The sequence below is a fragment of the Myotis daubentonii genome, chromosome X, assembly GCF_963259705.1.
Source record: "Myotis daubentonii chromosome X, mMyoDau2.1, whole genome shotgun sequence".
NCBI classification, from domain to species: domain Eukaryota; kingdom Metazoa; phylum Chordata; class Mammalia; order Chiroptera; family Vespertilionidae; genus Myotis; species Myotis daubentonii.
The window spans coordinates 44,370,760-44,514,938 of record NC_081861.1 but is presented as its reverse complement, the minus strand read 5'-3'; the positions used below and the strand labels follow the sequence as shown (position 1 = coordinate 44,514,938).

The 144,179-nt window shown below is 39.1% G+C and overlaps 1 protein-coding gene, 2 non-coding genes and 1 pseudogene across 4 annotated transcripts; all 4 read right to left on the bottom strand.

Annotated features, from left to right (window-relative positions):
- Window positions 1-11,175: 11,175 nt before the first annotated feature.
- Window positions 11,176-12,394, bottom strand: LOC132225050 (cyclin-dependent kinase 4-like; annotated as a pseudogene).
- Window positions 12,395-29,703: 17,309 nt separating this feature from the next.
- LRCH2 (leucine rich repeats and calponin homology domain containing 2) lies at window positions 29,704-139,937 on the bottom strand. 2 transcript variants are annotated; one of them, XM_059678606.1, is made up of 21 exons: window positions 139,558-139,937; window positions 106,156-106,300; window positions 102,170-102,296; window positions 94,291-94,396; window positions 94,071-94,207; window positions 86,883-87,016; window positions 81,800-81,887; window positions 81,395-81,506; window positions 81,125-81,222; window positions 80,978-81,036; window positions 79,154-79,255; window positions 64,365-64,430; window positions 60,029-60,077; window positions 59,834-59,950; window positions 45,686-45,730; window positions 43,613-43,663; window positions 40,904-40,961; window positions 40,021-40,133; window positions 39,705-39,842; window positions 39,546-39,623; window positions 29,704-32,315 (listed from the first exon to the last, which is right to left on the bottom strand). In XM_059678606.1, exons 1-21 carry the CDS (start codon window positions 139,898-139,900, stop codon window positions 32,196-32,198), a joined length of 2,286 nt encoding a protein of 761 aa, XP_059534589.1. In that variant the 5' UTR covers window positions 139,901-139,937; the 3' UTR covers window positions 29,704-32,195. The 2 variants fall into 2 exon arrangements, with proteins under 2 accessions (XP_059534589.1, XP_059534590.1); XM_059678607.1 differs by lacking the exon at window positions 64,365-64,430.
- On the bottom strand, window positions 43,153-43,281 carry LOC132225436 (small nucleolar RNA SNORA35). The gene has a single exon (XR_009450935.1). It is a non-coding gene; the product is annotated as a small nucleolar RNA SNORA35 (small nucleolar RNA).
- LOC132225450 (U1 spliceosomal RNA) lies at window positions 112,377-112,541 on the bottom strand. The gene has a single exon (XR_009450948.1). It is a non-coding gene; the product is annotated as a U1 spliceosomal RNA (small nuclear RNA).
- Window positions 139,938-144,179: the final 4,242 nt, after the last annotated feature.

Sequence of the window (144,179 nt, the reverse complement as noted above, 5' to 3'; positions counted from 1 at the left end):
TGTCCAGGTTGCCAGCTTGTTGGAATATAGTTGTCCATAGTATATATTTTTTATAATCCTTTGTATTTCTGTGGGTTCAGTTGTTACTTTGCCTCTTTTGTTTCTGATTTTGTTTATTTGGGTCTTCTCTCTTTCTTTCTTCATGAGTCTGGCTAGAGGTTCATCAATCTTGTTTATCTTTTTAAAGAACCAGCTCTTGGTTTCATTGATCTGCTATATAATTAGTCTGTATGTCATTTATTTCCACTCTGATCTTTATTATTTCCTTCCTTCTACTTACTCTGGGCTTTTCTTGTTGTTCTCTTTCTAATTCTTTAATTTGTAGGGTTAGATAGTTTATTAGAAATATTCCCTGAGGTGTACCTGTAGTACTATGAAGTTCCCTCTCAGAACTGCTTTCCCTGTGTCCCATAGATTTTGGATTGTTGTGTGTTCACTTTCATTTGTTTTCAGGAAGTTTTTTTTTTAATTTCTTCCTTGATTTCATTGGTAACCAACTGATTTTTTAATAACATGCTACTTAGCCTCCATGTGTTTAGATGTTTTTTGGGATGTTTTCAATGTCATTGATATCTAGTTTCATGCCAATGTGACCTGAGAAGATGCTTGATATGATCTCAATCTTCTTGAACGTTTAGAGACTTAGTTTGTGTCCTAACATGTGGTCTATCTTTGAGAATGTCCCATGTGCACTGGAGAAGAATGTATATTCTGTAGCTTTGGGGTGAAATGTTCTGTAAATATCAAATCTATTTGATCTACTATGTCACTTAGAGTTGCTGTTTCCTTGGGTTGAATTTTTTTCTAGAAGCTCTATCCAGTGATGACAGTGGGTGTTGAAGTCCCCTACTATGATTGTATTGCCATATATCTCTCCCTTAAAATCCTCCAGACGATTTTAAAATGTATTTGGGTGCCCCTGTATTGGCTGCATATATGTTTACCAGGGTTATACCTCTTGTTGTATTGATCCCTTTAGTATTATGCAGTGGACTTCATTGCTTTTGTGACGGCCTTCATTTTGTAGTCTATTTTGTCAGATATGATATTGCTACCCCAACTTTTCTTCTTCATTTCCATTTTCATGGAAAATTTTTTCCCATCACTTCACTTTCATCCTGTGTGAGTCTTTTGTTCTGAGGTGGGTCTCTTGTATACAGCATATATATGGGTCTTATTTTCTTATCCATTCAGCTACCCTATGTCTTTTGACTGGAACATTTAAGCCATTTATAAGCCATTCACATGTAAGGTTATTATTGAAACAGTACTTATTTGTTGCCATTTTTATACCTTATGTCTGTTCATCTATCTCTCTATTTACAATAGTCCCAGTTTCTTTAGCATTTATTGCAGTGCTGTTTTGGTGGTGATAAACTGTTTTAGCCTCTTTTTTTGTCTTAGAAACTATTTCACCATCAATTTTGGATGATAGTCTCACTAGATAGAGTAGTCTTGGATTAAGTCCCTTGCTTTTCATTACTTTGTATACTTCATACAACTCCCGTCTGACCTCAAGTATTTCTATTGAGAAATAAGCTGACAGTCTAATGGTAGCTCTCTTGTAGGTAACTTTCTGTCTTTCTCTTGCAGCCTCTAAGATTCTTTCTTTGTCTTTAATGTTTACCATTTAATGATATAACTCTCCTCCTCCAAAGCCGTTGGCATTTTAATCATGATGTGTCTAGATATAGGTCTTTTTGGGGTTCATCTTGATTGGGACTCTGTGTGTTTTCTGAAATTGAGTGACTTTTCCTTCACCAGCTTAGGGAAGTTTTCTGTTATTTCTTCAAACAGGTTCTCTATTCATTGCTCAGATTCTTCTTCTTCTGGACCCCTATTATATAGATGTTGTTACATTTAATGGTGTCCCAAAGTTCCCTTAAGCTCTCCTCCTACTTTTTCATTTTTTTCCAATTGTTGTTCTGAATGTTTTTGGTTTTTTTCCTACCTTGTATTCTAATTTGTTGATTTGGTCCTCGGCTTCTTCTAGTCTACTGTTGATTCCTTCCATGGTATTTTTTATTTCACCTATGTCATTCTTCATTTCTGCTTGATTCTTATTCATGGTTTCTACCTCTTTTTTATGCTGTAGTTTTCATTAAGTTTCATAATGTTATCATTACATTCCTTGTGGGTCTCACTAAGCTGTTTGAGCAACCTTATAACCATTACTTTGAATTCTTTATCTGAAAAATTGCTTGACTCCATTTCATATAGTTTCTTGCCTAGCGATTCCTCCTTCTCTTTCATTTTGGGCTTGCTTCTTTGTCTCCCCACTTTTGCTATCCATTTGTATTTGTTTCTCTGTATTCAACCGAACTGTTACGCCTCCCAGTCTTCGTGGGGTGGTCTCATGTAGTAGGTATTTTGTGGGACCCAGTGTTGTAGTCTCTTGTATCTCCTGAGCTGGGTGCTTTAGGAATGCTCCTTGTTTGAGTTATTTGGGTTCTCCTGTTGTAATGGGGTCTTGAATGTTGTTGTCCTGTTCATGGATGGAATCTCCTCTCAGTCTGGCTGAGTGTGAGGCTCGCCCCCTACCACATCAGGTGAGCTGTTGTGGAGGTGCTGATAGAACAGAACAAAAAAACAACAAAACAAAAGAAGAAGCAAAATAAACAAAAAAACATACACAAGAGCTCTACAACAATAACAAATGCAACCACAAAATAAGAGAGAATTAGGTAAGAGAATAGAGAGTAATAATGACAGAAGAAAATAAAGCAAGTAGATGACACATAATAAGAAACGGAATGAAGATAAAGCAGGAGAAAAAAAAATAGAGTAGGAAAAGAGAAGAGAAAAATTAGATATATGAAAGAAACAATAGAGACTAAAGTAATAACAAATCAGTACATCAGACAGATAAAGAACATACATTTTACAAAGGGGAAAAAAAGAGAGAAAAAAGTGATGTTCATCTCAGCAGAGTTTAGTGCCTCCTTGGAGCTCCCTTTGGATCCTACTCTTCTGATGACTGTGCCTGACTGTTCTGTCTGCCAATTCTGTGCTGCCCAAGAGGTACTTAGGTGCTAACCATTGTCAGAAACTCTCCTCCTTCAGCTTTCAGCAACCTGCTGAAGCTTCAAGAAATCCACAGTTTGTGTCTGTCTCCACAGAACTTGGCTGCATGAGGGAGGGGGCAAGCTGAACTCTAAGGCCTGTTTGTTAGCAGCACGGGTCCCAGGGCTGGTTCAGTAAACTTTTCCAGGTTCTCCAGGCTCTGCCTCTGCCCGCCTTCACCTGCCAGCCAGCTGTCAATCTTAACATTGCGTACCGCATAGAAATCTCTAAGACATACGCCAGGGACCGGATGTTTTTGGGCAAACTGCACGTTGTTTAAGTCATCATAACTACAGATCATAATGCGCTTTGGGGTGTTGTTTTTCAATAATTATAACATTTTTATTTACAAAAACAATTAAACAATTAAAGTTTCTAGTACTTTTTTAACGTATGGTACTGTGTAAAACATTTTGCTCTATGAAGAGGGACCAAACAAAATTTACATAAGTATCTAGATTCACTCCTTTTTCCATGGGCGGCACAAACTCTGCAGGCTCTCGTAGGAAATTTTTTCTTTCCACTCGCTGGAATACACGTAGGTTCATGCTGCTTCATATCACCTGCCAACCTTTTGGGTGGATCTTTACGAGGTGCTCTCCTTGCACCCCCAGGGGAAGGGCTGGACAGATTTGTCTCTGGTTCCGGAGAGCCTTCATTATTGTCATCCGTTATCCAGTCTCTCGCCACCGATAGCAGAAACTGTTTATACTTCATTTTTGCTTGTGGATTGAGGACGTTGTACACTCTAAATGAATGGAAAAGTCCACAGTTTATAAGGTACAGCACTACTTTTTTTGTCCATGTCATCGTTTTCCTTAGAATGGAACAACACGAAAGGAATTGATCTGCACGGTCAATGCCTTTCATGTGGGCACTGTATTCCTTAATGCAGGTAGGTTTTACAATATTCTCTCCCGTTTTTCTATTTTTTTTTTCCTGTTGTCGAGACAGAAGTGTCATGGATCGTTGATATCATTTGGACAACCCGCTTGTCTTTCCATGCTAGGAGAAGAATATCGCCTTTTCTGGAAAATATTATGTCACCTTTCTTCATTCTTGATGTTTTCATTTTCAAATTTGGCGGTAAACCTCTACTCTCCCTAATAGTCCAACAGACTCTAGTTTTGTTCTATACCAGCAATTCAGCAGTAGATGTAGCATTGTAATAATTATCCTGGTAAATATGGTGCCATATGCCAAGAGAGGGTCCAAGGACTGAAAGAACAGTTTCTTGCAATTTCCTTCCTTCAGCAGTGTATATCTCCATATTGCAGATATAGCTGGTGTCACTCTCGCACACCATCCAAACAAGCAAACCGTATTTTGTTATTTTCGCTGGGTTGTACGTGTGACATTTTAAACGTCCTCTCCATGGAATCATTCCCTCGTCCAAAGACAACTGTTGCTTTGGTTTGTATATTGTTCGAAATTTATGCAGCAAATAATCCAGCACAGGTTGGATCTTGAAAAGTCTCCCTGAGCGACTGTCCATTTTGGCGCTATCATTGAAATGCCAGAATGTCCATATTTGCTCAAATCTATGGCGACTCATTGTCTGTGGAAATATAGGGGCACATATCAAAGGATCTGTTGACCAATAGTCTTTCAAGCTATCTTTTCTTGTTTGACCCATCAGAATAATTAGGCCAAGGAATTTCTTGATGTCCTTCTGTGTAACCGGAGACCACTTTAGTGTTCTAGATGGTGTTTTGCGTTTCATTGCGGTTTGATCGTGATAGTTGGACAGCTCTTTGCACAACATCTCAAACAATTCATCACCAAAAAAGAGATTGGTCACAGAGGGTACAGAGTCACACTGAGACGGAAATGTAGTGACCCCAGCATGACCTTCAAACATTTGTAAGCGTGGTGGTGTGTCAATTTCAGACCAACAATTACCAGTAGCTTCATCAGTGTCGGAATCACTTGAAAGCACCGCCACCTTGAGCTTCCTTACAGGTCTAATAATTTTTTAAAAAATATATTTTTTTATTGATTTTTTACAGAGAAGAAGGGAGAGGGATAGAGAGTTAGAAACATCGATGAGAGAGATCGATCAGCTGCCTCCTGCACGCCCCCTACTGGGGATGTGCCTGCAACCAAGGTACATGCCCTTGACTGGAATCGAACCAGGGACCCTTCAGTCCGCAGGCCGACGCTCTATCCACTGAGCCAAACCGGTTCGGCCAGGTCTAATAATTTCACTGTCAGTAGAATCAGTAGAATCATCTCCGGAATCGTCAAAACAGTCATCCGCATCTTCGATCTCACTAAGAATATCTGATAAATTATTGTTAAATACTTCCGGAAGTGTATCAGTTTCGTTGGTTTCCTTCCTTTTTCTGAGAGAGGGCATTTCTAAAAGCGCCAGGAACTTGAAGACGAAGACTATTTGAATGACCAAAATACAATGTAACTTCAATGCTTTATGGGTTCGTGCAATTATATAGTTTTTCGTAGATTGACCTGCATGGTTTCCACCAATGAGATCGCTTCATTCGATGTGGACTGTGCAACGCCAGCACAGCCAAGGGTGTCTCTGAGTGGGGGCGGGGTGGGGGGGTGAAAGGATTAAGGAAAGACAGACAAGAGAATAATAGCTGGGTCTCGGTGGGATGCTGCTCCCTGAAGAGGAGACAACGCCAGCGCCCACAAGCCGTGTCTTTATTTTATAGCAGATGCCACGAGGCAAAGTAGGGGCGTGATCACATTGTTTACAGCATTCTCGTGAGTCTCAACCCTACTCACCTACAGGCACCCTAACTCTATCACAAGGCACGTGGGGCTACGTGTTTGGACCATAGGTTCAAGCTTACAACCACAGCCGTTGGCTATGATTGTGCTGGGAGGGCCCTGCCCTCCAGCTGGGACTTGCACGTGGCAGTGAGAGGACCCTGTCCTTTCATTAGTCTGAGGCTTGAACCTGGCCAAAACACCGTAATCGCACCCCACAGTGGACAAGACAGTGTGTTGACATCTAAGGTCCATAACAGATGGCGCGTGAAAAACGAGAACACTCGTGATCGGTCCTTAACAGATGGCACGCGAAACACAAGAAAATTTGTGAGTGGTACGCAATGTGTTAATCACTTAAAAGTCTGTTTCTAAAAGGGCTGGAGGCAGAATTGGGAATATAGACTTCTGGGTCTCCTGTGAGGGGGAGGTGCCATTCAGATTTCAAGGAAAGTGATGAGTGTTTCCCTGTAGGAGAGCTACTCCTCTGAGAGTGTCCCAGAATATTATTCTGTCCTCCACTGAGCAGAGATCCTCTTATGCAATCCAGTGTGAGCAGCTAGATACCGGAAGTTTCTATCAACTCTCCGTGTGGGGGAACCACCAGTCAGGTTCCCTGGATAGTGAGGTGGTCAGCCCCACCCTCCATCCAGTCACTTCTGCTTCCTGAGACTGTTCAAACCCGTAGGCTGGGCCTATGCTGCTGTCTCCTCTGTAAAGGTGGGGATGCAGGGTGTGACAGGCAGGGCATGCTGTCTCACCTAGGGCGGGGCTTTTTCTTTTCTTGAGCTGTCTTCTGTTGGGGGGGCGGGGGCTAGCACCTCTCAGTTAAAATGGTTGTTTCAGTTTGGGGAGGTAAGACCGACCGAATAGAGAATTCACAGCTGCTGCTTTTCCCATCCCCCAGTGCTTCCCACCCCAGCCTCTCCTTAGGCACCTCAAGTGCTCACCTCCTTCCCTCCTCCAAAGCCTCAGGTGAGTAACTACGAACAAAACTCCTGTGTTCTGGGTTTAAAAAAAGAAAAAGAAAAAAATATATACCTGAGGCTTTCTCTCTGACTCACTCCAATCTACCAGCTCTGATCACCTGGGCAGCAAGAAGCCTTGCTGCCTTTCATGGTTGGATGTTACCTGGGCCACTGGGCTGTGGAGCCGGGCCTGGGTTACAGGCCTTGATCTTCTCAGGAGAGTAACCCTCTTGTAGCTGAGAGATCCTTCCTCCCTCTCAAACTGCTGGGTCAACCCCCTCTCACAACCTCGCCCTTACTACCAGTCTCCAGGCGTTTTCTGTCCTTCCTTGATATCCCTCTCCTCCTCAGCTGGACCTCAGTTGGTAATTCCAGGTGAATGGTCTCCAATTTGGTTTTATTTCCAGCCTGGTCCTGGGAGTCAAGAAAGATCTGCCTATTTGGCCACCATCTTCTCTCCAACTCTGCTTCATAAATTTGATTATGCCCAGCTTTAGATCTTCTGGTTCCCTCTTTGTTTTTCTTTTCCTGAAGATTCCTAATCCTATATTATACTTAATTTCCTAATCTCTGTTCTTTAATTACTAATCCAGAAAGGCTTAATCTGGCAGATTGGGAAATAAAGAATCAGTATGGAATTTCTGGGCACAAATAGAGGAGGTATACAAAAGTAAAAAGCCAAGTTATAAGCAAGAAAATATGAAGTATAGGCAAATCGGTATAATGGCTCTTTCTCTGTTTCTCACCCGAAGTAACATTCAGGATCAAAGTTACATTACACAATCTTTAGATTAGAAAAAAAATTAGAAGGTAGTCCAGAGAGAGAACTTTAAAACAAAATGCATCTGGGACTATTGGATTATAAACTCTGATCATTAGACAATATAACATAAACTAAAGGAAGAGGAAATTGGCATTAGATTCTACAAAAGAAGAAACTTGCTTTGTATTAGAAGGGGTGGGGGAATACCATGTCTTGAAATTCCTGAGCATCCTAGAAATATTGAGGATTTATTTAAAGTTTCATAAATCAATTATTTCATTTAAAAATATTTTCAGGGAAGTGGGAGCTGGGTGGGGGCAGGCAAATGGGGTAAAATAGGGACATCTGTAATAGTGTCAATGACAACAAAAGAAAAACCATAACAGAATATGAATAAAAATATTTTCAAAATTGTCAAACTATTATAGTTTAAAGATATCTTGTTTTCCTAGGAATATATTAGACATCTGTGTTTACATGTCATGATCTGAAAAACTAATGCAAACAGACATCTTGTAACCAGTGTCTTCTCTATGCTTGTTAAAATATTGCAATACTATATTATTCTTGGAAGGCACAGGTCATGACCATGATTAAAGAAATGTTCTTAAGAATCCAGTCTTCTTGAATGTTGTTTATTATTCCGGAGCCAGATATGCATGCAGCTCCATGTCCTATTTTTAGTTAATTTTCTTCCTTTGTTCATTAGTTTTCTCCTTTAGGGAATTCATTTCTAGCATCTTTTTAAATTAGAGAGTTCGGTGGAATTGGATATAAAAATAAAAACAGCTTTGACAGGAAAACAAAAAAATTCAACAAAAAGAAATACTTCATTTGTCTTTGTTGGGACCAGTATAAAACTCCTTGGCTTCTAAGGCAAAACAAACGTTTTATCTAATTAGCTCTTGTAAATCGTTAAAACATTAACTTAATCTGTGAATTGATCTTTTAAAAATATTTTTTATTGATTTCAGAGAGGAAGGGAGAGATAGAAACATCAATGATGAGAAAGAATCATTAATCAGCTGCCTCCTGCACGCCCCAAACTGGGTATCGAACCTGCAACCCAGGCATGTGCCCTGACTGGGAATCAAACCATGACCACCTGGTTCATAGGTCGACGCTCAACCATGGAGCTACGCCAGCCGAGCTGTGAATTGATTTTTTGCATTTGACGATAAGGTAAATGACTCAAGTTATAATTTCATAATGCATATCAATGTATAGGTTCTATAACCCTTTGAGAAAGGTCTTCCTGGAGTTTTAATCTAAGTTTCTTCAGCTGTCACATTATATGTTCTTGTCTATTTTGTTCCCTGTCAGTATATAGCTCAGGGAACAATTGATTGGATTCCTAGTTATCTTTAAGTCAAAGGACATATTTTGTTCTCTTTAATGACTACCTGGAACTTGTGTTGTTCATATTACTCCAGTATACTTATCCAGTGATTAAAGTAGGAATAAGGACTAAATGGAGGGGAAAAAAGCTTCATGAAAAAGAAAAATCAATTGAAATTACAATAGGAAATTGTACGCTTTAGGTAACTAAAGTTCAATATATGTAGAACTTGTTTTTCCTTTTCCAAATCTGCTTCTTTTACTACCATCATTATATTGGTAATAGAAGCAGTTGTTGATTTCACCCCCCCCACAATTTCTCATATCAATCTCTGGCATTGACCTAGTCTGTGTCCTCATGGTTTCTCACAAAAACCTGTCTCTCAGACTTCTTGCCAATCTTCCACCTCCATCCACACATTTCTTTAAAAGCCCAAACTGAATATCCCTTTGCTTAGAAACCTTCATTAGCATTCATTTACTTACATAATTAAGACTAAATTCTTTAGCAATGGAGTTCAGGGTTTTTTATAACCTATTTCAGCCTCCCTTTCCAACCTCATTTCCAGCCACTCATTTCCATGCAACTTATATGCTAGTTATCAGGACTTGCTTTTTATTATGTTATTTTTCTCCCAGGTGAACCATGCAATTACAGGCCTGTTTTTGTTTTCCTCATGCTTTTTCCCTCTGCCTAGGATGCCCTCACCACCTTCAACCACTGATAAATTCTAACTCATCTTTAAAGATACACTATTTTTAAAAAAAATACGTTTTTATTGATTTCAGAGAAGAAGGGAGAGGGGGAGAGAGAAACATCAATGATGAGAACCATTGATTGGCTGTCTCTTGCATGCCCCCTACTGCGGATCGAGCTAACAACCCAGCATGTGCCCTTGACCAAAATCGAACCTAGGACTCTTCAGTTCACAGGCTGACGCTCTCCACTGAGACAAATCGTCTAGCAGTGGTCGGCAAAACTGCGGCTCGCGAGCCACTTGCGGCTCTTTGGCTCCTTGAGTGTGGCTCTTCCTAAGCCTTAGGAGTACCCTAATTAAGTTAATAACAATGTACCTACCTATATAGTTTAAGTTTAAAAAATTTGGCTCTCAAAAGAAATTTCAATCGTTGTACTGTTGATCTTTGGCTCTGTTGACTAATGAGTTTGCCGACCACTGGGCTAGGGCAGAGATACACTTTCAAATATCACCTTTGCTCCACAGATTTCCCTTCATTTCCTCCACAACCATGATCCTCACTTTAGGCACACAGAAATAATTGTTCCTTCATGTATGTTCCTGTAAGCACTTCTCTTAAAGCTCTTACCAATTTATTTCATACATTGATTGTACGTGTATACTAGTAATGATGTATTGCCTGTTTCTCCCAACCCTGCTGAGTATGTATCACCATGCTCTATACTAAACGACCCTGTTCACCCTTAAGCTACAGCTAATTGGACTAAAGAGGAAATACTGTTATGCAATGGATAGATCTGCTGGTCACCACATTAAACAAGTGGTCGAATTAACCTCAACAATAGTGTAGTGGCTTGACATCATGTGCCTCCTGATTTGATGCTATGGGAATTATACACACCACTGAGGTGATCTTGCTAGATATGCTTCATCTTAAGCCAATTATAAAGAAATTCAAATAAATTCAAAATGTGGGGCATTCTGCAGAACTTCTTGCCTGGACACTTCAAAAGACTCAATGAAATGCAAAACAGGGAGGTAATAGGAACCTCACATCTATTCTGTGAATCTTGAGAGCTATGAGCCAGATCCCCATAGAATTCAAGCCAGATTAGTAACTCCCTTCCTAGAATCCAGCAAAGACTCAAATCCTTTCAGAAATATAATGGACTGCCCTGAAGAGTGCGGCTCAATTGGTTGGAGAGTCGTCCCATGCACGGAAAGGTTTCAGGTCTGATTACTGGTCAGGACACATACCGAGGTTGTGGGTTTGATCCCTGGTAGGCCAATTATCAATATTTCTCTCATACATTGATATTTCTCTCTCCCTCTTTCTTCTTCCTCCTCTTCCTCCTCTTCCTCCTCCTCCTCCTCCTCCTCCTCCTCCTCCTCTTCTTCTCCTTCTTCTTCTTCTTCTTCTTCTTCTTCTTCTTCTTCTTCTTCTTCTTCTTCTCCTCCTCCTCCTCCTCCTCCTCCTCCTCCTCCTCCTTCTCCTCCTCCTTCTTCTTCTTCTTCTCTAAAATCAGTGTCACTGACAGGAAAGCCAGAATTTCTTTTTTCTTTCTTTTTTTTTAAAGACCATATTTCTTTGTTTTGTCATCCCCCCTGGCCCCCGTATAAAAAAGGATCCCAATATCAAGGTAAGGAAGGGGAGAACAAGGGACATACTCCTTGGTGTCAGGAAATAGGAGGGCAGGAGAAGGATAATCCCCAAAGGAGGGGAGGGAGGGGAATGTTATTAAAGCAGCCAGCAAAATATTCCCTGTAAAAAGTTGGAGGAAGCATCTCCACAGCCTCAGATAAAAAGACACAGAGCACCTTCTTGGTGGGGGGCTCTGCACTCAAGTGTTCAAAGGAAGGTAAGTGACAGCTTCTCTTCTCGGTTCTGTTGCAGCGACTCCATTGCTCACTATGGGTTACCTTCTTCCTTTTGTAGAGGGTGCTGCAGGGCTCAGAAGGCAGAGATTCGCTTGTGAGGGTTAAAAGTCAGCACCTCCAGCAGCAGCTGTGCTCCAGACTCCTCCATCTCCGGTCTCATCGACTGCACTGGGCAGGGCCCTCTCAGGGGAAGGCTCCTCGGGGTAGAGACACATCTCGGGGCCAATGTTCCTCTGGAGGCAGCTCAATCAGGTCAAAGATTTTGCCCAATTGGTCAGCTTCAAAGTTTCCGCAGAAGAGAGGCTTTTGACAAAACATCCCTGCGAAGATACAGGCAATGCTCCACAAGTCCACAGGTGTTGCGTATGTGGACTGCAGATGAACTTCCAGAGCACGGTACCAGAGTGTAACAAGCACAGGTGTAAGTGCCATCTGGTAGCTGTAGATTCTGGCCAGGCCAAAGTCAGCCAGCTTGACTGGCTCATCACTTGTCACCAGAATATTCTCTGGCTTCAGGTCTCAGTGAACAATGCAATTGGCATGAAGAAAATCCAGGCCTCTTAGAAACTGGCGCATCAGATCCTTGATGGCCTCCACTGGCAAGCCTGGTGGGGGTCCCTTGTCCAGATACGTCCTTAGGTCTTGGTCCACATGCTCAGACACCAGGGTCGCTTTGGTCTCCTGGTCAGTTCGGGCGGTGGCACAGACATCCATCATCCGGGCAAATTGGGATGCTCAAAAGCCTCCAGCTGCCTCAGTAAGTCCACCTCACGAACTGTGCTGATGGGAAGGGCCCCTCCAGCACCTCCTCCACTGGGGACTCTCACGCTCTTGAGGGCCACAGAGTGGCGACTGTGGGGATCACGGGCCTTGTACACCGTCCCATAGGCACCAACACCAATCTCAGCCACTGGCTCATATCATGGAGTAGCCATTCTCAGATTAGAAAAGACCTTCTCCCGGCGCGGGGAACTGCGGGGCGGACCGTTATCGGGGCCTGGGAGCCGGTTTCTGCGGCACCATACACTTGATCTCTGGCCGGAGCAGCTGGGCCATATGGGCCGACCATAGACATGGGCCGACCATAGACACGGGCCGCAAGCTAGAGTGGACCCCCCACCATGTCAAAGCCAGAATTTCTTATAAATGTCAAGCAGCTTAATCTACACATTCCTGTCATTCTTGCTCACCTCCCAGAATGTAAATTCATTCAGTTATATGTTCTCCCTCTATTATTTCTCTTCTACTGACTGAACACACCACTTATCACTTTATTTCTTACCTCTCCATTATACCTTTTAAACTTTCATTACATTTTTTGGACTTTATGCTTTATTTTTTATTACATTTTAACAAACTGTACTAGTATGTACGTTCCTTCACTGATGGTAACTTTCTTCTCTGATCTTAATTTAAACAGGTTTCTCTTACCATACCATCAGTAGAAGCTGCTATTTGTTTTACATTCAATTTAACTCTGGGTAAAGTGATGGGATCAGTGGCCTCTTCATTTCGTGCTACTTTTAGAGTCTCACATATCTAGTTGCCTGTGAAAACCTTGGTTGATGCCATCTAGCTCTAATCACACCTTTTTTTGGTTGTGGAACTACCTAATCTTCCTCCATTCAATCAACATTTGACTCATGGTTAGTTCAGCATTCTTTTCTACTCAAAGTCCTCACACTTTAGGGGACTTCATAGCTATGTTAATGACCTATCCATCATTCTGGACTTTTACTACCTGAACCTCTATCTTCAATGCCTCTACCCCACTTCAGCCACACACTTCAGTGGAAACACTGTGAACCTTGTAGTGGTCCAGGACTAACTACTTCTGAAATAAATTTGTTTGCTATACTATTTGACAATATTTCCAAGATTCTCACTCTACCAATATCAAAGCATCAATTGTTCAACCACCATCTCACAGACCCATCTACTCCAACCATCTAATACTTTCTTTGTCTTTGCTGTTCTTCCTTATCAAATTGAGATTTCATAGTCTATCAATCACTTCAACCCTCTGTTGCCAGTGTCCTCACCTCCTATGTTTTGTGACCTAACATTTGCTTGGTATACTGTTCTGTATAAAAGGTGTTCTTAATCAGAAAGGTTAACTGTGCTGTTGAAATCTTCTTTATCCTTACTCATTTTTTATGAATAAAAACCACTAAGATAAATATGTTAAATAGATATAATAAATGATAAATTTATTTTTTATTTTCTATCTATAGATTTTGCTTTTTAAGTATATTAAGGCTAAGATATTAGGTACACACAAGTTTGGGCTTATATCTTCATGATGAGCTGAAACTTTTATTATGTGGTAACTGTTTATGGAAATGTGTCATAATTATTGTCTATGCTGCTTCAGAATAATACATAAGCTCTTTACTGTTAAAATTTGCCTGTTAACTTTACAATAATTTTACATCAGCTATACAGTGAATCTGATAAACAGCATACACCTGTATATTTTTGTCTTTTATATTTTGATTCATTCTGGCAATCTGGCTTTAACTGGAAATTTAGGTCTGTCTACATTTACTGTCTAAAGTTATTATATATTTGTGTCTTACTTGTCTGTATATTTCTATTTTCTTTAGAAATAACAAATCATCCTATATAATAAAGAGGGGATATGCTAATTGGCCCTCATGCCATTGCAAAGATGGCAGTACCCACAGCCAATAAGGAGAGAATATGCTAATTGACTGCCACACCCTCAAAGATGGCAGTGCCCACAGCCACAAGATGGTGGCGCCCAGTCTCCTCAGCCCCGCCAGGGCGGCAGGTGCGCACCTGCCTCCAGAGTCCCCCAGTCCCCTCATCCTTGTAGCCACCCAGGGCCAACCAGAGGTGCAGACAAGCCTCAGATGGCGGCTGACCAGCCGCCCAGGGCTGCCCGAGGCTCTGGTAACCAGGGCTGGCCGAGGCTTGCGCTGCAGGCAGTGGCGGCAGCAGAGGTGTGATGGGGGCATCGCCTTATCCTGATTGCCGGGTCACCTCCTGCCCCTAAGGGCTCCCAGAATATGAGAGAGGGCAGGCCGGGCTGAGGGAACCCCCCTCCAGAGCATGAATTTTCATTCACTGGGCCTCTAGTTGGGATATAATTCACATATAAAATTCACCCTTTTGTTTTAGGTCTCATGTTTTAATTATCTTTTAAAATTACACTTTACAGTCAATATTATTTTGTACTAATTTCAGATGTATACCACAGTGGTTAGACATATACTTTAAAAAGTTTTGCCCCTCATATTTCCAGTACCCAACTGGCACCATATATAGTTTATTAATATTCACTAAATTTCATATGCTGTACTTTGCATTCCCATGAATATTTTATAACTACCAATCTATATTTCTCAATACTTTCACCCCTATTACCCACCAACTGTGCAAGAGGTTCTCTTTTCTCCATATCATCACCAATACTTGTTGTTCATTGCTTTATTGATGATAGCCATTCTGACAGGTGTGAGATGATATCTCATTGTGGTTTTAATTTGCATTTCTCTGATGATTAGAGGTGTTGAGTATCTTTTCATATGGCAAATTACCATCTATATGTTCTTGAAGAAGTCTCTGTTCATTTTTTTTAACTGGATTATTTGCTTTTTGGGGGGGTGTTTGTCTGTATCAGTTCCATATAAATTTTGGATATTAACCCATTATAACATCATTAGCTAATATGTTCTCCCATTCAGTTGGTTGGTTGCCTTTTCATTTTGTTGATGGTTTCTTTTGCTGTGCAATAGCTTTTAATTTTGATGTAGTTCCATTTGTTTATTTTTGTTTTTGTTTCCCTTGCCTGAGGAGGTATATCAGAGAAATTATTGTTAACAGAAATGTTACAGATTTTACTGCATATGTTTTCTTCTAGTTTTATGGTTTCAAATCTTACATTTAAGTCTTTAATCTATTTTGAGTTTATTCTTATATATGGTGTAAGGAGGTGATCTAGTTTCAGGTGTTTTTTTTTGCATGTATCTGTCCAATTTTCAAAACACCATTTATTGGTCTGTCTTTACCCATTGCGTTTTTGCCTACCTTGTCAAATATTAATTGACCATATAGACACAGGTATATTTCTTTTTTAATATATATTTTTTGTTGATAATATTACTCTCTACCCTTACCCCCCTTACTCTCCTCCTCCCAGCCCCTAGCCACGCCCCCCCCGGTGTTCACCACCCTATTTCCCATGTCCATGGTTTATCTCTTCTCATCCCCCATCCGCACATTGATGTATATCCGTCTGTTCCATGCCTCCATGCTTCGGGTCTTATTTTGTTGGTCAGTTCATTTTGTTCATTAGATTCCACAAATAAGTGAGATCATGTGATATTTGTCTTTCTCAGATTGGCTTATTACACTGAGCATAATAGTCTCCAGGTCCATCCATGCTGTCCCAAAGGGTAAGAGATCCTTCTTTTTGACAGCTGCATAGTATTCCATTGTTAGACAAGGATACATTTCTGAGCACTCTATTCTGTTCCATTGATCTCTGTCTTCCCCTTTCTTAATTTTTTTGGATAGTTTGCAAAGGATGGCTGTTAGTTCTTCTTTGATATTTGGTAAAATTTACATGTGAAGCCATCCAGTCCAGTACTTTTAATTTGTCCAAAAATTTTTGATAACTGCATCAATTTCATTTGTTGTAATTGCTCTGTTCAGATTTTATGTTTCTTCTTGATTCCATTTTGCAAGATTATATGTTTCCAGGAATTTATCCATGTGTTCCAGATTGCCCAATTTTTTGACATATAATTGTTCATATTTTTTATACTCCTTTGTATTTCTATAGTGACAGATGGTACTTTTCCTCTTTCATTTCTGATTGTATTTTATTTAGGCCCTCTCTCTTTTTTTCTTGATGAGCTTGGTTAAAGGGTTATCAATCATTTTTTATTCTTTTAATTAATCTCTTTTAAATTTGATATATGAATGTTATATTCAAGCTTTTTGAACCAGTACCTCATATTAGTCTGTAGTTTTGTTTTAAGTTTGATGAAAGTATTCTGTACCTCATCAGGATTTAGTCTTTTTTTCTTCATCCTCATCAGAGGATATTTTTGCCATTGCTTTTTCAGAGAGTGGAAAGGAGGGAGAGAGAGAGAAACATTGATGTGAGAGACACATCAACTGGTTGCCTCCTACATGCACCCTGATTGGGGGCGGGGAGCAAACCCGCAACCCAGGTATGTGCCCTTGGCTGGAAACCAAACCTGTGACCCTTTGGTGCAAAGGCTGATGCTCTAACCATTAAGCACGCTGGCCAGGGCAGGATTTGTTCTTTATCGTAAGTGGTTCTTTCACAAATTTCTTAATTTATATTGTATCATTGATCTGCTTGAATTTCCTTACTTTCTTTAGCCAGTTTTGATAATGTAGCATTTTCCTTGAAAATAAAAATTTTCTGTATGATTTTAACAGAGTGGAGTTGGTGGTAGGACTAGGTGAAAAGGGTAAAGGGATTGAGAAATACAGATTGGTAGTTACAAAACACTAAAGGGAGATGTAAAGTACATCATGAGATATATAGTTAATAGTGTTGTTTTGACTGTGTGTGGTACTGGTTGGGTACTATAGAAGTTAGGGAGAACAATTTGATTGTCGGGCCACTGTGCTGTGCACTTGAAACTGATGTGGGATAGTGTTGAATATATACCGCAATTGAAAAAAATTAAAATTAAAAAAATAAATTAATTAAAATTTTAAAAAGAATTTACATCATTAGGAGTAAAAAAGGGGATATAAGCATAATGAGTAAAATATTTTGGTTATTACAAGAAATGTTGAAGGTTCTTCTTTAAGAAGAAGAAGAAAAAATGGCTATAAAGAATAAAATGGCAATACATACGTACTTATAAATAATCAATTTAAATGTAAATGGCTTAAATGCTCTAATCAAAACACATAGGGTAGCAAAACAGATAAGAAAATAAGACCCATGTACATACTGTCTACAAGAAACCCAACACACAATGAAGGACACACACAGACTTAAAGTTAAGGGATAGAAATAGATAGATTATGCAAGTGGAAATGAAAAATAAGCTAGAGTACTAGGGTAGCAATACTTATTATATCAGACAAAATAGACTTTAAAACAAAGGCTATAATAAGAGATGAAAAGGACACTACATAAAGATAAAGGTATCACCCACAGTGGAGGCTTGTCGAGGGTTGCAATGGGGAGGAAGCCTCTCCCTCACTGTCAGCACCAGCTGGTAAAGGTGACTGTACAGGTGCGCATTTTCCTTTTGGTAGAAATGGTCCACAGCACTAACTGGTAAGGCTTATGTACAGTATATTGTCAGTATTCTTCTGGTTCAACATACCTTATAGTTCATATATAACCTGTATTAATTGTGTAGATTGTGCATTTAAAGCTGTTACCAAGTTGTCAGAACTTAAGAGCGAAAACAAGGTCATATGTAATATTTTGTTTGTAAGTATCCTTTGTATCATAGCAAAGGAAATGTTTAAAAAATCAACTGTAATAAAGTAATTTTAGTACAAAAAAAGATAAAGGTATCAGTTCAACAAGAGAATATAAATCTTGTAAAATTTATGTACCTAACATAGGAGCACCTAAATATATAAAGCGAATCTTGATGGACATAAAAGGAGAGATCGACAATAATACAGTCATAATACAGGATTTGAAAACACTATTGACATCAATGAATAAATCCCAGACAGAAAATCAACAAGGAAACAGCAGCCTTAACTGACACACTAGACCCAGATCAGATGTATTTAATTGATATTTTCAGAGCATTTCACCCAAAAAGCATCAGAATATACATTCTTTAAAAGTGCACATAGAACATTTTCTAGGATAGACCACATGTTAGTACACAAAAAAGTCTATAAATTTAAGATGATTGAAATCAATCAAGAATCTTCTCTGACTATAATGGCATGAAACTAGAAAACAATCACAAGAAAAAACCTGAAAAGTACACAAAAACATGGAGGCTAAATAACATGTTACTAAACAATGAATGAGTTAACAATGAGATCAAGGAAGTAATCCAAAGAAACCTTGAGACAAATTAAAATAGGAACATCATAATACAAAATTTATAGGACGTAGCATAAGCAGTTGTGAGAAATTTATAGCATTACAGGCCTACCTCAAGAAGCAAGAAAAATCTCAAATAAACAATCTAACTTTACACTTAAAGTAAAGAAAGAACAATACCCAAAGTGAGTGGAAAAAAGAAAATAATGATCACTGTGGAAATAAATGAAATGTCCAAAAAAAATCTCTACAAAAGATCAATGAAACCAAGAACTGTTCTTTAAAAAGATAAACAAGATTGACAAACCTTTAACCAGACTCATCAAGAAAAATAGAGGGAGGAATTCCCAGATGGCTGTAGAGTAGCTGCTGGGAGCAAGTCCACTTGCTCCCAACATCAGACTGGACTTGCTGCTATAACTGCAGAGAATTTGGCTTGAAAAACCAGCTGAACTGTAGTTGATCTTAAGTACTGTAGGCAGGGAATGCAGAGAGGGTGAGCCAACTCACCCATCTGCGAGGCTGGGAAACCTGAGAGAAAGTGCATTAGTGGAGCCCCCACTCCCTGGGAGCATGGAGTCTCAGCCCCACACAGGAATCCCCAATCCAGAAAAACAGAAAAGAGAAGGAGAGCACGCATAGCATCAGGCTTTGGTAATCAGTGGGGATTTGGTCCACCTGGGAATCTCAGACTTCATCATTTCAGGCAAAGAGCAATTTTTTTGTTACAACAGCAGCCTAGGAATTCGCTCCAATCTGTGTCTGTGGAAGGGACCAGTAGCAAAGCTCAAGGCCAGTAGAGGGGTTTGATCGGTACACTCATCAGTGAATATGAGGAGCCCTTTATCCTCTGGAAGAACTTTGGGTAGACATTCAGAAGGGGGCTGGGAAGTGTGGCTTGGGAAAGAGGATCAATCTTGCCCAACTCGAGTGCATGGGTGGCAACACTCCCCCTACATGCAGAATGGCTGGATATTCCCCGTCCTGCTGCGACCCAAGACAAAAGGGAATGGCTATGAACTGGAAATTAGCACAAACATGGCTAGGTCTGATAGTGTGGAGGACAGGGACATTTGGCTCAGTGAGAGCCTGGGCAGAGGACCCACCCAGCCAGGGCTGGATAGGCTGAAAAGCTAGAGTGACAAGTGGGATTGTTTTTTTTTTATCCTCTGCTACTTGGTGTCGTGACTAGGGGTTGCCAGGGAACCAAGCAGAGCTAAGGAATTGCAACTATGTCTCCAGGGATGGACATGTCCTGGGCCTTTCGGCCGGATTATGGGGAAACAGATCTGATCTCCCCAGTGAGTTCAGCCCATGTAGCCCTGGGAATGAGTGGAAGTGCACACCCCGCCCTTCTACAATCTATGGGCATCACCCCAAATGCGAGTCTGTTTAAACCACCTGGCCAGGTCCAGGATACCCCTGCAGAGCCCAGTTCCATGGTGGAAGGAAGAGCAGCTGCGATCAGGGAAATTCAAGATGGGAGACCCAGGCAGACCCAGCCTCTGGGCTATGGAGGCCATGCCTACCAGACTACTTGGGGTTCTCTCTGGCTGTGCTTCTGGCAGGTTGCTGAGCGACAGGCAGGGACAGCAACTGACTGCCAGGGCTGATCAGCAGACCCTGAGCGACAGATGAATGATTACTCTAACACAGGTTTGCTGTAAAAGAGAGGGCTAAGGGACTGCCTGGCTAAAGGAACCAGACAGCCTCATTTGCCTGCCTCTTTAGACTTTTATTGTAACAGCAGTTTAGGATAAAGTTTATCTTTTAGGTACAATCAGTAGGGTAAGTAATTTTGGGAGGATACATGTATCTGTAGTGTCCTTTAAGCAAGGACACCTTACAATTAAGCATAATCTTTAGGGTCTGCATGTGCACAGACGTATTTGGAAAGGTCAAGGAACAACTAGGGGATCCACCTTCAGCCAACTCCCCTACATCAGAATTTCCTCCTTACAAACTTTCCAAGTAAGTCTCCTATGCTCCCCTACAACTGACATTGACTTGCAGCAAAGAATCTTCCAGAAAGCCCAGGACCACACACCAAGAAGCCAGACTCAAACAGTATCAGAGCAAAATCCAGCAAGCTCCACAAACAGCAGACCCAAAAGGTACTTGCAGCAGGCACCAAAACCTGCAGAGGCAAACTCCACATATTTTTACTGATTTATCTTTTTAATCTTTTAATATTTCTTTTTTTTCATTTTATTGTTCTTTTTCCTTCATGTCTCTTATTTTCTCTTTTATTCTTTTTGTTTTTAAGCTTTATTTTTATATTATTTTATACTAGAGGCCCGGTGCACAAAAATTTGTGCACTCGGGTGGAGGGGGGTCCCTCAGACCGACCTGTGCCCTCTCGCAGTCTGGGACCCCTCGGGAGATAACGACCTGCTGGCTTAGGCCTGCTCCCAGGTGGCAGAGGGCAGGCCCAATCCTTAGGTGCAGCCCCTGGTCGGGCTCAGAGCAGGGCCGATTGGGGAGTTGGAGCGCTGCCCCCTGTCATGCACAGAGCAGGGAGATTGGGAGGTTGTAATGCCACCCTCAGTCACGATCAGGGTAGGGCCGATTGGGGGGTTGGGGCACCGTCCCCTGTCACACTCAAGGCAGGGTCGATGGGGAGGTTGCGGCGCCATCCCCTGTCACGCACAGAGCAGGGCCAATCAGGGGGTTGGGGCACTGCCCCCTGTCACTCACAGAGCAGGGCCCATCAGGGGGGTTGGGGCTCTGTACCCTGTCACGCACAGAGCAGGGCCCATCAGGGGGTGGGTTACTGCCCTCTATCACCCACAGAGCAGGGCCGATCAGGGGGTTGGGGTGCCGCCACTGTCACACTCAGGGCAGGGCGGATCAGGGGGTTGGGGCGCAGCACCCTGTCACACTCAGGGCAGGGCTGATGGGGAGGTTATGGCTCTACCCCGTCACACACAGAGCAGGGCCCGTGGGGGAGGAGGGGATGGGGTGCCGCACCCTGTCACACACAGAGCCGCAGGGCGATCAGGGGGTTTGTGCGCTGCCCCCGGTCACGCTGATCCCAGTGCCGGGAGTCCTTGCGGCTCTGCTGATCCCGGTGCTGGGAGGCATATTATCCTTTTACTATATAGGGTACAGGCCTGGTGCATGGGTGGGGGCTGGCTGGTTTGCCCTGAAGGGTGTCCTGGATCAGGGTGGGGTCCCCACTCGGGTGCCTGGCCAGCCTGGGTGAGGGGATGATGGCTGTTTGCAGCTGGTCACACACCCTTCAGGGTGGGGGTCCCCACTGGGGTGCCTGGCCAGTCTGGGTGAGGGGCTGAGGGCTGTTTTCAGGCTGGGGGTGACTGAAGCTCCCAACCGCTCCTTTTTTTCTTTTTCTTTTTTTATTCTGAGCCAGCTTTAGCTTTGAGGCTTGGCTCCAGCTCGTAGACCTCCGCTGCTGAAAGTAGGTTTCTGGCCTTTGCTTACAATGTTGCAATCCTGCTGGCTGAAGTCCAGCGGTATTTGTTACAGAGTTTCTTAAACTGCAGGCTCAGAGGCCTGCAGCACAGGCGGGGAACGTTGGTTTCCTCCGTCACTGAAGCAAGCAAGCCTCATGTTAGTTTCAAGCTGCCTGGCTGCCGGCAGCCACCTTGGCTGACAGTTAATTTGCATATCTGGCTGACTACCCAATGAAAAGGGTAGCGGTCGTACACCAATTACCATGTTTCTCTTTTATTAGTGTAGATATTTTCTGTTTTTCTTTTCCAATTCTACATTTTATTTTATTATTACTTTTTTAAATTATTTCATTTATTATTTTGTTCTATTTTTTATTCATATTTTTTCATTTCTCTTCCTTCTTTTCTTTCATGTTCTCTTTTTCCCTTTCTTATTTTCATCTCTAATTCTTTTAGTCTCCTCTCTTTTAGTATTCTTTAAAAAAATTCCTTTGTAACTGTTGTTTATTTTTCATGTTCTTTTGTTTGATCTTATTTTGTCTTGTTTTACTCTGCCATCACCTGTATAATAGTTGACATGGCATGGCTGGAATTGAGCCTCACAGTCAGCCTGAGGGTTAAGCCCACCCATGAAAGGGTCAATAGAAATCAAGATCCAAATTCAATAGGGCGCCCATATAACCCACAAAAGGAACATTCCTAGAGCACCCAGCTCAGCATATTGAGACTATACCACTGGGTCTGACAAGACACCCACTACAAAAGGACACCCCACCAAGGCTAGGAGTCATAGCAATCCTATATAATACACAGACCAGTACAAAGAAACAATCACAATGAAACAGCAAAAATTAAGATAACAAGAAATAGGCCCCAAATGAAAGGACAGGAGGAATCTCCAGAAAATGGAGGCAAGGAATTGATCAGAAACAGAGTAAAAAGTAATGGTTTAAGAATGCGCAAAAGCAGGAAAAGGGTCATAGAAATCATGAAGAAAATCAGTTAGAAATGAAGAAGGACATAGCTGAAATAAAGAATGCACTGGAGCCTGGCCAGTGTTGCTCAATGGTTGAACATCAACCCATGAATCAAGAGGTCATTGTTTCAACTCCTGATCAGGGAACATGCCCAGGTTGTGGGCTCAATCCACAGTGAGTGGTGTACATGAGGTAGCCGATCAATAATGTTTCTCTCTCATTTATGCTTCTATCATTCTATCCCTCTCCTTATCTTCTCTCTAAAATCAATGAAAACATATTTTAAAAAAGAATACACTGGATGGAATAAACAGTAGGTTAGAGAAAGCAGAGGACTGAATCAGTGAATTAGAAGACAAGGTTGGACAAAAATCAATCAGAGAAACAAAAAGAAAATATAATTTAAAAGCATGATGATAGTTTAAGGGAATTTTGAGGAAATATGAAATGTAACAACATCCTCATCATAGAGATGGTAGTGTGAGAGGAAAGTGAGCAAGGGATAGAGAAGCTGTTTGAAGAAATAATGACAGAAAACTTCCCTAAACTGGAGAAGGAAAAACTCACATAAGTGCAGGAAGCACAGAGAGTCCAATCCAGATGAACCCAAAGACACATGGCAATTAAAAAGGCAAACATTAAAGACAAAGAGAAAATCTTAAGAGCAATAAAAAAGAGACAGATACCTACAAGGGAGTTCCCATAAGGGTGTCCACTGATTTCTCAACAGAAACACTACAGACCAGAAGGGAATGGCATGAAGTATTCAAAGTAATGAAAAGCAAGGGTCTGAATCCAAGACTACTCTATCCACCAGGGTTATCATTGAAAATTGAAGGTGAAATAAAGAGGCTCCCAGACAAAAAATAAAAATAAAAGGCTAAAGGGGTTTTTACCACCAAATCAGCACTGCAAGAAATGTTAAAGGGACTGCTATAAGAAAAAGAAAAACTAGAGAGATGAACATAAGCATAAATAAAATGGCAATAAATACCTATCAATAATAAGCTTAAATGTAAATAGATTAAATGCTCCAATCAAAAGACATAGGGTAGCTGAATGGATAAGAAAACATGACCTATATATATATGCTGTCTATAAGGGACACACCTCTGAACAAAAGACTCACACAGGATAAAAGTGAAGGGATGGAAAAATTTTTTCAATGCAAATGTAAACAAACAAAAAGCTGGGATAGCAATACTTATATCAGACAAAATAGACTTCAAACCAAAGGCCATAAAAAGGACAGAGAAGGTTACTACATAATACTAAAGGGATCAATCCGACAAGAGGGCATAACAAATGCACCCAACATAGGAGCACTGAAATACATTAAAAAAAAAAACCTTTAAGGGAGAGATTGATAGCAATAAAGTAAGAGAAGGGGACATTAACACTCACTGACATCACTGCATAGATCTTCCAGACAAAAAATCAACAAGGAAACAGCGACCTTAAACGACACACTAGATCAGATGGATTTAATTGATATTTACAGAACATTTCATCCCAAAGCAGCACAACATGCATTTTCCTCAAGTACACATGGAACAGTCTCAAAGATACACCACATGTTAGAACACAAAGTGAGAATTAACAAGTTCAAGAAGATTGAAATCATATCAAGCATCATCTCGAATCACAATGGCATGAAGTGAGAAATCAACCACAATAAAAACACTCAAAAAATTTCAAGCACATGGAAGCTAAAAGGCATGTTATTAAATAATGAATGGGTTACCAATTAGATTAAGGGATAAATAAAAAAACTTCCTGGAAACAAATGAAAATGAACACACAACCCCAAATCTATGGAACACATCAAAAGAAATCCTGAGAGGGAAGTTCATAGCATTGCAGGCCAACCTCAAGAAACAAGAAAAAGCTCAAATTAAAAAAAAAATATAACTCTACAACTAAAGGAATTAGAAAGAGAATAACAAGAATAGCACAAAGTAGCAAAAAGGAAATAATAAAGATCAGCGTGAAAATAAATCACATAGAAACAAAAAAGAAAAAAAAGATCAATGAAACTAAAAAGTGGTTCTTTGAAAAGATAAACAAGTTTGATAAAACTGTAGACTCATCCAGAAACAAAGAGTGAGGATGCAAATTAATAACACCAGAGTCCAGCTGGCGTGGCTCAGTGATTGAGTGTCGACCTATGACCTAGGTTCGATTCCTGGTCAGGGTACATGCCCAGGTTGTGGGCTCAATCCCCAATGTGGGGCGTGCAGGAGGCAGCCAATCAATGTTTTTCTCTCATCATTGATATTTCTATCTCTCTCTCCTTCTCCCTTCCTCTCTGAAATCAATAAAAAGTATTTTTGAAAAGACGTAACATCAGAAATGAAAGAGGCAAAGTAACAACTGACATCACAAAATACAAAGAATTGTAGAAAAATACTATGACAAAGAATTGGACAATCTAGGAGAAAAGGACAGATTCCTAAAACATACAACCTTTCAAAAATCGTTCAGAAAGAATCAGAAAACCTGAATAGACTGATGGTAACTAATAAAAAAGAAGCAGTAATAATAAAAAAACTAATAGCAAACAGAAGTCTTGGACTCGATGGCTTCACAGGCAAGTTTTACCAGACATTCAAAAAAACTAACATCATTTCTCCTCAAATTATTCCAAAAAAATCCAAGAGGAAGGAACACTTCCAAGTTATTTTTATAAGGCCAGCATTATTCTAATTCCAAAGCCAGATAAAGACACCACAAATAAAAGTATAGGCCAATATCCGTAATGAACATAGATAGTAAAATCCTCAACGACATATTAGCAAATCAGATCCAGCAATACATTATAAAGATCATGAACAATGATCAAGCGGGATTTATTCCAGGGATGTAAGGCTGGTACGATATTCACAAATCAGGAAATGTGATACATTACATAAACAAACTGAAAGACCAAAATCACATGATCATATCAATAGACGCAGAAAAAAAAAACATTTGACAAAATCCAACACCCATGTTTTATAAAAACTCTTAGCAAAGTGGGAATAGAGGGATCATACCTCAACATAATAAAGGCCATATATGACAAACCTACAGCCAAAACCATATTCAATGGGCAAAGACTAAAAGCATTTCCCTTAAGATCAGGAACAAGATAGGGATGCCTATTTTCACCACATCTGTTCAACATAGTACCGGAAGTCCTAGCCACAGCAATCAGACATGAAAAAAATATATAAGACATCCAAAATGGAAAGGAGGAAGTAAAACTATCATTATTCGTAGATGACATGATATTGTACATAGAAAACCCTTAAACCCCACCAAAAAAACCTACTAGATTTAATATATGAATTCAGCAAAGTAGCAGAACAAAATTGACATCCAAGAATCGATGGCATTATTACACACCAATAATGAACTATGAGAAAGAAAAATTAAAAAAAAAAACACCACACATGCACATACAAAACAATTCCATTTACCATTGCAACAACAATAAACGGGATAACTAAAAATAAACTTAACCAAAGAGGAAAAGACCTGTACTCAGAAAACTGCAGGACATTGAAAAAACTACATAGAGGAAGATACAAACAAGAGGAAGCATATACCGCGTTTATAGATAGGAAGAATTAACATCATTAAAGTGTCCATACTACCCAAAGCAATCTATAGATTCAACACAATTCCTGTTAAAATACCAATGGCATATTTCACAGATCTAGAAAAAACATTTTAAAAATTTATATGGAACCAAAGAAGATCCCTAATAGCCTCAGCAATCTTGAAAAGAAGAACAAAGTTTGAGGGATCACAAAACTAACATCAAACTATACTACAAAACCATTATAATCAAAACAACCTGGTACTGGCACAATAACAGGCACATAGAATAATGGAATAGAATAGAGGCCTCAGAAATCAACCCATGCCATTATGGTCAATTAATATTTGACAAAGGAAGCAAGAGCATACAATGGAGTAAATAAAATCTGTTCAACAAATGGTATTGGAAAAATTAGACAGGTACATGCAAAAAGATAAATAAAACTAGACTACCAACTTACACCATATACAAAAATAAACTCAAAATGGATAAAAGACTTGAATCAAATTGTGAAACCATTAAAATCCTAGAAGAAAACATAGGCAATAAAATCTCAGACATCTCACGTAGCAGTATTTTTGCCAATTGATACATCTTCTAGGGGAAGAGAAAAAAAGAAAAAAGTAAACAAATGGGAGTATACCAAACTAAAAAGCTTCTGCACAGCAAAAGAAATCCATCAACAAAATGAAAAGGGAACCCATTGTATGAGAGAACATATTCACCAATGATACATTGGATAAGGGGTAAATTTCAAGAATATATAAAGGATTCATACAATTCAACACCAGGAAAAAAACCCAATCCAATTAAAAAATGTGCAAAGGACCCGAATAGGCACTTCTCCAAAGAGTACATACAGATGGCCAAGAGACATATGAAAAAAATTCTCAACATCACTAACCATCAGAGAGATACCAAGTAAAACTACAATGAGGTATCATCACCTCAGACCTGCAAGAATGGCTACCATCAATAAATCAATAAACAACAAATGCTGGCAAGGATATGGAGGAAAAGGAACCTTTGTGCACTGCTGGTGGGAATGCAGACTAGTGTAGCTACAGTAGAAAACAGCATGGAGTTTCCTCAAAAAATTAAAAATGGAACTGCCCTTTGATCCAGCCATCCCACTTCTTGGAATACATCTTAAAAATCCTGAAACACCAATCAGAAAGAATGTATGTACCCCGATGTTAACAGCAGCGTTATTTATAATAGCTAAGATCTGGAAACAGAAATATTCCTACCTGAACCCGTTTTCGCACATGGTCAATTATATGTTGCTTTCTCTCAAGTTTGAAGAGCATGTGACGTTACAGTTAAAGTTCTAAATACTTCATCACAAGGGAAATTAGTCAAGCACTCTGAAAGTGTTTTCACTCTTAATGTGATGTACAGGGAGATATTAGAAAAAGTTTAATCACTTTATCAGTCATTGTTTGTTTTTATATCACTGTTGTTTTTATATCACTGTTGTTTTTATATCATGTTTTGGTTGTTTTTATATCATGTTTTTGTTGTTTTCATATCATGTTTTTGTTGTTTTTATAACATGCTTCTGTTGTTATATCCTTTTGTTACTGTTTATTTATTAATAAATTTATATATTATTTTCATATACATTTTACTAATTTCCTTTCATCTCTCACACTTCTATGATAGAGAAAGGGCAAATAGCAATATTAAAGTATCTCTGCTAATTAATTCCCTTTTAATGTGCACAAATTTGTGCACCTGGCTACTAGTCTTAAATAGCCATGTATTCAAATTATGTATTTTATAGTCTGAGAAAATAGTATGTAATTTCTTTAGAATTTTTAAAAGATCACATTTTAAAGAAACTTCTCTTTTTAACAAATTTTGGTAACTTTTAAAGGATTCAATCAACAACTTTCCATCTTAAACTACTGTTGCCAGCATTCTCATAACTCCTAAACTCTGGTTTTCCAATACAGTAAGACTCTCCTTTGCTAAAACAGCTGGAGGCTTGCATTACACACACACACACACACACACACCTAGTTCTGGAAAATCCAAGCTATTTAAACACCATAAGCACACGGACTTTCAAAAATGTTTTAAAATGCAGGAATAGAGATCATACCTAAGAAACAGAAGATACTGGACATTTTCAGATTAATCTAATATACAGTAATGTATCAAATGGAACTCAGTTCCTTCGAGTACTCAGGACACTGGGATAAGTTCTTGAGAACCTTAGGACCATTCCATGTATAACATCAACATTTACTAAAGCAAATGAACACATTTCAGAAAAGAAACCTATGGAAAAAAAATTAAGTAGCTTCTAAAATTCATTGATTGATTTTAGAGAGGAAGAGACAAGGAGAGAGAAATAGAAACATCAATGATGATCAGCTGCCTCCTGCACATCCCTCACTGGGGAATGAGCCCGCAACCCGGGCATATGCTCTGACTGGGAATGGAACCATGACAGCCCGGTTCATAGGTTGATGCTCAACCACTGAGTCATGCCAGCAGGGCAAGTATCTTTTGTAAAAACCTTGAAGCATCACCTAAAATATTGAACTATTATTGTACAGTAAATTGATACTAATGCTTGAACCACCACAAAGCCTTATTAAGTTGGTCATTAGACTATCAGGATCAGCATCTAAAGACAATTCAAAATTCTATGATACACTTAGAATAGTTTTCAAACAATTTAATGCCAAATATTTGTATATATAAGTAATACTTTAAATCTGAGATTCAGGGTAAAACTATAAAACAGAGGCAATATTCTATTTAATAATATTTACCTGAATAACTTTCTACTTTTAAGATAACAACTATGAAAAAAAGTCATTTTAATATGTGGATTACTTAAAAATTAGAATTTGAAAATTAAAGATTAAGCTTTAATCAAATAACTTAAGGGTAATTCAATTATATACCTCACATTAAAATCTATAATAAAAATAATCACAATTTGACCTATCCTACCTTTTATTAAACTATTTATGTTATATAAAGATTCTATCTTAAGTAAAGGTGCTATTATTTTGAAAAGATATCCAAGAAAATTATTGCTTTCTAAATAAAATGTTACCTACTAAAAATAACATGATATAAATGAATCTAGACTCTTAAACAACTTACTTTGAATATCATGTTGAAGTCTATTTTTCCTTACTAGAGAACATAGACACAAGCTATCAAATACCTACAAAAATGGATGCTGTTATGTTGAGAGAAAAGGTAGAGAGAGAGATAAAACAAATGAATTTTTTCATTCAACTTTATTTATCCACAGTTTGCATCGGTATTATACATTTAGGGTTCCATTTACTTTAAATGCATCAGAAAAAAATCAATCATGATAGATCTGTGACCAATACAAACATTTCTGAATTCTTCAAAAAATTCTGTTAGAAAAGTCAATAAACTAGTATTCTGTAAAGATAACTATTAAACAAATGGTAATGCATTTTCACTCTTTATTTCAATTCTAACTTATCCAACATCACTTCTTTCTTGTGCCATACAGTAATAAAATTTAGCAGAAGTAGCTATGTACTGCATTTTTAGGGCCTAATAAAATATTTGTTTGATTATTTAATCCTCTTCAAATCACATATCCAATTCAAATAATGATAATCATTCTCAATTCAAAACTGATGAAGTAAATATATAATGACCATAAAAAATTTACAATTATTCAAAAAGCTACTAAAAAAAAAATACATCAAAGCCTTGATACAATGTGTCCTTGGGTACTAGGCTGTGAAACTGCCTTAGAGGTGGTGCTGCCTTTTGGCACTATAGTAAAATAAAATTCCATGGAATGGACTTCAGATGGACCCATTCAAGGTAGAATTTTGCTCTGTAGTAAAAAATGCTACAATGGGGTTCTAGGGTAGTTTCTCTTTAAAGCAAAAATTAATTGACACGTAAGTGAAATGCAATAAGGACATGGCCTATAATTTCACTAATATTTCAATGACAATGAAACAGGAAAATACTTATAAAACAATTAAAATCTAGATTGCTTAATAAGAAGAATCCTATAGCATAACTATGAAAGCAGTACGAATAACTGTTTTAGCTTTTAATGGTCATTTTATTTGTAGCATTATCAAATTTATACAATAGAAACTAACAACTGAAGCACTCATTTGTCATTTTTTACCTTTATTACTCAAATTTTCACTAGGAGATTATGTCAATGAAGGTTTTTTTTTTTTAGATCCAACTGAAAGTAATAACTAATTTAATTTTAAACCATATAGTCATAGGAACCTTTAAATTATTTAAACGCTTCAATTTGACACTTGGGGAATGTAAAAAAAACACATCTATGTGCTAAAGCTAAATTTTAATTATATGGCTTCATGCCAACTGATTCAAAATATTAGAGTTGTTTATAAATCAGCCCTTATTAAACCATTTGGCACAATAGTTTTTGTCTTTTCTATATACCCTCTGAAACACCCAGGCCAACATTTTTAATAAGTTGCATACATTTTAGGAGGTAACAAGTGCAAATAATCACATATTTAAGATATGATACTTGCTTGGCTACTATAAAAGTAATTAGACTAAGGTTCTTCTATAGGAAACAGTTATTCATCACAGTAATGTTTTTGAAAAATTCCTGCACTACTACCAAAGTAAATTTATCCAACTCAAAATTAAACAAAGACTTTATGTAACAGTACACTTATGAAAATATTCATGGAATGGTCTGTGTTTAATTCAACATCATGTTAGTTGAGGATCATAACATTTAGAGGCTCCACATATGGCCAGATTTTGAATATAAACCTATTCCTCAATTGTTGCTCTCTGGATCTGAATATAACTAAAAGCAGCACACTGATGTAATGTTCTTAAAAGTCAAGATATAAACCCAAACTTTGGCAGTTTTATAAAAATGTACTTGATAATTAGTACTTTGCTAGTTCTCAAAAAGCTTACTGCTTTGTGTAACATTTTCAATACAGAAATAAAATACTCTTCAAACAATAGATTTTAAAAGATGATTAAGTTTTGCAAAATTAAATAGCATAAATTAAGCATATTAATATTGCTTTTTGACAACATGAAATAACCAATTTAAGGAAAATTGCAATGGACTAAATTAAAAACACAAATATCACAATGTGAGGCACATTTAAATCCTCACATATTACTGACACTACAAAATCTACTAAAATATTTTAAAGTTTCACTGATTCCATTAATACATAAAAAGAAATTGCAAAAATGTTTAAGACTATAAAAGAGTCATCAATTACACAGGCACTTCACATGTAAACAATCTACAGTACAACTGAAAATATTTTGGCAACAACCTATAATACTAAAAGAATTTAATATAAAGTCGTAATTCTGTATTCTCTACTCATTTTTTTCTAGAAAACTAAGACCAAAGATTAAAGAAATTGTATATAAACTAGAATTAGAAGTGTATTAAATAACTCAAATGTAGAATTGCTTAAATTGGTAAAAAAAAAAAAAAAAAAAAAAGATTACCTTATCCAGACGTTAACTGGTATGTATGCTACATTAAAAAAGTAAACCTAATGGAATTGTTAAATTGAAATCATATTTTAAATTTAGCATCAATTTGATTTTTTAATTTAACAAAATTTTTTAAACTAAGGCTTGATCTAATAAATTTTTAATTAGACAGTCTTATTCATGAATTTGAGATATTTGAAATAACTTCAAATAAATGAAATTATACACTTATGACTTTTAAATGTTATATTAAGCCATAGAAAGCTGAGATGCCTTGGTTGTAGGTAATTCAAGAAGAGCCTGAACTGTGACACCAACTTTCACAAGACCTCTTTCTTCCAAAATATGATGAGGCAAACAGAGTCTTTCCTGAAAAACAAAATAAGTGGTATCTGAACATTTGTTTTTAAATAGTGCAGTAGAGCCTAGATTAGTCAAAATTGGATTTTTAAAACATGCTTTCTATAAAACTTCAAGCACAGAGCACACAATTTTAATCTAAAATATCTGTGTTTAAAAGTAGACTTTTATGGTATGGGTTTATATTATATTTTACGGGCTGTATTTGACCTGTTAATCTTATCCACCTGAACAAGTATTTTAAAGTGAGATGATCATGCTAAAATGTTTCCTAAGCTCTTGTGCTGGAGTAGAAAGAACACTACATTTCCAGCCAGGAGATGGGCCACATAATCTGAAGTATTAAAATTTCTTGAGATTCAGTTTCTTTATATCCTAAAGATAGAACTGTGTGAGAAACAAACAGAACAGTCAGTATGGGGAGGCACTCTGTAAACTGTTCAGTCCTGTACAAAATTGGTCACTCTGGTTCTACCAGTTCTGAGGTTGCATGGTATCTGATATATATAGCACTTCAGTACTTTTCTTGGCTTAAGGGTACTTCCCTCCAGCTTCTAGTGATGCCGTGTTGCTTCTTAGTTGCAATAGTCTAGAATTTGAAAAATAACAACTGCCTCCTCTTCTAAGCACATCATATGTGTCATTTGATCTTCACAACTCTATAAGAAGTTTAGAGACAACTTTGTATGAGGATTCATTAGCCTTCATTGATCCTCTTCTAACTTCCTAAGGTTTTCCAAGGGTTCTGTGTTCACTCTCTTCTCATTTTACACTATGTCCTCTCCATGGTATTGCCAAAGCATTATCAAAACTGCAGGGATTAACTGGTTTATATGTATGTGTACAACATCAAATAAATTTGGTAGCTATTTTTTAAAAAAACAATGCAGTCCACTGCTTCAATTGGGACATCTTTCACCTCAGGAAAACAAGTGAGTAATGAACAGAATGAGTGGCAGACAGACCAGCTATGGGCCCCATCTAGTTCATAACTGTGTTTTAGTTGGGTGGAACAGTGTTTTACAAACCTGCAAACACATTTTTTTTAAAAAAAAATCTTGCCGAAACCGGTTTGGCTCAGTGGATAGAGCGTCGGCCTGCGGACTGAAGGGTCCCAGGTTCGATTCCGGTCAAGGGCATGTACCTGGGTTGCGGGCATATCCCCAGTAGGAGATGTGCAGGAGGCAGCTGATCAATGTTTCTCTCTCATTGATATTTTTAACTCTCTATCTCTCTCCCTTCTTCTCTGTAAAAAAATCAATAAAATATATTTAAAAAAAAAAGAAACACCAAAAAAAATTAAAAAAAATCTTTATTGTTGAGAGTATTACAGATGTCACCCTCCCCCCCCATTATACCTCTCCATCCAGTTTTCACCCCGCCCCAGGCCTTCCCCACCCTATTGTCTCTGTCCATAGGTAATATGCATATAAGATATTAGAGGCCCAGTGCACAAAATTTGTGCACTGGGGGGGTGGGGGGCGGGTGTCCCTAAGCCTGGCCTGCATCCTCTCACAGTCAGACATCCCTCTCACAATACAGGGCTCTCACAGTCTGGGACCCCTTGCTCCTTACCACCTGCCTACAGCGGTGTTCCCCCTGTGGGAGCGCATGAACCACCAGGGGGCACCTCCTGCATTGAGTGTCTGCCTCCTGGTGGTCAGTGTGCATCATAGTGACTGGTCATTCTGCAGTTTGCTGAATTTGCATATTAGGATTTTATTATACAGGATTTGGTTAATATCTTCCCATCCCCTTACCTCCCCTTCCCTTGGAGATTGTTCAGTCTGTTCCATGTTTCCATGTCTCTGGTTCTATTTTACTATCACTTTATTTTGTTCATTTATTTTTTAAAAAAATATTTTTATTGAATTCAGAGAGGAAGGGAGAAGGAGAGAGAGAGAGAAACATCAATGACATGAGAGAATCATTGATTGGCTGACTCTTGCATGCCCCCTACTGGGGATTGGGCCTACAACCTGGGCATGTGTCCTTGACTGGAATTGAAATCGGGACCCTTCAGTCCATAAGCTGATACTCTAACCACTGAGCAAAACCAGCTAGGGCAGGTTATTTTGTTTAGATTCCATGTTCATTTATTTTGACTTTTAGATACAATTGTGGATATATATGTATTTAATGCCATTTTATTGTTCATATTTTTGTCTTCTTCCTCTTCCTCTTCTTAAAGAATACCCTTCAACATTTCATGTAATACTGGTTTGGTGGTGATGAACTCCTTTAGCTTTTTCTTATCTGGGAAGCTCTTTATCTGACCTTGAATTCTAAATGATAGCTTTGCTGAGTAATCTTGGTTGTAGGTCCTTGCTATTCATCACTTTGAATATTTCTTGCCATTCCCTTCTGCCCTGCATAGTTTCTGTTGAGAAATCCGTTGACAGTCATATGGGCACTCCCTTGTAGGTAATTAACTGCTTTTCTCTTCATCCTCTACTGTTGATTTCCTGTAATTTATTCTTCATTTTGGTTCATTTATCTCCTTCATTTCTGACTGGTTCTTTTTCATGTGTTTGAAATTCTCAATAAGATCTCTGAAAGCCTCACTAAGTCCCTTGAAGCTTTCATTAAGTTCCTTGAGCAACCTCATAACCATTGTTTTGAACTCTGCATCCAGTAATTTGCTTGCTTCCATTTCATTTAGCTCATTTTTCTGGAGATTTCTTCTGTTCTTTCATTTGTGACATGTTTCTTTATCTCCACATTCTGGCTGCTTCCCTGTGTTTGTTTCTATTTATTAGGTAGAGCTGCTATATCTCTTGGAATTGACAGAGTAACCTTGTGTAATAGGTGTCCTGTAGTGCCCAGTGGCTCAGCCTCCCCAGTCACCTGAGCTGGGCACTTTAAGTGCTCCCCTGTGTGGGATGTGTGCAGTCTTATAGTTGAGCTTTGACTGCTGTTGGTGTCACTGGGAGGAATTGACCCCCAGGCCAATTGGCTGTGAGGACCAGCTACTACTACAGTGGAAGAGCTGCTGTTCAGGAGACACTCCTATGAAGCAGTACTTGCTTCAGTGGGGCTTTGGTGCTCACTAAGTCTGCTCCTTGAGTGTGTTGCTTGTGAATGTGCAGAGTTATAATCTGGTATGGTCTGAAGCTGTCCACCGGGTGCACTGGCTCTGGAGCATCCCAGGAGGTACAAAGTCAGCCACTGTTTGGGACCACCCAGCAGGAGATACAAGGCTATCTGCAGATGGCTGCTACTTGTATTGGGCTTCGAAGTGCCCAGGTGCAGCCAAGCTGTGAAGCAGGGCAGGCTGATGGTAATGCCAGGTCTTGGGCTTCTTATTGATAAGTATGGGGCACATTGACACCAGCTGCTGCTTGTTTGACAGATTTTAGCAAAATATGAAGCCTAAGCCAGAAAAGGCTATTCATATGGAAAAGCTTGAGTGGAGCTTCAAATTGGATGGGGCAGAGTCTCAGGGAATCACCAGGGTGGAGTGAACAGTGTGAGCCAGGCTCATGGAAACTCAGATATGGCTGCCAGTCAGCTCTACAATGGGGGAGGTCAAAGCATAGGAACAATGACCCCTGCGAGCACCACTGTCTGGGAGAAAGCCGCCCCCAAATTCTTGCTCTGATTCCAGACAATCCAGTTCCTCCGCATATGTCCTTGATACCCTCCTCCTCCCTCCCCTGCCACCAAGCTGTTGCCCCAGTGCTGGATCCCAGAGCGATCAAGTGCTAGTAAGTCAGTGTACCGGCCCTTTAAGAGGAACTGCCTGGGTCTCCACCAAATCACTTAACCACAGTCCCTGCTAGTTTTTACAGCCCCAAGTTACGGAGACTTCTCTTTCCAGCTCTGGAACCCTGGGCTGGGGGGCTGGTGTGGGGGTGGGACCCTTTTCTTCTTACGGGAGGCCTCCACAGCCAAGGTATCTCTCTCTCCCAGTTTAAAATTACCACATGTGGGTGTCAGACCAGCTCATTCCATGCCTCTGCCCCTCCTACCAGTCTCAGTGTGCTTTCTTCTTTACTTCTCTAGTTGTAGGACTTCCATTCAGCCAGATTTCAAGTGGTTCTGAATGATAGTTGTTCTGTATTTTAGTTGTCCATTTAAAAAAAAATCCAGTGTTTCTTGAAATACTAGAAACCTTGGCAGGATTGGACCCCTATTCCTGAAAAATAACAACTATATCCTCCATCCTGATTATTTAAAAAAAATGTACTTTCTGCCAAGATCTCTCTATTGCACTGCAGATACAAATGTCAACTTGATACAGTCAAATGGATGTCAACAGACATATCAAAATTAACGTGTCCATAACAGAACTACTTCCTCACTAAATTAACTTATCCTTCTATACCTGTGAATAATATACTGTTTAATCTCTCTTAACATAAACCTGAGAACCATAAGTCTTCTCTTTCTTCTTTACTCCAATAACCATTCACCAAATACTATTGTAATATTCCATTTATCAGGAGTTCTCAAAAACTATCTTTTTATCTCCATTTTCACTGCAGCATTAGTTGTTCTCCTAATACTTTGCTTATTTATTCAAATAACCACTGAAGTATATATTAGAGAAGAAAATAGGTTTCAAAATCAATGACTTTAGCTCCCACCTTAGAAAGTAGAAAAGAGCACATTAAACTAATGGCAAGTAGAAAGAAAGAATGAATGAAGATGAGAGAAAAAAATAAACAGAAAATAATAGGAAACAAGTCAATAAAACCAAATACAGAAGATTTTTTTTAAATCAATACACCTCTAGACAGATTAGTCAGAAAAAAAGAGAAAATACACAAATTTCCAATATCAGAAATAAGAAAACAGAGATCCCATAAATACTAAAGTAATAAATAACTTTATAATAAGTTTGGCAAACTAGATGAAATGGACAATTTCTTTGAAAGACAGAGTATACCAAAGTTCATGCAAGAAGAAATAAGAAAAAAAACCCAGAATAGCTCTATGTCTATTAAAGAAATTGAAATTTGATCATAGACCTAAATGTAAAATCTATGATTATAAAACTTCTAAAAATAAACATAGGAGGAAAACTTTGTGACTTTGATTATGCAAAGATTTCTTTACTTTGACACCATGATAAATTTTACATCAAAAATACTTAAAGCTGTTCTTCGAAAGATACAACATAAGAATAAAATAACAAGCCAGCCAGGCCAATGTGGCTCAGTGGATTGAGCATCATCCCATTCACCAAGAAGTCACTGGTTTGATTCCGGGTCAAGGCACATGCCCAGGTGGTGGGCTCAATCCCCAGTGTGGGGCAGGCAGGAGGCAGCTGATCAATGTTTCTCTCTCTCTCTGTAATCAATAAAAACATATATTTTTTTAAAAAAAAGACAAGCCAAAGACTGAGATATAAAGTTTGTAAATCATACATCTGATAAAATCCTTTGAAATCTCCAACTCAGTAAGAAAACAACCCAATTAAAGAACTGACAAAAGATTAGAATACTTCATAAAAGAATTCATAAAAATGGCAAATAAACCCTTGCCTGTACTAGAGTGTTTAGAAAATGGGAGTTGACTGATTCCTCCATAGTCCACCGTCCTTATGTTGAGGATAGGTGAGGCACTAATACTGCCCTAGAACAAGGTGTAGAGAAAAGACAATGGTACATTAAGGAAAACAGTATTTGTAAGACCTTTTCATGTACCCTCCTTGCCAAATGTGTCATGAAAGTGTCTGTAATATGCTGGACTGGCTTTTCTTTCATGTAAAAGAAAAGTATCCAAGTTAAGACAGTGGGTTCTGGAGTTAGACTACCTGGGTTCATAGCATGGTTCCAGTGTTTACTAATGGTGTGACCATGGACAAGTTCCCTAACCTCTTGGTGCCTCACTTTCCTCATTTGAAAACATGCGTTCATTCAATAAATGTTCATTGAGAAGTCCTCCCCTGAAAAAGTCTTAAAACAAAAATGGAAAAACAGAAAAATGTATATAATACAATATTATTTGGGAAGAAAAAAAACCTTCCTAATTTTTTATTTTCCCACTAAGAGATGAAGAACAGAAAAAAAGAAAGAACTAAAATAAAAATGGTTAAGAATTAAAATTTTAAAACATGTCAACCACAGAGAAGAGATAATTAGAAGAGAATAGGATATAGTTTCAAAATTACATAGCAATTCAACTGGTTCTCTACATATAAATTATATTTATTCCCTTGAGAAAAGAGGTTAAAGTGGAATCTACAGACTAGACTATTTGAATGACAATGTTGAAAAGAGAGCTTAACAAGCCCAACTCATTATATAAGTGTATCAAATAAACACAGTATAAATCTTAAGCTTACACATTTATTATATGTCAGTTATGTCTCAATAAGAATAATTTTAAAAGTTAAATTTTAAAAAGCACAACTAGATTGTGATCTGCTAACAATGTCGTGTCCTCTCAAAAGTCAGTCATGTTGACATTAGGCTTATCAGATTTTCCAAAAAACAAAATTTTGCTTATTCATTTTCATTATACATTGGCAATATAGCTTTGTTAACTTTATAGTATTGCAACTATTACGTGAAACATAAGCCAATTCCTACAAATTTCGTCCAGTGAGAAATTATCATAGTGTTACTAAGATTTCCAACTAGACTTTCTAAATAAAGTTTAAAACATTGTTCACCTTGCCTGGCTGGTGTGGTTCAGTGGAGAATTGACCCATGAACCAAGAGGACACTAGTTGGGTTCCCAGTCAGGGCACATGCCTGAGTTATGGGCTCAAACGCCAGTAGGGGACATAAAGGAAGCAGTTGATTAATGTTTCTCATTCATTGATGTTTTTATCACTCTATCCCTTTCCCTTCCTCTCTCTCTAAAATCAATAAAAAAAATTTTTTAAATAAAAACGCTGTTCACCTTGAATACAGATCTTCCAATCAGAGTCTGTTATTGTGCAAAGGAGTCCAAATGTCCTCCAGCAGGAAAAATGATAGCAGCAATAAACAAAACCAAATTGTAATATGGCCACTAAGTTACTTTTATTCAGTGATGTGTATGATGAGTCAATTTTCCCATATATGCAGCTGTTTTCTAAATGACTTTCAAAGCAGCTTTAAAACATTCATTAAAGAGCTGCTATAGTTAAAGCTGGAACTCAGTAGAAGGTACCAATGGAAGGTAATAATTTTCATGTTTAAAGAGCACTATTCATTCCTATTGTGAAGAATAAGAACCCCAGTACACATGTAATAAATTAATATTTAAATGATTATTTTGTTAGAAAAAAACAACAACAATTACCTGTGAAACACCCAACTTTTTACAAGCATCAAGAAAATTTTCTACATTTCTTCGACATTTTGCCATGCTCAGTTTAGGCTGTAAAGTAAGAAAAGAAAAGTGTATTTTCAGGCATATTTATCTTCCTTTAGAGAAGTAAAAATTGTAGACAAATCTTACCACAGCTGGTGATGGCACATGAATACTAGCTACAGAGCGTGGCCTTATATGATTGGCTAAATGGCAAAGAACAACCCCATCCATCAGTGCAGCTCCAATGTCATCAGGCAAAATTACTTTCAACTTGGATTCGAGATTCTACAAAGAAATGGGTATAAATCACAGATAGTCTACCTAAATGTCTTATATATTTATATTGTAAATCATGATATAATCCAAAATTTTAAAGAGCATTGAAAAGAAAACCCATATATAAATTATTAATTTTTCAAGTTAAACCCATTCAAAGCAGATCTGAAAGGTCAATCTGACTCACATTGCGAAGTTGTCGTATTTGCTCTCTTTCTTCCCGTAAATGTTCCATCTTTCTTCTCATTGTAAATCCAGGATCTGCTGCCCCATATTCTTGGCGAGATGAGCGGCTAAAAGCTATAAAAACAGAATTTCCTAGCTTATTTAAAAGCTAATAAGAAGCATCAACCATCGGTAGGAAAAAGAGGCATGATAAAAAGAATCAATGCAGAATTACATAAAACACTATTACTTATTAATACATTCTAAATAGATTTTACCGAATATAATTAAAATCTACTTATCTTCATAATTGAAAACAACAGGGAAGACAAATGTAACGATTTCTACCACCTATATATGTTCTTATTTAAACATACTATTACATTTTTAGAAACTTATGATCCAGGTCAAAAATTATTAAACATAAATCAGCCTTTATTATCTTTAAAGAAAAAGGAAATTATTCTTGAAGGTCAATACAGTTTATTCAGGAATAAAAACTATAATTCAATACCTTGCCAAGTAACATGGATCCATTTTCTTTTGGGCTTGCCAAATGCGAAAAGATCCCTTTTTAAAACCACAATATAATGGTGTGCTATAATTTCAAACAGTGTTTGGTTTGCTGGCAGAGTGGTCATTCTAATAGCAGTCACAGTAGAGTAGAAATAAGACTGCAGTATATCTAAGGCAAAAAGCTGAGGTTTCAGGAGCTTGAAGGTAAAGAGGAAGAAAGAAATGGGGAATGGGAATTGGAAAGACAAATAAGGTTAAGAGAAAATTACTTTTAGGGGAGGGGAAAGAATCTATGTGTACTTAAAACTATGGAATCAAATCCCAGTTAAGTTTGGAAACTCTAGTTTCACATAGAACCAATAACTTTTATATGCAGAGTATATATTTACCTGATCTTGGCTTCAAGCCAAAAGGACCATGTGAAAAACCATCAGTTCTATCATATTCCTAAAAACAAAAAAACAAATAAAACCTCTTTTCTTTCAAAATAATTAAGATCGTTATTCATATCCATTTCAATTTTGAAAAGTATGTTTTTGCATGATTAGTGAAGCAGAAAAGGTCAAATGCATTTCAATTCAAATTGATAATTTCACTTTTAAAAGATGTATAAATATTTGCTAATTGACCTGATAACATAAGCCTTTAAATACTTCTCTCTCATAGTATAAGTAAAATTAAAAATTAAATTACTGAATTCTATAAAATAAAGATATTACTTTTGAATAAATAAGAAATTAATGTCTCCCCCCAAATGAAGTAAACATCGATGAAAAGATGAGTGAAATTAGCAACATTTACTCAGTATCCACAATGGACTTGATACTTAGTGGATAATATGAGGCAAATCTACACATTCATACTAACAGGAGTTGCAAAATGATAGATGATAAATTATTATGTCTTCTATTAGAATGTACATTGCTTCAAAGTGCTTTCACACAGTTACATGCTTGGAAAGAACTGTGGCATACTTTTAAAAGTCTGAACTTGGAGTCAGAAAGCTTAAGCTAAGTCTTAAGCAAAACATTTAATTTCTGTGACTATTTCTTCATCTTTAAAATGGGGTGTTGTGAAGATTAGCTGAAATAACTAAAAGAAAGCCCTTTGTAAATGTAAAGTGGTTAGATAAGGTCATTTTAGGAGCATCGTATTTCATTTGTGCAACAACTGTGAAGTGTATAGAGCAGGGGTGGGCAAACTTTTGACTCGAGGGCCACAATGGGTTCTTAAACTGGACCTGAGGGCCGGAACAAAAGCATGGATGGAGTGTTTGTGTGAACTAATATAAATTCAAAGTAAACATCATTAGATAAAAGGGTACGGTCTTTTTCTTTTTTTTAGTTTTATTCATTTCAAATGGGCCGTAGTTTGCCCACGGCTGGTATAGAGTCTGGGTTTCAGTCACTTCGCTACCATTTATTGACTGGAGTCTTTGGGCAAAGTTATCAGTCTCTTCAGCTATAAAATGATGAGGCTAATACCCAGCTCATGGGATTGCTCTTAGGTTCAAATGTATAGGCAAGCCTTTGTTAACAGTAAAGTACTATACAAATATATATTTTATCATTTTCCTTTCACACATGAAATTGAAGCAACCAGAATTCTGCTGATTCTGTGTATTTTCTGATTAACATGTGATATACAGTTCAAGCTGAATGTCAGTTGAGCTACCTCACAGTTTGCCTTCATTCTTTTGGTTAAAATATTATGAAGTCGCCCTGACCGGTTTGGCTCAGTGGATAGAGCGTCAGCCTGAGGACTGAAGGGTCCCAGGTTCGATTCTGGTCAAGGGCATGTACCTTGGTTGCGGGCACATCCCCAGTAGAGGGTGTGCAGGAGGCAACTGATCGATGTTTCTAACTCTCGATTCCTCTCCCTTTCTCTCTGTAAAATAATTCAATAAAATATATTTTTTAAAAAATATTATGAAGTCCCAGACAAAATTTTATTTATCCAAATGCAAGCAAAATGTGTTATGTAAACAATATGATTTACTTGAGAAAACTGGCACTAATACTCTCCCTGTAAGCATTGATCATAAAATCACAAAGCAATCAGGCAAATAAGTAGTCACTTATATGCTTACAGTTGTTATAACTGAAAGTAAAAGACTTACAAAAGCATATGACAAAGACTAATTTTAGGATATCTTAATTTAAATTATTTTCCAAAACAATGTAAATCATTTTACTTATCATATAAATAATTTAGAAACATGTTTATAAAATTAATGTCCAAGTCTATTTAAAAGTTTTACAATTCAACTCATCCAAAACAACAAATAATCCTAGCTTTAAAAAATATTCAACACTAACTATATAAAAAAATACTACCCAATTAACTAGAGTTATATGGTGAATTTGGATCATCCAAACATTTAGACAAAGTCCTGAATTCACCAAATGAGTGCATGATCATTTATTTACTAATGTCAAAACATGTTTAGAACACTAAATAAAGTAATCTGAAGTAGAAGAGATACTGTTTGGAATTTTAAAAACTTGCATCGTGTTGTAAAGCAATAGGTTTAGCTAAATTAGAATCAACCATTCAAACCACCAGAGTATTTGGTTGAGATCTCACAAACTTTCATCTGCCCATCCTCCCCATGCAACCCAGTCTATGATGCTAGGAAATGTGTATCCTCCTGTCGATAGGAACAACCCACTGCAGGGATGTTTCTCGTGGAAAAAGGAAGTTTCTCTTGCATTGCTTTCAGACCTAATTGGCTATGAGAAAAACCAAAGGTCATTGCACAATGCTTCAGTACTTTGCAAATTTAAAACTTTAAAGCTGTTTCTATAATTTATTTCAAAATATGTATTAATTATACAAAATAAAAATTGTATATATCAAATGCTTTTCTCTGATCCATAAGCATTTCCCTATGAGTAACTTGTTATATTTATTATGAATATTTGTACAAAAATATGGTGGTGTTCTTAGAATTCTTTATAGGCTAGGTTTGTACAAATTAACCTAGATGGCTTTCTAAATTATGGGTGAATAAATTACATTGTAAAAAAAAAAAGATGAGGTTAGAGAGAAGAGACAAGAAAGAAACGTATGTACACATATAAAAACAGAACTTGTACCTCAGATGATACTGGAGATTGTGGTGACATGTTAGCATTATCACTGTCTTGCTAAAATATAAAAATAAAAAGATGAAAAATGAAATTAAAACATGAATGATAATTTAGACATATAAAAAGAAAACTGAAAATTGATCAACTGCTACAGAAAATCTGGAAAATACGGTCTACCACCTTGCTACTCCAAGTGTGGTCTCTGAACCAGCAGCGGCAGCATTCTCTGAGAACTTGTTAGAAAGGCAAAATCTCAGGCCTCACCCAAGACCTACTTAATTAGAATCTGTATTTCAATGAAGTGATTCATAAGCACTTTAAAGTTTTAGAAGTGCTATCCACTCACATATTATTTTCCTATAAATTTATTTCCTTTATATATCACAAAAGAAAAACCTTTTCATATTTCTTAGAAAAGATCCAGATGTTAAAATAAATTTCTGATGGAAAATGGCATTAATATGTTACAATCCAAGGCAAGTGCATGAAGACATGCAAAAATTCCATCACCCCAAATAAAAACATTTAACTGGAAAAATATGTGTAGCTAATATAAGCTTAGAAATAATCACAAAAAATTTAATTGCATAAAGTAATATTAAGTAGCCCATGTTTTTTGCATGACTACTACCAACCAGATACAAAAATCTTAACATTTAATCTTGAATATGCACACCACACAGGACATTTATTCACCATTCAACAAATGATTACTGACTACTTACTATATGTCAGGGACTGTGCTAGACATTAGAAATACAGAAATTTACTAAAATCATCCACTCAAGGATCTCTCAGTCTAGAGGGAAAATAGATTCAGTCATATAGGTCATACAACCTTCTCTCAGTAAAACAAAGAGCTCTGAATGGCATATTTTGAGGCACAGATAAGGGGCAATTGGAGAGATGGTGGCTGTGGTTGAGAAAGGCAAATTTCCTGAGTAACAATAAGAACTGAGTAGGTGTTTACCAGAAAAAGAAAAAAACAGCATTCCAAGAGGAGAGGACAAAACAAAGGCACGGAAGCAATGAAGAGTGCAGAAAACTTTTGAGTAGTTCCCTATTTCTGGAGAGTAAGGTGAAAGGAGGGCAAACCAGGATTTGAGGCTGATATAGGCAGGGTCTTGACTAAGGACTTAGAATTTACCCTCTAAGTGATGGGGAGACATTGAAGCTTTCTAAGCAAGGGAATGGCCTGATCATATTTGTGTTCTTTGAAACCATCATTGTGGCTGCAGTGAGAAAGGAGTGGAGCAAGGGACAGATGAGCAAGGATGCTACTGCAGTAGTAAAGGCAAGAAATGATGAGGGCCTGTGCCAGGACAGAAAGGGCAGATGTGCAGGTAAGGGATGTATTCAAAATATTTCAGTATCAAAAAAAGTATGTCTTGATAACTAATTAGATATTGAGGCAGGCAGGACAAAGTGGACAAAAATATAAAGGGACAGGGAGAACAGCCAAGCTGAATCACTAGAGTTCAGATTTCAGCAAACGTTTTCTGCGTGATTCCATTTCATAAAATTAAAGTTTTCAGAAGCCCTGCCAAGAACCAACATAAAATTAACTACCAATACCTCCAAACCAAATACATAAAGCTTAAGTATCTATGCAATGAGACTATCATTTGAAAAATTCTAGGCTGCTGCATAGCTTAAAATGGTGAGGTAAAAAAATTTATAGTAATGCACAAACTGTAGAAATCTACTAGTAAGTTTAAATGTAAAACAGAACACAGAATTTGTGGAAAGAGCTTAATAAATTCCAAACAAATCTCAATTGACCACTAGGTTGATTTAGGAAAATGTAAAAATTTTGAATTCCTGAATTTCAATTTCAGGATGAATGTTAGAATTCTAAAATCAAACTATTGGAATTACAGGAATTATTGGACATACAGATATTATATGATTAAATTAATACTTATATGATGATGCTCAGTTTTTATTACTGGAGAAAACCCAGGCATTAAATCAATAACAAAGACACTGAAAGATGGATTACATTTTACTCAGATTGAGCCAACTACATATGAAAAATAAACATTTCAAAAACTTGGTAATATTACCCTCTTTTCTCACCTCATCATTTTCATTGCCACTTGAACTCTTCCTTGATGATTTATACTGAAAAATATTTAAAACACATACTTTAATTTTCCTTGAACATGGGCATTCTCTACTAGTAAATTATATGTGAGGTTTATTCATATTTTGTTATTTTTATTAAAGTATGTGATATTAAGTTTAATTACATAACCAGTTTAAATGGTCCTACTACTTACTAATAGCTAACACATACAGTACTTTCTATGTGCAAGGCATTGTTTTAAGTATTTTATGTATATCAAGTAACAATTTCTCCCTAAACCAATCCATTTTTCATTCATTCAGTTTTTCAACCCGACGGTTGTCTTAAATCCTCTTTTTTCTTAATCCACTAAATCCAACATGTCATCATATCACTTGTTTTTATCTCAGACTTACTTTTGAATTCTCACAACTATCATCCTATTCTAGCCCCCATTATCTCATATTTAGTCTGTAATCTCACCATTTGAAAACATCATCTATTATTAAGAAACCTACTGATTTCAGGTAAAAAAACAAAACACCACCACTACATTAAATGTATATATTGGGTATATAATAATAGTAATAGTGATAATAGCTAACACTATGCCAGCACTTACTATATACCAGGCACTAATTGAAATGTCATACATGTCAGACACTGATTGATGTGTTTTACACTTATTAACCCATTTAATTTTCGTAACAACTCTGAGGTAAATACTATTGTCTTCATTTTAAACTTAGGCATAGAGGTGATATGGTCAATACCAAAAAAGGCTAGTATGTGAAAAGTGCTTCTTAGAATCAAGGATATACAAGTATGACAACCACTACTGTGTTCTTTTTTATTTTTTTTATATATTTTATTGATTTTTTACAGAGAGGAAGGGAGAGAGATAGTTGGAAACATCGATAAGAGAGAAACATCGATCAGCTGCCTCCTGCACATCTCCCACTGGGGATGTGCCCACAACCCAGGTACATGCCCTTGACCGGAATCGAACCTGGGACCCCTCAGTCCGCAGGCCGACGCTCTATCCACCGAGCCAAACCGGTTTCGGCTACTACTGTGTTCTTACTTCTGATTCCTCACCACCACAAATAATCTTGCAAATCAGTGCAGGTTAACCTTCTCCAAACACTATTCGTAACATATGACTCTTCCGTTGGAAAACCCTTCTAACTTCTGGATTATGTCCAAATTACTTTGCCTGGCATTCAAGGTTGTATTTAATGGCCCCATTGACTTATGCAGCTTTATCTTCCATAATTCTTCAAAAAATAGATAGCCCACCTGGTAGCTCAACCACAAATTGGGGGCTGAGCAGTATTGGGGGTTACAAATACAAACCTCCTCTGTCTCCACTGTCTCTCTTGTGATTTCTAGCAGGGTACTTGCTCTTTCCAGCTGATCCCAGACAAAGCTACAATATGCTTTCAATCCAATGTTCCAGACTGCCACTGAATGGAGTCTGCAATGTGTGAATAAATCCATTTGCTACCCCACGGTATGATCCCCACTCATGTCACTTATTCTTGGTTTTATTCTACTCCAACAAAACAATGACATTTGGACAGCAGACAACAGGACTCCAAGATGGCATCAGTCATACCGGGAAAGAAGAAACCCATGGATGTCAAAATAAGGGAGCTGCCAAGCTGGAAAGTGATGCAGGATTTTACCCCTAAAGGCACTGTTGGAGTGTTTCTAAGAGGTTACTATCAATGGGTATTACAAGTATGCCAATATGAAGAAAATGAGCATTACTGAGGTTTTCTATTATGCTGGCAGCTTAGGTACTTTTCCACTACTGCCTTTCCTGCAAGGAGCTCAATAGCGAGCATCTACTCAAGTCTCACAGAAGGCCCAGTGTGGAGGGCAGAGTCTGCATTCCTGACCATGGCTTTCTTTGCTGGGCACCCCTGATCTTTGCTAAATGCTTTCATATTCTAATTGAGAATTAACATCCAATAATAGATGATTAATACCAAACAAAATAAAACAAAACAAAGGGACATTTGAGTGAATAAGATAATATTTATTAAGAGTATACTCTGTGGCAAGTGCTACTCTAAGCACTTTACATTAAATCATTCAATAGTTATAACAATCCTGTAGAAAAAAAAAAAAAGATACTATTCTAGATGCCCAGGTTCTTAACCACCATGTTATATGCTTCCATCTCTAAATCCTGAATAATTAGTAGAAATTTACCAGAATTAAAAGGGCTAATGGGATTCCCAGAAAAAGAAAAGCACAAAGAAATAAAAAAGCTCAGCCTCTGCAGAAAACAAAGTAATGTGACTAACGAGGGAAGTGAATTGTGACAGGAAATAAAACTTAGAGAAGTAGGTAAGTATGGCCCATGAAATTTTTAAGCTGTCCAAACTTTCGTTATTAATAATGGGGAGCCAATAACGAAATTTAAGTCAGGAATCTCTCAAAAGCTGTGAAACTAGAGAAGGGAGGGAGCATTAAGAAGTTATTACATCTAACTATTTTTTTAAAAAAAGAAGTTATTGTAATTACCCAGACACAAAAGAAAAATGAGGATTTCAACAAAAGCCAGGGTAACTGAGATGGAGAAGAGGTGATGGATTGGGGAAAAAAAAAGATGTTCAATTAACATCCCGCTGACCAATTAGGTGAGGGAATGAGAGGGGGAAAGACGAGAAGGACTGAGGTATAAAGCTTAGACAATAAAGCAGATAACACTACCACTAACAAAAATAAAGAATAAAGCCCGACTGGCATGGCTCAGTGGTTGAGCGTTGACCTATGAACCAGGAGGTCAAGGTTCATTCCCGGGCCAAGGCACATGCCTCGGTGGCGGGCTCGATCCCCAGTGTGGGGCGGGCAGGATGCAGTCAATCGATTTTTCTCTCTCATCATTGATGTTTCTATCTCTCTCCCTCTCCCTTCCCCTCTGTAATCAATAAAAATATATATTTTAAAAAAGAATAGAAAGGAGCAGACCTGACTGGTGTGGCTCAGTTGGTTGGGCATGGTCACGTGCAATGATAGGTTGTGGGTTAGATTCCCCGTCAGGGCACATGCCCAGGTTGCAGGCTTGATCCCATAGCGGATATGAAGGAAGCAGCCAGTTGATGTTTTGGCTTTGTTTTTGGTTTTTTCCCTCTCTCTCTCTTCCTCTCCCTTCCTCTCTCTCTAAAAGTCAATAAAAATATATATTTTTTATTTTTTAAAAAATAGGATAGAAAGGAGGAGCAAGTTCCATGATGAAGGGCCAGGAAGGTGAGACATACTGAATGTGAAATACGCGTAAGGCACCAAGACAATTAGAAACACAGGTTTGGAGACCAGAAGAAGTTCAGACCCAGATGAATATAAGAGACATCTGGAGTCATAAAAGTTTCACAGAGTTTTTAGAGTAATAAAAAAAGAATGAGACCTTAAAGAGCAAGCAGAAGGAAAGTTAGATAAGAATATAAAAAAGAGAAGACAAATCAGGGAAGAATAATGTGAGGTACAAATCAAGAAAGGAGTTTCAAAAAGAAGGATGAGGTCATCACTGTCAAATGCTACACTGGATTTTGCCTTTAGTAGGTTAATGTGAAGAGATATGGCAATAGCTGAAAGGGGAATCTGGGATAATGGTAGAGATCTGAGCTTATTTATGAGACGGAAGGTAATAAAAAGGACATAGAAAAATGAGCGGATAATTGATAATGGAAAGAAACAAAGGATGATGCAGTCAATAACTTAAATAATGAGACTTTTCTTATTGTTACTTAACTACTATTCTAGTTAAAAATGCCTGTTATACATGAAAACTTAGAAAGATGCTACTAAGTTGTCATTACTGTACATATTTAAAGGTCCAAAACCTAATATATACATAGCTTTGAAAATATTCTATAAGGCCAACTTTTTACTAAGTCTACTCAGCTGTCCTCAGTTAATATTAGTCTGAATAACTGAAGTTTTTTTACAGCCAAACTTAAAAACCACAATAAAGGTCTGTTCAGAAACAGAAAGGTCAGTTCATCTCTGAAGCTTACATTAATTTCACAGGAAAGATAGTAAGTACGCACAAACTCTGACTCAGAATAAAGCAGGTTATTTCACAAGCCCACTTGGCTTCCTTATTCCATTATAAAAGTAACTATGATCATAAATATATATATATATATATATATATATATATATATATATATATATACATATAGATATAGTTAGTCTTTAAATTAAAATATACTATATTTATGAAGTTAGATGTATTTTATGAGTCACTATAATGTTTTGTCACAATGAGAGTGGGGAAGGACATGTAATGAGAATAGAGCCACAGTTGTCCAATACTCACCTCACTAACTACAGATAAGTTTTCTTACGACCCTGGGAAAATGGAGGATGAAACAAGGCTGTAAAAAGATAAGATGCCTCAATGGGTCCATTACTCCAAAAAGGAATACATTTTTGAACACAGGACACCCTTTGTCTGGTTGCTGTACCTGGACCCTGACCCCCTCCAGTTTTTCTCAGGAACGCTGACCATTCTCCAGTCCCAGGAACGGGCTGGGCTGTGTGTAACATCATAGATTAGCCACCTTGTTTTTGGACTCTGAGCTCCTGAAGGCCGGACTATAGGCTCTACCCTTCCCTTTCCATGTTACACTTGTAGCTCGCACCTGCACGTAGCTATCTTCTCCCTCGTGTGTGTATATAACCAGTCAACTGGCAAGGGAGGGTCAGAGCTGAATTTCCAGGGTGACTGACTGCTCTCCCATACTGCTGGCAGTATTAGAATAAACGCTCATATATGATTCAACCCTGTCTCTGCTTAATTGGCTCAAGTGGTGACAGGCAGCCCAGACCCCTTGGTTGTCCGGTTACATAATTTGGCGACTCTGCCGGGACCTCCAGTGGGATTTCTTCTGAGGTAAGTACTGGAGATCCTGCTTGCTGGGGGGACTGGGGGGTTCCTGGGGCTGAAATCGGGACATTTTTACTTGCAACGTTGTCAGGAAGTTTCCTGTGGAGTCCACTGACAGCTCCAGCAATCCTCGTCCTCCCACCTAAGTTGAATCAAGCATTTTTTGTAAGAGAGCAAGAGGAATCAAGTATGCTTATATAGCACGAGAAGCATTGCTGCTTCTTGTCTGGGCTTCTTTGTAAGGAAGCATATACTGCGTAAGGCATGCATTTACTGGGTGAGCCTGATCAGGTCCCGGTGGCAAGAGACCTCCAGAGGTCCTTGTCTGGTCTCCGAGCCCTTAGTCTGATCCGCTCTGGGAGGAGAGACTTTGCTCTGGTTCGGTGTTTTGTTTTGTTTTGTTTTTTAAACGCAGGGCATTCTGAGGTTTGTGACTGGACAAAGAGTATGGTCTAAAGCTCGTCTGTGGTTGTGCGCGCCTGTAAATATTGAACATAGAGTCTCTGTTGATTGTTGCTTTGTGTCTCTTTATTGTCTAATTTAATTTAAAGATGGGGCACATTCCTTGGCTGGGGGCTCCAGCTGCCGAACCCATGGCAGAGTTAGCAGGAACTTCCCAGCAGCTGCCAAGAGTTCTTTATCTCGGGTTACTCCCCGCTCTCCCTTTCAAGGCATCAGCCACCCTTAACGCTTAGCTAGTAAGAGTTCTTGTCTTTCTGTAATGTAACTTTGATTACAGATGTTATTTTCTTTATCTTTTGGGGACTTGGTTTGCACTTCACTGTTTCATGAACACTGGGAATCCTGTCTAGGCTGTTTGGGCTTTGTGCCACTCAGACCTTGTGAAGGTCATTTGCTATGCAGGTTGGTATGAGATAAGATTGTAAGGCTAGTGTCCCAGTCCCTTCTTTTGAGAGTACTCATTTATTTACTTTAGAGGTTGTTTTTGTTTCTGTTTTAAAGGGTGATAAGATCTCTTATATGCAAGATATCATATTGTTACATCATAAGGATTCTACTCAGAAGAAAACAAACATATAGATATGGGAAATAACTCTTGTAAACCCCCCCTCCCACTCGCCTTTTCTCCAGCCTCCTAAAAGTTGTCAAGGTCATGTTATTTTTGTTACAAAATTTGCCAAGAAAATGCCTTGGGTAATAATTGACTTTAAAATCTCATAGTTGTTAAGACATAATGAATAGGTATAACTAAACTGAAGGGTTTTAATGAAGTGTTACAATCTCTCTCTATATATAAAAGCCCAAGCGACCATTATGACTGGTCGCTATGACATGCACTGACCACCAGGGGGAAGATGCTCAATGCAGGAGCTGTCCCCTGGTGGTCAGTACACTCCCACAGCCAACCTCCTGCAGTCCCTCCACCTGTACGGCTGGCCCCAATTGGCCCCTATTGAGACTGGGCAAGATAGCCCCAATGGCCCCCATCACTGGCCAGGCCAAGGGACCCCACCTGTGCACGAATTCGTGCACCAGGCCTCTAGTATAATTGTATTTATCTAAATATAGTTTTCCAAAGTTTTTAGTAACTTAGGTAGCTTAAAACTTTAGAGTCTTGCTGATTTAAGTAATAAAAAATTATTAAATATCTAGGTATTTTGAAATAACAGGATACTGAAATATTAATTGATCTGAGTTTGCCTACTTTGGGCTTCTTATTGCAGAGAAGCTGGAGAATGGACTTAAATGTATTAATGAATATATCGTACATTTTATTTGAAATATATCTCTTAAAAATGTGAATGTATTGCCAATTTGAGAAATGTTAATTACTTGTCACCTAAGATTTTTTTCTAAAAGTTAAGAATTCTAAATAATTGGAAAGAAGTTATACAGTTTTGATAATAGAAGGAATGAGGTATGAAGATGAATTTTAAAGAAAAAAAGAAAGTAGGTTATTCTAAAACTGGTTATTTCTAAATGGATACAAAGGTTTGTGAAAATCACAGAAGGGTTGTGAAGAGAAATCTTAAAAGGAAATTACAGGTATACTAAATCATATATCTAAAGTAAACTAATACAAAATTTGTTTGGTTCTCTTCCAGTCTGTTAAAAGGGAAGGGTCCCATGTGAATTGCATTGTAATTAAATCTATAACTGTGTCATTTAAAATTCTTTGGTCATTTACAGACGGTCATTGTTTTACTCTGATACATTTACAAAAATGTTACATCTTCTGAAAGATCCATGGAAAAGAATCTGATTTATCGTAAGCTACATATCTTGGAGAATAAACTTTCAGATCATCCCCTCGAACTGGATGAAAATTAGTAGAACTCCATAGAGTATCTGGATATATATAAACACTGGCAAGAAAAATCAGGAAAAAAGAATTTGACTATAGGACTGAATGAATTAAAAATAATTATAGCTTTTATAATTTTTTGAAAGTATTACTGATTTTTAACCGTCTTGTTTTCCAGACATAAGAAAATTTGTTTCTTTTCGTAAAGCACTTTAATAAATTATACTTTCATAAGCAATATTGAGGCATTTATATTTTTCTCCCTACCTGATTTGGAAACTCTTAATGAATATTATTGTTCTCATGGCAATGTGTTTGTTTGCATAAATCCAATAAGAATCTGTTTTCTTCATAACAGGACACAAGGCAGTTTCCAATTGTGGTTTTATTAACCAGCACTCTGCTAGAATGTCATGTCTGAGAGAGACATCCTGGGACTCTGGATGTTACCAGAAAGCTCTCAGGAATGAAGACTGACTTTGAAACCGATAAGCCCCTTAGATAAATAGCCTGGCACCCTGCTTGGTCACATGGTTCATGGCAATCTTTCCAGGTAAGGAATGAAGGTTACTTTCCTGATAGCAAGAAGGAACCTCAAGACACCTGTGGGGACCTCAACAACTTGAGGAATTTACCCAACCCTATTGGTATTGCAGGCAAAGTCTGATGGCAACTGTGCAGCTTGGCTTCTTTGCCCTGAGAGTTAACTTTGTGAGATCCCGCAAAGCAGATTTTAAAAGCCTATATAATCAATTGCCATTCCTGTTGTGTTTATGCAAATTAATCAGGCCAAACTGGAACTCAACTTAATACAGTAAACAGATTAGTCTTGATTTGGCTCTTTGATGAAAATGAGGGTAATCTGAGGGAGAAAAATTGTGTTTCAATGGAAACCATAATACCCAATTGTAGGTAATGAACTCCAATGCAGTTAACTGTCTTCAAAGTTTTTTTTTTAAATATATATTTTATTGATTTTTTACAGAGAGGAATAGAAAGGGATAGAGAGTTTGAAACATCGATGAGAGAGAAATATCGATCAGCTGCCTCCTGCACACCCCCTCCTAGGGATGTGCCCACAACCAAGGTACATGCCCTTGACCGGAATCGAACCTGGGACCCTTCAATCCGCAGGCTGACGCTCTATCCACTGAGCCAAACCGGTTAGGGCTTCAAAGTTTTTTTTAAGGTTTGTCTGTGTATGCCATACAGACCTCAGCACCTGATGACATCACCAGAGATGTTCTAACAGCAATCTATCAGATTGTCACTGTGTGATTTCATTCCAGCAGAAGCCTTACATCTGGAAATCTTTTCACCTGGTTTATGATTTACTGTATACATGAACCCTTATGTTTTCTGTTCTTCTGTTTCATAGAATGTATGCTTATGTCCCTGCTTAACTAACTGATTACTCAAATAGTATGGGCCTCACTGTAGAAGCCATCTGCATCACTGTGTCCTAAAAATAAGACAACAGTTTGGACTCATAAGTAAGTCAATGAAACATGAATGGTCTATCGGCCTCACTTAAAATTACTTTCCCCTTTTTGGCTCCCTTTTTCACTTGTCAGACAGGGAGGACTTCAGGATTCTACCACCCATCAACAGGAAGTAGTAAAGAGATCCGACGCCCCTTTTCCCTAAAAGAATCCAGAGCCAAAATCCATAAAGGAAAATTTAATAGGCCAGGACTGATACAGTTCAACAAGACATTTTCCATATAAAACTAATCTCATAGATATGAGATGATAACACTAACAGGGGGGAAATGAGAGTGAGGACGGACATGCAATGAGAATAGAGCCACAGGTGTCTAATAATTAATAAGAAGTTTTCTTACAGACCCTGGGAAAATGGAGGATGAAACAAAGCAGTAGAAAGATAAGATGCCTCAATGGGTCCATTACTCCAAAAAGAAATACATTTTTGAGCACAGACCAAGGACATGACACACTTAGATCTGGTTGCTGCACCTGGACCTTGACCCCCTCCAGGAGTTTTTTTCAGGAACACTGACTATTCTCCAGTCCCAGGAATGGGCTGAGCTGTTTGTAACATCATAGAAGATTAGCCACCTTGTTTTGGTACTCTGAGCTCCTGAAAGCTGGACTGAAAAGTCTACCCTCCCCTTTCCATGTTACACTTGTAGCTCGCAGCTGCACATAGCTATCTTCTCCCTCTTGTGTGTATATAACCAGCTAACTGGCAAGGGGAGGTCAAACCAGATCTTTGTGGGTGACCTACTGCTCTCCCATACTGTTGGCATTATTGGAATAAATGCTCATATATGATTCAACCCTGTCTCTGCTTAATTGGCGCAAGTGGTGACAGGCAGCCCAAGACCTCTTGGTTGTCCAGTTACAACAATAGTAATGAGATACATTTCAAGGCAAATATAAGTGACATTTCAAGAAATCAAATAATCCTTAAAAGTAACTAAGTATAGTTAGTCTAACGTTCTTTAACTTTTTTGGTTTAAAAGTCAATTGTCAAATACATTCAGAAAATTCATGTGCTATCATTTTTATAAGAAATTAAAGCTATTCATTTATATGAAAAATAATTTATAAAGAGGTTTGATTTTCATATTTTATTGTGTATCTTATTAAAACAATATGAATTCATTTCTGTAAAAGATTTTAAAATAAAGTAATGTCTTTCTTAGATTAGCTTTACTTTGAGAAATGCAGTGATTTTATTTTGGCAACAAGAGCATTAAATTGTATTTACTAGAGTAGTACATGACAGTGGCCAGGGAATCTGAAAGAGTTAATGTGACACTCCTACAGTGATTTACTTACTCATATAATCTGACCAAATTTAGCTTCTTGCTCACATAATCTGGCCAATATGTTGAAACATTTTTTACCTAGTTTCAGGGGCTTCTCTAAAAAACATACTACTCAAAATTACTCTTGGCAACTAGAAGTGATAATTGAGCGACACACACACACACTTTTAATAAATATACTGAATAACAGCACCATAAATAATTTACCATGTAATACAAAGAAATCCCATGGCTCAGTCATTTATATGCACTAAGCAAAAACTGCACAAAGCTCTGTATGTTTCATAACATAGCAAAGCAAAAGAAACCATTCCCTAAGCGACCTCAGTGATAATTTGATATAAATCTCTGGAGTAGCATATTTTAATATTTAATTAACTATAAATCCAGATTTATTTCAGTAATTTATCTTATGAATAACCCTTTGGATTATCAGAAGATAGGTAAATAAGAGAACTTGTTTTTGAAAGAAAGACACTTCATGGAAATCAATGATATTTTTATTAGATTATTACAGTTAAATGCTTCAATGATATTTTAATCATGAAAATACTGGACATTCTGAATAATGGTTTATACTTAACTTAGAGAGTAGTATCTGAACTTTATAATTATTTTTACATTTTAGGAAATAATAGTTCAATTTTGTTCAAGTGTCCTAATACTGACATCTTCTGACTACTGAGGAGAACTACAGATCTCAAAATATTTCCTAGTGACTGAAGCTTACCTTTGTATGGAAGAAATAAGCATTTGTTGAATAATAATTATGTAATGGACACTTCAAAGATTATTTTATTTGATCTCTTAGCAACTTATAAAATAACAATATTATAGGACAGTGGTTCTCAACCTTCTGGCCCTTTAAATACAGTTCCTCATATTGTGACACAACCATAAAATTATTTTCATTGCTACCTCATAACTGTAATGTTGCTACTGTTATGAATCATAATGTAAATATCTGATATGCAGGATGGTCTTAGGCGACCCCACTGAAAGGGTTGCTCGACCGCCAAAGGGGTCGTGACCCACAGGTTGAGAACCAGTTATAGGAGGTATGTTTAAGCCATCCTATCTAATAAAAGACAAAAAGGATAATTAACCATACCTCCGCGACACTTCCCATTGGCTAATCAGGGAGATATGCAAATTAACTGCCAAAGAAGATGGCGGCTGGCAACCACGCAGCTGAAGCGAGCATGAGGTTTGCTTGCTCCAGTGATGGAGGAAGCCAAGGTTCCCAGCCTGCCGCAGCCCAGCTCTGAGCTCCAGATACAACAATGTTTCAATTATAGAAGCTAAAAAAACCCAGATACCTGCTTTCAGCCGGCTGCGGCCTCAGAGCTGGGAGCGCCAGTGACAGCAACAGAGTTTCAATTATAGAAGGTAAATAAATCCCGGAATTAAAAAAAAGAAGAAGAAAAGGAGAGGCTGGAAGCTTCAGTCGCAGGCCAGCCTGAAAACAGCCCTCATCCCCTCACCCAGACTGGCCAGGCAACCCAGCGGGGACCCCCAACCTCAAGGGAGTGTGGCCAGCCTGAAAACAGCCATCAGCCCCTCATCCAGGCTGGCCAGGCACCCCAGTGGGAACCCCCACCCTGAAGGGGGTGTGACCAGCTGCAAACAGCCATCAGCCGTCACCCAGGCTGTCCAGGCACCCAAGCAGGACCCCCACCCTGATCCGGGATACCCTTCAAGGCAAACCAGCTGGCCTCCACACATGCACCAGGCCTCTATCCTATATTGTAAAAGGGTAATATGCAAACTGACCCTAACAGCAGAACAACTGGGAATGACTGGTCACTATGACACACACTGACCACCAGGGGGCAGACGCTCAATGCAGGAGCTGCCCTCTGGTGGTCAGTGTGCTCCCACAGGGGGCAGCTCTGCTCAGCCACAAGCCAGGCTGATGGCTGCCAGTACAGCGGTGGTGGTGGGAGCCTCTCCTGCCTCCTCAGCAGCGCTAAGGATGTCTGACTGCAGCTTAGGTCTGCTCCCCGCTGGCTAGTTGACATCACCCGAGGGCTGCCGGGCTGCCAAAGGGATGTCTGATTGCCATCTTAGGCCCAATCCCCCGGGGAGCAGGCCTAAGCCAGCAAGTGGTCATTTCCTGAGGGGTCCCAGACTGTGAGAGGACACAGGCTGGGCAGAGAGACTCCCCCCCCCCCGCCTGAGTGCACAAATTTTCGTGCACCGGGCCTCTAGTAAAAAATAAAATACTTATCAACAAATTATGCTATTAATCAAATTATTGTTTAAAGGGTCACTAAAACCTCTATTAAGACTTTATTGAGAAGTTCACCTGTAAAATATTTTTAAAACAATAAAATGCATTGATTTGAAAGTGTTTATTCATTGCTATTAAGCTATCTACATTAAGTAAACAGGCAGCATAGCATACAATGGGTTCAAATCATGACTTAGATGCTTATTAGCTAAGTGACTGGAACATCGTCTCTCTGTGTCTTAACTTCCCCATCTGTAAAATAAAACTGATAATAATTGTCTTATTTAATAGGGTTGTTATGAAGATTACATAGGTCAATATTTTTAAAATACTTAGTGTCTGGCACTTAAGTGTTTTGATAAATAGACTTTGTATGCTTTTATTATACCAGTAAATTAAATGAATATAGTAAAATCTCTTTTATTAGTTAGAAATACTAAAATTTGTCCCACATCATCAGCCATTCATTAAGTCTTATCTATTACATTTTATTGAATGCCTCTGTTCAAAGCTCCATAAACTAAAAGAGAGGACTTTAAAATAAATGCCAATATATAAATATAACTACAGATCTGTAAAAGGTTGGGATAAATAGATTTCACCATTACTGAACAGGATTCTGCTTAGAATGTCTTTCCCTCTTCCCTATGTATTATTTCTTCATTATCTCTCACATTGACCAGTAACATGAAGCTCATTAAAAATATTCAGCAATTATTTGCTGAAGGATGAAATTTATCACTGAGCCACACTTGCTGGGCAATTATTATTATTATTAAATAAAAATTAGGCTTTGGGAAACAGAAAAGGTGAACAAAGACAACAGAATTTGTTATTCATGGGTGAGAAGCTTGTTTGAACTGTTCATTTGAGTCAGAAATTCCAATAATGGATTCTAACTTGAACTAAAGATTATTCCAATTCCAATGACTGGCATCTGCAAATTAGCAGACCTAAACCACAAATAGATAATATGACAATATTTACAAATGTCTACACAGTAAAATTACATTAAAACTATGCTAACTAAAAATTTGGGATACACAGACATCAGGGGGGTGAAGGCATGAACTTGAGTGGGGTGGGGGGAGAATAGGGGGAATAAGGACACATATGTAATACCTTAATCAATAAAGAGAAAAAAAAATTTGGAATAATCAAGATGGTCTAAGCTTTTAATTTAAAGGATCACGTTAAGAAATCTACTAATGTAATAAGAACAAAAGAAAATGGCAGGGGAAACACTTTTAATCATTTTTTAGAACCACATAAATAGCATGTATTTACATAGAAACAATTAAATGTTAATTGCAAATACATGCTATTTATTGAAACAAATCCAATAATTGACCTTCTTGGGGCAATTCTTTTAAAACATCTACACTAATAAAAGAGAAAGATGCAAATTGACTGTACCTTCGTGACACCCACCAGCCAATCAGGAGTGAGTATGCAAATGAACCCAACAAAGATGGTAGGTTAATTTGCATATGCAGTCGCCGAGTGGCCAGGGGCAGGGTGGGACGCAGGCGTTCCACACCACCCCAGCTGCTCCTGGCCTCTGGGCAGCGTGGGAAGGCGAAAAGGCAGCTCCAGCCAGAGCGAAGGCAGTGCCGGCAGCCAGGGAAAGAAAGGCCCATTCTTGCATGAATCTTCGTGCATTGGGCCTCTAGTTACTACATATTGCTACAACCAACAGTGTAAAACATTACATCTTTCTTGTAAAGAATTTGACAAACCACAATTCAGATTGATCTACTCATTCTTAATTATTTTGAATTACTGAAATATTAATGGATATAACTGGACCATGTTATCTGTATCACATACATGTAAAAAATTAAGATAAAATGACACATTTACTATATTGTAACCAGAGTTACATTCTACCTTATTAGCATAAAACGAAACTGATAAGATCAAAACTAATTACAAAGTAAATTTTACAACTTTAATAAAGTACCTTGAAATATTCTTTTCTAATCTGTTTGCTCCGCCTCCTTTCTTCACTCTGCCAGATTATAGGTTGAGATTCTGGCCACGGTTGTTCATCTGTTTGATCTTTCTGATTTTCTAAGGGCTATAATAAGATAATTGCTTTTAACTAAGTAAATAAGAACAAAATAATAGATATTATAATAATTTCATTTCCTCTTACCTGCCATGTGAGTGGTGATAATGGTGAATTAACTTCATCTGCTGAGACACTAAAAAATTAAAGATGCCTTAATATGTTAAAATATTTAGAATTACCCTTAGGTATACATTATGAATATGATATTATACACAGGATCTTAGCCAAAAGGCCGAGAAGTAATGCATATGATTTTATAAAATTGTCTTTTCTTTTCTACCAGAAATCTAAAGAATTTACTCATGCCTATGCTTTGAACTAATAATATAAAACTTAAAGTTGACAAAAACACATTTACTTCCCCTATTATAATCCTTAAAAAAAAAACATCAAAATGGGCCTACTTAATGTCACCCTAAGCATAGGACTACTCTAAGGACTTTTCAGAGGCCAGAAGAAATATAATATCTAGAGACATAAAAAGAACATATAATATTTATTATATCAAAATTATTACCCAGAACTACAAAAAGAAAATCAAGTAATTTTTTTTGCTTATTGAATTACTGATTATGAGCCTGTAACATTTCATTCTGAAACATAGGGCAATGGTAGAAATTCTTTTTATCTAGTTTATTTGTGGAGTAAGGTAAACTTCATGGAATTGTTAGATAGCAGATTTGAACAAGGAATTCCTTTAGAAAAAATACACAAACTAATGCCTACTAGTATTATTCAACACTGTTATGAAACTTCTGTACAGTACAGTAAGAAAAGAACATTTAAAAATTAGAAAGAAACAAATTTCTGAAATTTATAGAAAATTTAATTGCTTAAGGGGGAAAAATATAAAAAGTCTATTATTAACAGAAGTTATAGAAAAATATACAAAAGTTAAGAGCTTTCCTATATGTTAATTATAACAAGTTATCCTATATAATAAAAGGCTAATATGCAAATTGACCGAACAGCAGAACAACCGGTCGCAATGACGTGCACTGACCACCAGGAGGCAGATGCTCAATGCAAGAGCTGCCCCCTGGTGGTCAGTGCACTTCCACAAGGGGAGCGCTGCTCAGTCAGAAGCTGGGCTCATGGCTGGCAAACGCAGCGGCAGTGGTGGGAGCCTCTCCTGCCTCTGCAGCAGTGCTAAGGGTGTCCGACTGTGGGGAGCGGGCCTAAGTTGTCAGTTGGAAATCCCCCGAGGGCTCCCGGACTACAAGAGGGCACAGGCTGGGCTGAGGGACTGCCCCCAAGTGCACAAATGTTGTGCACCGGGCCTCTAGTAATATATATTAGAAAACACCTCATTTATAAAGGAAAGGAAAAGTAGAAGATACCTAGGGAAAAAACTTAACTAGACATGCACAAGGCCCGCATGGAAAAATTACAATTGTCTAGTAAGGAACTTGAGTCACTGGGAAGTTCTTGGACAGAAAGACTAAATATTATAGATATAACCTCTCCTTCAAGCTGATAGCTGAAATAAACTACAATAATAATTTTTAGAAATACAAGAAGTAGTTTGGGGCTTGTTTTGGAAATCTGATAAAAGAGTTTCAAAGTTCATTTGGAAGAATGGATGACCAAGAAAAGTTGTATAATAAAGGGACTTATCTACTAGGAAGTTACATATATTCTATTAAATTACAGAAATACATTAGTACTAGCTTTAGCATCTATAGATTTTTCAGTGGAACAGACATAGAGGACCACAACTAGAACAACTTACGACAAAAATGAAATTTAAAAGCATTGTGGAAATGATGGGTTATGTAACAAATAGTTATGAGACAACTGGTTAACCAATGATAAAATACTGAAAGAAAAAAAAAGGGGGAAGGAGAAAAGAGAGTGAGAAAAAGGAGACAGGAAGGGAGGGAGAAAGGAAAAAACTAGATTTCTAACATCATATCAAATACCAAAATCAATGGACTGAAAGATTTAAATATAACTAAAGATAAAATCACATAAATATCTGAAAAATTGTTGGAGTGGAGAGGGAATATGGGAAAAACAATTAAAACTAAATACTGACTAATTACATAAAATGTAAAAATTAGATTTTGCATTTATTTGGCCAACATAGAATTAACAGTGAACAGATTTATACCCTGATGAAAACAATAAAAGAACAGACAAAATATATAAAATTATACTTTTCAAGACATTAAATATTAGGCCAAAAAAAAGACATCTATCCCTTAGACATTGGTAACAAACAAGACAAGCCTCACAATTGAGTCAGACTGTTGCAGGAAAGAGAATTTCCAGGCCACAGGCCAAAGTGGGGGAACCAAGGTGGGTCCTGTGGGGTTCCCTGAATTGAGGAAGCAAAGCTAGGAGCCAGGGAGAAAAAGGTGGATGGAGTTAACAGGACAAAGTAACAAAGAACAATACACACAGAAAAAACTTAAGAGCTCTACAGAGGCATCTAAACTTGGGTATGAAAAGTCATCTAATGCTTGAACTGAATTCTGAAAGCCTACTAGTAAGTGAAAAAGGGAAGAAGAAAGGGTAATCCCAACAGAGAGACCAGCATACAAAACAGATGTGAAACTGTGCCAGAATAAAGAAAAGAATATTGCCTGGCGGCATGGCTCCATGGTTGAGCATCAACCTAAGAACCAGTAGGTCACGGTTAGATTCCAGGTCAGGGAACATGCCAGGGTTGCAGGCTCAATCCCCAGTAAGGGGAGTGCAGGAGGCAGCTGATCAATAATCAGTTGATGTTTCTATCTCTCTCTTCCTCTCCCTTCCTCTCTGAAATCAAAAAATATATATTTTAAAAATAAAATAGTACTATTGTTCTTAACTGCAGAGGTGCCAGTGGAAGAGTTCATAAGATGAAGCTCTGAAGGTAGGCAGAAACTCGCTTCAGTCTTATGGGTTAAGCCAAACACTTTAAGCTTTATCCTAAAAGTTAGAAAGAACTATTAGAAACTAATAAATGGGAGTCATATAGTCAGATTTGTGTCTAAGAACCATCACTCTTATATCAGTGCAGAATATAGATTTAAAGGTAGGCAAAACTGAAGATAGGAGGTATGCTGGAGGCTGTTGCAATAATTCAGGTGGGAAAAAGTAGGGCCTGAACTAACACAATTGCAATGGAGAGGTTGAAATAGATGCTGGTAATGTTAAGAATCTATAATTTTCTGTGACTGACTGGACAGGGAGGGGTGCATAAGACAGATGAATGAATGCCCTAACCGGTTTGGCTCAGTGGATTGAGCATTGGCCTGTGGACTCAAGCGTCCCAGGTTCGATTCCGTCAAGGGCATGTACCTCGGTTGTGGGCACATACCCAGTGGGGAGTGCGCAGGAGGCAGCTGATTGATGTTTCTCTGTCATCGATGTTTCTGACTCTCTCTATCCCTCTCCCTTCCTCTCTGTAAAATATATTTAAAAAGAGAGAGAGAGAGATGAATGTCTGATGATTCCAAAGTTGCTGACTTGAGTGATTATATAATGGTACATTCACTCAGGCACAATATATAGGAGAAAAGGTAGGTTTGGGGAAAAATAAGTAAAATTTGGACTGTGAGGTAGATAGAAAAAGACATCAGTGGGATGAGTAGATCTGAAGGAAGCAAAGTATTCTTATTACCATGTTAACAAGAGTGTGGTTAAAACCACACTAGGGATTCTCGAGCCAGAAAACTGGGTTTGAAACCTCACTGTACCATTTATTAGCTGTGTGACCTTGAACAAGTTATGATAATTTCTGAGTCTCAGTCTTCTTATAAAATCGGAAGGACAATAATAACAAAGTCATAGAGTTATTGATTAGGATTGAGTGAGAATACATTTAAAGCACTCAGAAGAGTTATGCATGTAACAAGCATTCAACAAATGTTAATTCTCTCAATGTATACATCTATATCCCACCCACAGCCTTGGTCCTTTCCACTCCCATAGGAATGACCCTGGAGTTGAATCTAATGCAAATTTTCTAACCACCAAAAAGAATGAATAGAAACTTTGAAGGTGTCTATTTCTCTGAAATTAATATATGTGGACTTAGAACATGTATTCATATAGAAGAACTTAGTAAAACCCAATTGCAAAGGAAAAAAAGTAAATAACATACAGAATAAACATAATCAATGATGAAGAAACACATTATTCCTGGCAGTAATAGTAATATACTAAATGTTTGCTGAAATAATAAATGAATGATTCTATCATCAAGACAAAATGCATATATGAGCACAAAAGGAGATCAAATCAGCATTTTTTCAATTTGCTTATACCAGAAGTAAATTTAACTCATGCTACAACACTTTCCCTCTTTCAACTATCTAGTTATATTAATTCAATAACAATAATTATTTAATTAAAATCCACAAATGGGAAATCACTGTCAGAGTATCAAGTCTCATAAAATATTAAAATGAGAACTAAAATAATTTTATACCTCTTTTCGCATTCCACATTTTCTTTTGTCTTGTTTCTTGTAACAGAAGTTGAATGATTAAGAATCCTAGAATTAAAATTAACACATCAGGCCGGCTGGCCTGGCTCGGTGGTCGAGCATAAACCTATGAACCAGGAGGTCACAGTTTGATTCTTGGTCAGGACACATGTCCGGGATGCGGGCTTGATCCTCAGTGTGGGACGCGCAGGAGGTGGCCGATCAATGATTCTCTCTCATCATTGATGTTTCTGTCTCTCTCTCTCCCCGCATCTCCAAAATCAATAAAAATGTATTTTTTAAAAAAAGTTAACACGTTAATTCCAAAGCATATTAAAAAGAATAGTATATACATAATATAAAAGAGCTCCATAATAAGTTGCATCTGTTCCATGAAATTTTTTTGCTAGAAAACAATATTTAAGTATTATTTAGATCAGATGCCCATAAGTGCACTGGCTATTATGAAGGAATGAAGCTCACCAACTCTTCCATCCATCTTCTTTTATAAACTCACTAGAGCGCAGTGGTTCTCAACCTTCCTAATGCCGCGACCCTTTAATACAGTTCCTCATGTTGTGGTGACCCCCAACCATAAAATCATTTTCATTGCTACTTCATAACTGTAATTTTGCTACTGTTATGAATCGCAATGTAAATATCTGATATGCAGGATGTATTTTCATTGTTACAAATTGAACATAATTAAAGCATAGTGATTAATCACAAAAACAATATGTAATTATATATGTTTTTTTCAATGGTCTTAGGCGACCCCTGTGAAAGGGTCATTCGACCCCTAAAGGGGTCACGACTCACAGGTTGAGAACCGCTGCACTACAGGCCCAGTGCACAAATTCGTGCTCAGGTGGGGTCCCTTGGCCTAGCCAGTTATCAGGGCTGATGGCGGGGGGGTGTGGGGAGGTTGGCTGTGGGAGCGCACTGACCACCATGGGGCAGTTCCTGTGTTGAGTGTCTGCCCCCTGATGGTCAGTGCGCATCATAGCAACTGGTCATCTGGTCGACTGTCTGCCCCCTGGTGGTCAGCACACATCATAGCAACCAGTCGTTCGGTTGTTTGGTCGTTCAGTCACTTAGGCTTTTATATATAGAGATTTTCAAGGCTTGGATATCTTCTAGGCATGCCACTAGTGCCCTGTGCCTATCTAACTTTTGGCTAAGACAGACGATAAAGAGATGCAGATGGTTTAGGTAACATTAAGACTGAATTAGTTTTCCCAGAACAGTAAATTATAGGGTTATATTGATGTAATCCATCATCCTTTTGCCAAAAGCCAAAAAAACCCTTAATTCTAAATACAAAACCAGTACTAAAGTTAAATTATCTGGGGGGAAAAAACCCACAACTTAATCACATTTTTTAATAACCAAATGAAACAGTATTCAAAGAAAACCAAAAATGAAGAAAAATAAAGAATAATAAACTATTGTAGGAGAGAACTGTTTGTCCATAATTTTATACAATTCTAAGTATTAATTTCAAAGTCAAAAGTAAAGATTTATTATCTTTCTTTAGTATAAATAACCTATTTAAGAGTTCCTAATATTTATTTGTTATACATATAAATGTACCTAAATTTTCTATTTTAAAGTTTAGTTTTATAAGGAATAAACTATCTGTGCACTGATAGGGTCCCTCAGCCTGGCCTGTGGGAATTGGGCCAAAACCAGAAGTCTGACATGCCACAAGGGGTCCCGGATTGTGAGAGGGCGTAGGCCAGACCAAGGGACCCCACTGGTGCACAAATCCATGCCCCATCTAGTATGCATGTAAGATCTTTGGTTAATCTCTTCCCACCCTCCCACCAGTCTGTTCCATGTCTCCATGCCTGTGCTTTGAGCATCTGCCCCTTGGTGGTCAGTGTGCATCACAGCTACCAGTCAAACAGTTGAATGGTGGATCGGTTGCTTAAGCTTTTATATATATACTAGGGGCCCGGTGCACGAAATTCGTGCACTGGGTGTGTGTGGGGGGGGGAGTGTCCCTCAGCTCAGCCTGCCCCCTCTCACATACTGGGAGCCCTCAGGCGTTGACCCCCATCACCCTCCAATCACAGGATCGGCCCCTTGCCCAGGCCTGATGCCTCGGCCAGAGGTGTCAGGCTTGGACAGGGGACCCCCATCTCCCCCCGATCACTGGCTCTGGCCCCCGCCCAGACCTGAGGCCTATGGCCCAGGAATCATGCCTGGACAGGAGACCCCCATCTCCCTCTGATGGCTTGCTCCATCCCCCGCCCAAGCCTGACGCCTCTGACCCAGGCTTCAGGCCTGGGCAAGGGGACCATCATATCCCCCCAATCCCCGGCTCTGCCCCCCGCCCAGGCCTGATGCCTCGGCCAGAGGAGTTGACCCTCATCACCCTCCGATCACCAATCACCGGATCGGCCCCTTGACCAGGCCTGAGGCCTCCTGCAGAGGTGTCAGGCCTGGGCAGGGGACCCCCAGCTCCCCGCGGTTGCAGGCTCTGCCTAGGCCTAATGTCTCTGGCCTAGGCATCCGGCCCGGGCAGCGGGTACCCGCAGCTGCAGCGGCCCCGCGATCGTGGGGTCTGCTTTAGGCCCAGGCAAGGGACCCCTAGCTCCCGGGACTGCCAGCTTCGACCGTGTCCAGCTCCCATCGCTGACTCCACCCCTACTTCCTGCTATCACTGGCCAGGGCGGTAAAAGCGCCTGATTCTCCGATCATGGCTGGGGGGCAGGGCAAAGGCGGCCCCAGGGCCGCCTTTGCCCTGCCCCCCAGCTCTTAGCTCCCCTCTGGGTTTCCGATCACAGTCAGTGGCAGGGGGATTCTTCCTGCTTTCCCTTTCGCCTCCCTGCATTGTGCCTACATATGCAAATTAACCGCCATCTTGTTGGCAGTTAACTGCCAATCTTAGTTGGCAGTTAACTGCCAATCTTAGTTGGCAGTTAACTGCCAATCTTAGTTGGCAGTTAATTGCCAATCTTAGTTGGCAGTTAATTTGCATATAGCCCTGATTAGCCAATGAAAAGGGTATCGTCGTACGCCAATTACCATTTTTCTCTTTTATTAGTGTAGACTAGAGGCCCGGTGCACAAAAATTTGTGCACTCAGGGGGACACAGGGTCCCTCAGCCTGGCCTGTGCCCTCTCGCAATCTGGGACTCCTCGGGATATAATGACCTGCTGGCTTAGGCCTCTCCCGGGTGGCAGAGGGCAGGCCCAATCCCTAGGTGCAGCCCCTGGTCGGGCTCAGAGCAGGGCCGATTGGGGAGTTGGGGCGCCGCCCCCTGTCATGCACAGAGCAGGGCGGATTGGGAGGTTGCGATGCCACCCTCAGTCATGCTCAGGGTAGGGCCGATAGGGGGGTTGGGGCATTGCCCCTTGTCACACTCAAGGCAGGGTCGATGGGCAGGTTGCGGCGCCACCCCGTCATGCACAGAGCAGGGCCAATTGGGGGGTTGGGGTTCCGTACCCTGTCACGCACATTCAGGGGGATGGGGAGCTCCCCACTGTCGCACACAGTGTAGGGCCGATCAGGGGGTTTGGGGCTCCATACCCTGTCACACACAGAACAGGGTCAATCAGGGGGTTGGGGAGCTCCCCCCTGTCACGTACAGAGCAGGGCCCATCAGGGGGTTGAGGAGCTCCCCCCTGTCACTCACAGAGTAGGGCCAATAGGGGAGTTGGGGCACCACCCCCTGTCACACACAGAGCAGGGCAGATCAGGGGGTTGGTGCACCGCCCTCTATCACCCACAGAGCAGGGCTGACAGGGGGTTGGGGCGCCACCACTGTCACACTCAGGGCAGGGCTGATGGAGAAGTTACGGCTCTACCCCATCACACACAGAGCTGGGTCCCGCGGGGTGGGGGTGGGGTTGGGGCGCCGCCCTCTATCACCCACAGAGCAGGGCCGATCAGGGGGTTGGGGCTCCGCCACTCTCACACTCAGGGCAGGGCCGATGGGGAGGTTGTGGCTCTACCCCGTCACACACAGAGCAGGGCCCGTGGGGGGGTGGGGGAGGAGGTTGGGGCGCCGCACCCTGTCACACACAGAGCAGGGCCGATCAGGGGGTTGGGGCACCACAGCCTGTCACACACAGAGCCGCAGGGCGATCAGGGGGTTGAGGAGCTCCCCCCTATCAGGCACAGAGCAGGGCTGATCTGGGGGTTGGTGCGCCTTCCCCTTTCACGAACAGAGCAGGGCGGATAGGGAGATTGTGGCCCCACCCCCTGTCACACGCAGAGCCGCAGGGCAATCAGGGGGTTTAGACGCTGACCCCTGTCACGCTCATCCCAGTGCCAGGAGGCCTCTCGGCTCCACTGATCCTGGTGCTGGGAGGCATATTACCCTTTTACTATATAGGATAGAGGCCTGGTGCATGGGTGGGGGCCGTCTGGTTTGCCCTGAAGGGTGTCCTGGATCAGGGTGGGGGTCCCCACTGGGGTGCCTGGCCAGTCTGGGGGGTGAGGGGCTGAGGGCTGTTTTCAGGCTGGCGGGTGACTGAAGCTTCCAACTGCTCCTTTTCATCTTTTTCATTTTTTTTTTTTATTCTGGGCCAACTTTAGCTCTGGCTCCAGCTCTGAGCCCTCTGTTGCTGAAAGCAGGTATCTGGTTTGTTTGGGTTCTATAATTGAAACGCTGTATCAACTCCAGCTCTGAGATCCCGGCTGGCTGAAAGCAGGTTTCTGGGGTTTTGTTTAGCTTCTATATTTGTAACCATGTTTCAAACTGAAGCTCAGAGGTCGGCAAGGCAGGCGGGGAATGTTGGTTTCCTCCGTCACTGAAGCAAGCAAACCTCATGTTCGCTTCAAGCTGCCTGGCTGCCGGCCGCCATCTTGGCTGGCAGTTAATTTGCATATCGCCCTGATTAGGCAATGGGAAGGGTTGCAGATGTACGGCTAATTACCATGTTTCTCTTTTATTAGATAGGATTAGAGGCCTGATGCATGACATTTGTGCACTGGATGGGGGGTGGGGGGAGGTCCCTCAGCCTGACCTGTACACTCTCTCAGTCCGGGACTCCTTGGAGGATGTCCACAGGGAGCGCTGCTCAGCCAGAAGCTGGGATCACGGCTCCTTAGCACTGCAGAGGAAGCAAGAGAGGCTCCCGCCACCACCGCTGCACTCGCCAGCCGTCATCATGGCTTTTACCTGAGCAGCGCTCCCACTATGGGAACACAGTGACCACCAGGCGGCATCTCCTGTGTTATCTACCGCCTGGTGGTCAGTACACATCATAGCGACTGGTCATTCCACCTTCCAGTTGATTTGCATATTAGGGTTTTATTATATCGGATAGATAAAATCTTCAAACATCCTAATATATAAAAACCCAGGGTCCGTAATGACTAACTGAAGGCTCGACCGAACACCAGAAGTCAGTCCTGCAGTCAGTGCTGGGTTGCCGTGGCTAGCCAGCACAAACTGCCACTGGTGCGGGCACAGTGACCCAGTACTGACTGCCGAGGGGGCTGCAGATCAGGCCTGGAGAGAGGCTGGGAGAGAGAGGCAGGGTCTGATCCGCAGCCTCCATGGCAGCTGTTGATCAGCCATTGCCTCTCTCTCCTTCTCCAGGCTTCGCCAGCAGTTGTGCCTCTCTTTCCCTTTCTCTCCAGTCCTCCACGGGGGCTGCTGATGAGCCCCACCTCTCTGATCAGGCCCAGAGACAGGCCTGGAGATGCTGACTGGCATAGAAACCGACCAATCAGAACCAAATCTGGGTGAACTGTGAGGAGCCAATGGCTGCCTAGGAGTGGAGCTTTTGATGCTGACTGGCATAGAAACCAACCAATCAGAACCAAATTAGCCAGCAGGGGAGGGCAGTTGTGGGCAAGATCAGGCCAGCAGCAGAGGGCCATTGGGGGTGATCAGGTAGGCAGAGGCAGTTAGGGGCTATCAGGCCAGCAGGCAGAGAGGTTAGGGGCCATCAGGCAGGCAGGCAGAGGGGTTACAGGCAATCAGGCAGGCAGGCAGGTGAGCGGTTAGGAGCCAGCAGTCCCAGATTGCGAGAGGGATGTCCGACTGCCAGTTTAGGCCCAATCCCTGTGGATCCCTGCCTAAACTGGCAGTCAGATATCTCCCGAGATTAGAAAGAGTGCAGGCTGGGCTGAGGGACACCCGACCCCCAGGCATGAATTTCATGCAATGGGCCACTAGTCAACAATAAAAACACTGTAGATAGAAAAGAATTTCAAATCAAACCTACATATCGACTACTAAAATACATCCTATCTAATAAAAGACAAAAAGGGTAATTAACTGTCCTCTGCTATGCTTCCCATTGGCTAATCAGCGAGATATGCAAATTAACTGTCAACAAAGATGGCGGCTGGCAGCCACACAGCTGAAGTGAACAGGAGGTTTGCTTCCTCCAGTGATGGAGGAAGCCAAGGTTCCCCACCTGCCATGTCCCCAGCTCTGAGCTCCATAAGCAACAGCTCCAAAAGCAACAAAGTTTCAATTATAGAAGCTAAACAAACCCCAGATACGTGCTTTCAGCCAGCTGCAGCCTCAGAGCTGGGAGCACCAGTGATGGCAACAATGTTTCAATTATAGAAGGTAAATAAATCCCAGAATAAAAAAAAAGAAAGAAAGGAGAGGCTGGGAGCTTCAGCCACAGGCCAGCCTGAAAAGAGCCATCAGCCCCTCATCCAGGCTGGCCAGGCACCCCAGTGGGGACCCCCACCCTGAAGGTGGTGTGACCAGCTGCAAACAGCCATCAGCCCCTCACCCAGGCTGTCCAGGCATCCAAGCGGGACCCCCACCCTGATCCGGGACACCCTTCAAGGCAAACCAGCTGGCCCCCACCCTTGCACCAGGCCTCTATCCTATATAGTAAAAGGGTAATATGCAAACTGACCCTAACAGCAGAACAACTGGGAATGACTGGTCACTATGACACACACTGACCACCAGGGGGCAGACGCTCAATTCAGGAGCTGCCCTCTGGTGGTCAGTGTGCTCCCACAGGGGGAGCTCTGCTCAGCCACAAGCCAGGCTGATGGCTGCCAGTACAGCGGTGGTGGTGGGAGCCTCAGCAGCGCTAAGGATGTCTGATTGCAGCTTAGGTCTACTCCCCGCTGGCAAGTGGACATCCGCCAGATGGATGTCTGACTGCCAGCTTAGGCCCAATCCCCCAGGAAGCAGGCGTAAGCCAGCGGTGGTCACCCCCTGAGGGGTCCCAGACTGTGAGAGGGGACAAGCTGGGTTGAAGGATCCCCACCCCACCCCCCAGTGCACAAATTTTTGTGCACCAGGCCTCTAGTAATGAAATAAATATAAATTGGTAATTACAGAAAGACGGTTAACATAAAGAAACCAATTTCCATTACCCCAGATTCCTCACTAGCCTTGGATCTAGTAGAGCTTCCTTAGTGAGGTGCAAAGGACATGCATCATAGGCAAAGCCGTGTAGCTTGGTACCAAACAATTTTGACATTTAATGATACCTTTATTCTTCTTTGTATGGGCATACAATGAAATTATGCTGAATCCCCAAATGCAGAAGAATTGAGGTAATAAAATATCTAAGATTATTAGGAAAAAAATATATCTTTAAATAGTGACTTTTAAAAAGGAGATGTAGCCAAAACCGGTTTGGCTCAGTGGATAGAGCGTCGGCCTGCGGACTGAAAGGTCCCAGGTTCGATTCCGGTCGAAGGCATGTACCTGGGTTGCGGGCATATCCCCAGTGGGAGATGTGCAGGAGGCAGCTAGTCGATGTTTCTCTCTCATCGATGTTTCTAACTCTCTATCTCTCTCCCTTCCTCTCTGTAAAAAATCAATAAAATATATTTTTTAAAAAAAATAATAAAAAAATAAATAAATAAAAAGGAGATGTAGCAGTGTGTATGTACTATGTGGGGTAGGAATGTCAGAATGTAAGAATCATTTCAGGGAGTGGGTCAAACTACAATGCCCTTCACTACAGTACATTCTGATTTCTCCCCAACACCACACTCACTAGCATTTTGATAACTGATGCGTATGAGTTATATTGGAGCAGAAAGGGAAAATAGAGTTGGAATCCACTTATCTACAAAACATATTTTATGTACTTAAGAATTCTCCTTTGTAAAATTTGCTGTGTACATTGATATTTAATCTTTTACTCTGTGACACTCAAAGTAAAAATAAACGTCTGTTTTATTTATTCTAGATTAATACATTAATACATTTCCCTAATCCAGCTACCGATACTGTATTTTAAGTACAAGACTATACAATTCAGTTGCATCAACCTGGTCCTTTAATACTTAAGGCTTCCACAAACTCCAGATGCCTTGATGCATGTCCTACTGTTCTGGTCCTCTGAGTTTTCACTGAATGATGCTCTATAACCTAAAGGCCTCTGTCTGTATTCATATTTCATGTACATCAACCAAACCAAAAGATGGGAGAAGAAAGATATTTTGGGAGAAGAGAGGGAAGTCATTAGTAAAGCGAGCAGAAAGAATGAATGGATAGATTGCAAGGGTTGAGAGAACTACCTGCTTAGTTATAACGAACTAGAGGTTAACATGTTGCTCCTCAAACTGGAATGTTCATATGATCAGAAAAAAAAATCATATTAAACAGGTAATATACATGATTTCTATAATTCTAAGCCAAAATAATAAACTTCTCAAAATCTGATTTTACTTTCCATGATTGTTAATTATACTTCAATATAATTTTTCATAATCACTTTTTTATTTATCCACATTACATAATATTCAGAAGCACATCTTTTCACAATAGGTAAAAATTCTCAGGGATACACCTAAAAGCAAATAAAATAATTATTAAAAAGAAAGATATAACAGAAACTACTATAGAACAGAATAAGTTAGCAGGAATGAACATGAAATGGGAACCAGTCAACTCAAGACATTCATTGCAAAAGCCCACATACATTGTAACCCTTTAAGGATGATAAACAAACAAATTTTAAGAAGCCAGCTAAACATCTGCTTATAAATCCATATAATAAAAAAATCAGTATAAGAAAAAGAGCAATAGCCATGCCTCTAATACTAACATACAAAAGTAAAGTTGGTGAATATGTGAAGAATTGGATAAATAATTTACAGAATAATATTAAGACAATTTAAAGACAATAGTTAATTTTTTATTTCCAAAATTATAGTGAAGGTAAAACTATGACTTGCAGAATTGCTATTTTAATATAGACAAGATCACTGATTTAGGGGAATTTCAATTCACTTAAATACAAGTAGAAATAATCCAATATTTTGACAAGAAAGATAAAGATTAGCTTTTGAAAATTCAATAAACTGTCAACACAAAGTAGCATAATCTATGCATTTAGACAAAGAGGGGTAAATCTTCTAAATAACTGGGCTTCAGACTTTGAACATTTATGAGTTATCTACTTGATACTTTATTTGCTGATCTCTTTTCCCACCCTTTTTGATTAATAATTCTGCACAATATCCTCTTGTTACTTTCCTAGGATAGTTAAATCCACCAAGTACTAGTATAAACTTTCTTAGACAATCAAAGATATTGATAAAATAGTATGAACTAATAAACAAGTGGCAAGCTGCTTTAAGAAAATAATCACTGAACTAAAATAAGAAGTTTTTTACTTGCTTCTAAGTTGGAGGACATGCATGGTTTCTTTTAGCTGAGAGCTAACACTGTATTTACCTTCCACCATAGCTAGGTAAAGAACAGTTCAGTAGTGGCCTGGCCCGTGCGGTTCAGTTGGTTGGGAGTTGTACCGAGTTGCTGGTTCGATTCTAAGCAGGGCATATGCCCAGGTTGTGGGCTTGATCCCCAGTAGGAGGTGTGCAAGAGGTAGCCAATAGATGTTTCTCTCTCTCCCTATCCCGTCCTCTCTCTCTAAAAATCCATAAAAAATCTTTAAAAGCAAAAAAATAAAAATAACAAAAAAATAACAGTGAAGTAGTATACAGTCTAAGAAGGAATCCTAGGTGGTATTTTGTGCTATGCAAGGATAATCTTACCCCAGATAAATTCCTTTAAATCAAAACAAACAACAAACAAACAAAAATATTCTAAGGAATGTGTGAAAACCTAAAAATAAATGTTACTACTGCTGGTTACAATGTTAAATAGCATTTTAGATTCATTAATAAGGTTGGCATCTAAAACACAACACAATGTGAAAGGGAAAAATCGACAAATTGCATCAACTCCTCTGGGGAATACATCCTTTTACAAGATTAATTTTGATTTTTTGAACTCACTCAAATTCAAGTATTATAACACTATAAATAAAACTTTATAATTATCTACATTTAGGACAGGTGAGCAATAATTTATTTTAGAAGGGAAGAAATCATTTAATGGCAAAAATACTAAATTTGGCATAAAAAATTCTGAGATCAGTTTAAGTTCAGCAATTAACAGAACTTGCTAGGGATATAATTTAAATTGTCCATAGATTATAAATTTTTTAAAAAATATTGATGATAGCATTCTTTTTATTTTTATTGATTTCAGAGAGGATGGGAGAGGGAGAGAAAGATAGAAACATCAGTGAGAGAGAATCATCTATTGGCTGCCTCCTGAACCCCTCCTACTGGGGATCGTGTCCGCAAACAAGACATGTGCCCAGACTGGGAATAGAACTGTGACCTCCAGGTTCATAGGTCAATGCTCAACCACTGAGTCACACTGGTCAGATGCTAGGTGCTGTTTTGAACTAATTACCAAACTATCACAAAAACAAGACCTATGAAACATTATTTATGTTGTATCTAGGCTACAAAAATTAATTCAAGTCACAGGAAAACATGAAAAACTAATATGATAACAGAAAATTGAAAAGATAGAAATGTTATATATTACAATGTTAAAATATAAAATTATATGTGTAAATGCTATTCTTAACACAATAAGAGAAATTGATATTGTTGTGTGTTCTCATAAAATCAACATTCTCTGCCAATAATGATAAATATAATTCTTTCACCTGCCACGTAGAGGAAATAGAAACTCAACTAATTTTTAAAGGTACACAGAGCAGGAGTAAACCATGGGAGCAAATAATACTTGATTTATATTAGATGGGTGGAAACATATACAGCCTCCTAAGTAGCTAATTTTTTAAAAAGGCTCATTAGAGTCCAGCTGGTGTCACTCAGTGGTTGAGCATCAACCCCTGAGCCAGGAGGTTACCGGTTCGATTCCCAGTGAGGGCGCATGCCAGGGTTGTGGGCTTGATCACCAGTGGGGTCGAAGAGGAGGCAGCCAATCGATTTTCTCTCTCATCTATGTTTCTATCTCTCTCTCCCTTCCTCTTTTGAACATCAATAAAGACATTATTTTTTTAAAGGCTCATTAGAAATGAATCATAGAAGATGAGAAAATAAACTTCATAGAAAAGGGTGACAGAAAGTTATTGTAGAAGAAAAATGTGAACTAGTAATAGGATTCATTAGATATAGAAGGGATAAAGATGAGTGATATTTTCTAGTATAGTTTTTAATTCTATAAATGTAGTAGCTGTACAAAAAAAGATGCTAGTGACTATTAAAAAATAGTGGAACCTAAAACCACACATTTGTCATTTGATAAGTTTTAAGAGTAAGTATTTTACAAAGCATATTTAAGCAAATGCCAGTATACTTAAATTTTAAATGTCCCAAAACATGGTCATGTGATTCATAAACATTTATTGTTTTCAATAAGTGAAATAAATTATCTACATTTATTAGATATCAATGTTAAATGCATAAAAATTATTCTTTTAATTTTCTCAAAACACAAAACATCTCATATCTTTTTTTTATTTTAGGTTGGACAGAGCAACAACATTCACATCAAAAACAAGGATATTATCGCAAGGTTTGTAATCCTTTGTTGGCTACTCCTATTAGGTCTTCCCTGTAGACACTAATGCTCCTTTTCAAAAATATTTATTCAATTTATTTAAAGTAAAAAGGCAGTTCACCCATTTCTCCCGCCCACATCTTCATCCATACCTCAAATAAATAATCTTTATTATTTCAAAACTATAAATGCAGTACTCTCAGTATATGAAAAAGGTAATAATAGCTGACCCTCAGCAGCACCTAAACTTTTCCCACCACAAACAGATAGGAATCTCCTAGAAAACCAGTGCCCTCTTCAAGGTCCAGCACAAAAAAGGTCTCATTCACAGCCACTCACCCTGGGCTCCAGAGGAAGGAGGGCAGCTTGGAGTGGACTAGAGTCATGTGAGGAGACTGGGTTGTGTGGCACCAGAGAGAGAAGGCTGAAGGGACAACTGCCAGTGTCTTGTGCTGAGTCCCACTCCCACACCTCAGACACTATCTTTCTTGGGTCAACACTCCCCTCCATACAACATCAGCCTGGGGGAACGTAATTGGCCCATCCTCCAAACTCCCTGTCGCACTGCGCTACTGACCTAACACTCTGGAGAAATCAGCTGCCTGGGCCCCTTATGCAGATGTCCAGGCAGACTCAGGTTGTGTCAAAGACTGAGTTGTGTGGTTCTGGGGCGGGGCCCATTTGCCCTGTTCCCACAAACCTCACCAGCATAGCACCCGACAGGGGACCCACTAGACCAGTGGTCAGCAAACTCATTAGTCAACAGAGCCAAATATCAACAGTACAACGATTGAAATTTCTTTTGAGAGCCAAATTTTTTAAACTTAAACTATACAGGTAGGTACATTGTTATTAACTTAATTAGGGTACTCCTAAGCTGGCCTTTGCTAAAAACGTCCTCAATCTGATTGAGGTACATTCGCTGAGGTCGACCCCTTCCAACTCTCCCATCCAAGTCTTGTGTACTTGTTTCAGATAGACCAGTGTGGATGGGAGAGTTGGAAGGGGTCGACCTCAGCGAATGTACCTCAAAACAATGTACCTCCCCTGCACTGCGTATCCCGCAGCGCGCCTGCGACACATCTCCCGTCGCCCAACCAACCGACCGACACCCCCCACTTCTTCTAACACCACTTCTTCAAAATAGACTCGCCCAGGCCAAAAACCGACTTCTGCGCACGGGCCATGAAGTTTCAATCGCACTGTATGTGCACGCCGCACATGGTATTTTGTGGAAGAGCCACACTCAAGGGGCCAAAGAACGGCATGTGGCTCTCGAGCCGGGGTTTGCCGACACTGCACTAGACACACCCTCCTAATTCCAGGCAGCGCTGCCGTACTAAGCTGCAGTTCTCAAGGAAGTCCAGGCAGAATCCTGGACAGTTTGATGGCTCTAGAGAAGTGGCCATTTTTCCCTCACATATCGGACCTGCACCACCATTCCTATGCAGGGCCCTCCCTTCACATGGCCAAATCTTGGTCTGATAAACTCTGCTAGCCTCCTCCTGGTGACTCTCTGAGAATCCATCCCACCACAAAGGTATGTGGGCACCTAATAGTGGAACCTGGCAATGGAGTACCCTTGGACTTTTGTTGAGTGACCTCACTTAGGTCCCCCAAAGGCAGCCAGCCATAAAGTGTGGATCACTTTCTAGCCCACAGCCAGTCCCAGATGGTATCTGATATTGACCTATACCAGAGTCCCTCCGAAAGGCCCCAGAACCAACACACCTGGTGCCAAGATTCAGATGACATGAGAGTGAGAGCCTGACCCAATCAGCTCCACAAGTGACATATCCAAAGGAAGACCTCAGTAGGTATCATAACCTGCAGGGGCAAATTCTGCTTTGTGGGGTCAGCATCTGAACGGCAGCTCATACACTGTGGTGAAAGCCAATCCTCACAGAAAACCAGCTTAAGATGGACTCCACACATGGATGAGACAATAGCAATCAACATTCAACTACTACAGGAGGGCTCACATAACCTATGCAAGGGAAATTCCTGGAGCGCTTTGCTTGGGTGATCAGCAAGACTGGGCTACTGAGACACACACATGTACCAAATAAGGCTACAATACCAAGACTTGGAGACCAGCAGATCTACCTATCAGACAGAAACAAATACAGAGAGGCAGTGAAATGGGAACACAAAAACTATGCCCCAAATGAAAGAATAGGGGAAATCCCCAGAAAAAGGACTAAATGAAGTGGAGGCAAGCAAGCTACCAGATACTGAGTTCAAACAATGGTTAGGGAGGCTCCGGGAACTTAGTGAGAACTTCAACAACATAAAAAAACACAGAAAAAACACACCATAGAAACCATTAGAAAGCATCAATCAGAAATGAAGAAAACACTGGAGAAATAAAAAGAGTCCTAGATAAAGCAGGGGAACAAATCCTTGATTTGGAAGATAAGGTAGGAGAACAGACCCAATCAGAGCAGCAAATAAAAAAAAAGAATTTTTTTAAAAAGAGGATAGTCTAAGGGACGTCAGGGACAACATGGAGTGTATATAATAGCGTCCATATGATAGGGTACCAGAAGGAGAAGAGAGAACAAGAGACTGAGAACCTATTTGAAGTAATAAGGACTGAAAACTTCCCTAACTTGGAAAAGGAAGTAACTTGGAATATAATAAAAAGCATACTACATACTTATGACATATATATGGGAAAAAATGCTTACAATATATCTAATACTACTGTGACCTAAAGCGAATATCAACAAATAAATAATTATTTAGCACACAGGAATAAAAAAGAGATACCTAACCAATAATTAAATATAATGACAATGTGAGTAATTGTCTTAATTATATATGTAACTTTACATTTCTCTCCTAAGTATTTCCTATTTTCTTTTAGCAGTTAATCCCTTCAAATAATTCTTAAAATGGCCCTATTATCTACTGAAAACTTCATATACTTTATTTGATAATCTTTAAATAATCAGATTTAATGACTGTAAAATTTGCCAATTTAAATATCATTACTAAAATATACCTGTTCTTTTGCTCTTGATGCAGTAACTGAGCGGCTACTTTCTTCAAATCAGTTACTTCCTTCAAATCATCATCTTCTTCCTCTGCAAGTTCTTTTCCAAGTCTAAAGGGTGACACATACATGTTTATCCAAAAAGACAGAAGATTTTTTTCATTTATTGTATCATTTTTTTTACTTATTGAATTTATTGGAGTGACATTGTTTAATAAAATTATATAGGTTTCAGGTATACAATTCTATAATACATCATCTGTATATTGTATTGTGTGTTCCACCACCCCAATAAAGTCTCTTTTTATTTTATGCCTGCTTCCAGAATTAGAAGCCATGTTTAGTTTTTAATGCCATGTGAAAGCTAAAATCTTAACATCCGTGTATTTAAAACATTAAAATAAGAAATAAGGAATATTTAAAGAATATAAAAGCATATCTATCCTTTCCACTAAACAGAAAATGTAGCATAGTGGTTATATTAGTATAATTAATGGCTAACAAAGTGAACTGTAGTATTACTTTTTTGTAATTTCTGAAATGTGTAATGGCCATAGTAATTTTAGTAATGCATACTCCCCAGTTGTGAGTATAATAAGAACTACAGAATTCTATCTGGTCAGTCTTTATCAGTAACATAAAATGTCATGAAATTTTCATATTGATCTTAAAAATCTCTCCACAAAATGTTCAAGTAAAGGAAATGCAAAATGGGTTCAAATAAGTTTGGCAAAAGTGCCAAAAAATATATAATTTTAATCGTTCAAATAGAACCAATAAACTGTAAAATAAACTATTCTCCAAACAGAAGTATTTACTTTAAAAACAAAAAAGTATCAAATCCTACTAAGACTCTATCTTTACCATAACTTGCATTCCAGTGGTGACTCTCAAGTTTAGGCAACTGTCCTCGTGAGATAAAGTGAGAAAGTAAAATAATTAAATATAAATAATATAAGATAAAGCTATGTATCTCCCTATGATGTACCAGGCATGATTAATGACCGCTTAAAAAGCTACCAATGAGTCATTTAGAGGAAGCACAATGTAGAGAAAAGAGAAAAGCTTAAGGATTAGCGAGAGCTCAGTTTACACACTAGGTCCTACTGGATACTAGCTAGGTGGTTCTAGGCAAGAAATTTCCATCTCCAAGCTTCACCTCCTCATCTGTAAAAATTAGGACAATATCTACTATGCAGAATTTAGTGAGCATTATATCAGATACATGGGAAAGCACATAGCACAGATCCTGGTACGTGGTAGGTTTTCAAAATATGCTCTTCCTTCCTTTCTGCTTCAATGAAGGAACTTAAAAGGAAAAATGTCATAGGTCATATTCCATCATTTTGTAAGATAAATGATATAGAAGAGATCCAAAGCACACTTATTTTAATAAAATATGAAAATACCCTTAAAGTATATTTTCTCAATGAAAGAGACTAAGAGTTAGGACACATGAGTTGCAGACATTTGAAAACCTGGGTCTCGCTTTCCTTCTTCATCAAATGATGCCAATATCATCTATTTAAAAGGCTTATGAAGTAGCTTAAATGGGCAATGTACGTGAAAGTACAGTCCTCCTCAGTAATAATCATAGGAGACATTATTACACTTCTGAGGGGAAAAACAATGTATAAATGACACTCAATTTAAATGTTTACGAGAATTTTCAGTTTAATTGAGGAATGCAAGCAAATAAAGTATTCACAAATTACCTAAATATTAGTATAATTGGTAAATCAACAAAAATTATATTCTTCCAAGTAAGAATATCTAAATATATTTTAAATATTTATAAGTAACATTTCAATTTGAGAATTTGTGTGCGCTTACCTTTTCTCATCTCCTAATTCTTCATTTTTCTGAGATTTTTCAGGACCTTTTTCTTTTCCCTTATATAAAAGAAAATTATCATTTTAAATTGTATGGTCCATTTTTGTGATATCAAGGAGAACATGTTATTAATATTTGTTTCTTTACCTTAAGGAAAGAGACAAAGGATCCAATATGTGCATCTCCTTGTTCGGGAACTGCTACATCTTCTGTGTTGTGGTCAATAAAATCATACACCTCCTGGTCTAAGTATAAAATAATATTTATTAGAAAATATGAATAGTTTATTCTGACACTGCTTAGAATAAAAGTGTGTTTTCTCAATAAAAGAGTTGGCCAAAGATACTGTTTTTCAAAGTCAGTTTTTTATAAGGGCTATGTACATAAAATAAATAGAGCGAACATCATATGGATTACCTTTCTGAGAATCAGGTTTACTTCCAACGGAGTGACTATCGTTTCTTGATGTCTGCTCTCTATTTGATTCTGAGACTTGAGAGTGAAGGCTGATTGTGTCGTCATCTGATGGCTGAAAAAAATAAAGCCCAAGTACCAATGAGGCATTTTAAAATACGATAAAGAATTAAGTTGCTTTAAATTAACATATGAAGTGTTCAATATGTGCTTTACATTTCCAGTTTTCAAACCAAAAATTAGTATGTTAAAGTTTACTGTTGTGAGTTTAAAAATGTACATGTATGGTTTCATATAATGTAATAATGATTATACTTTTAAGCAAAATAAGTCAGTATGTGCAAGTGTCTATTTCAAAGCTCTAATAAAATTTTAAAATAAAATAGATCAGCAATAAAAAATACTCACTTCTGTTGCAGATAACCGTTTCTCTCCATTATCACTTCCAATTCCAGAGTCAGGGCCAGGATTTTTATTTGGATAAAAATCTTCCATACTATAGAAATAGAAATTCTAAGAACAGTTAGGGTTTTCTTCTTAAATAGATAATATAGTCTTGACCTAAAATTTTCCTATATAATACAGAATATACACTTTTGATGTCTGAGACCCTTAAGGACATGAGGGGGAAAATGTCAGGAACCTTCCTAACAAAACACTTCATTCATGTCCCTCATGAAATATTTTTCCTTCATGCGCTCTGTTATAAAGTGTCAATTGTTAATAGTACGCTTTATTTCTCCTGAGAGATTCAGAAAAGCAAAATCATCTTGATACACTATCTTCCTGTTTTTGTCATTGGTTTGACAAATTTCACCATAGAATGATGAAATATTTTAAAACTTCAATTCATAGTTTCTTCTTCATTAGCTCTAAAAATATGCTTTAGCTTTATGAATAACTTCCATTTAATAACCGAGAAAAGAGAAAATACAAAACAAAGTTTGCAAAGCATTGAATAAACAATTTTTCTGGTGTGAGGTCAGAGCTGTCTTTGCAAATTTCTGAATACACAGTATGCCACCCAGGTAGCGAAGTATTTTTTCACTTTAATTTAAAAATTTACCAAACACCCTATGGACACCTTAGCATGTGCCAGGAATTGGGCTAAGTGCTTTAAAGACAATACCTCATATATTCCTTGCAAAAACTCTAGCAGATTGTTGGTGTTTTCTCATTTTACAGATACGGAAACTGATCCGAGGAAGGGTTAAACAATTTACCCAATGACATGCAACTTGCAAATGGCAGTCTAAATTTGATCCCTAGATTAACACTGAAGTCCCTGATCTGAATCACTATGCTATATTTCCTCCCCAAAAAACTGATCTTTATACTCTTCTGGAGTATATTAATAAACTTAGGGAAGTAATTGCCCACTATGAGGCGCAATGCTGAATGCTTGAGATGAGATGAATTAAAAAATGTTTTACCTCAAAGGGCTCTCAGACCAGAGGTGAAATAAGTATATTTACATGTCTTGAAGACTATGACAAAGGTAAATATAAAGTGCTGTGAGAAAAGAGAAATTAATTCTCCTTGTAAGGTTAGGAAAGGCCTTACCCAAGAAAAGGGCATTTGGGCTTAATCTTGAAGGATAAAAAGATGCAATAATTGCTAATATTTGTTGAGCATCTACACTCTGTTAGGTACTTCATATTTTACTTTTAATACTTACATTTTAATTACATTCTGTAATGTATGCACTAAATCTTTTTACAAATGAGGATAATAAAGCTTATAAAAGTTAATTTTCCATGGGGAAAAATTGTAACATTTACTGAATATCATTTACTGAACTAGTTGCCAAGCACATATTTATTTTGTTTTTTATTGATTTCAGAGACGAAGGGAGAGAGAGAAAAATAGAAACATCAATGATGAGAAAGAATAACTGATTGGCTGCCTCCTGCACGCCCCCTACTGGGGATCGAGCCTGCAACCCAAGCATGTGCCCCTGACTGGAATCGAACCCGGGACCCTTCAGTCCACAGGTTGACGCTCTATCCACTAAGCCAAACCAGCTAGGGCACACACATTTATTTTTTTATATTACTATTAGCATTATTATTTTTATTATTATTAAATACTTCAGATTTACAAAAAAATTGAGCCCTACACTGTACTTTCAAGTGTGGGTTTCAAAATTATTTTTTAAAATCTATTATTTTCATTATTTTTAAATTTTTATTTTTCAATTATAATTTACATTTAATATTATTTTGTACTAGTTTCAGGTATGCCGCATAGTGGTTAGATTATTATATACTTTACAACATGGCCTCCCCAATATTTCCAGTACCCACCTGGCACCGTACATATATATTACAATATTACTGACTATATTCACTATGCTGTACTTTATAACCTCCATAACTATTTTGTAACTACCAATTGCCAAGCACACACTTAATTCTCACAATAAGCTTAGGAAATGGGTATTATTAACATTTTAAATAAACAAGCTCAGAGAGATTAAATACCTTACACAGTCCACAGAGGAATTAAGAGGTTAAACAGTGATTAGAGCTGAAATTCATCTGACTACTGCACAATAATGCTATGTACTATTAAAATACATCTGTGTATTTCTAAAAGATGATAATGATAATAAGCTATTTGTTGAGGAATTATTTTGGGTAAGGCATTGTGTTAAGTGCTATATAGACATTATTTCTTTAATCCTGACATCATCCATATGATTATTTTTAATTTACATATAAGAAAACTAAGGAGCGCCTGATCGGTTTGGCTCAGTGGATGGAGCATCGGCCTGCGGACTGAAGGGTCCCGGGTTCAATTCCGGTCAAGGGCATGTACCTTGGTTGCGGGCACATCCCCAGTGGGGGGTGTGCAGGAGGCAGCTGGTTGATGTTTCTCTCTCATCGATGTTTCTGACTCTGTATCCCTCTCCCTTCCTCTCTGTAAAAAATCAATAGAATATTTAAAAAAAGAAAAAGAAAACTAAGGAGCAAAAGAAAAAGAATATGGAGGACCAGAGACATGACACAAGAACATAGTTTTGAAGAGTCAGAGAAGGGCTTTACGGGTACATTATGTCTGACTCTAAAAGTGGACATACTTAACTACTATAATGCCTACCTTTGTAGAGTGAACAATTTACAAACTAGTCAAGACATGGAAGGGTTTTATAAGTAGTAAGAACAATATAGGCAAGGACATGAGTATGAAAGTGAAATGTACATACAAGAATTTTTCTAGGTACTTAATACAAGCTGTGAGTGGGAGGCTAGCATACCCAAGAGCCAACTCAGAAGTTAACTCTGTTGACCTGCACTGTCCAATACAGCAGCCACCAGGAGTATATAGCTATTGAGCACTTCAAATGTAGCTAGTCCAAACTGAGGCATGCTGTAAATGTAAATAAAATACACACCAGATTTCAAAGATTTAATAGGAAAAAAAGAATGTGAAATAAACTCACTAATTTTTCTATTTGAATTAGATGTTGAAATATTTTTGATATGAGTTAAATAATGTGTAATACTAAAATTAATTTTACCTGCTTTTTTTTACCTTTTTTTTAAAATGGGTTACAAGGAAATTTGAAATTCCATATGTCACTCACATCACATTTTATTGGGTGACACTGCTAGAGACCATCTCCAAAATATATCTCAATTCTATCCACTCCTTTTCATCTCTACTGCAATCACTTTATTGAAGACCCCTTGATCTCTTGGAAGAACTGCAACAACCTAACTAGTCCCTCTACTTCTATTTTTGTTTACTTCCAATCTATTCTCCCTATATAAGCGAAGATAGGTTTATTTGGTGTGTGTTTTTTTAACATAAATCAGTACACGTTATTCCCCTGCTGTCCAATGAGTTCCCACTCTACTTTAAATACAATTCAAACTCCTTACCACAGCCTCAAAAGCCCCCATGTGACTTGAGTCCTTACTAACCAAAACCAACACATACCATTCTAGCCTTTAGCCACTCTGCTTCAACCATGCTGGCCTCCATTTAGTTTTTTGTTTGTTTTGTTCTGTACTGTTCTGTCTTGTTTTGTTTTGTTTTGTTTTGTTTTGTTAATCCTCACCTGAGGATATTTTTTTTCCCATTGATTTTTAGACAGAGTGGAAGGGAGTGGGAGAGACAGAGAGAGAGAAACATTGATGTGAGAGACACCTGGATTTGTGTCCCTGGATTGGGGCCAAGGATCCTTCAGTCCAAGGGTTGATGCTCCAACCACTGAACCAAACAGGCTAGGGCTATTTATTTTTTTAACATACCAAGCCTCTTCCTAACTTAAGGCCTTTGCACATGTCATTACTGAAATGTTCTTCCCCTCGCTCTTTACACAACTACTTTTTCTCCTGTCAGGTCTTGAATTAAACCAGACCATACCAAGGAGACATTTCCTATCTTTACTCCTAAAACATGTTCCTTCCCTTTATAGCAAGGAAATTTGAAATTATGTGTATTGTGTTCCCTTGCTTTGTTTATTAACTGACTCTTCCATTAAGACTGTGAGCTACATGAAGGCCGAGACCAATGTGTATATCATTCAATAAAACATACCCTGAACCAGTAGGCATGCTACCAATATTTGTAGAATAAATAACTGATATAATAATGCTGTTACTGAAGTAAATTCATTTTTAATTAATGTAAAACAAACTAATAGAGAGTAGAATATGAATTAAGTCTAATTTTTTATAGAATCGTTTGGTTTACTCTCATTCATAACATTAAACAAAAGAATCTTTAGGAACTAAATTTAATGTTTGGATACTTAATTCTACTTAAGCAGCAGAAAAAAATTCAAGAAAAAGACCTATTTGGGAATTCCAGAACTTGCACTATTAACAACAGTACTTATTATATTGCTATTCCAAGTAGTCTAAACTTTGTCATAAATACAATGTCAAACCTTTAAATATAATTTCACCTCATCCCAATTATTTTCCATCCTGTTGGATGGAATTGTTTTCATATAATTACACCAATCTACATCTTAAAAAGATGAATTAAAAACAATATCAAATCTATCATTTCAAAATCTCATGAAGATAAAAACATCGATATCATAAAGAACATCGATGATAAATCATCTTTGATCTAGATACAAAAAATATAAAGTAAGGAAGCACTCAAAAATGCATTGCTCTTCTGCCAAATTCAGGTCAAAGTCAAATTCTACTAGTTATTACAAATGTACAATAGAATGGTCATAGGAGTAATAGTCAAGTACTGAGAAATTAGTATTTCTGCACTATGATGTTAAATGTTTACATTTTACTATTAAAATTTTAATAATAATTAATTTTTTGAGAAAATTCCAAGTTGATTCTAGTATCCAGAAGTTCATTCTATGATGGTAATATTTCACTTCAAACAATTATTGAATTTAACACTGAGACAATCAGCCTAAACATATTCAGTACACTCAAGATTAATAAATATCTTTTATATAAAGAGAACATACTAATCATGAAACAAGACTGTAAGAATATTACATTACCTGTCTGTAAGAGGCTGGGAGGGCATTCTTTTACTCAGTGATGGAAGATCCAGAGAATCTGGTTTCTTATCCATTCTGCAACATGCTTGGATACTTAAGTATTTAAATATGTGTACTTTACCCTTTAAACATATCTGTCAATAAATAATGGAGAAAGGTTTAATTATATAGGTCCAAAATATATGCTATCTACCAATTTACTTATATATTTTAATAACCTCAAATTATGTTGAGACATCACGATCATGATAGATACACTGCATACTTAATTTGTACTTCTGACATTAGGTGAAAAAAAACTGACAACACTGATACCAACTAAAATTCTATTGCTGTCTTTGTTCTTATTAGAAAAACTAAGTTAATTATTCTGTATTTCACTAAAGTTTTTTTTTGTTAACAGTACAATGTACAAACCAGTAAACAATATAAAATTTGCAATTTATGAGAGTTACCTTTATAAGAAAAAAGCAAAAAGAAATATATTTATTGTAGTGGTGAGAACAGAAAACAAAATTCATGTAATTCTTCAGTAATCTCATCAGAACCACTAAGTTGGTTGGGTAAACACCGGAGGAAAGCTAATAAAAAGAATTTAAATATAGGAAAAATGATTTTGTTCAAAGGTGTGAGAGTAGGCCAATTAGAATAAAATAATATGTAAATGGTCAATTCAACTAAGATAATATCCTGAAAAGTTATTTTCATTGCTGCTAGAAAAAGAATAATGATGGGTGAAATACTATCTGAAAGAAAAGTATGCTATATAAAAATGAGTGGTAAGGAAGTGATAAGTCAAATTTACAAAGATTAGCTGCAATCTCCATGAGTTAGATCAAGTAAGTATCTCTCAAAAATTGTAAGAAAGATATTGTTTTATGAGCTCACGTAACCTACCAACACATACAAAAATAATTAACAAAGAAAATAGTAAGAAAAGTACATTAAGAAGTAATTATCATTCCAGGTATAAAGAAGAACCATTTCTTAGATAAATCTCATAGTTACCAGGTCTGACTTGACCACTGAAAAATTTCATTGAAAACAAAAATTAAAACATTTGAGCTATTAGAATTGAACACATTACTAATTAAGATGTATCCTATTATCTGTCCAAACCAAACAAAAATTATTATATTACCAAATTAAATTAAAATCAATTATTTTCTTTTATAAATTCAATTTTTATAATAGTAATTCATGTACATAGTTTTAAAAGTCACAGAGAATTATAAAACAGAAAACAAAGTATTAATCCTAGCCCTGACCAGTGTGGCTCAATTGGTTGAGTGCTGTCCCATGTACCAAAAGGTCACCAGTTCAATTCCCAGTCAGGGAACATGTCCAGGTTGCAGTTCGATTGCCAGTCAGGGTGTGTACAGGAGGCAACGGATCGATGTTTCTCTCTCACATTGATGTTTTTTTCTCTCTCTCAATCACCCTCCCTCTTTAAAATACATATTTTAAAAAAGTAATTTTCCATTCCATCCCCTCCAATCACCAAGACCCAGTCCCTCATTGAACTCTTTTATTTGGTTTTCTGCTATTTACCTTCATATTTATAAATAACATGGCTTTATTGCTATCTTATTTTTATTTTTCAAGTATAGACTCTATTTGTTGAAGTCTTACTAAGGAAAAAGAGAATTTAGATTTATTTTATAACTACCACCACTTTCATATATCAATTCCACTACTACCATCCTCCCATCTCCAATAACCATAAACTCACATAAACATATTTCCTCCCTCTTCAGAAGTATGCATTGTGGTTAAGCACAAACTTTGGAGTCAGATAGCCTTGGTTTGAAACTGGGCTTTATTTATCACTTGCTAGCATATGACTTTAGGCAAGTCACTTAACTTCTATGCCCTTGTCTCCTCATATATAAAATGAGATATAATGACAGTACCTGTTTATAAAAAATGAATTAATGTGATAAAAATGAATTAATGCATATAAAGCATTTTAAACAATGTCTGGAGCACAGTAAGTGCTATATAAATATTTACTATTATTATAATACAGATTTTTTCATTAAATCAAAATAGAATATTTACACTATTATGAGTAAGAAAGTATTCACAGATGAACCACATAAGTTAGAGTACATTTTCTTTCTCCTGCAAGTTTTTGTTTTGTCTAAAGTGACTAATTACCTCATTTGCCTTTGCATAATTTTCTGTATGCCTATTACTAATTAATTCCTAACTCTATGACAAAACTGTAAAACCCTCTCCAAATTGACAAACACATCAAGTAATTTATCAATTTATTTCTTTTTCTTTTTGGAGATAACCACCCTACTCCAAACTGACTCGTTGCTCTCTAGGCCTATTGCAAATCTATCGATCTTGAACATGAAGGATTTTTCTTGCTTAATTTACTCCCACATTTTGATACAGCACAAACTCTGCTGGCTTTCTAATAAAGGCTACATGAAAGTTAAAATTTCTGAGACCTTGTAAGTTTGAAGCTTTTTTCTACCTCATACCTGACTGACAGTTTGAGTACAGAAAGATGTAAATATTCCCATAGTCATTGCAGATGTGGTTCTAACATCTTCTAGCTTCCTATGCTGCTACTGAGAAGTCATTCTGATTGTCACTCCTATGAATGAGACCCATTTTGTTTCAATGGAAGGCTTTCAGTGTTTTGGTCTCTCTTTCATGCTAGACATTATTCCTGCAAATGTCTAGTGATCTGTGGCTATCTGTTTGTCTTCAAGAGTGAAGCAATTAAGAAGTCAACTGGAATCTCTGTGTATGAGGGGGAAGTTTACCAATGGTGAGCCTCACTGTCTAGTGACCAGACAGGGACTGGCCATTTCATCAGGAGACCCCCTCAAAGATCAGTATATTCTCCAAGTTCAATCAATCAACCAAGAGAGAAATCCAGCCACCCTGCCTGAAATAAATAAGACAGGCTGAAAGCATTCTGAGAGCCAAGTAAGACAGTCTACTGGGAGGTCCCACAACTCACTATGTAGGCATTCATCGTTTTCAGTATAAGGTCTCACTTCTGCCCATAGCTATACTTGAAGTCCTTGACTCTGGTTTCCGGTCTCCCACAGTAGTGCTATCCAATACAGCAGCCATTAGCCTCATGTAGCTATTTGAATTAATTACATCTAAACAAAACTAAAAGTTCAAATTTTCAGTCACATTATACACTTTCAAGTGCTCAACAGTCACTTGTGATTACTACATTGGACAATGCAGATAGAGAACATTGCCATCAGCACAAAAAGTTCTAATAGACAGCACTGCTCTAAAGAGTAAATTCCAGGCTTATGCTAACACAAGAACCTATAGCAGGGGTGGGCAAACTTTTTGACTCGAGGGCCACAATGGGTTCTTAAACTGGACCGGAGGACCGGAACAAAAGCATGGATGGAGTGTTTGTGTGAACTAATATAAATTCAAAGTAAACATCATTACATAAAAGGGTACGGTCTTTTTTTTTTTTAGTTTTATTCATTTGAAACGGGCCGGATCTGGCCCACAGGCCGTAGTTTGCCCACGGCTGACCTATAGTCATTTGGCTGCTGAGCAGAGGGAGGGAATCTGAGAGAAATCTACCTACTCCTCAGAGTAAACCCTAGGCTTCTGCTAATGCAAATGGGGGGTCATGTGGCTTCAGAGCTAGAGGCAAGAATCTGACAGTGTAAATCTTAGACCTGTAGTGTCCAATGGTAGCCACTAATCACATGAAATTATTTAAATTTCAATTAATCAAAATAAAAATCAATTGTCGGACCTCCGGTCAGGACACATACAAGAAGAAACCAATGAATCAATGAACGCATAAATCAGTGGAACAACAAACTGGCTTCTCTCTCTCTCTCTCTCTCTCTCTCTCATCAATCAAAAAAAAAAGTTTAAAGCTCATGATCCATTTTGAATCAGTTTAAAAAGATTTAAAATAATATCAAATTCAATTAAAATTTTGGTTCCCTCAACCAGTACATATTTCAAGTCCTCAGTGGCCACATGCGGCAAGTGACTATGGTACTGGACAGCACTTTATAAAACACTAGAGGCCCGGTGCACAAAAATTTGTGCACTCGGGGGGAGGGGGGGGTCCCTCAGCTGGGCTGTGCCCTCTCAAAGTCTGGGACCCCTCGGGAGATAACGACCTGCTGGCTTAGGCCTGCTCCCGGGTGGCAGAGGGCAGGCCCAATCCCTAGGTGCAGCCCCTGGTCGGGCTCAGAGCAGGGCCGATTGGGGAGTTGGGGTGCCGGCCCCTGTCATGCACAGAGCAGGGCGATCAGGAGGTTGCGATGCCACCCTCAGTCACGCTCAGGGTAGGGCCGATTGGGGGGTTGGGGCACCGCCCCCTGTCACACTCAAGGCAGGGTCGATGGGGAGGTTGGGGCGCCACCCCTGTCACGCACAGAGCAGAACCAATCAGGGGGTTGGGGCGCTGCCCCCTGTCCCGCACAGAGCAGGGCCCATCAGGGGGGTTGGGGCTCCGTACCCTGTCATGCACAGAGCAGGGCCCATCAGGGGGTTGGGGAGCTCCCCTGTCACTCACAGAGTAGAGCCAATAGGGGAGTTGTGGCACCGTCCCCTGTCACACACAGAGCAGGGCTGATGGGGAGGTTATGGCTCTACCCCGTCACACACATAGCAGGGCCCGTGGGGGGCCGGGGGGGGGGCATCGCCCTCTATCACCCACAGAACAGGGCCGATCAGGGGGTTGGGGCACCACCACTGTCACACTCAGGGCAGGGCTGATGGGGAGGTTATGGCTCTACCCCGTCACACACAGAGCAGGGCCCGTGGGGGGGGGGGGGGGCGCACACTGTCACACACAGAGCAGGGCCGATCAGGGGGTTTGGGCACTGCCCCCTGTCACGCTGATCCCGGTGCCAGGAGGCCTCGCAGCTCCGCTGATCCCGGTGCTGGGAGGCATATTACCCTTTTACTATATAGCATAGAGGCCTGGTGCATGGGTGGGGACCGGTGGTTTGCCCTGAAGGGTGTCCTGGATCAGGGTGGGGGTCCCCACTGGGGTGCCTGGCCAGTCTGGGTGAGGGGCTGAGGGCTGTTTTCAGGCTGTTGGGTGACTGAAGCTCCCAACCGTTCCTTTTTTCTTTTTTTTGTTTTTATTCTGGGCCAACTTTAGCTGTGGCTCCAGCTCTGCGGCCTCTGCCGCTGGGAAAGCGGAAACCCTCCGGCCCAGACTTGTTTGTGTTCTACAATCAAAACTCTGTATCAACTCCAGCTCTGAGATCCCAGCTAGCTGAAAGCAGGTTTCTGGAGTTTTTTTAGCTTCTCTATGTTACTATGTTTCAAACTGCCCACTCAGAGGCCTGCAGCGGCAGGCGGGGAACGTTTCCTCGGTCACTGAGGCAACCAAGCCTCATGTTAGTTTCAAGCTGCCTGGCTGCCGGCTGCCATCTTGGCTGACAGTTAATTTGCATATCTCGCTGATTAGCCAATGGGAAGGGTAGCGGTCGTATGCCAATTACCATGTTTCTCTTTTATTAGTGTAGATTCTCACTGAGGTGAGCAGAGTTTGCTGCCTCAAAATACCACTTTTGGGGATATTGATTATTTTAAGAAACAAAATACCACTTAGGGGGATAATGTAATTTTAAGAGACAAAAGACTAAAGGAGCCTTTTACCTCCTCCTTACCTGTTTTTTTTTAAAAATCAGATAGAAAAATCTGCTCCAGAAAGGGAGATCACCTTAGCATAACATGAACTAAATTTGGCAGAAAGGGACCTGCAAAATGTGTTTGTTGGACCCACTCTGTGTCTGGGTAACCTGGAAAGAATTTGTTTACCAAATCTTTGCTCCTTCTTATCTACCTGTGAATTGCCTACCTTCCGTTTGAAGTCCAAATTACTCCCCCGCCACTCCCCCGGGTATGTGCCCCGACCGGGATTGAAGGTGAACCCCGTGGTATGTGCTCCGACCAGGGGTTGAACCGGCTCCAGCTGCTCTGGTGGTCAGTAAAACTGTTTTGCAGGTGCCACTCTCCGGAGGAGGGCACATGAGCCTCAACTGCAGGATTTGTCCTGGGATCCCGTATTCTTACCCCACATATGTACATCCATAATAATTTTGGCTATTTTCTCCCATTAATCTGCCTCATGTAAATCTGATGATTAGAACAGACAGAATAACTTAGAAGGACAGAAGGAAAATCTTTCCCCCTTCCACACCTTCATTCAGAAACTTCTACTGAACAGCAGTGCCTTAAACAATCTACAGGCTTTCAAGTTTTCAGTCTTTCTTCCCTATATTCAGATCTACATGTTTCCTTCAATAATCAACAACAAAAATACCCCAGTCATCCCCAGGTTTAACACAGTAAATCAATTTATTTTTTGTTGCCTTCTCCCATAGCAGACACAAGTTTCAGCTTTCTTTGTCATGCTCAGGCAGCTACTACCAGGACCCCTGTCAGACTTGATCTGAATTAGAAAAGGCACCTCTTTTGGAATGAGTGGAATGTACCTTTGTAGAAGGAAAAAGGCAACCCTTCTTCTAGATCTATGCAACACTGTGCCAGGGCACATGGCTTGGAAGTAGAGGGCAGGCTGGAGTTTCACTGCCATGTGCCTCCTCAGCAGATACTCTTGTGCAGTAATAATTAGAGACCCTAGCTACCACTATTCCATATATTTTCCTTTTTCCAAAATTCTGTGGCCATCTCTCCCCTGCTGTCCTCTCTCTTTCATTCTTTGTCCTTGTAGGTTTATATCTTAGTGTATTCCTTTAATATAATTTTAGTGGATTCCACATGGATTTAATCCTCAAACTAAAAATCTAAATTAATACTTTTACACTTGTATAGTGTTCTTTGTGTTATGATTCCATCTATCAGTGCTAAGAAAACGCTTCTATCACTCACACAAGTTTCAAGTGGATACACAGCTGAGTGGCATAGATGTAGAAAGACTGCATAGTCTATCCTTTTGAAATAACATTAACAATCAGAATTATCAGTTCACAAGCAAAATGTTTACGGCTAGGTTTTCAAATCCTATTTTCCAGAGTTAAGATAAAACTCCTACCAAAGTAAAAAAGCCATTTCTCAGAAAAACTCCCTTAGATAATAATAACTCAACAACAAATTAACTTTTACTTCTGATGATTTTTCAATTTACCAGTAACAGATATAATTCTGAATAAAAAGAGAAGAAACAAGTAATAGATTTTTATTACAAACCTGCGCTGGTGGTACTTGCAATGGATTGTTATCCAAAATTATTACTTGTAAATTATGCAGCTTCCTGTAACAAACTGGAATCTCGGTCACTTTATTACAAGAGAAATCCAGCTTGACTAAGGGAAGATCTCCTAATTCTGTTCAGAAATGAAAAAGAATTAAATTGAGTTTTCCATAGTTGCTCTTTTATTCATGTCAGTAAAAACAGTGAGCATCTTACCATCTGGCAAGGCATGAAGATTATTTCTTCTTATATTGAGCTCTCTAAGTGAATGTAATTTTCCCATTTGTTGGGGAAGAACCTGAATCTCATTGCAGCTAATATCCTAAGGAAAATAAGAAAATAAAATTATAACAAACTAACTGAGAAATACAGATATATTTCAATTCTTAAATTAAAGAGCATGGCTAATAACTAGAAAAAATTATCTTTTAAAAATATCTTTTTATTTTTAAATTACAGTTGACATACAATATTATATTAGTTTCAGGTGTACAACCCCATGATTAGGCATTTATATAACTTGCGAAGTGATCATCCCGATAAATCTAGTACCCATCTGACACCAACAGCTTAACTAGTGGGAGGTCACTGGCACCATCCAGGATGGACATTAGATACAATCTAAGTTAACCATTCTAACCGACTCTGAAGGGAGGCTGTGAGAGTCCACTACAGAAGTTTGGTAGTTAGGAAACAAAGAAACTCAGAAATACATAAAAAGAAAATCTCATTGTCTAAGTTGTTCAGGATCTGGATTTTAGAGTCCCCTGAACCAGCAGCGCTGCTTTGAATAAAGGCTTTTCCTGAAACCTCAGAGTGTCCAACTGTCTCTTCCGCACCAATTCCATATTCCATTACATACCTAGTTATTACAATATTGTTGACAATATTCCTTATGCTGTACTTTTCATCCCAGTGACTATTTTGTAACTATCAATTTGTACTTCTAAATCCCTTCACCTTTTTCACCTATCCCCCCAACCCCTCCCATCTGGCAACCATCGAAATGTTCTCTGTTTCAGTTCTGCTTGTTTATTTTGTTTTTAAGTTTCAACATAAAAGTAAAATCATCTTGCATTCATCTTTCTCTAACTTATTCCACTCAGCACAATACCTTCTAGAGCAGCCGTGGGCAAACTACGGCCCGCGGGCCGCCCCGTTCGGCTGTTCTATCCTCCGGCCCGCAGAGCCGAAAGAGCGGAGGGTTCTCTTGCTCTCCCCTCCGCTCCTTCACCAGCAGCAGTGTTAACATGGCAACGTCGGGAAACACGGCCACAGCTCCTTCTTCTGAGTCCCGTTTAAGAACCCATTGTGGCCCTCGAGTCAAAAAGTTTGCCCACCCCTGTTCTAGATCCATCCATGTTGTTGGAGATGGCAAGATTTCATTCTTTTTTATGGCTGAGTCATATTCCACTTCTTTATCCCTTCATCTATTGATGGACATTTAGGTTGCTCCCATGTCTTGGTTATTGTAAATAATGCTGCAATGAATATATGGATGTATATGTCTTTTGATTTAGTGTTTTGGGTTTCTTGGGTAAATATTTAGAATTGGAATTGCTGGGTCCTTCTTTGTCTCTTGTTATAGCCTTTGTTCTAAAGTCTATTTTGTCTGGTGTAAGTATTGCCACCCCAGCATTTTTGTTGTTGTTGTTTCCATTTTTGTGAAATCACTTTTTCTGTCTGTTTATTTTCAGTCTGTGTGGGTCTTCTGATCTGAAGTGAGTCATTTGTAGATAGCGTGTATGTGCATATTAATATATATATATATATATATATATATATAGAATATAGAAAACATATATATGTACATATGACATATATATACAAGATATATACTATATATACACATACACATATATATATATATACATATATATATATCTTGGCTTTATTATCCATTCAGCCACTGTGTCTTTTGATTAGAATATTTAATCCATTTGCATTTAAAGTAATTGTTGATAGGTATGTACTTATTGCCATTTTATTATTTATATATTTTTAAATCTTTTTCTCTTCTTAAAGAAACCCTTTAACATTTCCTGTTATACTAGTTTGGTGACGGTGAACTCCTTTAGCTTTTTCTTGTCCGGGAAGCTCTTTATCTGTCCTTCAATTCTAAATAATAGCTTTGCTGAATAGAGTAATCTTGATGTAGGTCCTTGCTTTTCATCACTTTGAATATTTCTTGCCAGTCCCTTTTGACCTGCAAAGTTTCTGTTGAGAAACCAGCTGACAGTCTCAGGGGTGGCTCCCTTGTAGGTAACTAACTGTTTTTCTCTTGCTGCTTTTGAAATTTTCTCTTTGTCTTTAACCTTTGACATACTATCTAATGAAAGAGTAATATTCAAATTGACCATCACTCCAACACAAAAGATGGCCAGCAGGGGAGGGCAGTTGTGGGCAATCAGGCCAGCAGGGGAGGGCAGTTCAGAGGGACCAGGCCTAAAAGGGATTGCAGTTGGGGGCGACCAAGCCTGCAGTGGAGGGCGGTTGGGGGGACCAGGCCTGCAGGGGAGGGCTGTTGGGGTGACCAGGCCTGCAGGGGAGGACAGTTAGGGGCAATCGGGCTGGCAGGGGAGGGCAGTTGGGGGCGAGCAGGCCTGCAGGGGAGGACAGTTAGGGGCAACCAGGCCATCAGGGGAGGGCAGTTGGGGGTGACCAGGCCAGCAGGGGAGAGAAGTTAGGGGCAATCAGGCAGGCAGGCAGGCAAGCAGTTGGGAGCCAGAAGTCCTGGATTCTGAGAGGGCCTAAACAGGCAGTCAGACATCCCCCAAGGGGTTCCAGATTGGAGAGGGTGCAGGCTGGGCTGAGGGACACACTCCCCTGTGCACGAATTTCGTGCACCGGGCCTCTAGTTTTAATTATAATGTGTCTTGGAATGGGCCACTTTGGGTTCATCTTGTTTGGGACTCTCTATACTTCCTGGATTTGTACCATCTATTTTTTTCACCAAGTTAGAGTTTTCCTTTATTTTTTTCAAGTAGGTTTTCAATTCTTTGTTCTCTTCTCCTTCCAGCATCCCCAAGTTGCAAATGTTGGTACACCTGAAGTTTTCCCCGAGGCTCCTTGCACTATGTTCACTTTCTTGGATTCTTTTTTGTTTTTGGTGTTCTGATTGGGTGTTTTCTGCTTCCAAACAGCTGATTTGATCCTCTGCATCATCTACTCTACTGTTGCAAAAGTTACATTTAATGTTTTTCTAAAGATGGATTATCTGGTAGATTTCTATTTATATTACATCATGATGTTAACCTAGTATATTTAACATGAATTTTTTGTGCAAAAATTTGAGGTTATAATTTAATACTACATCAATCTGCCATTTGAAAATCTCAACTAAAGACCACTCTCATCAACTAAAACCAGAAGTAAAGGTGATCTAAGTGTTTTTAATTTAGAGGTAAAATAAAAGACAACTATCAACCATTGGGATAATCTGTCAATTACAGTTGTTTTGAGATACTTGGTTGGGCAGAAGCAGAGGAAGTCAAGGATTTACACATGTGAGCTGAAGAAGTAAAATCTGTGGCCAGGATTGATTTAACTAAGCCTCTTTCTCAGAAGGATGCAATATATGAGGGATTACAAACACAAAGTTTATGGCTCACAGCCCAAAGACAATCTAGGGAATCTGAGTAGGAAATGTCTCAGGGTTAAATTAAAATGCAAGCCCTGATTTAAAGATAAACAATACCACATTTCCATAAAAAGAGGATAAATAACAGCTTAAAGTTAATTGTGCTCTCCTCTCCCTCCCCTTTCTTATTACCACATCAACCAAAAGAGGGAAAACATCTGCAACAAGATCTCAGCACTTGTTCCAGACACACTGCAAATGAAATTCATATTCTACCACAACTGCCCCCAATTTCCAACTTTCACTGGACATTATATTAGCTTGGAAGGAAAGGAATGAAAGATATATTCATTCTTATCAAAAGTAAAAATGACAGGAAGGTAATTCAATGAAATATTAAAGAATATCTAATCATCTAACCTAAAGATTATTGGGGAAATGTATCTTACATACTTCTTTCAAAGGCATCTTTATTCGACAATGAATATTTATGAAATACCAACTATTTGCTAGGCACTGATCTAGTTGCTAGGGACTACGGAAACTCAGAAGGTGCCACCCCCAATGTGCCTCAGTGGTATGTGGATTATTTTGAGCTAAAGGCAACTGAGACCATGAAGGCTCAAGAGAAACTACTGTCCCCTCTCCCCGTCCTTAATTATCTAGAATTTAAATTAGGAGCCTGGCCCATGGTAAGAGTTATCACCAGAAATGTCTTTTTATCAATCTACATGGCAAGACAAACTATTAATCACTGAACATGGGCACTCTCTGCAGTGGCCTTCTGAAGCCCCAGGGTACATTAACTCATCCCTAGCTCAGAATGTCATATATACCCACCAATGTTCCCTTTCTGTCTCTGAACCTCTCCTGAATATGGGTCTCTGACTCTCTCATGTACATGGAATCCCAATACATTTGTGTGCATTAAATGTGGTCGTTTTCTCTTCGTAATCTGTCTCATGTCTATCTGATTATTAGACCAGCCAGAAGAACCTTGTGGGTAGAGGAAAGTTTCTTCCTCCCCCACGGGACACATCAAGGAATAAAGCAAACAAAAATTCCTGCCCTCACAGCTTTTTATGGAGCTTACATTCTAGCAACGGGGAGATTATATAATATGCTAGAAGATGATAAGTGCTATTTTTTAAGAAAACACAGCAGGGCAAAGGCAAATGGCAGTGTGCTATTGATAGTAGGTTGTGATATTAGCAATTTAAATTGTCTCATGGAGAAGCTATTATTTCAGCAGTCTTGTCAGAGTTGAGAGTGTGATCCATGCAAATATATAAGAAAAGACTATTCCTAGTCAATAATATTGTGGTAACTAGGTATGTATGGTGCCAGTTAGGGTACTGAAAAATATTGTCTAACCACTAAGCTGTACACCTGAAACCAATACAAAATAAAATTAATAGGAAAAAAATATTCCAGACAGAAGGAACAATAAATGGAAAGGCTCTTAAGCAAAGCGTGCCTGACCTACTAAGAACAACTTTGGCTTTTACTCAGACAAATATGGGCAAGAACCAGAAACTTTTAAAAAGAGGTATGACTTGACCTGACTTATGTTTGGACAGGACCACTTAGCGGCTGTGTTGAGAATAGACTATTATCCAAATGACAAATAATAAAAGTTTGGGAAAATGTCCTTTAAAGTAAATACTATTGCTTTCTCCCAAAGGTGTCTAATACTGAAGATTTTGTTATAGAAAATCTATAGCAATTTGATAGAGAGCTACCTTTTCCCAGAACAAATAAAACTAAGCACAGGAAACTGACCCATTCAACCAATGGATACTCTACAAAATACTCTGCTGGGGGTTTGGAAGTCTGAGAGTATTTCCTAGGCTTCTAATGACAGAATTTAACTGTAGTTGGCCACCAAATTCTTGTGGAATAGTGTCATTGGAAAATATTCTAATGACAGGTAAACCCACAAATTCACTATGTGATTTATAATTGTCAATTAGCCATCCTAATGTTATATATCCACTGTTACTGATTTCAAGAGTTTATAGCACAATAATTTTATAATGCCTAGTAAAGCTATGATATTTAATATTTTAAAATATGACTTTGATTAATTTTAGTTATAAATTCTAGCTCTAGAAATCATATCCCTCTCTCTATATATACCCCCTAGAGAACTCGCCTTTCCCCCAGATAATCAGCAACCTCTGAAGCAGACGAAGATAGTAGTCCAGACCTGACTAATGGTCACAAGGCCTGGACCTCTGGCTGACTAAAGATAACATCTTGACCTAAGCTATGTTTCAGTTGCTGAGCCCTAAAGCGGAATGACCCCTTGGCTACTTTTCCATGAGACTAAACAAAGGGAGGTCAGAAAAGACGTCAGAGCTGTCCTCACGGCCTAAAGAAATGATTACCCTTACCTCACTTCTGACCAATCAGCTCCCAGCATGATCCCGAACCCCCAACCCATAGTATCTTGTGATTTAGCCCTATATTATCTGTAACATACATGCCATCGCGGAGTTGTTTTATTTAGAGCTAAAGGGCCCTGTCTCCGTATTGGAGAGACAATTACTATTAAATTATTTTCTCTCTCTATACTTTAAACTCCTGCTTGTGTATTTCTTTGGGCCAGTGAACACAGGCAGGCAGACCCAAAGAAAATCAATGGGGTTCTAGTAACAAATACCCTATTTAAATAAAAATACTAGAATATATAGTTCCAGAGACATGGAAGGATGGGACAGACTGGCTAATCTCAGATGGAAGGAAGGGAGGTGGGAAGAGATTGACCAAAGAATTTATATGCATATATGCATAACCCATGAACACAGACAACAGTGCGGTGAAGGCCTGAGGGGAGGAGCAGGATGGAGGGGGGTCAATGGGGGGGAAAGGGGAGAACATCTATAATACATTCAACAATAAAGATAATTTTTTTAAAAAAATCTAAACATCCTAAATATTTTTGCAATTTCACTTATCTTAAAACCATCTCATGTAATATAATTTAGAACACAGGTCCAAAAATTGAATGAAAAAAAGAAAAAGAAACAATAGAGCCACAGAATCTAAAAGTATAACATATATAAAATCTTTAAAAATATTAAGTGTCTAGGTCAAAAAAGGAATGGTTCTCTTTTATTATAAATTTGTTAGATCAACATCTGAACTCTTCTGTTCATTGGTGAGTATAACATTAAAAGAGACCTTAATAAAAGAGAACATTTTCGAGACAGAAATAGTTAAAAAGAAAAAGTAATAAAGAACAGAAATATGAAAAGGAATAAAAGTAATAACCATGTTTAAGCTACAGACAAACAGGCCTTAGAGTTTGGAAAAATGGAGAGTAGACACACAAAAGATTACAAACATCAGAAGGGAAGCTAAGTTTTCATGATCTATACTTCACAAGGTAGTCCGAGGACCAGTAGATAAAAATGATAGAGGCACGGATTTTAGTGCAAAATAAAAAGGATAAATAGTTTTGCAAAAAAGAATCAGGACTCTCTCTCTCTCTCTCTCTCTCTCTCTCTCTCTCTCTCTCTCACACACACACACACACACACACACACACACACACACACACACACACACACTTTCCACCACTGAACATATCCAGCTAGAGTGGTAAGGATTTCCTGCATTAGGAAGTGCTTATATCTGATCATTTATAAGATCTCTTTCAACCTTAAAATTATCTGGTTCTAAAACATAGCAGGACTAAGTTCAAGGAAGTTTCCTTGTGCAATGATTGCACGTGCAGGTATTCCTTAATGAATAAAAGCAAGACATTCCTGAAATTTCTGTTCATTACATTCTATTAGCATATTAATTTCCCATTATAAAATTATAAATAACTTCCTCAAGAAAATTTTTGGCCATCCACACATAATAAAGTCGCACTTAAGAATATTTTTTAAATATCCATGTATTAGGAAAGCATTACTAAAGATAAAGCAAGATAAAAATAAACGGCATGGTATATTGTATAAAGTGGAAGTAATATAAATGTGAAAATTAGTTCAATGCCATGAAGATCTGACTATGTTCCTCTCAGAGTTCAATGTCCTTTAAATTATTCCTATATTTCTACAATCAATTGTATATAATGGCCTCTTGGTCCCAAAAACTGTTATAAAATCACATGAGTTTTGTTCACTCTACTGTTTATCCCCTTTCTCTGAAGCTCTCATAGCAGCCCTGTAAAACCTTAAAAAAACCTGTATTTTTTACTGGTAAGACCTTTACTTTCCACAAAAATGGGCAGACAAATGCTTATTCATTTGAAAAGCATTTCTTAAGAGAAGTAAGCTTCTGCTGAGGACTGAGGAACAAATCAGGCTTTTATTGGCTGTGAGCTAAAATCAGATAAGCAATAGTATTTAGAAATTTTCCTAAAGTGAACTTAGGCATATATCAAGTTATTCTTTTCTTAAAAATTAGAGTGAAATTACATAAAGAAATGAGTAATATTCCAAAATATAAAGGCATGTATTTATGTATATTATATACAATCAATACAACTGTTTTACTCACCAATTCCATTAAATCTTTTAACTTCCCAATTTCTTCTGGAATGGATACCAGTTTATTATTACTGATGACCAAAACTTTAAGAGGAAGATCAAATAAGTATTTTGGCAACGTTGATAAAAGATTTCGACTGAAAAGAATAAGAAAGTCTTATTATGAGAAGTATGTCTGAAACCTGACACGTTATGCTGAAAAAGAACAAATCACCTCAAAAGTAAATAAGAAGCTCTGACTAAATAATAACTATCACTTAATGAAAGCTTAGTTTGTATCAGACTAAAATCTTTATATGCACTATCTCATTTAATCCTCACGTTAACCCCACAAGATAGGTAATTATTAGAGACATTATACACCACCAGTTCTCAAAACCCAAAATCATTCTTCTGAGCTGAAGAAAGCCAGAACCTTGCTCTCTACTATAACTTCACTATGATCAGTAACTCCATGCCTTTAACAAGGATAAGGCTCCAAGGATGAATTTGCATGTACGACTATGTTTAAATTTATGAAAGAATGAATAGGATTATATCTTTGAAAACATGTAATAAGCCTAACTTATTTCCTTTTTCTATAAGTTTATGGTAGAACAGCCTACTAGCACCTTTATCGCGGCTCAAAGTTCATACATTTTTATCTCTGTAGATACACTTAAATACAACAACAATTAACATTTATTGAGTGTTTACTATGTGCCAGGCCATGTTCAGAACACCTCACATGAATTAACTCAACTAACACTCACAACAATCTACTTTAGAAAGATAAATACTATCATGATGCCTATTTTACAGGTGATGAAACAGTGAAAAAGATATTAAACTCCTCAAAGTCACGCAGCTGGTAAGTGGGAAAACCAGCATTCATATCCAGGCTATCTGGCCCTGGGTTCCTTACCCTCAGACTACTGTGGTCAAATTCATACACCAATACAGACTGATCTAAATGATCCCCACTATAGACTGAATATGCTGCGCCCTCTCCTGAAATTACAGTGTTGAAACCTAATCCCCAAGGTGATGATATTAGTTGGGGCCTTTGGGAGGTGATTAAGTCATGAGGGCAGAGCCCTCATGAATGGTTTTAGTAGCCTTATAAAAGAGGCCCCTGAGAGCCCCCTAACCCCTGCTAGATGGCCATCTATGAACCTGGATGCGGGTCCTCACCAGACACTAAATTTGCTGGCGCCTTGATTTTGGATTTCTCAGCCTCCAGAACTGTGAAAAGTTTCTGTTGTTTTATAAACCACTCAGTCTATGGTATTGTTATAGCAGCCCGAATGGACTAAGAAAATCCTACCAAACTATATAAAGTGTACCATTACATTTACACACTATACCAAGCATTCATGAGCAATGAGCTATTATTTTTCCTGTTTTTCAAAGTGATATTTATAGACTTGTATGTACCTAACATTTTGTGTATTGTGTACAACAAAAGCCCAGTGTTACCCTAACAGGATTTCAAAAACTTTCACCCCATTTTATGCCTGCAGGGGACATCCAGAAACATTAGACTGGCTTTAGACCTGGCAGTAGACTTAAAAAAAAAAAAAGACAATGTTACTAGAACAGGAATCCTGGCCAGGCTGCTGGAATGTCAAGTATGCTAGGGGCCTGTCACAACTCTTGACACTTTTAGGATCAAGCAAGATGAAGCACACAAGGATCTTCCTGCATGATTCTACTTAAAAAGGAGGTAGTATACAGGAAGGAGGGGAGCTTAAAAATCATCTTAAAAGTTTCTCAAAGATATTTTCACCAGAATAAAAAATAAAGTAGAAAAAATAATGACACATACACAAACATTCTAATCTCCCTCAGATAAAAAAAAACCACACATTTAAAAACTGACTTATTTGCTTCCCTTAATAACCAGGTTCATTGAATTACCACAGTAAGCTTTCTGCAGAATTTATTTCTTTATACATAACTATAGTAAGTCATTAATCTTTACTTTTTTGGCCACATGTTTTAGAGACAGTCAAAGGAAGTCAGTCACTAAAACAAATGTTACTTCAATAAAGGTTGTTCAAAATGTCTGTGACTGTACACAAAAATCAGAAGTTAACTTTTATAGATCAAAACAAGAAAGAATCAGAGAGTTTTAATAAAGTTACAGGCATACCTCGTTTGATTGTGCTTAGAGTTATTGCACCTCACAGGTGTTGCATTTTCTACAAATGAAGGCAAGACCCTCCACCAGCAAAAAGATACCTACTTTAATATGGTGGTCTGGAACAGAACCCACAATATCTCTGAGGCATACCTGTATTCTAAGATACACCATAGGTGTTAATATAGAAATGTACTTCAATTTTGGACAAATCACTTTTTTTTCCATAAAAGAACAAAATGAAACAAAGACGAACTTTCCTCAAACTTCTCCCAAGCCAGGTCAAGGAAAAGAGCACCCAAATGACTGACATCTATGGAAATAAATCTCTCTCATGTATTTTAAGGTGTAAAGTAGTTTCGGTTAAAATAGTATGTACAACCAGGTGACACCACTGGGGGAAACATACATAATAATTAATATATCACAACAAGAAAGGAACATTATTACTTTTGTATATTACTTATATATACTACTTCCCTATATGGGAGTTTAAACAATTAACTTCGCTAAGGAAGGGAAATAAACTATCCCTTACAACTCAATAAAAAAGAAAAATAAGAAAACAATTCTAAAATTGTCACAATACAGCAATTTCCATTCAATGTCACTCATTTAACAGGGCATTCTTATTCTTATTAAATGTTCACTCTGTTATAAATATAGGGTAATAGCTTAAGAATGAGATTTCTACAGCCATATTACTTTATTATAATCTTGGCTATACACACACACACACACACACACACACACACACACACACACACACGGTGTCTCCCAAAATGTATACATACTTAGAATAATTATTAATTCCAATGGGTTAAATCTGAAAAGAAATATCAATTAGGCTATCCACTGTTTAAGTATCTCACTTGAAAATGAAATGTATTTCATTTTTTATTTATTTTTAAAAAAATATTTTTTATTGAAGAGGAAGGGAGAGAGAGATAGAAACATCAATGATGAGAGAGAACCATTGATCGGCTGTCTCCTGCATGCCCCCTACTGGGGATTGAGTCCACAATCCAGGCATGTGCCCTTGTCTGGAATTGAACCCAGGACCCTTCAGTCCACAGGCTGATGCTCTATCCACTGATCCAAATCGGCTAGGGTGAAATGAAATATATTTTAAAAAACACTGCCTTAATAATTATTCGAAGTATGTTTATACATTTTCTGGGAGACACCCTATATAGAACTTTGGGCAAATAGTTAACTCCTCTGTGCTTCAGTTTCCTCATCTGTAATAATAAAAGTACAGGGATAATAAAAGTACATATCTCAAAATGCTGTTGTGAACATGAGGTAACACGTGTAAAGTATTTGTAACACTGCCCGGCACACAGTAAGCACGTATTCGATATTAACATCAACTGTCATCCACCTCTTAATGTTCCACCATTCCCATCCCAATCTATCCATCCTTGAAGTAGCAACAGAAAGTCACAGGAGTGTGAAAAATATCACAACGATTGTTTATTTAACTGAGGATGCATATAAATAAATGGGTATTGTGGTGCTATGATTTCAGTAAAATATTTCTGATGTAAAGCCTTGCTATTCAAAGTGATTTAAGGACCAGCAGGCATGGGCATTACCTAGCAGCTTGTTAGAAATGCAGGTCCCACTGCAGACCTATGAAATCAGAATCCTGTTTTAATCCCCAGGTGATTCCCGTGCACATTAGTTTGAGAAGCATTGCTCTCAAAATAAGACTAAAGGCCTATACAGTAGTGTGGACATATAAAAAATACAAATAAGATACTACTGAGATAAATATAGGCTACATAGCCAAACCAAACACATTCCTTTGTTACTAAAAGGATTAAAACTATGATAAAAACCAAAATGTATCCCAAAAGTTACTTCCTTACCTAATGTTAAGGTACGTTAACATCTGCAGGTTTTTAATGGCTTCAGGAATGGTTTTAATGCAATTATGGTATAAATTTAATGTTTCAAGAGGTGCAAATAACCAGATATCAGAAGGAATTTCTGCAAAACGATTTCTTGAAAGGTCTGAAAAACAAAAGTAATGTTTTAGTGTCAAACATACAGAACTGTGGTAATACAGAACTATTTTCATACTTGCTGAATCACTTAGAATCCAAGCAATTATTTAATGTATTATAAAACACTAGGGGCCCAGTGCACGAAATTCGTGCACTGGGTGTGGGCAGGGGGGAGTGTCCCTCAGCCCAGCCTGCCCCCTCTCACATACTGGGAGCCCTCAGGCATTGACCCCCATCACCCTCCAATCGCAGGATCGGCCCCTTGCCCAGGCAGGGGACCCTCATTTCCCCCCATCACTGGTTCTGCCCCCAGGCATCAGGCCTGGGCAGGGGACCCCCAGACCCCTCCGATTGCTGGCTCTGCCCCTTGCCCAGGCTTGATGCCTCAGCCAGAGGCGTAGACCCCCATCACCCTCCAATCGCTTGATCGGCCCCTTGCCCAGGCTTGACGCCTCCGCCAGAGGTGTCAGGCTTGGACAGGGGACCCCCATCTCCCCCCGATCACTGGCTCTGGCCCCCGCCCAGGCCTGAGGCCTCTGGCCCAGGAATCATGCCTGGGCAGGGGACCCCCATCTCCCTCTGATCGCTTGCTCCACCTCCAGCCCAAGCCTGACGCCTCTGACCCAGGCTTCAGGCCTGGGCAAGGGGACCATCATAGCCCCCCAATCCCCGGCTCCGCCCCCTGCCCAGGCCTGATGCCTTGGCCAGAGGAGTTGACCCTCATCACCCTCCGATCACCAAGCACCTGATCGGCCCCTTGACCAGGCCTGAGGCCTCCGGCAGAGGTGTCAGGCCTGGGCAGGGGACCCCCAGCTCCCCGTGGTTGCAGGCTCCACCCCTGCCCAGGCCTAACGCCTCTGGCCTGGGCGTCCGGCTCGGGCAGCGGGGACCCACAGCTGCAGCGGCCCCGCGATCATGGGCTCCGCTTTAGGCCCAGGCAAGGGACCCCTAGCTCCCAGGACTGCCAGCTTCGACCGTGCCCAGCTCCCATCGCTGGCTCCACCCCTACTTCCTGCTATCACTGGCCAGGGCGGAAAAGGCACCTGATTCTCCGATCATGGCTGGGGGGCAGGGCAAAGCCGGCCCCAGGGCCACCTTTGCCCTGCCCCCCAGCTCTTAGCTCCCCCCTGGGTTTCCGATCACTGTCAGTGGCAGGGGGCTTCTTCCTGCTTTCCCTTTCGCCTCCCTGCATTGTGCCTACATATGCAAATTAACCGCCATCTTGTTGGCAGTTAACTGCCAATCTTAGTTGGCAGTTAACTGCCAATCATAGTTGGCAGTTAATTTGCATATAGCCCTGATTAGCCAATGAAAAGGGTATCGTCGTACGCCAATTACCATTTTTCTCTTTTATTAGTGTAGATTATTCACTATAACCTTGAAGGCCTTCACAGCCAAATTTACATAAATCTACAATACAACTAAATTTCTTACTTAACATGGAATTCGCAACCCACTGTAATTGGGTTTCTAGTCACTCTCATGGGTATGACCAAAGTCAACAACAGCCTCCATATCAACAACCACTCATCCACCTAAAAACATTTCTCTTCCCTTGGCTTGGAAGATTACACTTCTGGATCACTTTGTATTTTTTCTCTGGCTACTTCTTAGTCTCTTGCTAGATTCTCCTCCACTCATATTGTGAATGTTGGTGTTCCTAAGCACTGTGCTATAAGGTACTCTCCTTCTTAAGATGCCCGGCCAGCGTGGCTCAGTGGTTGAGCATCGATCGACCTATGAACTAGGAGGTCACGGTTCGATTCTAGTCAGGGCACATGTCCGGGTTGAGGGCTCGATCCCAGTAGGGGGCATACAGGAGGCAGCCAATCAATGATTCTCTCTAATCATTGATGTTTCTATCTCTCTCTCCCGCTCCCTACCTCTCTGAAATCAATAAAAATATACTTTAAAAAAAGATATACATTCTGGTGGGTGATTTCCTCCAATCTCAGGACTAGTTTATATTCATATACTGACAAATTTCAATTTAAAGATCTGTCTGAACACCTAAATTCTGATCTTTAGGACTTCCTCTCGATATCTCTCAGGTACTTCAAATTCTACAAACGTCAAATCTGAACTGAAGATTTTGTTCCACACATCTGTTTCTCTCATTTCAAATAATGTCACCAACATCCTGATGAGTTGCTCAAGCCAGAAACTTGGCATTCATCCTTGATTCTTTCCTCTCCTAAATTATTCCAAGTACACACAAATATACTTCCATTCGTTGAAGTTTTCACAAAAATAAAATCATGAAATTATTATAACCATTACACCTCTATCAAAGGTTTATATGTTAAATGAAATTCTGAAAAATATTTAGGTGATCATGTGGCAGGTCAAAAAAAAAAACACCCTAAAGGAGTTTCTCAAAGCACTGTTGACCTTTTGGGCTGTATCACCATTTCTGGTGTGGGGCTACCCTGTGCACTGTAAAATATTTAGCAGCATTTCCAGCATCTACCTACTAGATGCCAGGAGCACCCTCTAGTCCTGGCAGCCAAAAAATGTCGCCTGGGGTGAAAACTCTCCTACACCTGTTGAGAATCACTGCCTAAACAATTGTCACACTAGCTAGCTACCTTATCATGGAAATATACTTTGCTTATACTAGCTTATTATAATTATTTGGTTAAAAACATAACATAATTATTTACCTCTGTCAGAAAAAACATCCACACTGTAGCTTAGCTACTGTACCTCATTTAGTTTCTGATCTGCCATAATAAGAACAGCCTCCTACTAATGCTCAACTTTCTCACTCTGAGGGGAGTAGTCCTATTTACTTAGCAAAGTAGTAAATTCTCTACTCAGAACATTAATATACATGTATTAACATTATATATAAATATATATGTGTGTGTGTGTGTGTGTGTGTGTGTGTGTGTATACTCACCTAGTGCAAAATTTTATAATTGGCAAAAGAAAACATCAATTGATTATATAATATGAAAATTAATTTGGATCCTTCTTCCTTCCACCATAAGATTCTGAATAACTATATAAAAGGATAGTCCGAATTACAAGGAACAAAAATCTGAACTTGAAACAGAATTTTCTCAGTATCCAGGCTTACCTACTCTAGACACCCAAGCATCATGCAGTTGTATCAAGGAAGAAAAAAATAAGTAATTGCTTTTTTTATTTTACATTCAGGGTTGTGTCTCTTATTCTTATAACTTCAGAATCCTAGGAGTTAAAAATTACTGCTTACAATTAATCTGAAATTCTAAAAACAAAATTATGCCCAGTTTATTATTCTGTATAAACTCTAGTACTAAGTATCCAAAAATAATACAGTGGAGTAAACAAGAGGTAAGAATCAAGGATGGCACCCACGATTTGGCCTATCACTGGTAAACAATATCTACACTAATAAAAGGGAAACATGCAAATTGACCATCCCTCCGCTACACCCACCAGCCAATCAGGGAAAGTATGCAAAATAACCCAAAGAAAGATGGCGGAGGCCATGGAGCTGGAGCAGCAGGAGGATTGGGTTGCCCCGGGCAATGGAGGAAGCCAAGCTTCCCGCCCATCCTGGCCGCTGCTGAAGGAGTGGCTGAGGGCCTGGGCTCTGCTCAAGGAGGGGCTGGGGGCTTGGGTCACCAGGGGGCGTGGCCAGACTGAAAACGGAAAACAGTCCTCAGCCCCTCAACTCGGGCTGGACATGCCCCCATGGGGTGAGGGTCCCTAGTGGGGAGCATGGCCAGCCTGCAAACAGCCCTCAGCCCCTCACCCAGGCTGGCCACACACCCCCTGCAGGAACCCTCACCCCATGGGGGTGTGGCTGGCCTTCAATACCACCACAGGCCCCTTGCCCAGGCTGTCCCACACCCTAAGGGAACCCCCCACCCTGATCTGGGACACCCTTCAGGGCAAACCAGCCGGCCCCACCTATGCACCAGGCCTCTATACTAATAAAAGGATAATATGCTAATTAGACTGGGAGACCTTCCAGGAGACCTTCCGGACATTCTTCTGGACAAAGCTATGGTGGCGGGGCCAAGGTAGAGGCAATTAGAGGTCAAGAGGGGAGGGCAGCTGTGGGTGATCAGGCCAGTGGGGGGGGCCGTTGGGGGTGATCAGGTCGGCAGGGGGGGGCAGTTTGGAGTGAGCAGGCCAGCAGGGGGGCAGTTGGTGGTGAGCAGGCCAGTGGGGAGGGGAGGTGGGGGCAAGGAGGCCAGCAGGGGGGGGCAGTTGGGGGCAAGCAGGCCAGCAGGGGCAGCAGTTGTGGGTGAGCACACTGGCATGAGGAACAGTTGGGGGTGATCAGGCTGGCAGGGGGGCATTTGGGGGCAAGCAGGCCAGCAGTGAGGGGCAGTTGGGGGCGAGCAGACTGGTAGGCAGAGTGGTTAGGGGCAATCAGGCAGGCAGGTAGGTGAGTGGTTAGGATCCAGCAGTTCCAGATTGCAAGAGGGGTGTACAACTGCTGTTTTAAGCCTGAACCCTGTAAACTGGCAGTAAGACATCCTTCGAGGGGTTCCAGATTGGAGAGGGTGCAGGCCAGGCTGAGGGACACCCCCACACCTGTGCATGAATTTCATGCACCGGGCCACTATTTATTTAATGGAAGAGTAGGAAGTGGAACAAGATTTTTGTTGTTGTTATTGCTGTGGAGGGTTTTGTTGGGGGGGGGGGTTTGAAGCAGAGGTTACAATCAAGGGTTCAATTTTAAATGTGTATAAACCTGGTATTTGAAAGAGTTCCAAACGGGGGGTTGTAAAATGGTTAGTTAGTCAAGTTGATTCTGGATATCAGAAATGAGTTCTAGGATGGCTATATAAAATTGAAAGTTGTGGGAATATGTTAGTACTATAAAATCATAGAAACAGAAGACAGCACCTAACATCAGAGTAACTGAATTAGAAAAGAATTCAAGAATGGGCCATTAGGCCAACATTTATAAGCTGAGTAGACAAATCAACAGCAAGTAGAAAAGACTGAAAATAATGGTTAAGATAAAACACAAAAGTGTTCAAGAAGTAATGGGAGATTAAAGCCCAAATATCAGTATTAATATTGAGTGGCCCAGCAGGTGTGGCTCATTTGGTTGAGAGTCATCCCATGCACTAAGAGGTCGCTGGTTCGATTCCCAGTCAGGGCACATGCCTGGGTTTTGTGCTCGATCCCCAATAGGGGGACATGTAGGAAGCAGCCGATAGATGTTTCTCTCTCTCTCTCTTCCTCTCTCTCTCCCTCCCTCCCTTCCCTCCTCTCCCTCCTCTCCCTTCCTCTCTCTCTAAAATAAAAAAAAAAGCATTTTAAAAATATATCCTCAGGTGAGTATTTAAAAATAAAGTAAAATAATAATAAGAGTGATTTTAATAAAATAATTCAGATAGCCCTGTCCAGTGTGGCTCAGTTGACTGGGCACTGTCCTGTTGCCCAATCAACCAACCCACACTGATTGGGCAAGTTGCCAGTTTGATTCCCAGCCAGGAGGGCACATGACCAGGTTTTGGGTTAGATCCCCAGTAGGGTGCGTGCAGGAGGCAGCAATTGATGTTTCTATCTCACATCTATGTTTCTCTCCCTCTCCCTTCCTCTCTCTCTAAAAAATCAATAAAAAATATATTAAAAATAAATAAATACAATCATTTAAATAACATCAAGGTATTTTAATAATTTACATATTATTGTGTGATGCTTTATGTTATTTTGTCTTCAAAAAAGATTAAATTATAAAAATAAAAGTATTATGAGTCCCCTTAGGGAATTTAATTAAATTTACATTCATAAACTATTTTCTAGATGACTAATATATTTATTTAGTAAATACCACTTAAAATTATAATTATTATTCTAATTTAACTGAGTCAAATAAACAAAGCATAATAAAGTCAAAATTAAAATTCAAGCTATTATAAAACCTCTAATTAAGGGAATCTTAAAGGGTTTTTCAGATTTTGAATCTGTATAAACATTCTTTCTGAGAATTGGGTAAACAGAAGAACACTGCCAAAAGGAAAATACAACCATGGAAGGAAAGATGGGAAATTATACAAAACACTTTGTATCTTAATTTCTTGAACTACCTCGCACTAGCAGCATCTCATATTATCCTTTTTTTAAAATAGGGGAAAGCACGAACACAAGTCCCCCACTTCCACAAATTATACAGTTGAGTTTCCCACATTTGGGGAAATTGCAGGGGCCAGCATATCCGGAGTGTAATGGGTAAGCCTCTCCCTGGGAAAACCACCTTCATGATCATGGTATCTCCCCTGCCAGGTATATATCATCATATTTTCCTTTAAAAAATTAAAACTAACTTTAAATTTTATCCATTAAAACTATACATAAAACTCTCATTTAAATTTTTTATCTTATGATGTACAATTAAGGGAGTTTTTATAACAGTAAAAATCATTTAGACCGGCCAGTATGGCTCTGTGGTGGAGTGTCGACCCATGAACCAAGAGGTCCCTGGCTTGATTCCTGGTCAGGGCATATGCCCGGGTTGTGGGCTCCATCCCCAGAAGGGGGTGTGCAGGAGGCAGCCAATTGATGATGTTTCTCTCTCACAATGTTTCTATTTCTCATTCCTCTCCCTTCCGCTATCTCTAAAATCAATAAAAGCATGTTTTTTTAAAAAGTCATTTAATCAACATGTACACTAGAGCAACTAGAATAATATGACTAATAATGAACATACTACACTCAAGAAAAATAATGCCAAATTGATATTTTATTTAATATGGTTCCTTATAAGGAGATTCATTTCACAACTTTAAAACCTGCCTTTTAATGAGACAAGTAGAACTTGGAGAAAGATAGTTATAAAGATGTTTCACCTTTCCCACACATACACACACGAAAAAGGAAATTAGAATTTGCTCCTTATCTTCCTGTAGTGAGCTGAATGGTGGCTCCTAAAGAGATCAGGTCCTAATTCTTGAAACCTGTGAATGTTGGTTTATAAAGTATAATTTTTGCAGACGTAATTAACAATCTTGCAATGAGATTATCCTGGACCATCCAGATGGGCCCTAAGTACCATCACATGTATCCTTATAAGAGGAAGGCAGAGGGGAGATTAGACACATTGAGGAGAAGGCCATGTGAGAATGAAAGCTGACACTAGACGCAATGATGGCAAACCTATGACACGCGTGTCAGAGGTGACACGCGAACTCATTTTTTTGGTTGATTTTTCTTTGTTAAATGGCATTTAAATATATAAAAGAAATACCAGAAATGTGAGTCTTTGTTTTACTATGGTTGCAAATATCAAAAAAATTCTATATGTGACATGGCACCAGAGTTAAGTTAGGGTTTTTCAAAATGCTGACACACCGAGCTCAAAAGGTTCGCCATCACTGCTAGAGTGATGCAGCCAAGGAATGCCAGCAGTCACCAGGAGCTGGAAGAGGCAAGGAACGGAGGGCAAATGCTCCTGCTGCAATCTTGATTTTAGCCCCATAAGACTCATTTCAGACGTTTGGTCTCCAGAATTGTAAGAATAAATTTCTGTTGTTTAAACCACCAAGTCTGTGGTAAACTATTACAGAACCCACGGGAAAGTAATATACTTCTCAAAAGTTATCAGAGTTAATGAGGGAATCTATAATAATTCTTTAAAATTAAATAGCTGTGTATTTATTTTTCTTAAGCATTAAGGGGGTATCTCAGTTAATTAGTATCCTTGAGAATAAGCACCTTTATAAACATTGAACTATTTTTCTTCTGTCTTGATTTTAATCATAAATCATATCAAGCAGTATTGGCAGTAACTCAACAGTAGACAGATTACTGGGTCCTGTTTCCTGCCTCCCTTTAAAAGGCTCCTTGTAAAACTGCTGGGAGCCTGTTAGAGAAATTAATAGATCATTTTAAATAATCTGATCTAAATTATGTTCTGTAACACTCTTGAGCTTCAGAGGTCAGGAAAGCTTGGGAAGGGAGGAGAGAAGTCAGATGGAATTGAAATCTGTTTACTGCCTCCCAGCTGCAGCCACAGGAGCCACAGACGGGTCCATCTGCCATGCAGTGCAATTCCCAGCCCATTGGCTATGATTTCTGCCACGGTATATAAAAAAAACGAGTTTCAGAAACTATACTATTATGCCAGCAATTTTCAACCTTTTTCATCTCATAGCACACTTAAACTAATTACTAAAATTCTGTGACACACCAAAATATGTTTTTTTGCTCATCTGACCAAAACATAGGTATAATTTTGATTCACTCACACCGAACGACTCTTGTTGTGCTGGCTGTTGTCATTTCTTTATTTGACAATCTAAGGAAAAAGAGGTCAGTGCCCCTGACTAAGTGGTCCGGTAGTGCATGTTTTAAAAATTCTTGCGGCACACCATTGTGCCTGCAGTAGCATACTGGTTGAAAATCTCTGTATTATACTATAATACTTATACTAGTTTTATCTTAACCAGTGTACAAAAGGGTGTACAGTTTTTGTCACAGACTGTTAAAACTTAAACTAAGATACAGAGTCTTCTTTAGGGGATATTTAATAATATAGATAGCTATAGTCTCTCTTATTTTTTTTTAAAAAGCCTGGATAATATTTTAAAATCTGACACATTTTTACCTCTAGAAAAACGCCTAATTAAGTGTGTTGTTAGAACACATACTCATCATTAACAAAGGTATCATTATAGAATTTTCTGCTTAAAGAAACATGAGTATTAAGTGGAGAAATCATTTAAAATCAGAACTCTAAATTCACATCAAAATTGATCTAAGTGGAACTGGTGTAATTATTTCACACACACACACACACACACACACACACACACACTCATACCCCGTATATGCTAGATCAAAATGCTATAGACTTTGCACAATTATTTCTAATCTTCATAACAACCTTCTGAGGTAGCTATTATTCCTCATTATGCATATGAAGCAAAGACAAATTAAGTAGTATGCCCAATCTTTAAAAAAGTAGTAATAACTGACAGCACTAAGGTTCCAAACTCAGATATGACTTCAAACCCATATTCTATGTGTGCTTTTCCACTTCTCCTACACAAGATCGTGACTTCCTGTCCCAGACTAAAAATAACTTGCTCGATTGGAACCACAAAGCAGGGTCAGAGAAATTCTAAATCTCCTAACCACATTCATATCCCAGGTTGCTTCTTGCAATAGGAAACAGAACATAAATCTTACTTCAAGTCCCAATTTTTAGTTATGAAAATAATGAACACTATTAGAAAGCTCTCAGCTGTTCTTAATTTACCAATTCAGAACTGTTTAGTCTGAACCAACACATAGCTTTCTTGGCTCCTTAAAGAGTGGACCCTTATTAATTTTTCAATATTTTCAACCAACTCAATAAACAAGGATTAAAGAAAATTCATTAAACAAATTTCTTCAAAAGGGTGGTAACATTTTATAGGAAAACCATTGTGTGGAGTACCTGTCAAAAAATCTGAAGGAAAAGAAGAACAAACACCTATCCCCTTCTCAAACTACTCCAAAAAATTCAAGAGGAGGGAAGACTTCCAAGCTCTTTTTATGAGGCCAGCATTACCCTAAGTCCAAAACCAGATAGATACTACAAAGAAAGTTATAGGCTAATATCCCTGATCAACACAGATGCTAAAGTCCTCAACAAAATATTAGCAAACTGCTTCCAGCAATACATTAAAAAGTTCGCACACCATGATCAAATGGGAGTTATCTCACAGATGCAAGGTTGGTACAATATCCACAAATCAATAAACATAATGCATCACATAAACAAAATGAAGGATAAAAATCACAGGATTATATCAATAGATGCAGAAAAAGCATTTGATAAAATCCAGTGCCCATCCTATATAATAAAAGCCTAATATGCAAATTGTCCCCTCGGGCAGTCATTCAACTGGGAGTTTGATCACTCGCTATGACATGCGCTGACTGCCAGGGCGCGACACAGAACATGGCAGGTGTTGGTGACGCAGGGCTGGCAGCGGGCGGCAGTGGAGGCGCTGCCAGCCCTGATGGGCCCCAACGAGAGCAGGACCGTGGCGGGATGGTGGAGCAGGTGAGTGGGTGACGCCAAGTGAAGGTGGGTGCGAGCAGGGGCCTGATTGCTTCACAGACGGCAACCAGAGGCCCAGCCCCAATCAATCAACCCACAGGAGGGATGGTGGAGCAGGTGAGGAGGTGGCACCAGGCCAAGGCAGGGTGCCATGTGGGGCTGCAGGGCTGCGAGGCTGGAGGTGCAAGCTGGGGCCCGATCTCTGCAGGCCACCCCGAGGGACCCCACCAGTGCATGAATTCGTGCACTGGGCCTCTAGTTTATGATAAAAACTCTAAGCAAAGTGGGAATAAAGGGTTCATATCTCAACATAATAAAGGCCATATATAACAAACCCACAGATAACATCATACTCAATGGACAAAAACTAAAAGAGATTCCCTTAAGATCAGAAATGTTTGCTTTCACCCTCTTATTCAACACAGTACTGAAAGTCCTAGGTACAGCAACCAGACAAGAAGAAGAAATAAAAGGGATCCGAATGGGAAGTAAAACTGCCATTATTCGCAGATGACATGGTATTGTACATAGAAAACTACAGACTCCACTAAAAACCTACTAAATCTAATAAACGAATTCGGCAAAGTAGCAGGATACAAAATTAATATTAAAAATTGGTGGCATTCTTATACACCAATAATGACCTCGCAGAAAAAGAAATTAACAATTCCATTTAGTATTGCAACAACAAAAAAATAAAGTACCTAGAAATAAATTTAACCAAGGAGATAAAAGATGTACTCAGAAAATTAGTGGATACTGAAAAACGAAACTGAGGAAGATACAAATAAGTCGAAGCATATACCATGTTCATGGATTGGAAGAATTATCATCAATAAAATTCCTGTACTACCCAAAAAAATCTATAGATTCAACACAATTCCTATTAAAATACCAATTGCATATTTCACAGATCTAGAATAAATATTCCAAAAATGTATATGGAACCAAAAAAAGGCCTCAAATAGCTTCAGCAATCTTGAGGAAGAAGAATGAAGTTGGAGGGATCACAATACCTGATATCAAACTATACTACAAGGCCATTGTAATCAAAATGGTCTGGTACTAGCATAAGAGCAGGCATATAGATCAATGGAACAGAACAGAGAGCACAGAAATAAACCCATGCCTTTATGATCAATTAATATTTGAATGAGCATACAAGGGAGTAAAGACAGTCTCGTCAATAAATGGTGCTGGGAAAACTGGACAGATACATACAAAAAATGAAACTAGACCACCAACTCACACCAAAAACAAGAATAAACTCAAAATGGATTAAAAACTTAAATGTAAGTCACGAAAATCATAGAAAAAAAACCATAGGCAGTAAAATCTCAGACAGCTGTTGTAGCAATTTTTTGCTGACATATCTCTTTGGGCACGGGAAACAAAGGAAAGAGTAAACAAATGTGACTACATCAAACTAAAAAGCTTATGTACAGCAAAAGAAAACATCAACAAAATGAAAAGGCAACCCACTGCATGGGAAAACATATTCATCAATGATACAACTGATAAGGGGTTAATTTCCAAAATATATAAAGAACTTACACAACTCAACACCAGGAAGACAAACAATCCAAATAAAAAATGGGCAAAAGGCCTAACAGACACATCTCCAAAGAGGACATACAGATGGTCAAAAGACAAATAAAAAAATGTACATCACTAATCATCAGAGAGATGCAAATTAGAACCACAATTAAATATCATCTCCCACTTGTCAGAATGCCTATCATCAATAAATCAACAAACAACAAGTGCTGGCAAGCATGCAGAGAAAAGGGAACTTCGGGGGAACTTGGTGGGAATGCAGACTAGTGCAGCCACTATGGAAAGCAGTGTGGAATTTCGTCAAAAAATTAAAAATGGAACTGCCTTTTGACCCTGCAATTCCACTTCTGGGAACATATCCTAACAAACCTGAAACACTAATTCAAAAGAATGTATGCACTCCTATGTTCATTGCAAAGTTATTTACAATAGCCAAGATCTGGAAACAGCCCAGGTGCCCTTCAGTAGATAAGTGGATAAAAAAGCTGTGGTACATTTAAACAATGGAATATTACTAAGCCGTAAAAAGAGAAACCTTACCTTTTGCAACAGCATGGATGGACTTGGAGATTATTAATAAGCCAGTCAGAGAAAAACAAATACCATATGCTCTCATTTATATGTGGAATCTAATGAAAAAAATAAACTGATGAACAAAATAGAAGCAGAGGCATGGATACATGGAACAGTCTGACAGCTGTCAGAGGCATGAGGGCTAGTTGAAAGAAAGTGAAGATTAAGCACATATGTAAAACACAAACAACAGAGTGGTGATAGCAAGAGGCAAAGGGGAGTAGGGGGTAGGTGGAGGTAGGCAAAAGGGTGAAGGGGGACAGAAAGAGACTTTGCTTTGGGCGATGGGCACATGATGTTGTGTGCAGATGATGTTTTATTGAGTTGTATGATTTTGTGAACCAATGTCACCCCAATAAATTCAAATTCTTTTAAATATATTTACATTGATTTCCGAGAGGAAGGGTAGAGAGAGAGAAACATCAATGATGAGAGAGAACCATAGATCAGCTGCCTCCTGCATGCCCCCAACTGGGGATCCAGCCTGTAACACGGGCACATGCCCTGACCAGGAATAGAACCCTGACCTCTTGGTTCATAGGTCGATGCTCAACCAATGAGTCACACCAACCAGGCAATAAATTCAGTTTTTTTTAAAAAAGAAGAACGCTAAGGATCTGAGAGTTTACCCTGCTTGTAAGCCTACAAGTTAGTCCAAGCATGTCAAATTCAAAGGCTAACACAGGCCAAAATAAACAAGGTTTAAGTTTATGTGGGCTGCAAAAAAAACAAAAGCTTCAATTTTCATAGAAACATAGGTTTATTTCGATAGAGACATGTGGAATACAAAGGACTGAAATAAATGAATCATCGTTAACATAAAATAATAGAACGTTTTAACAAAAATTAATATTTTTTCTTGAACATTAACTTACCAGACACTGAATAACTGCACAAATTAATAAGCGTAACGCAAATAAACCTATTTTTCTGGCTCTCTGAAAGTGAAATATTTCCTGTTGCGCACACCAAACAAGCCAGTCCAAGACTAATGACGTGGCAATCAGCTGCTAAAGTATCTCCCAATAATATCATGTACATTCCTTGCTGCTAGTATTAGTGGAGAGAAATGGTGCGCCTGTATGTAAAGTGCATAAGGGAAATGAATGCAACACAATTAGAGTAATCAGTCATTAGCAAATGTTGTAGTTCGTTATTAATAATCTATACTAATAAAAGGGTAATAGGCTAATTAGAGTGGATGTCCTTCTGGATAAAGTTGCAGCGGCTGCCTGAGGCTCAGGCAAGCTGCAGATGGCTGCTGCTGCTGCGAGGGCCTGAGGCTCACCCAACAAGGGCCGCGCCGAAGTGCAGGCAAGCCGCGGTGGCTGTGAGGGCCGAGGCTCAGGCAGCCACAAAAGCTGGCAGTGGCAGCAGCAGAGGCGTGATGGGGGCATTGCCTTCCCCTGATGGGAGGGTCGCTTCCCACATACGGAGGCCAGACTGTGGCTTAAGCCCGCTCCCTGCAGGGAGCAGGCCTAAGGTGTCAGTAGGACATCCCCTGAGGGCTCCCAGACTGTGAGAGGGGGTAGGCGGGGCTGAGGAACACCCCCCCCCCCCCCAGTGCACAAATTTTCGTGCATCAGGCCTCTAGTTATGTATAACAGGATATTGTAAAAATTAACTGGTGATATTTTTATGAAAATGTTTCTTACATACCATTATATTAGCTGGGCCACAAAAATATTCATTGTGGGCAACATGCGGCCTGTGAGCCACGAGTTTGACATGCTTCAGTTAGTCTAACACAGTTGTATGGATGCTTACAGAAGGCATGAGACTCCAAAGGACTTTATTACTCACAGAATAGCAAGTGGCATGAATGACATATTTGTATCAGTTCCCCTTGCCCTCCAAATCTCACAGGGGCAACACAGATGAGTACCGATGAATGTTTGCACATGCAGAACATCAAATTATAGAACAGGAACTCTGAGCTGAGGGCACCCAGATCTTTTATAATAGACTAGAGGCCCGGTGCACAAAAATTTGTGCACTGGCGGGGGGAGTGTCCCTCAGCCCCACTTGTGCCCTCTCACAGTCTGGGACCCCTCGGGAGATAACGACCTGCTGGCTTAGGCCCGCTCCCAGGTGGCAGAGGGCAGGCCCAATCCCTGGGTGCAGCCCCTGGTCGGGCTCAGAGCAGGGCCAATTGGGGAGCTGGGGCACGGCCCCCTGTCATGCACAGAGCAGGGCGGATCGGGAGGTTGTGATGCCACCCCCAGTCACGCTCAGGGTAGGGCCGATTGGGGGGTTGGGGCACTGCCCCCTGTCACACTCAAGGCAGGGTCGATGGGGAGGTTGCGGCGCCACCCCCTGTCACGCACAGAGCAGGGCCCATCAGGGGGTTGGGGCGCTGCCCCTGTCACGCACAGAGCAGGGCCCATCAGGGGGTTTGGGGCTCCGTACCCTGTCACACACAGAGAAGGGCCGATCAGAGGGTTGGGGAGCTCCCCGTCACGCACAGAGTAGGGCCGACAGGGGAGTTGGGGCACCGCCCCCTGTCACACACAGAGCAGGGCAGATCAGGGGGTTGGGGCGCCGCCCCCTGTCACCTACAGAGCAGAGCCGATCAGGGGGTTGGGGCACTCCCCCCATCATACTCAAGGCAGGGTCGATGGGGAGGTTGCGGCGCCACCCCCTGTCACGCACAGAGCAGGGCCCATGTGGGGGAGGGGGGGCCGCCTTCCCCTGTCATGAACAGAGCAGGGCGGATAGGGAGGTTGTGGCCCCGCCCCCTATCACACACAGAGCCTCAGGGTGATCAGGGGGTTTGGGCACTGCCCCCTGTCATGCTGCTCCAGGGGCCAGGAGGCCTCGCAACTCCGCTGATCCTGGTGCTGGGGAGGCTCTGCTGATCCTGGTGCTGGGAGGCTCTGCTGATCCCAGGCCAGAAGGTCTCGCAGCTCCACTGATCTCGGTGACAGGAGGCCTCGCAGCTCCGCTAATCCCAGTGCCAGGAGGCCTCGCAGCTCCGCTGATCCCAGTGCCAGGAGGCCTCGCGGCTCTGCTGATCCCAGTGCTGGGAGGCATATTACCCTTTTACTATATAGGGTAGAGGCCTGGTGCACGGGTTGGGGCCAGCTGGTTTGCCCTGAAGGGTGTCCTGGATCAGGGTGAGGGTCCCGCTTGGGTGCCTGGCCAGCCTGGATGAGGGGATGATGGCTGTTTGCAGCTGGTCACACCCCCTTCAGGGTGGGGGTCCCCACTGGGGTGCCTGGCCAGTCTGGGTGAGGGGCTGAGGGCCGTTTTCAGGCTGGCGGGTGACTGAAGCTCCCAACCTCTCCTTTTTTTCTTCTTCTTTTTTTTTTTTATTCTGGGATTTATTTACCTTCTATGGCTGTCACTGGAGCTGAGAGCCGGCTTTAGCTCTGAGGCTTGGCTCCAGCTCTGAGACCTCAGCTGCAAAAAGCAGGTATCTGGGCTTTGTTTAGCTTCTATAATTGAAACACTGTTACAACTCCAGCTCTGAGGCCCGGCTGGCTGAAAGTAGGTTTCTGGGGATTGTTTAGCTTCTATAATTGCAACATAGTTGCTTAGAGTGCAGCTCAGAGCTGGGCCGCGGCAGGCGGGGAACCTTGGCTTCCTCCATCACTGGAGCAAGCAAGCCTCCTGTTTGCTTCAGCTGCCTGGCTTCCGGCCGCCATCTTGGTTGGCAGTTAATTTGCATATCACACTGATTAGCCAATGGGAAGCGTGTCGGAGGTACAGTTAATTACCATGTTTGTCTATTATTAGATAGGATAGTAAGCATGCCTGCACTTTCTTCAAAGGGAGACATTATCTTTATTTTACTGGACAGTAACCATGATTTTCCTTTCCTCTGGAAAAAGAAACTATCTCATTCTTCTAAAATACACACCTGAACAAAGGTTAGTAAGTCACAAGATGTGAAAAAAATATAAGACCCATGAAAATTATCTCCCAATAATATCATGTACATTCCTTATTAAGCAGATTAGAAGTTGCAGCCTCAGATAATATCTAAGGTAAAATAAATATCTTAAGTATCAAATTCTCTGTGGTCCTGCACTTAGAGTTGGAGATAGAGGCAGACAAATCTTGATCCACACCTTCCAAACCTCATCATTCTTATGCAGCATCCTGATTTGACTCATACTTTATGTAATTCATTCAAACAAAATTCCATTAAGCCCTATGAAGTAGGCACTAGGTGTTAGGATAGGCAAAAAGTCCAATCAGACACCAACCCTAAGGAGTCCAAATCATTGTTCCATTCTAGAACCAAATACTATCTGCTTAATAATAACACTTCAGTGAAAGGAACTATTAGAAAAGAATCATCCCCACTTCCTTCTACTGAAATTATACTTTTTACAAAGCTGTTGTGGTGGAACCAGTATTGCATCATTTTGGGGTATACCTCGAAGTTTACAACTCTTACAGACTAAAAAAGGGTAACTGTTATTTAGCAAGATTAGCACTAAACTAGATCTGAGCTGGATTCAGATTCTACTGATTATTACCTATAAAACACTGTCAAAAATCACTTAATTAGCCCTAACCGGTTTGGCTCAGTGGACAGAGCGTCGGCCTGCAGACTGAAGGGTCCCAGCTTCGATTCCGGTCAAGGGCATGTACCTTGGTTGCAGGCAAATCCCCAGTAGGAGGTGTGCAGAAGGCAGCTGATCGATGTTTCTCTCCCATCGATGTTTCTAACTCTCTATCCCTCTCCCTTCCTCTCTGTAAAAAAATCAATAATATATATATTTTTTAAATCACTTAATTATTATTCCTCACTATCTCAGAGCTATTGAAAATGAGTAAATATTCTGCAACAATCTAAAATCCTTAGAGGAAGCAATAGAAATGGGGGGGTATCAATTTGTACATAATAATATAAATGTTCATAAAGATAAAAAATAAAGTGATGGAAACAATTATATTCAGTTCCTACGACATGGAAAACATATACCAGAATTATATGTCTTTAAGAGAGCATAAAATTAACCAAGTATTTCCCAACATAAAATAAAAATCTGTGCTCTTCAGTAACTGATATTACTCAAATGTGAGCTAAAATCTGATTATTATGGTCTTAAATATTAATACTTCCTTATCTATTTTTCCATCTAGAAGAAATGTCAGGACTAGAGACAAAAGCAACAGGGAAACAGGAGGCACCGCAGCTGTCTGTCATGCAAGAATGGAGAGTGGCTTTGAAGTATTAGAGACTCTGATGTTGGAGTCTGATGGGAAATGACAACCCCATGGCCCTGGCATGTGCTTTCAACAGATGCTCTCTGCAAAAACAGGTGATTTCTTGATTCAGTATTCCACAGAAGGGTGCTGTCCTGTCATTCAGGACAAGATAATGAAAAGTCAGTCTCTAACACTGACGCCTTGTTGACTGAGTAAAATGCATACATTACAGAATTTCTAAGCTAATCCATGATGAGTTAAAATATTAACCGTTAAGTACAGTAGAGAGAAAAAAAGTGTAAAGTAGACATTAGAAAAAAAATGAAGAAAAAAATGCTTTAAAGCCAACAATTATGAGAAACAATAAGCAGACCTCACTGACCTGCAGCAACCAATCATAGAAGGCTTCATTTGAGCACAGGCACTTTGAGAAGCAAGGGTGCAAACAAAAACAGATGCTGCAAAAAGAAACCACAGCTGCTAACCAGAGGGCAGATTACATGCATGCTCAGTGAGAAAAGGACTGTGAGTCATACAACTATTAAGCCACGTGGAAGGACAAGACTTTATTTTTAAAAAAAGGAAGAGGGCAGTTCTATGCACAGTTATCTGTAGGAAATTCTACAATGTATTTCAGTTTCACCAAGAAACTGATTAATGAAGAGGGTAATGACATTCAGACATCAAAGTGATGTTTAACCCTTATAAAATTTATTATTGTACTGTTAATTTGGCATTTCGAATCAATGTGGTATTATTTATTAAATGGTTTTTTAAAACTTCTTATATTCAAAAAACAAATGTTATAACCTCATCACATAACTTTAACTAAAATAATTCCAGATGGGGGAGAAAGATAAACTTGAAAATGAACCATAAAAAAACTAGAAAAATATTTTAGTGAATAGTCATTTAATATTATAATGGGGTAAGACTTTCCAAGTATAAGATAAAGGAATAATTCACAAATAAAGATATTTCTGGATTTAGCTACATTAAAAAGAAAGGAAAACTGCAGTCTATCAAAAGCAAAATGGTACCAACGACTCATAGATAAAACCTCAGCCAAGGACACAAACAGATTTAAAAATTAAAATTATCAAAGACACATGAAAATGTTCAATCTCACTGTTAATCAAAAGAAAGATAATGAATTAAATACCATAATTCACCCAACAGATGTAAAGGTTTGATTCTGTTGGCAAGGCTACTTTGAATTGAGCACTTCCATACATCACTGATGGGAATTCAAAATGAAATAACCTGTCTTGAAAGCAATTCTGGCAATATGAATCAAGATTCTTTATTTTTTTAATACCCACTGTTCTAAAATTAAGTCTCTAGCGGTTTTAAAAAACAAATAAATATGCATAAATATGTGCATTTTAAGATTATTTAAAATAATAAAACATTAGAAACATTTTAAATGTCCAACAAATCTCTTGCAGCCTTTAAAAATGTATTATAGACTTAATTCCTTAATGTGGAAATAAGAATGTTCCAGTTAAATGACTGGAACATCTATAATAATCTATAATAATAAAAGCATAATATGCTAATTAGATCAGATGTCCTTCCGGACAACTTTCCAGACGAAGCTGGAGCTGCAAGGGCCGAGGCAAGCCACTGCAGCTGTGAGAGCCAAGCCCCTTGCACGAATTTCGTGCATGGGGCCTCTAGTTTAAAATATAAAACTACTAGAGGCCCTGTGCACAAACTCATGCATGGGTGGGGTCCCTCAGTGTGGCCTGTGGGGATTGGGCCGAAACAGGCAGTCCAATGCTGCCTGCTGCTCCTGCGTGCCGCTCCCGCTCATCCCGGCCCCGCTGCGCCTGGTGTGGCCTCATGCCGAGTCAGTCCTGATCGGGAGAGGCTCGCACCACCACATAGGCGCTCGCCAGCCGTGGGCCCTGGGTCTGGCGCCTAGCCCAAGAAGGGGGGTGGGGGGGACCAGGACACAATCGGCCCTCCGGGTGGGTGGTGGGACACCCTTGCCTGCCTGTGATCCAGATCTGCCCTCTGATGTTCGTGCTGGTTGTCAGGAGCTACCTGGCGGCCGCTTTTATATCCTTTCTTCCTTACGGAGCATATTGGGAGGGGAAGCAGCCACCATGCTCAAGGCTGACTTCCAGGAGGCTGCCAGCACTGTCGGGATCCTGCCGGCGGTGCCCGTCCGTTGGTGCCTGGTCTGTTCTCCAGAGATTGGACCTGCAGGACTACTGAGAGAGTGAGTGGCTGCTGCCAGGCTGGTGGGCTGCCAGGATGGGTTGGTCAGCTGAGCAGCACTTCTGCTGTGGGATCACACTGACCACCAGGGGGCAGCTCCTGCATTGAGCATCTGCCCCCTGTTGGTCAGTGCACGTCAGAGCGACCAGTTGACCAGTCGTTCAGTAATTCAGTTGCTTAGGCTTTTATATACAGAGATACACTTAAAACCTGCATTGTTTTATTAACCAACATCAGCCCAATAAATTCAAGACAATAAAAATATGTTACACTATGTAAACACTATGTTTTCCTTTAAAAATGTACATTTTATATACTCATACATATACATATAAAGACCTACAGGTATGCACAAGATGATGAATGTGGGATATGAAGAACATAGCAACATTTCAATATTTATTCAAGGTTAGTGGAATGACGAGTGATTTGTGTTTTCTTTTCTATGCTTTTATTTTCCAAATTTTCTGCAATAAGCAGGCATTGCTTCTGTTAAAAGAAAAACATAATTAATCTTATACTCTTTTAAAGGTATTATGTTTTACAAGGTGTACAGAATTCTAAATATATATATTCAATTCATAAGAATGATATATGCAGCCACAGCTGGTGTGGCTCGGTTGTTTAGAACATCATCCTGTGCACCAAAGGACTGAGAGTTCAATTCCAGGTTAGAGCATATACCCAGGTTGTGGGTTCGATCCCCAGTTGGAAGGCTTATGGAAGGCAAATAATCAATGTTTCTGTCTCATATTGATGTTTTTCTCTCTCTCCCTTCCTCTCTCTCTCTCTGGAATCAATGAAAAAAATGTCCTTGGGTGAGGATTTAAAAAAAGAATGATATATGAAGACAATTACAGGCTTAAGTTGATTTATATATAATCATTTAATTTTTATGGGGCACAACTTGTTCTGCTACCAAACTTTTATCACTATATTGAGTCGTGTTATATTGCCATTCTACTATGTCATAATTTTTAAAATGGAGATTACTATGAACTTATGTGATTTATAATGTTGAAATCATACTTTAATGAAAATTACTTTTAAAGCAAAAAACAAAAACTATAAAATCGGAATTGTTATACTTAGTCTGATTAATGAAGTAAGCAATGGCAAAACATGTCATCTCCAAGACATCACAATTGACACATGATTAATCTGACATTAATGTTCCTTCTGCCTGGGTCAAGATCAACTAGCCACTGAAAATCAAATGGATCTGCTTATACAGTATACTTTTTATTTGCCTTAATTAAGACACCTAAGTACCTTTCTACTGCATGAGAAAAGAAAGTCTAATGTAATATAATAAAACTCTGCATCAAACTGATTCCCCAGGGAAACTAGCAAGCCTTGGATTCCAAAAAAGTACTGTAGTCCTTAAAGGAGAGTTATAATTTTAAAAAAGGGGAGGAGGAGCTACCATGCTAAATGAAACTAAATGCTTCACCTTGGATGTGTCCAGATTAAGACAAATTATACGTGCAGTATACTATATACTGTGCTCCTTAAGAAAAATACTATATTTAGAGATTATCCTTACTTGAGCTATTTAACAACAAAGCACAAATATTGGGTGCTGAAATTAAAAGCAAGTCAAAGTCAATTGACTAATTATAAAATGACAGATTCCACAAACCATGCCAAAGAAAATCCCATTAGTTTATGTTAAGTGGACAAGTGGCCCCTAAACAGCAGCACACTGGCAGCTATTAGTAAGACCAAAAGGATTCAGTTTATCACAAACATAGACAGAAAAGGCATGATCAGTATGATGTTAGTGCGCATGTCCCAGTTCCACAACACAAAACTGTTGAAGGGACCAAGTGACAGACAACATGCACAGTGGGTTGCTCTGTTACTTAGGAGTCGACTCTAGATTGCAACTTTGCAACTTTAGACTTTCTGCTGGACAAAGAATGTCCCATGTCTTGCCAGAATGAGGGAAGGAGACAATAAGCCTTGGGGCAGCCTCCCACAAGATAAGAAAGTGATTAAGAAATGATCTTGTGTCATCTGTCTATCTTGTCATGTACCACAGAGGATCACAGACTCTTCCTCCAAAATCTGAATCAGACTGTGGTTGAGCCTTGTCGACGTGGACTTTGTGGAGAGGTGCATGATCATCAAGGTACCATGGCAGGGCCATTCCACTAAGTTATGTTACACACATTGAACAAGAAGTCGGCATATAAAATTGCCATGCTTCTTTCATAATTTTAAGCTTAGAAATTTGAAAAGCATTTACTATCAATTGTTGCAGATAGGCATAGCATTGAACCAAACACTAGAGGGAATTTTTGTATAGAATGCATTATCTGCTCTCAAGTTCAAATTCCTCTTGGGGGAAGCAATATAAAGCTATTATGATAGGTTTATATTTTTCCAGAAAAGTGATTAAATTGATGGTGAATGCTACAATAGAGGAAATATTTTCATTGCAACTGCACCTGGCTGTATGCTCATATTAAATAGTAACTTAAACATCTAACAAAAGAGGGATGGTTAAATTAAATATGGCACATTCATACAATAGACTATTAGGCAGTCCCTAAAAATCATGATATAACATATTTTTCTTCAATGGAACAGTGGCATAAATAAAATGCCAAAAGAACAACTTGGAAAAAGAGTATACAATAGACTATAATGGGAAGACTTTTGAGGCAACAACATTCTATTGATAACTGTTGAGAAAATTTAGTCATGAGATGATGAGGCTTTTTACAAAACAAGAAGCAGTGAACATAAACAGCAGTTGTTTATGAAGGCCTTTCAGCTCTGATCCTACCGAAGATGATAAACTTCGCAACCCGAAGGCAGGAGATTCATGACCTTAGCTTTGCTGATGGCAAATGGAAGACAGCAGACGAATGTAAGAAGATAAAACTAGACCAAGGCATGTGAAGACACAATTTTAAACAATTTACAGCTACATTGATAGGAAAACTGCTAAACCTAAGTTCAACATGTGCATTTATCTCCCCATTTCCCTAAACGTCGACTACAAATATGATTTGTAAAGGTAGAATTTTTTAAAACATATTAATCCTCAAAGCATTTTATAATTTCATATTTTCCATGCCAAACATATTAATGTCATAAACATTACTTAATATCAATTTTATTAGTTAACCTAAATATTTCAAAGCAGCCAACTATTCTAAAATAAAAAACATATCCAATGATGTAATATGGCAATAATTAAAAACATAGGAAAAAACATAGCTAATTTGCAACAGTTAAAGTTTAATAATCATATATCTCCTTATGAAGCAATAATAAGCTGTTATTTCTTTTTTCTTTTCTAATAGTTTTCCATTTTTTAAATAATTTAACAAAGCAGTAAAAACAAAAGTCAGGGAGACAATGAGGAGTCCAATTTGACTGGAGAAGAGGGTACATATATGAAAGTAGTGGGAAGCCCAGGGGAAAAGGGAAGAGACAAGTTGTGGAGGACCTGGAAAGGCACCGAGGCTTAACTGAACAAACTAGTTAAACACCTACTTAATAAGTGCACTGTACACTGTGGTTGAGCCTTGTCGATGTGGACTTTGTGGAGATCCACATGATCATCAAGGTACCATGGCAGGGCATTCCACTAGGCTGTTACACACGTAGAACAAAAGGCGGCATACAAAATTGCCAAGCTTCTTTCTTATTTTATACCGCTAAGGAAAGTGTTGGAGTGGCAACAAAGTAACTATATTTAAAGGACTTCAAAATCAGTAAGAGAAATGTAAATAATAAATATCATATTCTTTATTTTACAATGCAAATTTTCTTCTAATGTTAACATTTCTGAAATCCATGTATGTGCTTATTGGGGTAGTGTTTTGGTTTTTTTCCAGAAGTCATTAAATTAATGGTGAATGCTACAATACAGGAAATGTGTTCATTGCAGCACAGGATTGCAGCTGCTATAACAGAGGTATAGAATAATTATTACCAGAAAAGGACCCTGGTCTTTGGCGGATCTCAGCCAGTAGTGTGTGTGTTACTGACTTGGTGCAGGAAAAAATTCACAACAGGAATCCAGATGACTATGAGGGGACATTTATTAAAGCTGGGGACAGTAAAATAAGAAAGGGTTTAGTATAGAAGAAGCAACAGGAGAACCTAGGCTGGGCTGCCCTCGCTCTCTGGGAAGTCAGAGAAAAGGGGGTCATGGGAACAGGTTCAGGGGACTAGCCTGCTGCTGCCCATTGCTCCCCAGGTTGCAAGTCTCATGAGGTCCCTTAGGGTTTAGCAGATGCATGCCTGTAGGGGAAGAAGTGAGGGGAAGAAGTGAGGAAAGGGAATAATGGGGGAGGGGTCCCCAGAGGGAGAGCACGAGCTGCACCCTTTGTCTTGAGGCTTTCTTTCTCACAGGCAGGAATCTTAGGGGAGGTTTCAGGGGAGGGTTTCAACAGAAAATTCATCAGTTTTCTAGGTGTGTTCCTTCCGGGTCTTCACTAATTGGTCAGCGTCAGGGCAGGGAGTCGTCAGTCATCACAGCTGGTCCTGGTGTTGCCCACCTGGTTTTGCTGCTTTTCTGGGTCTGGAGCTAAATATTATTTGTAGGGAGGTGACCTCCTGCTTCTGCTGTAAATTGATGTCAGTGTGCAGCTATCTGTCTCAGTTTCCCTATTCCACTTGTCCTGGCTTACTGGTTTGTCTCAAAATAAGTCAGTCAGAGAAAGACAAATAGCATATGATTTCACTTATATGTGGAATCTAAAAAACAAAAAAAAAAAATCAAACAAACAAAATTGAAACAGACTGATGGTTGCCAGATGAGAGGGGGTTGGGGGACTGGGTGAAAAAGGTGAAGGGATTAAGAAGCTCAAATTGGTAGTTACAAAATAGTCATGGGAACCTAAAGCACAGCATAAGGAATATAGTTGGTAATACTGTAATAACTATGTATGGTGTCGAGTAGGTACTGAAAATATAGGGGGGTCACTTTGAAAGTATATGATTGTCTAACCACTATACAGTACACCTGAAACTAATACTAAGTAATATTGAATGTAAACTGTAATGGGAAAAAATAGAAAATAAATTAAAATCACCAGTTATATAAAGCATAGTTTATGTATTAGCTTGTTTTCACATTTTTAAGTGTTCAAAACAAGGAATAAGCCATTTATTGTTAAGGAGCTGGCTTACTCACTCCAGGTGTTTTAGTAGTTACAAGTGACAATCAGATTTGCATATTAGAAAGAGTACTCTGGCTACAATGTGAAGGACTAACTGGATTTGACCATGAGTGAGGCAGATAGATCATGCAGGATAGCTGTTGATGAGTCCAGTTAATGGTGAGGAGAGAAGGACCTGAACAACAATGGTGGTGAGAATAGACAGGAAGGAAACAGATCTGGAAGCTATTCAAAGAGCTATGACCACAGGCCTCAGTTCCTAACTAGGTAAAGACAGTAAGAGAGGGGGAAGAGTCCAGAGTCATTCCCAAGTTTCTGGTTTGGATGACCAGGGGGTCTGGGCTCAATAACAAGAGTTGTTTTGTTTTGTTGATATTTTAAGTTTGAGGAGACTCTGGGATGTCAATATTCATTTCGTTTCCTCCCTTTATGAGTAATTATAAAATCGGATCTTTCTTCAAGGCCCATCCTCCCTCTCCTTTATAAAGCCCTTTCTGATGCTCTACCAATACAAGATGTCAACTCTCTCACTTTGAACCTGCATTGCACTTTGTTTTCACTTATGACATTTATCTTACACTAGCACTTCGTTTCTTAATCTTGGTATCATTGGTATTTTGGACCAGATAAGTCTTTGTGGTTTGGGGAAGTCCTGTTCACTGCTGGAGCCTTAGTAGCATCCCTAGCCTCTACCCACTAGATGTCAGCAGCAACCCCAAGTTGTGACAATCCATATCATTCCCTGGGGGCCAGTCTTCCCCAGGTTGTGAACCAGCAATTTAGCCTATATAATAGATATGTGAATACTTATTTTATACCACTATGAAATCATAATTCCTTAAAGGCAGCAACTTTACAACCTTGTCCACATACATAAGATAGGACAAATCTATTCTCACAAACTCATTAAAGTAGTTTAAAGAGACAATTATCTATAGTCAATTTACTATTTTTAATTTATAAATATCTTTAAAAGTAATTGATTTCCCATTGACACTGACATCCCCAACCAATTAGCTCAAAGTATTAAGAATTTACACATTGTAATTACTATTTTAAGAGGGGAAAAATTCTACACTGCATATTCTAAAATCTCTTAGGGACATAATCATTTAATGAAGCCATTTTTTAAGTGAAATCCAAATTCACAAATGTCCCAGAATTTAAACTCCACAGAGTTTAAATAAAAGTTTATGCCACAGTTACTTTATTTCTGCCTCTTGTCACCTTGAGTCCCTAATATTATACATAAAGGTCTACTGAGACTGAAGTAATTAAAGACAAAGTGACAACAATCTCTGTGACAAATTATAAGAAGAGTACACAGAATCAACAATTTCCGCAAACAGGAAAGGACTTACTTCCCTATTTAGAAAAGAACCACATTTTTCTTTAAAATTTTTCATTTTTTAATTTTCCATTCTTTAACTTACCCATTACAGTCCATTGACTGGTATTCTCTAAGTGGAATGCTATCAATTTATATTTTATTTGAAACAGGAGAAATATAAATATTAAAAGTTAAAATGTGACCTTTAACAGACTGAGTGCACTAGTTTAAGGTAAGACTAAACACACCTTAAATTGTTATAAAACTGACTTGTACAGTTTCCTTTAATTACATTAAATGGTTCCCCGGAGTGTAAGATTATTATTTTTTCTATAAAAGGGAAGCAAAGGAAACGCTTCAAGAACTGATTAAGAGTATTACAATGCTTCAAGAAATATCCAAATATACTCAAAGTGTAGAGAAAAAAGAAATGAAAATATTTCCCTTTCTAGGTCATGATGATAAACAGTCTCTGTAGAAAGAGCATGGGCATCACACAGTTTAAGCATCCCTTAAAGTGGGCTACTGGGATGGGCTTGGAGAGAGTTATATGCCTTTTTGCAAAGTTTCGCTGTGTATCTTAAAACTTAAACAAATACCACCTCCCAGGATCAATATGCTCTAAGTTCTCAATTGCTTGTATTTGTGAAAAGTGTCCCTAGCATTATCTCTTACACTGTCAATAAGGTTCTGGATTTTGCCCACCTTTATGCTTCTGATAATGAATATACAAATGCTTGTTTATATTACCAATAATCTAAATCAAAAATTTAAATTTTAAGAAAAGTGTTCCTATAACCCCAATTCTGAAATATCCCAATCAACCACTTAGGTTCTCATGCCTGTAATACAATATATAAATTTTTTTTCTGAAAACATGATAAGTTCAGATATTCCAAAAGCAACTAATTTAGCTGCTTACCACACAGGCCTAATTCTAAACTGTGACTTATTCTCCATCCTGACGCCTTAAAGCATTTTGCTCTACTTTATACCTTTCTTGTGCTCACCAAGCTTGCTTTCCCTGATGATACCACTTCACTTCTTGAAGATTAAAACGTAAGGCATTAGTGACCCCAGACATCTACCTTCACCTTCATGTTTGCAAAAGTCAGGATACTCCTCTCTTTCATGGCTAACAGCTCCCCATCCGGTCCTTGCTTCCCATGTACTCAAATGAAGGTCCTCCCTCCTCCTCTTGCATTCTAACACTGAACTCTCCACCAGTTCCCACCTCTCAGCCTCTGAGTGTGTTTGAGAAAACACAGAACAAGCCTTAGTTAACATCTCCCCTCAACGCACAATGTCATTGTCAACTCTGTATCCACCATGCAACTTCTCCCCTGAAATTCTGCAACTGTCCCTCCTGCCTAATCAAAACTTGACCCCATACTGATTGTTTACCTCAAGAGTCAGGAAATACCTAACTTTACAGGAAGCTTTTTCAAACTAACTTAACCCCCAATAAAATTAAGCCTTATGCCACAGTTCCACATCATTTATTGTATACTTTATAAAAGTGTACAATCTTAAATACTGTTACATAATTCTTTTTTAATCATTACACATATAACTGAACACATTCAACGATTTTATAACACCAAGGACAAAAACCATGTCTTTCTTTTCTATTGGCCACAATCATGTTTCCAAAGTTGGAGTTCGACAAATGCTCGCTTAATGAGTCTATTCTAAAATCATCAGAAAGAGACATGAAGACAAGCTATGCAAACACCACACACAAAACAAAAAATATTGTACACAAACAAAACTATATAACCTATGAAGTTCAACAAGCATTTATTTTTTTTTTTCAGAAAAAAATAAGCTATTTATTAGCATAGTGTTTAATAATAGCTTTGCTATAAGGAGAAAATGTGTTACAATGGAAATAACACTTGAATAGTGAGTGCTAGAGTTGGAAAATCTAGCTGCTGACCCACACTCTGCCATACACTAGCCATTTAACTTTGGGCAAATCACTTAACTTCTCTCAACAAGGAGTACTTTGTACTCTGCCAAGCTCACAGGGTTATTAGGATACAATAGGGTAATATATATGAAATTGCTTCAAAATTTATAAAGAGCCATATAAATGCTATTATTTTAATGAGAAACGTGCCCTCCAATTTAAGATAACATTTTTAACTTGCAAAAGGAAGAAATTAAAAGGTAACTGTTTATGCTATAGAAGAATTCATCACTGAATAAAATAAATAACTACAAGGTCCAGCAACTCAAAGTCAATATAGAGCAAATAAAATGTGAGTCAATACCCACCAGTTTGGCTCAGTGGATAGAGCGTCAGCCTGCAGACTGGGTCCCGCAGGAAGGGTCCCGGGTTCGATTCCAGTCAAGGCACATGCTCGGGTTGCGGGATTGATCCCCCAGTGGGGGGCGTGCAGAAGGCAGCTGATCAATGATTATCTCTCATCACTGATGTTTCTATCTCTCTCTTCCTCTCCCTTCTTCTCTAAAATCAATAAAAATATATTTTAAAAATGTGAGTCAATTGTCAAAAATGTGCTTCACATTCAATTTTTCAGGGAGACATTTCTTGCATAAAACAAAACAGATATTTGAAACAGGCCACATAATCACAAACTCATTCCACTGAATGCACTGAGAGGGCCTTCACCTATGTAACAAAATCAAATGTTGCAAAATAAAAAGATGAGTGGTTGCCAGGAATTTGGGGGGGAGGGGTGGAGGTGGGATAAACAGGAAAAGCACGGAGGGTTTTGAGGGCAGTTAAACTCTTCCTTACAACACTTAATGGCGAATACATGTTATTATATATTTGTTCAAACCCACAAAATGTCCAACACCAAGAGTGAGCCCTAATGTAAACCAGGGACTTTGGGTGATAATGATGTGTCAATGTGGGTTCATAAATTATAACAAATGTGTCCATGTGGTGGGGGATTTGATAATGGGGAAAGCTATGCATGTGTAGAAACTCGTACTTTCTGCTCAATCTTGTTGTGAACATAAAACCTCTCTAAAAAAATAATAGTCCATTTTTTAAAAAATCAGATGCTGCAAAGTTTATCTGGCTCCATTTTACAACCTGATACAATGCACCATGCCCCACAGTTGAAGAGGTGAACCAGCACATGTAGGAAATACTAGAGTTGACTCTTGGTTTACAGGAAAACATGTGATTAATCAGGACACAGCACAATCAGATGTATGTAAGAATTCATAAATCTGTTTCACAGACCTATTGTTTATGGATATAAAGAGGTATGAAAAAGCAGAGGGAGCAGCTGCAAGTAGGCTCAGACTTATTTGTAGCATGGGTGACAACGTCAAATATGACTTAGGGTAGCCACTAAAATCATTATCAAGTTCTCTTAAGGCCAACAGATTATCACAGTATCCAGACAGACGAAAAAGTTCTAGGCAATTTCCTTTTGTCTTGCCAAGCCTACCTATAGGTCATCAAAGATGGGACATTACAAGAGTCAGCTACTTTCCTAAAATGAGTTATCAACTTACTGATGCCTGTTTTTATGTCTTTATAGGGGTGATGATTTTAATCACAACGTGTCAGGCAGGCCGATCTTTTCAAAAAGGTCACAAGCACAAACCATCAATTCGAGACTCAAGTAAATTAGCAAACTCTTCTTTTAAATGTTAATCTCCTGGAAGGGCTGCAATAATTACTTGACGTTGAGCTCCAACCCAGGAAAGGAAGCAGAGTGAAGCTGAAGAGGGAAAAAGAAACAAGAAAGGCAGCAGGAGGGAGAGGGCAGGTGAAGGAAAACAAGCACCAGAAATGTAGAGGTAAAAAGACACAGAAGATCAACTTTGCCAACTGCTTCCTACTGTCCATTTTCCCTCATAGCAAGACTATTAATAGAGAAAACAAGATTTTGCTGCTACATATTTTGGGGGCACTATTTTCTTAATGCAAATTTACCAAACAGTATTAAATGTAAACCAGAGTAATGTGTGGGAACTGAAGAAACTATAGCTTCCTGGTAAGTTTTTATTCACTACAGACATCATATGATTTTTAAAAAATGAGTCTCTGATTCACACAAGTCAATTTAAAAGAATATTTAGAACTTCTTAAACACTTAGTTACTACTTTGGATTTTGACCCTCTTAACTAATGGCTTTAGGTTTGTCAGTAAACTTTAATCAGTTCTCAGTCATTCAAACAATAAATGTATCTTGAGTGCCTTAAAAAGTAAGCTATTTAGAGTTATTTGATTGCAAATTAGAAGCACTAGGAAGACTTTTTCTAAAAGTCTCTTGGCCCCAGAGATTCTGATTTAATTGGTTTGGGGTGGGGCCCAGGGATAGTTCTGTTTTGTTTAAGAAAAACACTCCCTTGTGGTTTTAATGTGCAGCCAAGGTGGAGAACCACTGGCCTATTTCATCTTATGCATATGTAAGGAACAGCAAAATAATGCAAAAAGCCTTCCCTGCTTCCTTTGAAAATTTATCAATGTACTCTTCTTACCTAATTTTGTATTAACCCAGATTCTCACCACCTCACACCTACATTAACAGAATAGCTTCCTATTTTTCCTTTTTCCAGGCTCTTTTCCCAATCCAATAAACCATTATATGGTAGTCTAAGCAGTTTGGTTCTGAACCATTATCCCACTGAGAGTCATTTTAATTATAGCAATATCAACAAACAACTGCTAATCAAACAAAGGATATTCAATGCATCTATGTCTATGTGTTTGTGTGTATATGCGTGCGTATGTATGTAAAATCTCAAACATGCTCTATTTTTCTTCAGTTCCACTATACCTACTTTCACCTTTCACTTATATATAACACATACTAATCTCCTTACACACTAATATACTGCCCCTAAATAGTTCATGGCTGAATTTTATCAAAAAGATGGCAAATGAGCCATTCACAGATTTCTCATCTAAATTCTGAAGTGTTCCCACAAGGAACATACATTCACCTGGGAAAAAAAGTAAAATGAAGTAGAATTATCTCAAAAAGTCCTGTGTTACTCTAGACCAGTGGTTCTCAACCTGTGGGTCGAGACCCCTTTGGGGGTCCAACGACCCTTTCACAGGGGTCGCCTAAGACCATCAGAAAACACATATATAACTACATACTGTTTTTGTGATTAATCACTATGCTTTAATTATGTTCATTTTGTAACAATGAAATTGGGGGTCACCACAACATGAGGAACTGTATTAAAGGGTCGCGGCATTAGGAAGGTTGAAAACCACTGCTCTAGACCCTGATAAAGTTCATGATAAATGAATGCTTTACCAAGAACAAATATGGTTCTGGTTTCTGTTAATGTCTGCCTCAGAAAACCAATTGAAGGGCTTAAAAGCCAACAATTATAACCACATGATATTCATATTTATGAAAAATATTATCAAGTACAACATAAGCAATATATAATGACAAGACTAACCAAGTATATGACTTACTCCCTACCTTTAAAGAGCTCGTCATCTCCTCAGAGACAGCAAGATACAAACATAAAAAGAAAATAAAGCCAGTACTAGCAAGTAAATGGTAAAGACAATAAATACCATGAGAATTCAAAGAAACAGGAGACTGCTATGTACTAAGGGAGTTGGAGACAGTTTCTTGGAAAAGCTGGGCCTTGAACAAAATTAAATAGGTGGAGAAAGGAAGTAAATCCCAAGCATGTGGATGACCTTGTACAAAGATGAGGCAGAAATATTTGAGGGGCAGGGAGTTAACCTAGTTGGAACAGAGGGTTCTATGTAGGAGCTTTGGGGGAGGTAAAGTTGCAAAAAATAAATTGGAGCCAGACAGTAAAAGAAAGCCCTGAATGCCAAGCTAAGATGCTTATACATACAGAGAGATCCTTTAAAGGTTATAAAAAAAAAACAATATATCCCAATAATGACAGTTTGAAACCATTTATCTTGAAGCCTTTGAAGAACATACCAAGTAGTATAATATCTTGCCAATGTATTCATGAATATGTGAACATACTGTTTAGGAAATCTGTTCGGAGTGAAGGAGGAAATACTCAAACATGCTTTCCAAAATACAGAATCAGTGATCAATTACACATTTATAGTTCTTAGGGTAATTCCTAAAAGAATAATTGGGTGTAATAATTCAGTTTTAGGTTGTCCTCCTCTCCCCACCTTTCTCCAAACACATACTTTGATTTAACAGCCAGAGACTGAATACACTGAAATCTTGTTATGAAAATAAGAAGCCATTTATTACTTCTCATTATGGGTGCATTTACTTACTACATTGTTGCAAAATTGCTACACTATTATAGTAATTTTGTCCATGATCTCTTTCAGCAAAGCAGATGAAAAAAGACATAAATAACAAATTTAAAGATTATGAAAAGCAAAAAACCCTTTCATTACATCCAAACACACCTAAAATATTCAGCATTGGTTTATAAGGCAGAGGGGAAAGAGAGTGCATTCATAACAAAAAATGCAATCCACAACAAAGAGTACCAGAGAGTAAATATATGAAGAACATTACAATAGCCAATTTTTCATCTAAAACGATAAGCCATTAACCCACAACTCCATAAAGAATGGAGTTCATTGTTTCTCAAAAATGTCCTTAAAATTTTTGGCTATTTCTGCTATAAAAATTAAGACTAACATGAAACAAGGATTCTTGCCCCTGGTAACTAGACATGTGATTAATGATTTAATTTGCAGCAAATACTAATTTAAGCACCATTACCTTCTCACCACCAGGAAAAATGAAAAATGTCGGTCTTTAAGGTATACGTGACAAGAAGGCAAGCATATTCTAAGACGAACAAAACACAAGAACACAAAAACCGTGGCAATACTGCTGCTGTACTAGGAAAAGGGATATACCATTCTTGCAGGCACGTATGCCTTTAAGGAATATGTACAGATTATGATTTTATGTATTGTCTCTTCTCCCCCACTCCTGGAAAGATGGGAACATCCAGGAGAGTTGGAAGAAGTGCATTAAGGAAGGTGTCAATACCTCCCTCCCCACCCCTTACTAGGGAAACTCGCTTTACAATAACGCTTTCACCCCCCCCCACACACACACATAACACCCGGTTTCATACATCCTTCAAGCAGCATTCCTCCCCCCTCCCCTATTCCCTTCTCTGCCCCCCACATTCACAAGCTGCTCCGACTGTGTCAGTATCGCCTCCCCGTGCACCCGCCCAGACCAGCAGAGTCCAACAACGCAGCCACGCAGCCACCCATTCTCCCCACCTCCTCGTTCCTAGCCCCGCTTTCCCTCGCCGCCCCACAGTCCCGTCCTGTCACCTGCTTGGGTGGTGTCCGTCAGGTCGTAACCGCTGCCCGGGAAGTCTCGGAGTTTCCTGCCACTGAGGCTCAGGATGCCGGAGTTGCCCGCCTCCTCCAGGGCCCGGTCCAGGCTCCTCGCGGTGTGTTGAGGCTGCAAGCTCCCCGGGTTCCACTGCGGCCCGTTGGGGAAAGGCTGCCCGAAAAGAGTCGGTACCGGGATGGGCAGCACCACGGTCCCGCCGCCGCCGCCTCCCCCTCCGGCTCCACCGCCTCCTCCGGCAGCGCCACAACCACCGCTACTTCCACCTCCACCACCACCGCCGCCCCCACTGTTACCACCACCTCCCTGACTCGCCGCCATGTTCCTGGGAGAGAGAATAGCCCCCGACAATACTCTCAGCTTCTGCCGTGAGTGTAGGGGGTTCTTAGAACGCATGCGCATGCTGGGGGCGGGGTGGGGGGGCGAGGTAGAGTGGGAAGGAACCGGGGGGCGGGCTTGGAGGAGGTGTTGGGTAGGGAACTGAGGATGTTGAAACGTGCAGAAAGAACGCTTGCTTTAAGAAATGTGTGATCAGAGGAAGGATGCTAAATCCCGGTTCCGTTGCTTTGGGTACCAAAATCTTGCGAAGCGACACCAGCTTAACTGTAGGTCATTTGGCCGTATGTCCCCAAATCTCTAAGTTGCTTCACCTTTTTCTTCCTGCGAAACAAAGGCAAATATATTAGATGGGGTGAAAGGAGCTCGTTTCAGAATATATTGAAACAGCTTTTAGGACAGGCGCCTTATGGAAACGCTTACCACAAGTGCCTCAGGAATCGTTGACTGGTTAAATGATTGGGGATCATTTGGGGAGGAATCTCAGCGCAGAAGTGCACTGAGTTTTGAGCCCATGTGCATTGTTGCCATAATTTAGAATTCCAAAATAAGAAAAGACTTTTCAAATGTTTTCAAGGAAGCCTCTCTTTTCAGTGGGGGGGGGGGGGTCTCAGCCAAACTGCCCCCTTACACAACTTGGAAAAGTTCTCCGCATTCTGTTCCATCATTCTTTGAGGTTGTGCCAAGATCGCCAAAATATCTTAAGTATAGCTGGTGGAAAACTCTTTGATCATGAAACAACCTTAAAGTTCTTTTTTGAAATACAGGTTTTGGTTTTAGGTGGAATTCTAAAGGTATAACACTGGTCATATGAAGCTAATCCATCTTGGGTTTTAGGAGTTCATTCTCAGAACCTGAACCTAACTATTCAAGCCACTGCCACCCCACCATCCCCAACCAGAGTTACTGAAATCTTTTCACTAATAGCCAGTAAAATTACCCAGCAAAACTATCAGAATGCTTGAAGATATTCAGTTATAATTAATTTGAATATCCTATGCATCTGTTTTACATTCATTTCCATTTGAACAATCCGTCAACAATCTAATTGTCTTAGTGAAATCTCCACAAATGTTTATCTGTCATAGACTCTACTTCAGAAAAAGAGATACAGGAAACAATTACAATTTGTCAAAATTGCTTCGTGGTCACACGGGTTAATGAAAATGAATATGTTGCAAGAAATTACATTTGCCGTATGCATGACCCACAGAATGAACAAAACTGAGAATCAGACACTTGAATGAATTAGTAAGTAAAATACAATTATTTAAACCCACTGGTGTCAGAAAGGAATCTTGTACCTCATCTTTCTTAGATCAAAAATCAATTCAAGTATTAATTGAGAACTTCCAGAATCAAGAGGGATGAGAAGGGAAACTAAATTCATTAGAGAAAATATTAGGAAAGGACCCTAGTCAGATTGGCTCAGTCGATAGAGCATCAGCCCACAAGTAGGGTCCTGGGTTTGATTCTGGTCAAGGGCACCTCGGTTGCAGGCTTGATCCCCTGCCATGTAGGAGGCAACCAATCAATGTGTCTCTCTCACATCGATGTTTCTCTATCTCTCCCCCTTTCTTCCACTCTCTCTAAAAGTCAATGAAAAGATATCCTCAGATGAGGATTAACAATAAATAAGTAAATAAAATCAAATTTTAAAAAAAGAAAACATTAGGAAAGGAATCTCTATATGCTGGTATATAAGGCTAATATGTTAAATGTCCCTCTACCCATCCAACTGGTCTCTATGACGTGCACTGACCACCAGGGGGCAGACACTCAACGCAGGAGCTGCGTGATGCTCACTGGCCATTTACAGAGAAACAGCAGCGTGGACCTGGTGCCCACAAAGCAACACTTGGCTTCCTCCAAATGGGTCACTGGCCCTGCCACTACCCCTAAGCAACACCCCACTGAAGCAACACCCCACTGAATCGACACCCCACCAAATCGCAGCCGATGCTGCCATGGAACAAAATGCGGCGCCCAGCCCAGGAATGGTGGTTGTGGGTACGGGGATAATGACGTCACATCCCGTAGCAACACCCAGCTTCATCTCTCTAGTGCAGTGGTCCTCAACCTTGGCTGCACATTAGAATCACCTGGGAATCTTTTTAAAATCCTGATTTCTGGGCCTCATCCTCCAGAAATTCTGTTTCTTTATTACTAATGTTGTGGCCCCACCCCATAACAAAGAAACAGAACTTCCGGCGGATGAGGCCCAGAAATCAGGATATTAAAAAGATTCCCAGGTAATGTGCAGCCAAGGTTGAGAACCACTGCTCTAGTGACTAGACTCCTTGCAGTTTCTTCAGCCCAGGAACACGACTTGCTTTATAGACAGGTGGAAACATTTTACACTTTAACCAAATGTCTGTGAAGTGTTTTCCTATGCCTCATCTCATTTGATCCTCACAGAAGTCCTGGAGTAGGTAGATAGGAGACTCAGTGGAATCCTATTTTCTTATTATTAGCTGGATAATGGAGATTTAGAAAGCTTAGAAACTTGACCCGACGGAAAAGAAGAAATGGTGGACCTTGAAAATGACTTCAGGTTTTCTCACTGTGCAGAATATAGTCAAACACTGCTGCAGTTAAATATGTTACCCTTTGTTCTCCCTGCGTGATCTACAATTATAATATGCCATGTGTGTGTATGATGTGCTCTGTCATCCTGTCTAAGGTGGGTCCTACCTTTTACCCTGAGCTACTGGGAGAGGTTCTAGCTACCTATCACTCTGAACTGGAACCAGCGGGTTAGAAAGTAATTCTTACTTGTTTTTGCTAATTTTTCTTAAATGTATGTATAGCTCACATTTACTTCAATATTTAATATTAAAAGTGTTTGGGGTCTTTATTTAGAAATTTGGTGATGTTTTGGGGGTCAGAAATATGCTGTAGGAACCTAACTCTCATTTATATCAATTACCCTATGATAAAATTGGTTTCTTTATACTTCATTTTGCTTAAAGTGGCAATTTCCAAGAACCTATTGACAGTGTTAAGTGAGGACTTACTGCATTTACTCAAAAGAAATGACAACTTATATACATGCAAATACTTAAACATGAATATTTAAAAACTGAAACTACCTAAGTGTCCATCAATAGGAGAATGGACAAAGAAACATTGTATTATGTCCATACAATGTAGTACCTTTAAATAATAAAAGGATTGAACTATTGATACAACATAACAATGTAAATGAATTTCAAAATACATTGAGTGAAAAAAGCCAGAAAAAAAGAGTACATAATATATGATTTCATTCACGTAAAACTCTTAAAAATGCAAACTAATCTATACAAACAGAAAGCAGACTAGTGCTTTTCTGGGGGCATATGGCAGGGGGAACATTGAAAGAGGGTTAGGGTTAAGGTTAAGGTTAAGGTTGGGGGCTGATGGGTATATTCACTATCTTAATTGTGGTGATGGTTGCATGGGTGTATACATATGCCAAAATTTATCACATTGTATACTTTCAATGTTTGAAGTTTATTATATGTTACTTATACCTCTATAAAAATGTGATATTCATTGTAAGATGAACATGGAAAAGTTAGTTTATGATTAAAATTTCAGTAAAATAAACATTAATACAGAAAACATTTAAATGTTTCCATAGCATTTACTAGGAAATTGCTTTGAAGATTAAATTGGGTGAGTTGAATTCATTCTTAATATGCTTTCTCAATAAAAATAGTCAGTGAAATGTAATTCTGAATCAAATGTTTGTACATACTAACAAGAATTCAACATGTCTTTAGGTCCAAATATCTACCCTATCAAAATGGGTCAAAATGTTAGAATAAAATGGTCTACCAGTGGTCGGCAAACTCATTAGTCAACAGAGCCAAATATCAACAGTACAACGATTGAAATTTCTTTTGAGAGCCAAATTTTTTAAACTTAAACTATATAGGTAGGTACATTGTTATTAACTTAATTAGGGTACTCCTAGGGCTTAGGAAGAGCCACACTCAAGGAGCCAAAGAGCCGCATGTGGTTCGCGAGCCACAGTTTGCCGACCACGGGGCTAGACCCATTGAAATAATTGAGGTTATATTGAATTATATCCCTTCAATGGGTTTACAACGTAGTTGAAGAAAGAAGACTTCCATTTAATAAATACTTACAAAATAATTTAATTATCTACAGAGTGTGTTATTCCATTTACAATTGTATTGGGAAATCAGAGAAGTAAGAGAGTTAAAGAAAATCTTTTGGATGGGTTGGAACTCAATCTGAGCCTTGAAGGCTAATG

Bases quoted from the DNA above. Each gene is read 5' to 3' on its own strand.
- LRCH2 (XM_059678606.1), bottom strand. From the start codon at position 139,900: ATGGCGGCGAGTCAGGGAGGTGGTGGTAACAGTGGGGGCGGCGGTGGT. The intron at 81,888-86,882 runs GTAATGTAATAT...CTATTTCTATAG, and splicing joins TCCCAGCCTCTTACAGACAG to TATGGAAGATTTTTATCCAA. The intron at 39,624-39,704 runs GTAAGATTTGTC...CTTACTTTACAG, and splicing joins ATGTGCCATCACCAGCTGTG to CCTAAACTGAGCATGGCAAA.